The sequence below is a fragment of the Aythya ferina genome, assembly GCF_964211825.1.
Source record: "Aythya ferina genome assembly, chromosome: 5".
Taxonomy (NCBI): Eukaryota; Metazoa; Chordata; class Aves; order Anseriformes; family Anatidae; genus Aythya; species Aythya ferina.
The window spans coordinates 55,430,854-55,552,749 of NC_140301.1; the positions used below are offsets into that span (position 1 = coordinate 55,430,854).

The window sequence follows — 121,896 nt, forward strand, 5'->3', positions numbered from 1 at the left end:
GTTACCATTAAGCTCTTATTATGCTTACATGTGACACGCAGTGGGCTGCTATATTGACGAATGAGTTTGAACCAACTAAAGTAAACAAGAGGTTGCCCCATCAGTGCTTACTATGAACATATGGAATGCTGATTTCCCAGGGTGGAAGAAAATCTACTTGCCCATTTTTTTGTTCTGTTTACCAAGAATATAACAGGTATTTTGCAGCACGTCAGGCTCCAAGTCTTTGCTTAAGAAACTTCCAACCTAATTTTAGGCAAACAATAATGAGCAAGAATAGCAAGTCAGTAGGGAACTGTTGAGGAAAGGGAAAAACAATAGTAAGCTCTGAGTACAAGCTTAGTCTGCACGCTGGATTTATTTTAAGTTTAGAATTGTCAGATAAAATATGTTGTAGTACAAGGAATAGTACTTTGTGTTGTCCCACACCCTCTGTGATACTACCTGCAGAATACAGTATGGGCAGGAAAGCACTGGGACCTTTTGCCAAGGAGCATGGGGTTACCATGATGGAAAATAAAGATAGCGTCTTTCAGCCATTTTTCACAATGGCACTTTTTCAAAATAGAAGTGCCTTTAAATGTAATATTTCTCTCACTACCAGAGCCTTCCAGTCTGCCATGCAAACAGCACATCCCTTAAGTCCTCTTGTAAGCTACATCACCATCTTTGCAGACATAAATGGTCCATTGCAAACCAAGCACATAGCCAATGTACTCATATATATGCAGCTGAAAAGAGAAGGATATAAATGATACTTAATTTAACCATCAGTGGAAATACAGGCTAATTACTGTTCCTTCTAATACAACTGAATCTTTACCTCTGTAGAATTTCAGAACCAATTCTATTAATTTAATGCTTTGATCACCTTTCAGACCTTCACAGAGGAAGAACAACACATGGCTTATCCCTTGCATAGTGCTATCAGTCCGTTTCTACTGTTAGGCATCTCTACCCTTCTGCCTTTTAAAGCCTTCAGACCATTCCGTATGACTCTGCCCAGCTTAGAGAGGCAACAGGATGTTAGCTCTGTTACTTTTATAATCAGGTATATACAGGTGAGAAACAGAACGTACTGAATAATTGCATAAATAAAAAGAATATTTGCCCATTGCTGTCTAATGTGCAAGTTACTAAAAAAGTACATTTTTCCTACTAGTGATCTAAGGGACTGTATATATTTGATTGGTGGATTCTTTTAAGCCAAAAAAGTTCATCCTAGCCACCCCTTGGCACCCCTTACCAAGCATAAGAGACCTGTACTATTATTGTATTCTTCCCTGAAAAAAAAACAAACAACAACACACAGACAACCTTAAATATTCAGTCGACAAAACCAACACTTATTAAAAAATACAAATCAGAAGATTACTCATCCTGCCTAAGCCCCATACAAGTTCTGGTGCCTCATTTCCTGGGGCTGCCCCAGGCAATTCCCCACCTAGGGCTCAGAGCCCTTCCTCGGGGGCTATCAGCTGTGTGTGTCTGAACCTGGACCAGACCCGCAGTGGGGTCACTGGGTGGTATTGTATCTCACCAGCACGATAGTGGGTTCTGACTGGTTTGTCTGGAAAGGGTTTTTGCACCCAGGTAGTACGGACAACAAGGTTATTAGCAGAGTGGTATTATAAAGTTGTGGGTGTGGGTGTGGATGGGTGTTTTGTCAGGGGTAGGTGAGAGTTGGTAGTATAGTTAGCAAGGAATTATATATAGAATATAGCTAGCATGTTCATGCTGTGCATGTGTACATCACCGGCAGGAGAAGGAGACCTAGGACACAGCCACGAAACAGGTGGCTCTTCTTACAGAGAGTAAGGAGCAGCCTTGCTTCCCCCAGACTTCCACTGCTGTCCCCGTTGAATTAACTCACAAATAGCGCGCCCTTCTCTATCTGAAGCAGGTGAAAATACTCTGGCGAGAATGAGGAGGTCCAGAAAAACTATAACAATTGGTCTCTTTGGAAAAAAAGGCACAAACCTAACTTCTGGGTTTGAGTCTGAGGGAGCAAAGAAGAAGCGCAGGAGCCGGTTTTACCAAAGTGGACTGAAATGCCTCCAGCCTAGATCTCGGGAGCTTCCTCGGCAGGAGCTTTGCATAGGTTCCTAGAGCAACCTGTCTGCTCCTGCTCCTGGTGGGAGCGCACGTTCACATGAGCCGTGCTGGAATCCCCTGCTGCTCCGCAATGCCTGTCCTTATGAGCATTTCCTCCGGGATTGGCTTGAGTTGTCTATATACTTTTAAAGGGCCAAAGATCACAGGATCTGGAGCACCAAAATTCATACACAGCACTTACACGGTTCTTTAAGCATGCAAAGCACTATATAAACATAAGTGAAGCCTCATAAGATGAGGCAGGTAAGCATTATCTCTCCTCCTCAAGGTGTGGTGAAGTGACTTGGCGGAGGCCATGGGTTGAGTCACTGGCAGAGCAGGGTTTGCCATCCACATCTGCTCTAAATCCTGTCTCCTGGACTGGCTGGCAGCGTGCCACCAGGCAGTGTGAGCAACCCCAGCAACATCCCTGTAGCTGCCATGGGGGTACAGCTGCCAGGGTGTCCTGAGGTGATGGAGGGGAAAGGCTTTCCTGCGTACCCCACACCACGGTGGACCTTGGTGGGCCATGTCGCAGTCCTGTTCTCTAGACAATAAGACTAAAAGTGAGAGGGATTAATTGAAGGAGCTTAAATTCTGAGAAAATGACTCCCAGCATCACGGCTAAGGGCCTGACGAGGAGCAAGTGGCCTGATTTTTGGAAGGTCAGAGTTTTCTCCTGCTGGCTGCCCAACAGCTCTGTAAATTGGGTCAACCTTCACGTTTCTCAGCCCTGGTTAGGCGCCTGCCTTCCTGAAGCCGAGCAGTGCGATCCACACAGTGGTGGAAGCGCTCAGCCACAAAAAGCGAGCTGTGAGAAGTGAGATCCCCAGTGGGCTGCTCTGCAATGCCTCACCCGGGGAGACCACAGCAGGACGGGGCAAAGGCAGCCTCCTCCCTCGGCACATGGCACTTCACGCCATTTCTGAGCGAAAAACAAGACGCTGGGGAACGAAAGTGAGGTTAGGGGGGGGCTTTCTAAAATTATCATTTACGGGCAGGACACATTTGCCGAGGGGGAAGGACCGCAGCCCCCCGGCAGCACGCCAGCCCTCGCCGCCTCACGCCTGAGGCCAGGTGGGAAGCGGCGACGCCACGATGGCGAGCGGGAAACGCGGCCCAACGCCGGCGTTCGCCGTGCCTCAATAAAATCCCCCGGAGAACACGACGGGCCGGTTTAGGGCTTTTTTTATTATTATTATTTTATTATTATTATTATTATTTTTTTTTTATTGAGGCTGGCAGCCAGGCGAAGGGAGCCGGGAGGGCGCCGAGGGATCTCTGCTGTCAGGAGGGCGCTGGGTGGAGTCTGCTGCTCCCCTCCCGGAGCCACCTCCAGCTTCGGCGAAACCTGTCGGGCGGTTTCCCCCACGGTGACAGGGCGGGAGGCAACGCGCCGCCTCGGAACAGGTTCGGCCTTTTTTTTTTTTTTTTTTTTTTTTTTTTCTTACCTGCTGACGCGTTGGGCCGCCCCAGATGATGGCTGGAACCAAAAAAAAAAAAAAAAAAAAAAAAAAGAAAAAGAAACCAGCCTGTCAGTGAGAAGGGAAGCCTGGAAAAACTGGTCGTGTGAGGGGCGAGGGCTGCATTCCTGGCCGCCGCGGCAGGGGACGGCTCATGCACCGCGAGGTGCCCGCGCGGGTATAAAAGGGCCCCGCACGCCCAGCCGCGGCACTGGGCCGGGGGAGCGGCCGGCAGCCGGCCCCGAGCTGGGGCTTCCCCCCTTGAGGAGAATGGCTTGTTTTTTGCCTCTTTTTCAACTTTTTTTTGGTAGTTATTATTATTTATTATTTGAAAGCTCGCTGTCTCCCGGCGCGGTCGCGGGACGTTGGCTGTGAGTAAGCGGCGGGGCTGGGTGAGGGGAGGGAAGGAGGCGGGGGGCGGCCGAGCCGCGGTGGGACGGGACGGGACGGGATCGGACGGGGCTCGGTGGGTCGGGGGCTTCCCCCTCCAGCCCCTCTTCCCCGTGTGTTTTGTCTCGCCCCCAGGTCCGCCGTGCCGAGAGGAAGAGCCAAGCCCGGGCCTGGAGAGCGAGGGGGAAAGCGCGATCCCCACCGCCCCCCCCTCCCCGCGGCTCCTCAGCCTCCTTGGTGCAGTGGTTCTTAACAGTTCAACAGTTCTCTATCATAATTGTGAAATGTTTAGGACCACTTGACCAGCGAGGCCCGGGCATCGGGCCGGCAGCGGCGGACGAGAGCGGCGGCAGCGAGGGGCCGGGCGCTGCGGGACCCCCGGCGGCTCGGAGCCCCCGCACGGAGCCGGGGGACGGAGGAGTCCTGCTGAAGGCAGGCTGCTGCGCTCGATGTATAACCATTTATTCTCTTCTTTCTTCTTCTTAAATTATTTTTCTCCGTCGATCCAGACGCACAGAGATTAAGCAAACTCAGGTTGGCTTTGCTGACCGCCAAGGCTGCACCTCGGAGGCTTACCAGCGGTAATATCTGTAACCTGTGCTGGCACTCTTATTTTTTTTTGGTGAGTGCCCTCTTACTGGGACCAGTGTACACCTCATGCTGTGGTGGTTTGTGCTGTATTTTCCATGTGCTTACTGCAGGCAGTGAAAGGATTATCTTCACCAGAACAACGTTAGAGGGTTTCTGGTTTTAAGACTGTGGCGTTGATGGTCTGGTTGAAAGGTCTGTGGACTTAATGGAGCTTGACAGACCTTATTAAAACTCTGGGTATTTCAAAATACAATTGAAGAACTCAATTTTTAAAAAGAAGGGGAAAAAAATACCTGGAAGGAGTGATTCTGTCAACAATTTATTTTTCTTTTTAAAATGATAGTTTAGTAAATGAGAAGTTCCTCCTACTTTTTGCTTGTTCTTCTCACCATACCCTGAGAGGCAAATGGAACTACAAGCATGCTTTTTTTTTTTTTTTTTTTAATCTTACATTTTAATAAAATGCTCAAGAGACTAATTCATAAAATAGAACTTTACTGCTTTAAATTTGACCAAGGAAAATCGGTGAGCCTGCCTGTGTGAATTTCTTAAACTAACAAAATATGTATGTAGTCTCTCCATAACTTCTGTAGTATTGTTTGCTTCAAAAATATGCTGCCTGGCAGGAATACAAGGTGCAGGAGTATAACTGCAGATGATTCTGGTCCCACCAAAGTCAAGAAGAGTTCTGGTGTTGCCTGCAGTCGAGCTGTGATCTTCAGAAGAAGAGCTTCCAGGAGAGGCTGGAAATATTTGAAAAGTAGGCAAGCCTGATATGTAAAAATGCTTCTCAGGGACAGCTTAGAAGAGGCATGATTTTTTTTCTTAACCTACTGCTGTAACTCAGAACAAGTTAGGCAAGGTTAATTACAGTGTAATAGGGTTTAATTTAGCTGGGAATGAGGGTATGGTGGCTGCTAGCAGTGTTTCTCAAACTGTGAGGCTGGCCTCCTTAGGCAAGCTTACACAAGCCCAAGGCAAATGGAAAAACACATTTTTTGTCTGGGACTTGGCAAAGGTAGAACCCCCACATCTATTAATGATGATTCCTCATTTGCCAAGGCAAAAATTGAAATGTTCTCCCAAGGAAAAGATTAACGACCTGTCCCACTTAAGGGTCGGATGATTCAATACCATTCTGTCTCAGTTCTAATATATGGCACTCATTATCACAGTCTCTGAGCACCTCCCAAATATTTAAAAAGAAATAACACTAGTGTTCTGTACACACAGTTCTCATTAACTTCAGTGGGTGTTGTGAATGTTTAAACACAGCAAAGCAGAGCCCTGAAGAGTTGAAAATAGCCTTGCAAAACATGCTGTGGGTTAGATCCACAGCTGGCTTGAATCGGCACAACCCTGTTAACTTGAGTGGAGTTGTGCTGATTTATGAGGGCTGGGGCTTGACCCGGTGCTTTTCTGCCCTGTCCCACCTCCAGCTGATAAGCCTGATCCTCCTATCTGGCTGTATCTGGACGGCTTGCTGCCTTCAGTGCGAACATGAGCTGTACAAAGTAGGGTTTCCTGTTTCCAGGGAATCCTCATTGCTCTTCTTAGTACAGCTCAAGATGATGTCAGCAGTGGCTTTTTTTTCCCTGCATCTGGGTCCAGTGTGCCCTGAAAAAGTTGGAAAGAAATCTCTGATATGGGTAAGAAAAGAGTTTTGTTTTCTGAAGATAATCTCAGTAACTCTGGAAGAACAAACCTGTTGGGGAGGTTCTGCTTACATGAAGAACAGAGCTTAATGTTTGTGCACGGAGTTGCCTGTGCTGAGGCAAACCAATACTGATTGCTTATAGAAACCCATGTTTCATTATAATCCTTGAGTGAAATCAGGGAGTGTTGCAGCATTTCTAGAACGTCTCTTTAATGTGTGTTTTATTTTGTGACATTTTAAGGGTATGGAATCAGGTTGACTTCTAACCATTGTTTTTCCTCTCTCAGACTCGGTGAACTCCTGATGACAGGCTTGTAGTTTTCATAAGCTGGCAGCAAGCCATGTCAATGAACAAACAAACAAACAAAAATCCTCAACAAATATGCAGTGAAAACCTCTGGGCAAACAGCCCTTCCTTGTGATATTGTCTAAGCTAAGCGAAAGCCTGAGGGTATGAAGGGAGGAGACTCTTCTGCCAAACTTAGTAAAATGTTGCCCCGCAGTTGCAGAGCACGTCTTTAGCTCTTACTATTAACATCTCAGACAGTATTCAAGTTTCTTATCACTGGAATCTTGGCCTCTGTATAATAACATTTAATTTTTGTGCTCCCTTTTAAAATGAGTAGCAAAGGTATTATGGTCAGACTGGAAGCATGGGTGGATTAAACCTTCTGGTTCCCTTGGACTAAAGAGCCGTGTCTCCTTGTCTGCTCTGACCAAGAACAGGAAGCAGCAGCAGCACATTCCTCCCTCCCCGCCCTTTTCTGTAGGCTGCTTCATGCTTTGGCAGCACCCCCTGGTTTCAGCATACACGCGAAGATGTTGGATGTGGTGCTGATTGGTCGGAGAGCCGGCTGGCAACACCTAGTGAAATGTGCATTCAAATCAAATTCGGGGTTGAATTAAGAAAGGTGCGTTTCGGTTTGCTCTTTGTCATCTGCTGAAGTACGCCCCTCTGCGTAGGAGCAACCCAGGTATTGGTGCTCCTGAGCTGTTGAGTAATGCTCTAAGTGGGGCATCTTAGGCAGCGTGCTGATCTTCTTGAACAAGAGGTGATTGCATCTCCAGAAGCCCTTAGCAGTGGGAAGGCTGGTTTGTGAAAAGCTAACGCCCCCCAACAACTCTAGATACTGATAGTCAGCATCCTCAGAGGTTTGTGCTTGGTTTTTGGGGTTGTACTTGCAATGGCAGTCACATGAGTTTCCATGCCAGGAGATCAGCCATCCACTGCTTCCAGCAGCAGTCCTAGGCCTGCTCTGACTTTGCTTTAGGGCCTGCAGGGGGAGAAGAGGCTGACCCGCTGCCCACAGCTTCCAATCCCATAGGGGTGAATTAATGACCATACTTGCAGCCTCTCTAAGTTGGCAATGGCTGCTCGTTTCGGTGCGGCTATACCACTTTACACCAGTGAGGAAATTATTTCTCCCTGCTCGTGGTTTTGTGCTCAAAACTGATGATGGAGCGTTGCAGATAATTTTTGAAAGATGTATTTTCCAAATACAGTTAATTGTCCATATCAGCGGTAATGGCATCCCCATGAGATAAATGGGGTGACAAAGTCGCTGCTTGATTGCAATGAAAAAATTAATTTTTGCTAGCAGATTTGTTTCTGATTCCCTTCCTTGGCAAAAGTTTATGTGAGAACCCTTGATTTCAGAATGTGCATGACTTTCATTTTAAAAGTTCATGATTTTCAGCAATTTATGCTGGTAGCTGATGAGTGCTGATGATTATTTCCCCAACTAGTTTTTGTTCTATCTCCCTCTGACAGAGCAGGCACTTATTTGCATCTCCCTCTAGCTTACATGGCTTCATACAATCTTTTTGGTGTTCTTAGACAGACCCAGTGCTCAGATAATGTTTTTACTGGCATCTGGGAATACTTCAAAAAGGTATTTTTGAAGTAAAGACCTCTTGAAAGGGTTGTTTTTTCTACAAGCATGTCCAGAAAGTTTGTTGTATCTACAGTTTGATCATGTTCCTTTCCCTCACTTTTGGGGGAAAATTTGGATCTCAGGGTGGGGGTGTAATGGTATTTGAAGTTGGGGTAGTGTCCTGCTGACTTACCTTGTGGTGGGCACTTGGATAGGATTCACCCGAACAAGTTGTAAATAAAATTCTTCATTGCCTGAACTAATTTTAGGGTTAGTGCAGACAAATGGGCATTCTTGGGTGCAATGGATCTTACCACCTTGCAGTGGTTGACTTAAGTAAGACAGACTAATTCTACCCCAAAAGTACCCGTTTCTCTGTTTGCCATGAAGTGGTGCAACATCCCTGTATCAGCCACAGACCTCCATGTTTCAGGCTGTGGTGACTTGAACACTCTTGTAAAAGTCTCCCTGCAGTCTTAGTCCTGCACAAGCCCCAGAGCTGCTCAGCTTTTAGGATAGATGCATGTTGTTCTTCAGCTGCTAGGTTTATTTGAATTACCTTTTTGCTTCCTGGAGTGCAGCGGGAAGCGATTTTTAGAACAACGGGCACTAAAATTAGAAATAATTCAGTGACATTTTTATAGTAGCCGCATGCAGGAGTGCTTGTTCTGTAGTAGTTTAACCTTCACAGTATCATAAAGCAGCTGTAGAGCTGTTTTTGGTGTCAAGATGAAATAAATTTATAATAATGTTTAGTTACTACATATCATGAGTCTTGCACAGAGCAATTTTTGTCAGTAGAGGATTTTTTTTTTTTCTAACTCCATAAGAAATCAGGATCAGGAGAACTGACCTCAAATCCGTTCCTACTGTTTTGGTGGGTTGTTTTCTTTTATTTTTTTCTCATTTTGCACAGTTGATTTTTCAGGTTGGTTGAGGTTGGCAGGGGCCTCTGGAGGTCATCCTGTCCGGCCCCCCTGCTCCAGCAGTGCCACCCGGAGCAGGTTTGGACAGGGACATTGTGTAAATATAGTGTATTGGCCCTTTCTTCAGGCAGTTTTGATCTGATCTAGCAAATACGTCAGCTTTGCTGGGTCTTACAGCCTAGCCACCCTTCTGAACCTGTTTGGTATCAATGGTTCATTAATTACTCTGGTAGTTTCATCCGGAAGCCCTTGTCAGATGGTTTTGTTCCTTGTCAGCTTATTTTGCTAGATACTTGTTTTTGTCCTTAAGGCTCCTGCTTCAGAATTCATGTGACTTAAACATAACTGAAAAACTTTAAGACAGTTTCTAACTCTCATTGTGGAAGATGGGTTTGAAAAAGTAATCTGTCGGCACCAGAAATGCTCAGAAACTGGTAAACAAATGGAATCAAAGCCATTTTTACTCTCGTGATTTTTGCTGTAGGGTGGGGATGAATGATTCATTATGTCTTTTTCATTATTTAATTTTCTTGACGCTTGGAATTGGCAATATTGAATTGTAATAAGCCTGTAAAGATGTTCTCCATTAATATTATGACATCCAAACAGAAAGCCAAATCTTTTCTCTTTCACATGGGCTTAAAACCAGGAAAACTCCAGTTATTTGTGTACTCTGATGGAATGGAATAAACAAATAGAAGCTATTAGTACTGCTACAGTGATTGGAGCCTTTGCTGCTTCAGGTAAAACCAGAGATTCCAATCCCAAATGCTGCCTGCTTTAACCCAGGTTAGAAGGCTTGTGAAGCTGCATTGGTGCATGGAAAAAATACTTCTGGTGGGCTGTTGAGAAGCACACTTTAAATCCTGGAAAAAAGAGATCTGAAAGAGGCCCCCTTGATGCCTGTTTTGCCTCGGAAGGGAGGATTCATAAGCACATGATGTCAGGTGAATGAGATATGAAGAAGAGGCTCTTTGCACCATAGTCTTCCTCTCTGCAGTGTCTCCCATCTCCCCTATTGATGGACAGGGACCTAAATGATAATTTAGATCTAGGAGAATGTCAGGCGTACTCCAGTGTGTTCCTTCTCCTCTCATTGCAGTCTGTGAACTCACCTCATCAGGATGTGTTCACTCTGCTGCATTTTCACAGCTTGATGTGGATTCAGCAGTTGTGCAGGTTTCTGTGGGGACTGCTGTTGGCTTCGTACCTCTGCAGACAAATACTAAAGGTTGGCGTGGTGGCATCCCAGGCTCCCTCTAACTAGATTCAGATGTAAAATTGAAAAAGGCAATTTTGTGCTCATGTCAAATTAAAGAATAGTGTTTTATTGTTTTCATAGACTCAAAGTTTATAAGGCCAGAAGAGGATATTCACATGACACTAATTTTAGACGGCATGTGTGAGAGGCTTATCTTCCAGGCATCTCAAAAAGGAGGACAGAGGGCTGTTGTGAGGATGGAGTCCCCTTCCCTATAGAGGGAGCATAGAAGACACGCTTAAATCAAATGCAAGTCAGTAGGCGCTGTGAATGCTTTGGGATAAGCTAGTTCCCTCTGTTGCATAACACCACTAATAGGATGTCCCTGGAATATTTATGGTTGGGGGTGGAACACATCTTTTACAAAGACGTGCAGTCCAATTGAAAAAACAAGGCAATTTCCGGACTCTCTAAAATAAACAGGAGATTCATCACATATAATGTTGTTCACATCTCCCCTCCCTATTTTCTTTCCTTAGTAAATACAAATACATTTTTTCTGGCTTACAGATTCCATTTTGTAATAAGGCTTTGGACAAAAAGCAAAGTGACCATACTGCTTTAAAAAAAAGGTGCTGAATTTTTATGTATATGCAGATTGTGCATTAAACATCTAATATTCCAGAAGAGGCCAGTGTCTTGTCAAGTCTTAGCTTTCCAGCCCCAAAGCCTAGACTTAGTTCCACAACCCATACCTAGACTTAATTGTAAGTGGTCTAGAAAGCCAACATGCAAGATGCTGCATCTTTCAGCCTGTTGGCATCCAGGAGTGCAGGCATATTGCTGCTTGCTGCCTCATAGTTGTCATAAATCTGGGCTGGAGTCAGTTTGAGTCCATCCAGTCAGTTGTGACTTAGACTCTAACCCTGGCAGCTTGGCTCTTTCATTCAAGTGTGTTCAGTCACAGCCTTTCCCACTTAAGTTACTGGTGTGGAACAACATGGAAGCTCCCATCTTTGCAAAGATAACCGTAAGCAGTGTAGATGGGGGCCTTACTGCTGCTGTCACCATCCGTGTGGCTGTGTAGTTGATGCCTGAGGGGCTGGGATGGATGTGTGCAGCCTTGCACAAACAGGGTTTACTCCTGACCGCATACTGGAAGCTGAACAAGACCTATTTAGGAGCTGAAATTCATAGGCTTTTGTGGGGCAGGAAGAGCGACCCTGTCTCCAGGGGAGGTCTCCAGGGGAGGCGTGGAGAAATGGGGGCTGAGCAGTGAGTGGGTGGTGTATCTTGCTGCAGGAGCAGCGTGTGGAGGAGCTGGCCTTGGAGAGCAGCCCGCCAGTGCGTTCCTTGCACTGTGCCAAGGGTATGCTCCTGGGTGGGATTGATAAAAGAGGTGGATTAAAATGAAAGCAAGAAAGGCATGGGTGCCCAGGTGGGTTAGGGGAGAAGAACTGGAATGAGTGTGTTAGGAAAAGGGTAGAAAAGAGAGTGTGTTGGGTGTCTATTTACAGTTGGCTCTGTTTCAATGAGGTTTTGACCCAGTAGCTCTCTACACATGGGGTTTGCTCCTATGCAAGTGCTACTTTTTCTAACCACCTATGAGACTTGCCCTCTCTGTTTCCATCTCTTTTCTTTCTTGACTCCTTTCTTGACCATGCATTCTTTTCCTGAGTGCATTTCCCAAATCCTCTTTTTTGGACCTCTTCCTCCAGTCCCACCTGGCAGAAGGATCAGCAGGGGGGTAAGTAACCTTTGTTGCTCAGAGCTGTTGCTAGTTTTTCCAGGTAAGTCCCTGCTAAGGTTTAGTGAGCAGGACCAGTGGATCAGGGAGATTGCCTCTCCCAGTTATTGTTTGTTTGTTTCTTTATTTTTTTCCTTTTTTTTTTTCTTTCTTTCTTTCTTTTTTTTTTTTTCTCCGAAGATGTTTCTGAATTCTTTGTTCCCCCACTGGAAGCAAGCTTTTCCTTTGTTTGAACAATCAATTTGCATCTGGTTTGTGATGGACTGTTTTGGCTTGACGTGTTCAGCAGAGCTGGCTTAGAGCTTCTCAGCTCTGCAGGAAAAGCAGCCAAAATGTAATACATTGCCCTACAAGTAAAGCACGGGCCAGGTGCCTCTTGCCATTAGAAGGAAAATATTGGGGATTCTGGTTTGCTGTCCCTTCTGTTATGGGGGAGAAGTGCCTGTATGAGAACTAGAGACCTTCCCTTTTCCCTCAGCAGGATCAGCAGCCTCAAGCTTGGCTTTCTAGAGCTCTGGCAAAGGCAGTAGAGGCACTGGAGCTCATGGTCTTTTTGCCACGTCTGGCTGCCTGCTGCTCTAGACAATACTAGCCTTGCCAGGGGCTGGAGCTGGCCCAGACGTTCCTTTCCTCTGTGTTTGTTGCCTGCTGGGTCAGGATGGCCCAGAGGTACAAACGCAAGGGCACGAGTTGTATCTGGTGGTGAGCACGTCTGAGCTTCGTGCACCAGTGAGGTATCCGTAGCCTGAAAATGTCTGGGTATGAGTGGGTACAGAGGGAGTGCTTTTCCCGTTTTGTGAACCATTTATAGTCTAAGTGTCATATTATGCAAGAACCTGTCATCACTTTTTGTGTCATAGGCTCTCCAGCAATGTTTTCCATGTGCAATACTGATGCTCTCACACCCCTTTCCTCCTTGTTTCACACAAAACTGCATTCATTCTGCTTTGCCTTCTCAGGCTGTCAGCACCCTGACACTGGTTTAGCTCTTCATCCTTCATATCCTAGGACAGAGGATAAACAATAGGCAGCCAAACTTCAGTGCAAAAGTTGAAAAACTGGAAAAAGAAGGTTTTCTGGGAGGGAAGAAAAAAAAAAAAAGACTGCTTTAATGAACTGGTTGGTCTAACCACTTGATTACAAATTACCTTTGTAAAGCATCTTCATGCAGAAGGGCAGGAAAAAAAAGGGTAGGAGAGGCATCAAGGGTTTGTTGAATCGTTTGTTTTTGTGATATATCACACAGAATCACAGAATTTTCTAGGTTGGAAGAGACCTCAAGGTCATCGAGTCCAACCTCCAACCTAACGCTAACAGCCCTCCACTAAACCATATCCCTAAGCTCTACAAATATATTTTATTGGGGCTTTTTCTAACGTGCAGAATGCACGCTAATCCCCGGCAATTGCCGTGCAGGTATTCCCCGATCCACTCAAATCTCTCCCTGGTGCCTCTGAACCCTCAGCCGGGCAGGAAGATGTTTTTGGTCCTCGCAGCAGCAGCAGCACAGGACAAGGCGAGCGCCCGGCCGAGCAGTGCCACCTGCCGAGAGCGGGGAGCACAGGCAGGGGGCTGCCCAGCTCCAGACGGCTGAAGGCTGCTGGGTTTGGGTCTGGGATTCAAACTCCTCCGCCCTAGTCCCTAAATTTACAAGTGTTTCTGAGAGGAGAAGGTCCTGCCTGTGGCTGGCGGTGAAATGCGCTCTGAAGAGCCGCTAGGCTGTTGAAAAGGGAGCACCTGCTCTTTTCTTTGTCTCGTACTGACAAAGCAGCCTCCTTTTAGTCGAGATACACAATTTGCTCTTTCCAATCAAGTGTGTTTAAATATTGAAGTTAGAAAATGGAGTCATTCTGCTTGGTTAAGGGGCTAATAAGGCCCTGGGCTCTGGATGGGGCAGTTAGAAAAATGTGCTCAGGATCCAGTGTGGGGAAGGAAATAAAACAGCAACTTCTCTGGTAAGACAAGGCATCGGATGAGATGCCTCTGGAGAGCGTTTGGTGACTTTGTTCCTTACAATATAATCTTCATTGGGTGGGGGGGATTATTTCCAGGGCCATGCATGTTTTGTTCTCAGGTCACAAGGGCTGTAAATGCTTCTGTGTGGCTGGCAAAGCTGCTCCTTTCTGCTTCAGCCTCTTGGATCTTTTCATTTTTGACATGATGCTGTTTTACCTCGGATGAAAACACGGTTGTGAACATGATGTTTGCTTTTTAACCAAGTGGCTTGTCACAAAGCAGCAAGTCCCTGGGAATGCCTCTGGGTGCGCTGCTCGGGGGAGGCAGGGGAGCTGCCTGAGGAGAGTGGAGATAGCGCCGGGCTCATCCTCTCTGTCCCCTGCTGCACTTGAGGCCTCCCCTAGGTCCTGTTTGCTGCCCAGGGCACTCATAGCCTCACAAAGTCTCTGCCACCGGGTGCCACTCCACTAACATGAGGAAGAGGAGGAGACTCTGCTGGGGGATGACCTGCCCCAGTGAGCTGCTGGCCCCCTGGCCCCACAGCCCCGGCCAGCACTTTGGCACCAGGCCTATATTGTTGGCAACAGAGGTGTTTGTGTAAGACATGGGTGATTTTTAGTTCTTGCCCTGTTTACATGGGTTTTGTGAGGCAAAACTGTCACAGGAGGGAGCACAACAGTCCCCAGGGCACCCTGCTGCGAGCTCCTGTCACCAGCCTCCCTCACAGCCCTGTGGAAGCCTCCAGGGGACGAGCACAGCCCCTGAGTTTGTCCTTTCAACATCTGCCCCCTGCAGTTCGGGGTGCCACAAGGTGAAAGGACACAAAACTATTAGGGAGTGCCCAGAGGAGGGCTATGAAGATGGTGAGGGGTCTGGAGGGGAGGATGCACGAGGAGCAGCTGAGGCCCCTTGGTTGGTCAGCCCCAACAGAGCAGGCTGAGGGGAGGCCTCATGGCGGCCTGCAGCTCCCTCACGAGGGGAGCGGAGGGGCAGGCGCTGAGCTCTGCTCTCTGGGGACAGCGACAGGACCCGAGGGGACGGCATGGAGCTGGGACAGGGGAGGGTCAGGCTGGGGGGTAGGGGCAGGTTCTGCACCCGGGCTCTTCCAGGCCGGCTCCCCTCAGGCGGCAGCGCCCCGGTCCCCCCCCGTGCCCGTCCCCTTCCCGCCGCTGTCCGTGGTGCTGAGGCCGGGGCCCGGCGGTGGCGAGGGATGGGAGCGGGGCCGAGCGGCGGGGCTGGGGCGGCAAGGAGCGAAACGCGGATCGGCTGCCGCCTCTCTTTAGGGCTTGCAAATGAGAATGGAAATTAAAAGGCTTGAAGACGGAGATCCCCACGCCTCCCGGACACGGACAACTGAGCACGGGACTGCCTGCAGCCGCCCCTTCCCCTGACCTTCACCAGCCCTTTGCAGGAGGGGCTGCGCCTCACGGGGGGGCGAGGGACCGGCCCGAGGCCAGCACCGAGCCGCAACCCTCCCAAAGGGGTGCCCGGAGAGCCCCCGGCACAGGGTGTCCCACCCGGACCCCCAGGCGGGTCACATCTGCTGCTGAGGTCCCCAAAGAGCGGTGGGGGGCAGCTGGGGGGTTTGGGTCTTGGGGAGCACAGGGCTGGGCACGCAGCATCACCCGGGCACCCCCGGCTGCCCCAGGGTCTCTGTTATCCCCAGCCGTGTCACCGAGGTCATCGCTGTTCTCTCCACAGCCTGCGAGGGCTGAAGGTTCCTCAGTGCTCACAACCAGTCAGTGAAACCCAGCGCCAGCAAGCAGGCCCAACCCAAAAATGAGTCAGTGAACAAGTGAGAAACAAACGCGCCCTCAAATCTTGCAGCATCCCACAACACCTGGCCCAGCCCCAAAGACCCCCAGTCCCAGCCCCAAAGACCCCCAGCCCACATCAGGGCTGGCCCCAAGCCCGAGGAGATCAAGCGGGAGCTCCGGGGTGAGGCCCGTTAGGCGTTGTTTAAGGTTCTGACAGTGTCAGGTATCAGGGTGAAGAAAAATGTTATGTCTGACAAAATGCTTATATTTTCCGGCGGTATTAATGAGAAGCTTGCCCGGGGCTATTTCCCCATCTCAGAGGGCAGCAGATGCGGGAAGTCCTTGGGGAGCAGATCTTTGAAATTTCATCAGCATTCATGGGTGACCTAGCCTTTTCAAGCACAATGATAGACATGATAAATCATCTTTACAACGAATTCTAATTATCCTCTATATGGCCTCTCGAAAAGCAGAAATCCCACACTTTTCCTTATCGCTTCCAGCTTTCGGGGAGGGAGGCAAAAGTCTTGTGCCGTCCCTCCCTGCTGTGGCCTGCGTTGCGTGGCGTGAGCCCTAAACCCATGAGTGCTCTGGAGTCAAACTCCTCTATTAAGTTACATGCCTGCCTGTATTGAACTAAATTTAATTCCTTTCCTCTCTTACCCAATGAAATTATGTGGCGCGGTGTAAGATAGGATTAGAAGTATATCATTATAGCAATTAATACTATAATGCCTCCATGATTAGTGTGCTACATTGAATTTCATGGATTTTTGCTCACTGTTGCCTAGATTTCCCTTGGGTCCTCTAGCCCAAACCATTGTATTCTTAGTAAATTAAATGTGAAATCGCAGCAATATACTTAATAAACCTGCTATCACCTGCGTGGCGTATTAATAAATGAGTCCCGTGCAACCAGTGCGGCATCACCTTGCGACCTGGGCCGTTTGCACCGGGCTGCAGAGGATTTTTCTGCTGTGGAGCCGTCGGCTGCCCTCTGTGGCCCTCCCTGGGCCGTCCCCTGTGGGAGCCCATCGCTGCCCACCCCACACAGGCACAGGGGCTGGCAGCTCGTGGAGCCTTGTCCCATCAGGAGGGGAAGGGATGCTCTGCAGCACAGCCTCCCCATCCTACCTGGGGATGAGGACGCCCCAGGGGGCTTTGAGCCTTCCTCCCAGGGGGGCTTTAAAAGGAGCCTGTTTGAAGTGGCCCTGATGGAAACGGGGCTGGGTGAGAGGTAATGGCGGCCCCGTTATCTGCGGCAGGGCTCTGTGGCAGGGAGATAAGGTATTTATTAAGAGACCCGTTTTAATGCTTGGGGATCGCTTTCAGAGGGCCCAGGAAAAATGGACTTTATCTACTCTGTTATTATGTACAGTCGCCACGTTGATGTTTTACTTTAGTTTAGGCAGCATGAATAAAAGCTCAAAGCTTTCCCTTCAGCTGCTTTATCAGCAAGGCAGCTGAGGGCAGTGGGCTGGGGCAGGTTTTGTGTTGTGAGGGGTGATGGAAGAGAGACCTCCCCGGGCCAGGGTCGAGGCTACACTGCATGGGGCCTGCTGTGCCTGATGTGTGGGGCAGGCTATAGGACCAGATCTTTGTGAGGAGTCAGGGTTAAAGATACAGGGCATGTGGGCAGGTGCCTCAGGGCTTCCCCAATGTGGGCTTGGCTGTGCTCATCACTGCCCTCAGAAATTTCCAAGCTGTCCTTCCCCAGTGCATGCGAAATGTCACATGTTGCTCTGGGTTCTGCTGATGAGCACCTTCCCACCTGCTGCTGAGCACCTGTGTGGGACACCCAACCTGGACACCACCACTGTGCTTGAGTTGTCTTTCCTTCTGCCCTTCCCATCCCTTTGGTAACGGGGCACTTTCCAAGCACGGGGATCTGCCAGGAGCTGGGGCATGTCTCTGCTGTGCAGGGGAGGATGGTGGAGCACCACGTGTGATGGGTGGTGGGGGGCTTTGCACAGAAAGGCAGAAGGCAGGGATGGGGTTGGTGGGGAGTGAGGGGATGAGTCTGTGCTGGGTGGGACAGGGGCTGGGTCTCCCTCAGACTCCATTCCCAATGGGTTTCAGGCACTTCTCCAACGCATGGGCTTCTCATCGGCTGGAAACCCAGAACAGACGGCACATTAAATTCATGGAATTATAGAATCATTAGGGTTGGAAAAGATCTCCAAGATCATCTGGTCCAACCACCACCCTACTACCACTGTCACCCGCTAACCCATGTCCCTAAGCACCACGTCCAACTTTTCCTTGAACACCCCCAGGGACGGTGACTCCACCACCTCCCTGGGCAACCCGTCCCAGTGCCTGACTGCTCTTTCTGAGCAGAAATGTCTCCTCATTTCCAACCTGAACCTCCCCTGGCACCATTTGAGGCCATTCCCTCTAGTCCTATCACTGGTTACCTGTGAGAAGAGGCCGACCCCCAACTCCCCACAGCTTCCTTTCAGGCAGCTGTAGAGGGCAATAAGGTCTCCCCTGAGCCTCTCCTTCCTTCTCCCTTCCTTCCTCCTTTCCTTCCCTTTTCCCATCCCTTTTCCCATCCCCGCTGCTCCCCGGCCCTCTCACACCCCGGGGTGGCGACATCGAGGAGGGGGGCACCGGCCGGGCCCCCCAGGCAGCTCCGGGAGCGGAGCCGCGCTCGGCTGCAGCCCTGAGCCCCCCGCGGTGCCCTCCTGAGAGCTGAAATCGCCCCCCTGCCTCTGCCGGGAGCGGGGCGATGCTTTAGTCCGGCTGCGGGGTAGTTGCTTAGGGGAAAAGCGCACGAAAAGGGGATTAACGCCCCCACCCCGCTGCCGCCCGCCCCGACGGCACCCCCAGGAGCAAGAAGCAGCCCCAGGGGGGGCCACGCGTGGGGCCAGGGGCCGTGGGGGCGGCCGGGGTGGGAGCCCCCCAGGGAGCGCTGCCCAATTCCCCCCTGCCCGCCGCAGCCGTCGGGGGGCTGCCGCTCGCTTCCCTCGCCCGTGGCGAATAAAATTAACCAAGGGGTTGTGAAAAGCCGGGCCCCCTCCAGAAGGTGCTGCACTCCTGCTCCCTCAGCCTTTATTTATTTATCCTCCCTCCCCACCCTTTCTTTATTTTATTTTTTTTGCGCTTCCCCCCCCCCTCCTAAACAGACTCCACTACCAGCGCTTCCCTCCTCGCTCTCACCCCGGAGTAGGAAAAAGGAGGAGGGAAAGAAGAAAAAAAAAAAAAAAGAAAAAAAAGAAAAGAAAAAAAAAACACACCCTAAACCCACCCAGCAGCCGATGGGGGCAGGCGGGAGGCTCGCAGTGCGGGCTCCTGGCCAGCGGGCGGTGGGAGCCCCCTCGATGGCCGGCGGCGGGGCAGCAGGGCGCTGCCGGCCCGGCGCACCCGGGGGGCCGGGGGGGCGCTGAGCGGGGCTTGCACCGCGCTCGCTCGGTGCCGCCGGAGGAGGGTTGGGGGGTGGGGGGGTGGGGGTTTGGAGAAATTGGGGAGGGGGGAGAGCGGCACGGAGAGCGGCACGGAGAGGCGGGGAGGCTGGCGGAGCTGCCCGGCTGCTGGCCGCCTCGCCCCGGCTGCGCGCATCCTGGTAGATGAAGGAGTAACTCGCCCGCGTCTGGCTTTTTTTTTCTTTTTTCTTTTTTTTTTTTCATTTTTTTTTTTTTTTAAGGGGTAACAAGGGGTGTTGGCTATTTTATCCTGCCCCCCCCCTCCTTTTTTTTTTTTTTTTTTTTCTTTTTCCCCCGCTGCGTGCATCCAAACACATCGCCTCCGCTCAGGGAGCCGGATATCTCCACCCCCCCCCAAAAAAAAAAACCACAAAACTATGGCTTTTCCAAAACCTCCCGATGCCTCCAACGCCCCGAGGAAAAACCCCAGCCTGCTGGAGATAGGAGCCCTCTGCTTGGACTCGGAGATCATCTTCGGCTTCACCAGCCACCTCCTGCGGAGGAAAGCCAAGGTAGGGGGGCCTCGCCCCGGCTGGAGACCGGGCGGGGGGGGGGGGGGGGGGCGCTGCTTGCTTTGCCCCCGGCCGGCTCTCGGGGAGGTCGAGCACAAAGTTGGCGATGCGAAGTTGTCGGCTGCCGCTCCGGGGCGGGTTTCAGCACCACGAACAGTCCTGGAAGCTCCGCGGAGGGGCGCGGGGGCTCCGCGCTCCCCACCCGCTCCCGGGGGCTGCTCCCCCCCGGGCACCGCGGCGGCTTCGGAGCGGGCGCGGGGCGCACGGCGGCTCGGCGCTCCCGGCAGGGTTTTGGGGTTTTTTAATAGGGAAAGGAGTGGCTCAGCCCGGCAGCACGGCTCAGCCCCAGCTGCGGTGGGGAGCACATGCCTTTAGCCCCCGCCGCCGCCCCGTCTGACCTGCGGGGCGCGGGGTTTGGGGGGGTCTTCCCCGGGCGCACGAAGTGTCGGAGCCCCGCAGAGCCCCACCTGTGACCGTGCTGCCCCCCCCCGCTGTCCCCATTTGCCCCCTCGGGGTTGAGCAGCGGGGACCGTGCAGCCCCCGGGGGCGGCTGCCACCTCCCGGTCCCTGCTCTCCGCCTCCTCTCCCAAACTTTACCGGGGCTCCGAGGGGCGCTGCGGGGGCATCCCGGGGCGCACACGGCCACACACAGCCCCCCCGGGGACACGCACCCATTTAGTTGGGGAGGGGGGGGGGGGCACCCTTCAAACACCTGCTGGGCAGCGCCAGGAAAGTTTAAGCAGCCGAAGAAGGTGTCCCTAGGCGCGGGGGGACGCACTGATTTTCAGACAAATCCTTGCCCCACTCCGTGCTCAGATCACCGCGGCACCGACCCCTCGGTGAGGGGCAGAAAGCTGGGAGCTGCCCCCGGTGTCCCCCCCGCTTCGACCCGCACCGGGGCCGTGACGGTGGCGCTGCGGGGCCGGCAGGTGGCGCCCTGGTCACGGCGACGGTGGCGGCGGCGACAGGAGCGGGGCTGAGCCCCGCGGAGCTCGGGCACGTCCCGGCCCTGCCCCGCCTGCGCTCCCCGGGGGGCGGCGGGCACCGCGCCGGCACCGGGACCGGGCAGCCTTGGGGAGGGGGGTGGGTGATGGAAAGCGGCGCCTGGTGCCCTCTCTGGGGAGCAAAACTTAAAAAAATGAGATAAAATAAAAATAAAAAGTGCCAGCTACACGAGCCGGGGCGGCAGCCAAGCAGACAATTAGCTGCTAACGTTAATTTCTCCATCTGGCGGGGGCATCCCGAGGAGGGGCTGCGGAGCCGGCACCGGGGGTCCCGGGTGGCTGCCCGCCTGCGGAGGGGGGGGTCCGGGCCCCGCTGCGCCCCCCCAGCTCCTGAGGAACCCGAGGTTTGGGTGTGCAACTTGGGTCGAGCCGCTTTAGGTTTCATAGGGTCACTGCGAAAAGACATCCCCTCTCCTCCCAAAAAAAAAAATAAAACCCAAATCCCAGCCCGCCCCGTGCCGGCCCCGCTCACCCCACCCCACCCACCGCGCCCAGCCCCTCCTCCCCTGCCGGGCGAGCACTTTTGCAGCTTTTTTTCCGACGTGCTCCCGTGCTCCGCGTCCTTCCCCGGGCCGCCGTGGGGAGCTCGCTGCGCCTCCCTCTCCCTCCCCAAAGCCGGCTCCTTGGGCAGCATGGCAGGCAGCATCACCTAGCGCCCTGCGCGGCGGCCCGGTCGGAGGGGGGCAGCGACGAGATCACCCCCGAGATCCCCCCAAAGTCTCCTTTCCCCCCACCTGCCCGCGGCCCCCGAGCCCCACCATGGGCCGGCCGCGCCGCCGGGCTCCGCAGCGCCCGCAGTAGCGGAGCGGGGGCTGCCCCCCAAAGCCCACCATGAGCACGGCCACCGGCAGGAAGGGGCCGGCAGCCGAGAGCCGCGCACCGGGGGTGAGTTGTAGCAGCGCTCCTCCTCTCCTTTCCTTTCCCTTAATTTAACTTTAGGGTGAGTTTTCATCCTTTTTAATATATATATATTTTTTTCTTCTTACTTTCCCCGGAGGGAGGGTGGGAATGGGGTTCCCCCCCACCCCGCCCCATGCGATGCGGGGCTCTCAGCTCTCTCCTCTCTCCGCAGGTGGCGGAGGGGAGCGCGGTGCGGGAGCTCTCCCCGAGGAAGAGGCCGGCGGCCGCCGCCGAGGAGCGCTGCGCCAGCCGCCCGCCGCCCGAGGGCGCGGGGGCCGCCGCCGGCACCGAGCCGCGGCCGCTGGAGCGGGCGGCGGCGGCCGGGGGCTGGTGCCGGAGCTGCCAGGCTCAGCTGGCCGAGCTGCGGAGGCAGGCGGCGAGGCTGGCGGCCGGAGGCTGCCCTCCCAACGCCCCGCCGGTAAGTGAGTGCAGCCCGGGTAAGGGGAGGGAGGCCGGGACTCCCCTTCTCCGGTGTCTTTAGGGAAGCGGAAAGTTGGAGGGGGCGCGGGTTGAGCGGGGATGGAGGGGCTGCCGCAGGCTCAGCACGGGTTTGTGGGCACCGGCTGCAGGCAAATAGCCCCCCGAGGACGGATTTGGGACCCTGAGCTGATGGGTTTGGGGTGGGCTCGGCAGCGCGGGGCCGTCGGGTTTGCGGGATCCCCGCTGCTCTGTCCCGGTGTCACCCCGGGGAGCCGGGGCTGAGGCTTTCCCGTGCCCCGGGGGGGCTCTGGCAGCCCCTGGGGGAAGGTTTGGCAGAGCGGAGCTCCGACACGCAGAGCTGCACGTGTGTGCGCTCGGCCGCGCAGTTCTTTCTTTATCGGAGCTCTTTAGTATCGCTGCTCCTCTCCCTTCAGTAAGCACGTGAAAAGCTTTTAAAAGGAGAGGCAGGTGGAAAAAAACACAGAGCCTTGACACCTGGGGAGATCCTCGGGGTTAGCTGGCGGGGCAGAGAGCAGCAGAAGACGCTGTGGTTCTGGTTCAGGGCACAGAAAGTGTGTGCTGGGTTTTTGATAACATTTGGAAGTAACGCATTGTTTTCCAAACAATGCTTATCGGGATGTTTGCAAGAACGGGGGGGGAGGGTCTGAAGAGGAAGCCAAACCCTATTGACCTTCATTTTCATTCAAAGAGTTCCTGTATGATCTACAGAATTCCCATTGAATCTAAATATAGGTTTGTTTGGGAGTGCATTGTAGAGCAGTGTCCGAACGCGCCACCAGGTTCATATTCTCAGGCCTGATCCAGAGCCCTTTGAAATCAACAGGAGCCTCCTTAGTGACTCGCAGGGTTGGGAGGGAGCACTCTTTTCCACGGTGTGAAAGGTCCCACATCTCACCTCACTGAAGTCAGGACCCCTGGACCTGTTGGTTTCTGGATTGCCAGTGGAAATAAGTTTTGTTTTGTGTCGTACAGTGCCTGCTGCAAGGGGGTGCACACAAAAAGCCCCCTTCCCATCCCTGCAGCGGGCTCTTTGCAGTGATGGGAGCGAGCAGCATCCTGCCCTGAGTGGGTCCCACAGGTGTTAGGGTGAGGAGGGTGGCGAGCAGGGGGCTGATTGTGTGGTCTCCTCCCTGCCAGTCCCAGGGGGCTTCCTCCATAAGCCCTCGATGATGGGTAAATTAATCCCCCTTTTCTGCAGGGTTTTGAGGCACGCTAAGGAAAGTAATGAAATTGTCATCATCACGGTGGCAGAGCCTTGACAGACTTAGTCACGGAGTAACAGATACCTGCAGGTTACTTAGTGAGTAGCACACAGACACTCAAATTTCTTCAAAAATCCATCTTCTGACAAGTGTGAGACCTCTAGCCTTAATTGCAAGCTCGGAAACCCACTAATCCAGGCTGGCGAGCGGCTCCTCAGGAAGGAAGAGGCAGTGACCAGCCCCGCTTACTGCCTTCTGAGTGTGAAGTAGGTTAGCAGGAGATAACAGTCAGTGGTTCGGATACTCAGCTGCTGTGAATTGGCCTTGCAGTGGGAATCTGATGCAATAAGCTGGCAGTTTGAGCACTCTGTAATGTCTGTGCCAGAAAGGCAGCTTGTGTTGTTTTTTTTTTTTTTTTTTTTTTTCTCTTTCTTGTTTAATTATATAACAAGACGCCTGAAACAGCAGCTCCGCTCCGTAACAGCTTCGTGCCCATACAATAAAAGTCCAGAGTTTCTCATAAGCTCTTCTAAAGTACTGTCGAAGGGAGCAGCTCCTGGCTGAGCAAACACCAGAAGGCTGCTGCTTGGAGCACGCTGCTCTCTCAAAGGAGCTGTGTCCTTTGCCATAATAGCGGCGGGGATCTTTCAGCAGAGATTCAGCAAGGTTTCCACACCTGGTTCAAAACCCTTTGGAAAGGTGGGTGGGTGCCTCGGAGATGAAAGAAGGGCTAGTTTCCTGCTGTTGATATCTGTACTGATGAAAGAGAGAAGTTGTATTCTTATGCGTGGGGCAGCCGACAAGGGATTGAATTCACATTAGAATAAAAAGCCAAGATGCTGTTTGCAGTCTGCAGGGATAACAAATCTAATTGCTCGAGAGGGCTATGATTCATCCAGTTTATATGTTGCTGTCCTTTCAATTAGACATATTTAAAATATATAAATAATTTAAAGTTTCGGTGCTCAGATGTTGTGCATTGATTACAGAATACTGTTAGTTGTTTGGGTCTTTTTAAAGTCCTCCAAATCTCTGTTGACAGATGGTATAAAGATATACCTCTTTGCTTATGCTAAAACTCCTCAGCGATTCTCTTAAATGCAAGATTTACTGCACCCTCCACCGTCGATTCCCTTCTTCTCACTGCTGCTGTCTTTACAGTTTGCTGCCACAGTGAGGCCTATGAGCGAATGAAAATGTGATTTTTCACCCAGCAAGGATGAGAAAAACAAAAACAAAACCAACAAAACAAACAACAAGGTTTAATCTTAAATTATTCCAGATTAGCATTGTGGTGCTGCAGTATCAGCATCTGTTTCTGGGTCATATACTGAAATACTGGAGGAGAAAAAAGAAAAAAAGGTGCCTTGGTTTATCCCTAATTAAAAGTTTGGTGTGTGCCTTGCCGGCTGTGTCCCTGGGGAGCTGGTAATGGATCCCCAAGCTCTTCCTCCCAGGGCTCTGGCTGGAGGCGAGGCCAGGTCGATGTGCCTGGATGTTGCTGCTGTTGGCAGCTGTGGGGCCGTGGCTGGGAAATGAGTTGGTGGTCTCTGCCTTGCTCCCAGTTGGCAAGGAGCCTTGTCGCAAAACCACCACAACAATTACCGCTAATTGGCATCATTGTTGGCAGTTTCACAAGAGAGGCTGAGTGACTGAATGAGGATGTAGATTAAATTAGTAATAATAATACTTAGCACCTAAAATCTTCGCAGTACTTCACAAATGCTAATTAATTAATTTGCGCGGTGCCCCCGCTCAGTAAACCCAAACGTGCTGCCGTTTTTGAAGAGGTGTGCACTGGTACGAGGCATACGTCTCCCCGGGGAAGGGGACAGGCAGGGACTGTCCGACGTGGGAGATGTGCTGCTGCATCACTGGAGCTAAACTCCGTGCTCCCTCCTGTGCTGGCATGGCCTTAGGGAGGTGCAGCACCCCAGAAATAGCAGATCCCTTGTGGGTAGGGGACAAAAAGTCTCTTGATACGAGAAATGTGCACGCTAATGCAGCTACATCCACAGAGGGCTTTTCTTCTGGTGGTAGTATTTTGGTTGTAAAAAAGGGGAACAGTTACACCTACTTAAACTGGAATAAGAGCTTAGTAGTGATTTAAAAAAAAACAAAACAAAAACAACAGAGGAGGCCAAGATCACAGGAAGTTTTCTTTGGAGGCGATCAGCAAGGAGTTCACTGTTCCTCTCTGCCTGGGGGTTCAGGCACCTCATTTTGGCTGTCCCCAGCCCGAGCAGCACGTGCTGTACCTGCTGCCAGGGCAGGTGGTGCTAGTGGCAGCAGCAGGGAATGGGGAGGCACATCTATTGCACTGTGACTCCAGTTCGGCCAAGTTGTTCCTGTCTCAGTTTTTGAGAGCTTCTTTTCTTGCCTGTTGCACAGTGTTACATGAGGCACACCACTGAAAGGCACTCCGAGACAAAGGAGTGAGTGCATGCAGTTTACTGCTGGTGGGATGGAGAACATCCTCTGATAACTTAAAAACCCCAAATCCTGTGTTCTTTGCATTCCTAGTTGACCCGGTAAGCCATGGTTGGGTACAAAGACGCATCTTGCAAATCCTGGTTTTGAGAGAGTGTTGGTGACCAGGACAGGCCGTGCCTTTGGCTGCTAACGAGCTGTGAATCATTTGAGGGAGCTAAGCAAGTCCTAGCCCGCCGTGTCCTTGGCAGGGCTCCGTGTTACACCAGCTCGAGACGGAGGAAGCCCTGGCTTTCCTGGAAGAAGGGGAGGAGAGCAGAGGCTTTAGGCACGCTGTTTGCACTGGCGTGTCTCAACTCTGCTCCCACACCTGCTTCTTACCAAAGCGATGGTCTCTTGGTACACCTGTGTGCTGCTGATTGCATCGCCTGAATGGGAAATGAAGAGCAAAGTTTTGGGAACAGCATACGCTTTCCTGTGGGTTTCTCACCTGTGCTAGTGGATGCTTTGCTCAGCTCCTGGCCCTCCCTGTGCCTCTTCACTGATCCCAGGTGTTCCTCTCTGTTGCTTGATGGTAAGAGGCAGCAGGTTCCCCGTCCTTGGGGGATGCACACCCCCTGTTTGACTGGGAGTGAGCTAATATTCCCTGGCCACCTGGCTTCTGCCGAACAATTAGTAGCTGGTTGGTCCTGCACAGCTTTTCTCAGACTAGTTTGTGGCAGTTCTTGGCCCCTACTCTGAGTCTCCCACCTCAAATTCAGATCTTTTGACAGGTTCAAAAGCTGTTGAGGAGGGCTGGCAGCAAGGAGGATGGGGGAAGGACAACGTTGCTGCTCTTACTGCTTTGGAAAAGGAGGCTAAAAGGACAAAGCACAGGACTGTGGTCCTGATGTGCAGGGGCCAGGTGTGCTTTGTTACTCCTACCTTGGCTGCTCTGACAGCAGGGTGTCAGCAGGAATAGGAGTAAGGAGAGCTCCCTGACCTCTGGTACCCGTCTCCTTGCTGTTGTGTGGACTTTTGTGTGCTTCAGAAGCCAGGAGCCTGTGCTGCTCACAGAGGAGCCTGGCAGTGAGTTTTGTGTCTGTGCAAGGACACTGTGAGCTCATGGCTCCCTGAAATAGCAAGGTTTTCAGAGTACCTGGACATTTCTCTGAACGTCTGAGGTGTACATGGAAGATGCCTAAACTTTGAGAAGCAAGCCCTGACTTTTTGTGGAGTTTTTCTTCCTGTGCCCACTACTTTCTGTTGATGTGTCAGCCAAGTCTGTTGAGTGGCAGGATCACCTGGAATCCGAGAGCCCTCTATTACATAAGGGCTGTTTTCCTTTTCATGGGAGGCCTTTCTCTTACTGGTTTGACGTGGAGAAGGGATGCTGAGTGGGAGAATCATGCCTTTTACAGATTCCTCTGTAGAGGAATTGAGTTTTCAGGACTCTTTACAAGCACTAAGTGCACCTTAAACCGTTCTATATTTAACACTTCAAAAATGCATAAGTGGAAAAGTAAGGTCTCAGTTAATAAATATGAAACTACAGGGCATTTTTTTGAGATGCACTTTTAATATTTAATTCTGTGAGAGAGACTCTTGCAGAGACTTGGCTAGTGGAGTGCTTGAGGCTATGAGCTCAGATGTGGATTGCAGGTATGTTTTGCAGCCTAATAAAGGGGTTAGTGACAACGCCGTGTCAAATGTGTTGACATGAGCCCTTTGCTTCCTTCAGCCAGTGCAGCAGTCCCCGTGCTGCATGCTAGGCTGTGGAAACTAATCGTAATGAGTTTACTTTAGACATCTAGGATTTTCAAGCATGCCCTTTTAAAATACAGGTGAGCAGGATTACCTCGCTGTACAGGTGCTGGAGGCGATAGACCTCCTCACTGGGGGATCTGAAGTGGGGGAGCGGGGATTGCGCAATTAGCTCGAGGTACTGCGGTCTCCTGGCTAGCTGGGGGTAATTAGTACTGCTGCGGTCTCTGCAGCTAATGCCTTCAGCACCCTGCCCTATTAGGGGAAAGGGAGGAAACGCTTAAACCATTTCAAAATCCCAGGGGGTGGAAAAGAGCATCTGCTGCTAACATCTGAGGTTACTTTGAACCTGTTGAAATATGTAGTCGCTGCTTTATTGTTTTTGCCAAGAGTTTCCACCTACAGTGATCCCAGCCTCTGACTTTCACGGGGAGGTTGTAGGAGGCAGTAGTCATCTGCCTCCCCCGTGGCCCGCAGCAGCTGATAGTGGCTTCTCCTCTGGGCCTGACAGTGCAGAGTGTTGGAGTGGGACAGCTGAAAACACAAAGAGATTTGTATTTTCCAAGTCTAGGATCACCCACCACGTACATGGTTGCTGCTTGGGAATTCTACCACTGATTCTCCCTCCTTGGAGATTCTCAAAAGCCCTCTGGATGTGGTCCTGTGCAGCCTGCTCTGGGTGCTCTGTTTGAGCAGAGTTTGGACCAGGTGGCCTCCAGAGGTCCCTGCCAACCTTAATCATTCTGTCAGCCTGCAGTAACTGCCCTCTGTGGGTCTGAATCCTTTCTCCCCACTGTGAGGATGCTGATGTGAAGAAGAGCCAGCTAGTCCCTGGGTTTTCAGCTAGCTGATGAGCAAGTTGTGAAAAGTGAGTGGAGATTTTGTTCCACCTGGTGCAGAGGAGGAAAATCTATTTGGAACTGCATGTGTGTCCCGTGGAAGACTTTTCTATGATGATTGTGTTGTCTTTCTCAAAATTGTATTGCCTTCGTGAACTGGGTCTGTTTGGGTATTATTCACATTGAGCATGTAATTTGGGACTATCATATCCTGATTAAAAAAAAAAAAAAAAAAAAAGACTTACTGGAAATTTATGGAATTTGATTAGTCTGAATTTGTCTCCCTGTCTTCTGACTTTATACTTGCAACATTGGAATAACTCTTTTGTACTTAAATTTCTGGTATATCCCTGAATGGAAAGCATCTTCAGGAACACAGGAGTCTTGTCTCTGTTAACTGGCTATGCACGTAATCAGGAACAGGCTGATTTCTTTCATGAGTGCTTACTAATTGTGTATAATATTTCAGATGAGTGCCTAATAGGAGAAAAACTTGGGCCTTAACTTTCATGAGAATCGGGTCTCCCACTGCCTTTGCCATCAGGAGGAATTGTTCAGACACCGGATAGGGATGTAAGTCTTGAATGTAATTCCTAGGTCTGTCACTGCCTTTGTGTATAAATCTGGACAAGGTGGCTTATATACATGAGCTTAACTTCCCATTTGTCCAGCAGAGAAAGAATTTTTCTATCTTTTGTCTGTTTCTCATAAAAACTTTTTTTCGATGTGGACTCTCTTGCTGTTTGCTGGTACAACATTGAGCATCATCGTCTATTGCTCTTAGGGGGGCTGACTGCTCTTGTAATACACATAACAAGAAGGAATAATAATAAATAATAATACAGAGAAATACAGCAAACAGTGGACTTGCAAATGAACTTTCAGGTTGTGTGTAACCAGGGGCAGGGGATTTGAGGTGGGGATCTCTGCAGCAGCAGAAAGAGAAAAGAAAGCCAGGGGCTTCAGATAATCCATGAAGATAGTAACAGGGACTCCTGAAAATTGCCAGTTCTCCAGGGGGGAGCATTGAGGCTGTGGAAGGTGCTGCAGAGGATATCCAGGCGAAGTGGAGCCTGCTTAAGTAGCAGGTATCAGATCAGTGGAATAGAGAGCTATCGATGGTATCTAAAAGGGGCTTATCTGCATACTGCGCTGTGCGTCCCCATGATGAAACTAGAAAGCTGCCTTGGGGAAATGTGGTGTGTCCTTGCAGGAAATCGGGGAACTCTTCAGTGGCTTCAGCATGTCCTGCTGCTGTTTAAGTTTATGCCAAAGTGTGTTACTCATTAGTTTTTCATTAAAAATATTTTATTTTTAAATGGGGGGGGGGGGGGGGGGGAGGAAGAAGGGAAAGCTTTGTAGAGACACCCCAAAGAAAAGCTTCAAGTGATTATTCCAGGTGAAGGGGAGGGGGCAATGCCACTTTGCAGAAGCAATATATTCCTTAGGATAAATTTAAGTAAAAGCAAACTTTTGGTGCATAGTTCTTTGGACCAACTTCTTTGCTTTGAAGCTGAATGAAGGCGTAGTTGACAGATCTTCATTTTCATCTTGGAAAAAAAGTTTATCTGGTATAAATAAGCCTACCTATTTTAGGCAACATTGTTGTATGTTCTTCTTGTCACTAAGAGTCTGACTGTTGGGTTCATTACCCTAATATAGAGTGAATCAGCGAAATCTCAGCACTTGCTCAGAAAGGGAAAAAAAAAAAAAGGTTTAGGTGCACCCAATTATCCTTCTTTCTGAGTCAGGCCTTAAAATCAGTCTTTGATCAGCATTCCTGGAATTTGGCAGGCTGCTCTGAGCTTCTGCTGGGGCTGGGCCAGCATTACCATATGTCAATACCTGTGCAGCATTGATTGAAATGCTGGGCAGCTGTGGGAAAATGATCAATTTTCATTTAGCTCTTAGCAAATCTTCCCCTGCTATTGCTGAGGGATTTTATGCTGCTGGGTGAATAGGATGGGAAGTGTTCTGTACAAAGCTGAAATGTGATACTTCTGGCTAGGCTGGGCATTGACTGGCTTTCAGCATTAACTGCAAAAGTGAAGTATTAGTCCTAGTTCTCACAGCCTTCAAAAGATTATGTTTAAATGTGTTTCCTGTTTTACCACAACACACAACTTGTTACAGCATAGTTTGTGTTGCTGTCAGTGTGTGTAGATTGATCAGTGCTGGTTATACTGTAAATGGGCAGCATTTGGCTTTGTGCTTGGAGTTATTTGGGAAGTTAGGTGTAGTCAGTTTGCATTGTACGCTTTATTGCCGTATGCTGTTCCTATTTCATTGTGTGTGGTAGTGTGTATTTACTCCTTTTGGCATTGTTGCTACCCTCCTGGATCTCAGAGTACAGCAGTTTCCTAGTGTTTCATAACAGTTTCAAAAAGCTTCTGTGTAACTTCATGAAATGAAGGTGTGTTTTTTTTTCAGGGTTTGCCTGCTGCTTTTGCATCTTACATGGCTCCTGAGCAGTTCAGAGGTGGTGGCTGTGCCCATGGTTCATTACACAGCCCTTGGCAGAGCGGTGCCGCTCTGTGTTCAGAGATCAGCCTGCTGGGGTGCCTGAGGTCAGTGGCACCATGGTGGACCTGTGGTATGTGTCCAGTTCCCATGCCAAAAGAGGGCCATGGGGAGTTCTTGTCACCTCCAGACTGCACTCTGGCTCCTGGGACTCTTTGTGATGTGGCAGTCCTAACAGCTGCCTGGAATATGAAGCAAGTAGCTCATATGATCAGGAAATCTGTCCATCCTTTTTTCAATTCCTTTACTGCTTTTGGGTCGTCTGTAGAGGAACTGGTCTCTCTCTCCTGCTCAGTGTGGTGAAAGCATTCAGCTCTTCCCTTGGTAGCACTTGGGTCCTCATTGAGTACTGCTGGATGAAATATGCTGGTGTTGCGACAGACCCCCTCTTTGACACCAAATTGTCTGGAGTGCGTCGTGTAAAAGCAACTGCTTATATCTACTGCCCAGCTGCAGCCAGGCTATAGCAAACAATGGCACAGTTCCCGGGAGGAAAAGTGGCTGGGAGCCAAGCCTTATAAATGTACTTTGTCTGTGGAGTCCTCAGTTGATGCTGGTGTGGAAGCAGCTCCAGAAGCCAAGACCGCTGAGAGGCCTGGGCAACCAGTCACCAGCCCAGACTGGGAGCATCCCACATGGCCTGTTTCAGAAAAGTAAATGATTTTCAGCTGCAATAAATAGTCAGCAGAAGTTGGATGGATCTGGCCTGTGTTCAGGCAGATAAAGCTTGGCTGATGATGCCAGAGCTCTTGACATCTAAATGACTGAAGAAAGTGTAGGGAAATAGTTGAGCGTGCTAATCCATGGCAGCCAGAGCAAGGGGGATTTCGCTTTCCATGTGGAGAGTCTGCTTGGGATGAGTGTGAAGAGCATGTGTATTGGGTTTATGTGGCAAGGTTTTGGTAGTGGAGGGGCTGCAGGGGTGGCCTCTGTGAGCAGAGCCCAGCAGCTGCCCTGTGTCAGATCAGAGCCAGCTCCAAAAGGGACCTGCTGCTAGCCAGAGCTGAGCCAGTGAGCGATGCTGGTTGGGTCTCTGGGAGAGCAGATTGAAGAAGGAAAAAAAAAAAAAAATGCTGTGCAACTGCAGCTAGGAGAGAGGAGTGAGAACCAGCCCTGAAGACCTGCAGATCAGTGCAGCAGGAGGGCTGGAGGTGCTCCAGGCACGCAGCAGCAGTTCCCCTGCAGCCTGTGGAGAGGCCCCTGGTGGAGCAGGCTGTCCCCCTGCAGCCCATGGGTCCCACATGGAGCAGATCTCCACGCTGCAGCCCCCCCATGGGTGGAGGAGCCCCCGGTGGAGCAGGTGGATGTGGCCTGGAGGAGGCTGTGGCCCATGGAGAATCCCTGCAGGAGCAGGTCCCGGGCTGGAGCTGCAGCCTGTGGAGAGGAGCCCACGCAGGAGCAGGGGGTCTGGGGGGAGCTGCTGCCCACCCGTGGGGGACTCGTGCTGGAGCAGTTTGCTCCTGGGTCATGGATCCCGTGGTACAGAGCCGTGTGGGAAGAGCTGCTGCCTGTGGGCAGCCCCTGCAGGCTCAGTTTGGGAAGGACGGCATCCCGTGGGAGGGACCCCACGTGGAGCAGGGGCAGGGAAGGACCACGAAGGATCAGTGGAGACAAAGCATCAGGGGCTGACCTCAGCCCACATGCTCTGTTCCCTTGTGCTGCCTGGGGGAAGGATGTAGAAGAGGGTGGATGGGGGGAAGGTGTTTGTAGATTGCTTTTATTTTCTCACTGCTCTAGTCTGCTAGTGATAGGCAATAAATTACATTAATCTATGCTAAGTCAGTTTTGCATGTGATGAAAACTGGTAGGTGAGCTCCCTGCTCTTATCTCCATCCCTGAGGCCTTTCCATCATATTGCCTCCCCTTTCCATTTGAGGAGTGGGTGTGAGAGAGCAGTTGTGGTGGACTTCAGCTGCCCAGCAGGGTAAAACCACTGCAGCATGCCGACCACTTCCAATGTTGGGCTCTGTGTTAAAGCATCAGATTTATCTTGGTGCTTTGGCCTGGGTTTAGTAAAAGTGAGTGCTGAGTGTTAGGAAAAGGAAGTTTGGCTGACCTGGGTATTATTTAAGAAGTGTTAGCCACGCTTTGATAATGCATTGCTTTTGTACTGAACATGTGTTGTGTAGGGACCTATGTTTTTCCATTGTGAGAACTGATGCTCCAGTAACAGAGAGGAAACCAGGCTGGATCTCTAATATAGTCACCACATAATCCCCAGGTGTATGCCCTAATGCTGGGTGTGTTGTGAGGAAGAGAGGTGTTCCCATACTTGTCTGGCCCAGGCCATCTGGTCCCATGGAAGCAGTCATTAGTGATGAGAAATCAAGCCCTACAATTTGCCCTACAAGATGTGTAAGAACCCTAGTAGGGATCCAAAGTGGCATTTGAAGGATGAGGCAAGGCACAAGGGTGTTTGCCACTGTCACTTCAGGGCAATGCCAGTGCTCCTTTGCTGGTAGGCGGGTAGATGGGAGGGCTGGTTTGTCCCAAATAGCACTTTGAGAAATGTCTTAGCCTTAATAAGAACTATGGGTGTTGGCAGAGCTTTTGTAAGCTATCTTGAAACCTATTCTGTGGGTGAAACACAGGCCAGGGTTTGGCCTGTAACTGTTTTGCCTGTAGCTTGTAATTAAATATAAAGCTAAACCCAGACTCTCCAGTTAACATATTCATATCTTAGTGTAGCTTGTGTAACTGTGAACGCAGAAGTGAGCTGTTCTGCTGTCTTTGGAAGATTTTGATGCAAAGAAAGGGTACATTTGACATTGCCCCAACAAGCTCCATGAGGGTGATTTTGTGTGAATGATTGAGTGGCATGGAAGCTGTGTAAGATATTGTCCATTTGTGGGTTTTGTAAAGAGGAGATACAGTTGAAGTAATTTATAATATGCAGAGTCTCAGTGGTCTGCTGAGAGTGCTTCCTTAAGCAATTACCTGTAAGAATAAAATAAAAAGCATTTATTATTGATACTCACATTCCACATATTAAGAAATATTTCTTCTGATATTGTTAATTTTTTATTTGTAGGCTCCAAAGGAGCGTAGAGTAAGACAAATGTGATCGGGGAAGAAAAATATATGAGTTAATGTATTAAGTTTACATATTTTTCATTTGATGGATTTATGGTTTTTAATTACACCTGCATGTCTTGCATTGGGATCCCTGGGGGCCCTTTCTGAATTTCATGCTTATACTCTTATAAATATGAGATGCTTTAACCTGCCACCTTCTGCATTCTTACTGCTGCTTGACTGACCTCTGGTGAAGTTATTTTCTTTATTCCGGTTTAAAATTTGAGACACCAGAAAACAGCTAAACAATTAGAAAGCATTTATGTGATTTAGGATTTCTCAGCCTGATATGTTGTACCTGTGAATCCCAGGCTGTGAATGGGTTTCTCTGCTGCTTTTTTGCACAGCAGGGTGGACTTCGTGCTCAGCATTTGCAAGTCTGTTCAGCAGTAGCAGCACCCCAGCCTCAGCTTATGCATTTACTGGCTCCCTCAGGGCTGTTTGGCAGTGGAAAGTCATGTCTTTGCTAACAACCCTTTGTGAAGCCGTGGCTAGATCTAGGGAAGAGTGTCTTCAGAAATACATGTACGTAGTCCTGACTCAGGCTGTATGTCTCTTTACTTCTGTCTTCAGTTACCTACAGCACTGGATTCTCATTCAACAACAGTTTGCATCGTGGTTCATTTCTTGGAAGTGGAATTGGAAACCTGTGTTAACAGGTGGAAAATGAAGCCTGTTGGCACTGTGTGGTTTCAGTTGATTGACACCAGTAAAACAGCATTGGATCAACGTGTTTATTTCAAATTAGTTTCTCTACATCCTCTTTAGCAGCACATCTTCTTCATTTTTCTGTTCAGGGGGAATATGATTAGCTGTGTTGGGGACAGACAGTAATGACTGGATGTAGTTTATCCACATCTAATGGCAGTTCATCTAAGAGGCAAACAACTCAGACTGATAATACACAAACTTTCTAAAAGATGTTTGCCTTTGGACTGATGCTGAGCGTGAATATTCAGCCCAACCAGTGGCATTTGAAAGCAGTTGAAGTAAGAGGGGGTATCTAGAGGTGTTGCTTTTAGGAAGGCAGTGAAAGGACACCTGAAGAACAGAGTTGATGCTGCACCAGCGTTATAGTATCTGAGCCCCTTTTCTCAGATTTATGTTCTGTATGCTTTTATTATTCTGGTCATGACTGCTCCTAAAGAGCAAAACAGCTCTGATTTCTGCTCAAAAGAATTTAGTTGGGTTGTGGCATCCTATTGCCAAGTCTTTTGATGACATGGAAGATGTGTTATGTGCAGGGCTGGCTTTTCAGACCCACCTCAAGTTCTTCACTGGGCTTTTTATTACTGTAGGAAGGCTTGATGCTTGTAGGATTGGGTGCAATGAAAAGTAGACAGGTAAAGAACTGCAATGCAGAATAGAGGTAAACGCTTGACCCTGGGAAATGAACACAAGTGAGAATACAAAAGCATTATTCTGATGATGCTTTGGAAAATCTTCTATTTTTCTGTATTTTCTTGTAGTTTTTATTTCAGTTCTTTTTGCTGGCCCAGGTTTGGTCTGATTTTCTTTCCTTTTGTCACTGGAACAGCAGCCCTGTTTGCTGGTGTTGGGAAGTAGTCCAGGGCATCTCCTCTGCTTTCTGAAGGCTGTAGTCCAGCTTTCTGTGGAGGCAGAGAAAGGTCTGGTGCAGAAGCTCACCTCATTTAAGCATAAGGCTACAGAAGCAGCTTATCCACATCTAAAGGAGTGAGCTGAAAAACGTCTGTGATTGTTCAACAAGAAAAAAATGTAGATCTACTGAGTGAAAAATCTGCTTCTTTCTATGCCTTGACAAGATTCTTTAAGTCTGTGGAAGAGCAAAGAGTTAAGATAATCCTGATCTTACAGAGGAGTTAACCCAGAGTCTTGTATCTCAGCTGAGTACAATGCAGGAGTGTCATCACTGTGAGATTAGAATAAGCTTCATTATCTTCAAAGACTGTTTACTTAATGGTTTGGAAGCTCTGTTTGTAGGTAGAGGTAGGAAATGTCCTCAGGCAGGCAGGAGCTGATAGCGTTAAATAGAGCAGCAATGTTTCTCCTTGCATCTTTACATCATGTGTGTGCTTCTCGCAGCCTGCTGGCTGCCCCTGCTCTTGTGTACACCATCAGTGTGGAGGTCTTTAAGAGACTGCCAAGGTAATTTTGGATGCTCAGCACTGAGCCCAAGCTGTCTCTTTGTAGCTTTTGGATTATTTATTCTATGTCCTAGCACCTGAGGCCTTCATAGGTTAATTATGTGGTCAGTCTTTAGCCTCTGGTTTGTGTTTTTTTTTTTTGTTTTTTTTTTAAATTTTTTTTTTTTTTCTTCTGTCATCTGCCTGTTATTTTCTTCCAAATTTCTGTGAATCTTCAGGGGAGATGTGCTTGCAGGGCATACACCTGAGTGCCCATTGCATGTTTATCTGGGGAACAATGGGTAATAAAGGAGAAGGGAGCTGGGTATGCTGCTTTTTGGTGTTGGGCTACCAGTGGTGAGTCTTGTGGTGTGATGGATGTGGGACATGTGTCACCATGTGTCACTGGCTCTGCTGGGAGTCCCATTCTGTCATGGGAAGGAGTTGTGGAGATAAACATCCCTTCTGAAACCCTAAAGTGGTAACCACCTGAGGAATCAACTTCTGCAAATCCTGGGACAATACCACTTGTATTTTTCTTACAAATATACATCAATACCTTTTCCTTAAAACGTTGGTTAGAGATCTTTTAAAATCTCTGAGTAGAGCAGTGCTACCTAGCTTTGGATATTCCAGCCATCGCTTGTAGTCATGTAGAAGAAGATATGAAGTTGTTTTGAGCCTTTGGAGGCTCCTTGTGCAGGACTTGGATCTTTTCTGTTGTCCCATCCGCAGAGTGCCTTTTGATGGCAGTGAAGTCACTTCTAATCTCTAGTACAATTTGTGCAGCCTGCTTTGTAAAAGCTGCAATAAATTTAATTTGGAATCTATTGGGATATGTAAACGTGTCCCACATGCAAGTGTTTAGCTCTTCCATTTTTCTCATGAGAACATTACTGTAAAAGTGGTTTTAAAAGCAAATTTGTGCCTCCTTGGCACTTTTTTTTTTTTTTTTTTAAAAGACAAAGCAGAGATGCAGTGTTTTAGGCAGATATATTTTTGTTCCCAGCTGTTTTGAATGCTCATTTGATGTTAAGTCTTTGTTCAATCCAGTCCTATGTCATTAATGACTCTGGAGTAAGTAGGTATGCAGAGCCGGAGGAAATCCTGTTTCATATGTTCCTATTCTAGGAGACCCTCAGAAAGACTAACAATAATGCTGCTTGGTGAGGTAATGGGTAAACATAGTAAGAAATAAAAACGTGCTTACTCCTTACTGAAGCAGAAAAATAGCTTATAAAGCATAATGTTGACTTTGATACGTGTAGATAATCTGACCTGCTTCAGTCTGTGGATTAAGACATGAGCTACAGCCGTCAAAACAGGAGAACCTGTCCCTCTGGTTGTAAAGGAGTTGTCAGCAAATGTAAATGAGAATTAAAAAGAGGTGGGAGCCCAGTCATAACCCAGCGAAGTCATTTTAAAGGCTCGTTTTGACTTCAGTGGTCAGTTAATTCCTGTCTGAGGTGGAGGGGCATGTTGCGCAGCTCAGCACTGCGTGTTATCACAAGTCTGATTTCGGTTGCAGTGACAGGGTGGGTGGTGCACAGAGAAGCTCTCGTGAAACATCAGGTTTTTACCTCTTCATGTGCCTTTTGAGACACTGGGGGAAACTGAAAATGTGGACTTCTCCTTCCCTTTGTTGAGGGAAGTTTAGTAGGAGAGAAGTATTTGTTTTCAAGAAGTGTTTTCATAGGAGGGCAAATTTCTTCATCAGGTTCTTCAGGAAGTCAAAGCTGGATTTAGAGCTTTTGATCCTGGTCAGTATGTAGAAAAACAGGATGAGATTTTGGTAGAAGTTTTGGGAAACAGACTTTTATTTTTTATTTTTAGAAGAAAACATAAAACTGCATGATTTTTCTTGAGCCAGATTCTGTAGCAGCTTGTGTGAGCACAGTGGAACATCCTAACTCCAGCCTACTGTCACTGTCTGTGCTATGGACTTCCCTAGGGGCTAGGGCAAGTCAACTAGCAGTACAGACTTAGATGTATTTACCTATTTCACATATGCATCACTTACATTTAGGCAACGCACTAATATGCATACCAGACCTGTGTAGTTGGTATTCCTTACATTGCATCATTTTTTTAATGTGTGTTACTCTGGTGCATACACTCAACTATAGTGCCAATCTCACTGTACCTTCATATTTTTGACCGTGAAACAGCAGTGATGCCTTTACTTTGAGGAAGTAGGCAAAGTCGTACTTGTGGCACACCTTAAGATCACTTAGAGGTTATTAGCTTATTTAAATATTGGAGATTTATCTTGTTTTGCTTTATTTGATTTCTTAAATGTCAGCTGCTATGAATTTAGGATTTGCCTCTCTTGCTTGGGGAATGTCAGCTGAAGAGAAGGCAGTGGATGTGCTAAAAGCCTTGCTCCCCGAAGAATTTGGTTTGCAGTGTTTTTAGCTGGGGAGAAAGCTCAGTGACAGCTGCCCTTGGCTTTTCCTTTTCTTTTTCCCCTAAAAGTTGCCATCTTACACTGTTTAATGTTGAAAACACTGCAACACGTTTACCTGTGCAATGCCTTCCAGGCGGTGAGAGAGAACTGAGGAATGAGAACAAGCCTGAGTGTGCAGTTGGCTGGCTCTTGGCTGACCTAAGCTGATGGCTCTGTGTGCAATCCTGATCTCTGCCTGCTTGAAAGAGCTCCTGATGCAACTGCCTGTGTGATTCCTTTTGACTCATGGGCATGTGCCTTCCCACCTCATTGGTGGGTGCAGCTACTTTCAGTGCTTTTAGCTCTCCTACTGTGCTTCTGGAAAGGATGACCCGACCAGGAAGCCTTGTCCTAAGTACAGAGAACTCCTCCCTGATGCTGGGAGGGAGCTGGACTGCCTGCTTATATCGTCCATAGAGGAGCAGGCAGTCATGACTCCCTGATGTGAACGGTGGTTCTCGGTGAAGTATTTAGGCTAAGGGGGTGAAGGAATGAATATGCATTGGGTGCCACAAGCCTGCAACTGACTGGTGGAAAGTGCATAGGAAAAACTGCTTTGTAATTCATACTTGCAGCCTCTCCCTCCCTTGGGAGCCCGATAACTGCATTAGTGGCTCCAAGATGCAGAAGGGAGGGAAACTGTCCATGAACAGCTGCTTTCCAGAAACGCTTGAGATCAGAGTCTAATGAGCGTGTATCACCTCTAGTGTATCTTGCTTGTTTCAGGTTATGTTGTGATGGCAGTCCTGATCATTATCTCATATTAATTTTCTAGAGCATGATGTATGTGGATACACCTACTGCACTCAGATTTCACTGTGAGATTAGAGACATGTTTAGGAAATTAGTAATGAGAGAAAAACGTGTAATTAAAAATGGTATCAGTTTGGAAGCTCATCCATCTTCAGCCAGCTTTCTGGAAGAGAAAGGAGTCTTACACAATGCTTAGTGGTGGGAAAACGCATTTGGCTCTCTACATTTTAAACAGGAAGGAACTATTTAAATGACAGACTTACAATAGTAATCAGGGCATTTACTTGGGAACATTGGGTTGCGTATTGTAGCTGTGGGATGCTGAGGTAACTCAAACTGTATAAAGTTTAGAAGGATCTCATTATATTTGTTTTAATGATGCCTTCAGACAATTATTTTGATTTATTTGGGCCCTTTATAAAGTAATTGGGTCCTTGGACTGAAAACAACTTTTGTATTTTGAGATAGCCACTATTTAACATATGTAAATCTGACTATAGTGTTACGAGGTTGCACAGTTAACAATTTATTTGTTTCCTGAGATGTGCAATTTTATATGAAATGTCTTAAATTCAGTATGCAACAGAATTTTAGCACTTCATCCCCAATGACCATTATAAAATTGCCATATGCCTAAAAATGTGCTCAGCACAACTGTGATTCTTCTGACTCTGAATTTTCTCTCATTTTATGAAGGGATCCTTAGATCAGAATAAAATTACTCTTTTTCAGCAGTAGGATAAACACCATTTGGTTATATATAGTTCATTATAAAATACCACTTATACAGATTTCAAACAGTACACATAGTTTGTTTGCGTTCTTTATGCCATTTTCATGAGCAGTTAACAGTAATGTTGTCTTTTTTTTGGTCGTGATACGTTCATAAACTTTGTTATCTTTCTCTTTGGTCCAACTTAGAAACACCCAAAAAACTGAAGCAGATGTCAGAGCAATAACCAGGTGTACATTGTAGTACTTAGCAAAGTTGTAATTGCTGCAGGGATGTTTCCTAGTTAATGGATCTGTTTATTAAGCGGTTCTATCTGTTGTGTCTTGCTCAGGAACTTACCTTATATATGGTATTTTGGGGCTGAATCTGGGTATGTTATCTAGCAACAACCTCAGAATAACCTTGCTGAGGGAAGTACTTCAATTGCATTTTATGAAGTATAGTCTACAAAACTGCTGAATGGCTTGGCGTGCAGAGCTCTGTGTAACTTGTGAGTTTTGGTAAACTCATTAAATTTTCTAGAGTTACAAGTTTGAAACAAGGGGGTCTAGACCCAGCTGGGCCTCTGAATGTGACCAATATGTAAATATTTATCCTTGTTGACTCTGTAAGCACTCTGTTGTAACACCAGGCAGGGAGGGGGGGTAGTTGGTGACAGGCAGGACGGCTCTGTCTTCAGCTCCAGAGCAAGAGCAGAGCATTTTGGGGTGGCTCTTGGGTGGCTGACTGTTAGAGACGATGGCTGCTGTTAGCTTGGGAGCACAGCGGGCAAGAAAGGTGTGGCCAAAACAGCTTGCAGAAGACAAGCAGTTCTCAGTGGTGCTTGGGGTGGGAAGCTGTTAAGTTGGTGGCCAAGGGACCTTGTGTCTGGGAGCTGGAGGTCAGCAGCAGTGATGGAGAGTGGTGGCAGCTCCCCAGCGTTCCCTGTAACATTCACCCATGGAGGACTGGCCTTCCTGGAGGGGTGTGAGAGGCAGCGTGGTCTTTTGGATACTCCTGTGGAGACTGTGCTGTTGTGGATGGAATGGGGAAATGTGGATGTAGTCCAAGGTTGTTCACAGCTGCCCTGTGCTTTAAGCCCAGAAGCAACTACATGGTATGAAGAGGGGACCCTTGGTCATGTTCTTATGCAGTACTGCAGGTTTGGACCCAGGCCAGGCCCTGGAGCCAGGACTGGGTCTTTTATGAGCAATATTATGTATTGATGGAATAAAGAGAGAAAATCTTTTCCTAGTAATTAAATAATTGCTTCCCTGATGAAAGGACCCAACATCTGGCTCTTGTGCTCCATGTACTTTGTCATGTAGATGTAACTGTTTGCTTTGTTCCTGGCAGTAACGTTAGGTTATTAATGTATGAAGCTGTTTCCAGGTCAGTGGAAAACTGCATATAAATCCTGATTACATGTAGTTGATTGTCTTTAACTCTTTATAAGATATAATTAGTGTCCAGTAATCATATTGTGGTGCTGTTGCTGTGATTACACTGGTAGTTAGTGTGCAGCACAATTCTGGTTTTATAGAGTGGAGCTAATGTTAGCTTGATTAAAATAAAGGATAAATATCAGCCTGTGGTGTTGGCCAGTTCATTTTCTCACCTTTCTGCAGGCCAGTTTCATTGACTCCTGCAGTTCTGAGATGTGACTGCCTGCTGCCGAGTGGATTCAGCTGTGATTTTTTTTTTTTTAATATGTGGAGCCACTTTCAGTAACAGTGTCTATGATGGGAGGGAAGCAGTGGATTGCAGCAGGGTCTTCAAGGACAGTGACTTGGTACAGTGCTAGTGCCTAGAAATGTTTTGATCCTATTGTAATGAATAGCTGCTAGTTCCTGTTGTTGTTTCTGTTTTGATTGAGTGCCCAGCCGGTGTATGGTGGAGATAGGATGTTAGGGCAGGGAAGGGAAGTAACTGTCAAAAGTGCATCTCCCTTAGGAAAACAAGAATGTGGAGGCACAGTAGAGTTGGGGCTTAAATAGCACTTATTTTTCCTTGGTTTTCGTAGTGCACTGATTGTACGCAGTTTTCCACGTGTTGGGTAATGGAAAGTTGGCCCTAGAGGAAGTTACTTTGTAATTCAAGTTTGGGATTATAAAATCAATCACTGTTGGGTCACTAATTGGTGTGGAAGATAGGAATTTCCTATACAGTATGCTAACTTCATTGTTTTTTTTGGCAGTGTGTGCACAGTGGGCTGTTACAGCGATATTCTTTCCTGGTTCTGTTGTTAACTCAGGAAAAGCATCAGGTCATTTATAGCTACACCCAGATTGCCTTTTTTTTTTTTTTTTTTTTTTTGTTTTGTTTCAGAAGAGTTAGGAGGAGGGGGAAGTTTGATGTCATGTAGAAATCTGCATGTGTTGTACGAAGTTTGTTTTCATCTGTCTGTGGCATAATAGCGAAGCTTGGCAGCCATATAGTAATCGTGAAGATTGATTGCTCTTGGTGTTAAGCATCTCGCATCTCTGAGTTTATGTCAACACAAGCCTTCTTCCAGCAGCAGCATCTGGCTCATTGGCAAGAGCTGCGGGCAGTTGTTCTGATTGCTCTGGAGATGCCTCTGGCTGTCATGTGGCTGCTGCCTTGGCCGTGCTGCTTTGTTATTCTAGCTGGTCCCATTTTCATTTATTTATTTTTTTGGTTTACCTTTGATTCTGATGAATTGCTCTTGAGATTGTGGTCTTGAATAAATCTTGCCTAAGTTCCTTGTTCAGGGACTTCCATGATATGATGATGTTAATTTATTTCATTGAGTGCTGATTGAAGCTGGAGCAGTAACATCCCAGTCTGTGCCTTCTGTGCAGGTTTTTTCTGTGAATCACAGCATCAGTCTTGTGAAGTAAAACACATTTTTGAGCATATCCTGCATGATAGATTTCTCTGAGACTAGAGTTGCAGGGGTAAATCAAATATTACCAGTACACAGCTGGTGTTCGGGATGGTGCTCTCTCCTAATCTTGGAGTCCTACAGTCAACCACTCGGATTTCTCAACTTGATTATATGGAGCAAAGTTTCTGGCCTCGCTGATATAAACTATCTCAGGAGCAAAGAACAGCATGTGTCAGCTCAGGATTTACATCACCTCAAGTGCTGTTGCTGCCTGTTTGATGGTATGTTTTTATTCATAGTACTTTAAAAACATGATTCTTTCAGAAGTACCGTGGCTTTGAAAAACGTGTAGGCTCAAGTAAAAGTGAATGTTTCTTAAAACACTGAAGTTCCTATTTACATTAAATAGGCCTATCAGGGTCATTGCCTCTTCTGGTTGAAATTATCAGGGCTGTGATGTGCAGGAGGCCAGACAAGATGGTTATCTTCACCAGCCTTAAGCTCTAATGATCTGTAGAACTGCTTCAGCACTGTCCACAGTTGGAGCTGTTTGACTAGCTGTCAAATTTTATAAGGATGTTAGCAAGGGATGATTACACACAATTTTCTGGTTTTAAATGTATATTTACATCTGTAATCATAATAATAAGGCACCCTGGGTGGCATGTATGGTGTTTTTCTGGTGACTTACTGCAAATTTGATATAACGTTATCTATTGCCACAAAACTTGATTTTAAAACAAAGGGGAAATTTGCACATAAATCTGACTCATCACCCAGCAACTGCAAACATGCACTTCAGGTTCACTTTATAGAGTCACAGAATATCCTGAATTGGAATGGACCCACAAGGATCATTGAGTGCAACTCTTGGCTCTGCACAGGACCACCCAAAAATCAGCCCACATGTCTGAGAGCGGTGTCCAAATGCTGCTTGAGCTCTGACAGGCTCCCTGCTGTGACTGCTGCCCTGGGGAGCTGGTCCCTGTGCCCAGCCACCCTCTGGGTGCAGAACCTGTCCCTAACCCCCAGCCTGACCCTCCCCTGTCCCAGCTCCATGCTGTCCCCTCGGGTCCTGTCGCTGTCCCCAGAGAGCAGAGCTCAGCGCCTGCCCCTCCGCTCCCCTCGTGAGGGAGCTGCAGGCCGCCATGAGGCCTCCCCTCAGCCTGCCCTGCTCGGGGCTGACCAACCAAGGGGCCTCAGCTGCTCCTCGTGCATCCTCCCCTCCAGATCCTTCACCACCTCTGTAGCCCTCCCCTGGGCACTCTCTAACAGTTTTGTGTCTTATTTTATGTTTTGTGGTGCCCCAGACTGGCCGCAGCGGCTCAGAGCAGGCCAGTCCCTCCCCTCCCCGGCCAGCAGCGCCATACCTGATGCACCCCAGGGTGCAGTTGTGCCTTTCTGGCTGCCAGGACACGCTGCTGGCTCACGTTCAATTTGCTGTCAACCAGAACCCCCAGATCTCTTTTCATGGGGCTGCTCTCTAGCCTCTGGTGTCCCAGTCTGTACAGGTATTCAGGACTAAAGGTGCAGAATCCAGCACTTGTTTGTGTTAAACTTTGTACGTTTGACTGGCCAGCCCTTTAATTTGTCAAGATATTTCTGCAAGACCTTTCTACCCTAGAAGGAATCAACAGCTTCTCCTAATTCAGTGTCATCTGCAAATTTATCTTGGTGTACTTTTCTTTTGCACTCAAGTCATTGAAGAGAACTGTCCCTAAAATGGAGCCCCGTGGAACTCCACTAGTGACTGGCTGCCAGCGTGATGTAACCTCGTTTACTATAACCGTTTGAGGTCAACCTGTTCACCCGTAATAATTCGTATTTTTCTGTATGCTGGATACTTTGTCCAGAAGGATACTGCAAGAAACAGCATCGAAAGCTTTTCTGAAATCCAAAAAGATTACGTCAGCTGGTTTCCCTTGGCCAACTAGGTGGGTGATCTTATCATAAAAGGAAATTAAGTTTGTTAAACAGAACTTTCCCCTTGTGAACCCATGTTGGCTGTTACCAACGGCTGTGTTGACTTTCAGGTGGTTTTTGGTAACTGTCAGAATAATCTCCATAATTTTACCAGGCACTGAAGTGTGACTGATAGGCCTGTAATTACCAGGGTCTTTTTTCTTGCTCTTCTTGAAAATTGGAACGTTTATCAGCTTCCAGTTGATTGGGATCTTTCCAGGTTCCCAAGACTGTTTAAAAATAAAATAATTGAGGGAGGTCTTGTGATGACATCAGCCAGCTCTTTGAGTACCTTGGGATGAATCCCATCAGTCCCCATAGACTTATATGTATCCAGCTGGAGCAGCAAATCCCACACAAGTTCAGGGTTGACTGGGAGTTAGTTGTTATCACAGTCATGGTCCTCCATCTTGGGGTTCATCAGTGTTGAAGATGGGTGAAGAAGGCATTCAATGTTCTACTTTATCTACCTCCTTGTGTGAGGTGACCATCCTCATCAAGTAATGGACCAATGGTATCTGTGGTTCTCCTTTTGCTGTTAACATATAAAAAAAACAAAAACAAACAAACAAAAAAAAAACAAAAAAAACCAGCTGCCATTATGAAAAGGAAAAACATGTTGGTGAAGGAGTGTTTGTTGTTGATTTGAAATTAGGAATGGGGAAACATGAATTTAGGAGGGAAATGCTGACTTGGTATTCGGTATGAATGTTGTCATCGCTTTCCTTAGGGTCCAAGTCTCACTGGGGCTGTAATTTCTCTTCTTAAAAGAAACCTTTCCTCCTCTGTACTTGGCCTTTTCCTGCAGGGGATGAGGAAGCTTCTCTTCCAAATGTTTCAGAACACAAAATAACCACATGTATTATGTAGTACCTTCAATTGAATGAAAGTATAAATGTATCCTGTGATGTTAAGCATTGTCTGTATTTGTGGAATTTCTATGGATGTGACATTAGATACCATAAATGTTTAAGAGCCCTGTAAGCGTGACTGGTAGGGTGAGCTAGAGTCTTTCATCTCTTAGCTGCTGGTTTTAATAGGATCTGGCTTGAAGAGTGCTGAAAGTTGTTGCCAGGTGTCTGATTGCTTCTATGTCTCAGGAGATAAAACTTTTTTTGTGAGGAGGCTGAAAGAGTTTACAGAGGTATTTTAGCCAGCCACCTATGGGCACGTCTACATGTATGTGTATTTTAATGTGTTCATATCTCATGTTGTAACAGAGCTTATTAACTTTTCTTTCAAGATGCCCTGAGTATGGGTAGAGTGGCTTTTCGTCTGCTTGTGGGTATAACTGTGTTGATTTATGTTTGTAGAAGAGACACCTTAGGCAGAGGGAGTTGCTTTTCTTTGATTATACCAACCCTCTGTGTGGGGAGGGGTTGCCCAACCATCCTGCAGGTTTTGGAGGACCTCACTGGGGCTTCTCACCCTTGCTGCCATAAGGATTATAGGATCACAATATTGTTGCCCTGCTGGGCTGAGGGGAGAGTGAAATAAAAAAGGCAATTTCTGGCTTGTTATTTAGGTTGCACAGAGAATTTACAGTGCCTTTCAGTGATCCTGTTAGGTGTTTTAAAGGTACAAGGCTGGATACGTGCTTTCTTGTTTACAACACAGTATAGCCACTGTAAGGCTTGTGTTAGAAGTGAGTTGTGCATAAGCATTATCTAACAGCGTTCTGGTAAGAGCTGTTGGAGAACAGTAAGATCAACAAAAGCAGCAACAACAGTACCTTAGTCTTAATAACCTTACTACTAATTCTGTTCTTACTATGTTTTTTACACAGTGTCTTACTGTGACGCTGCTACTGTCTCATGGTCCACAATGTAGTAGGTGCTGAACTTTTTGTCTAAAGAAACTGTTGATATAGGAGAAGCATGTAAGTAAACTACAGTCACAGAACACATGGGTATTTAAAGTTTTCAAGGTTTTCAAGAGCTCTTTAAAAAGCTGTATCTTATCATTCTTTGTTCAGTGTATACATTTGAGTTTTTGATATCTCCATCCCTACGTCTCTTTTTTTTTTTTGGTTGGGGAGTATTCAGAAAAAGCCATACTTTTCTTTTTGTGTGTATATGGTTATTTGCTGTTCATGAAAACCTGGTAGAAATATCTCAGGGCTAGAGGAATAATGGGTATACTGAGTACATCTTTTGAAGGTGTTGTGAAGTGTGCTTGTGATAGAGTCTCTAGAAGCATTTGGACAGATAAGCCTGAAGATGCCTATGGATTAATCTTTCTTATGCCATTCTGTTGTCAACATTTCTACTTTCTAATGCAAGGTCTTAGCATCTTAGTTGAAACCAATTGAGAACCATGGACCTTGTTTCCATCCAAATATAGAGATATGGAAAGCACCTGGACTCTGCTTTCCAACAGATAGCTGATGGCAAGTTTTTGAGTTTACTCGCTGAAATCCTTCTCCTGAGAAGTAATAAAAATGTAGAATCCATCTTAAAAAGTTGCTGTATGGTGAATAGACTGGGGAGAGATGTGATGTCTTGCTAATGTGCCACCAAATAAGCAAAGGCTCTAGAGCAGACTCTTCAAGGCAGCATGTGGCCTGCTTGTGGCTGAGGAGTGGAAGTATACTTCATCCTTTCTTTTCGGTTAATCCTATTCATCCCTGCTCAGAAGTTTCTTTGCTTTTGTTTTCTTGATTAAGTCAAAGCAAGGAGAAAAAGGGAAAACTCTAAACCACTGCAGTACTGCTTAAATTCAGATGGAAACCCAATTATTTTCAGCCAACAAGTCAGTTTTTGGTGAAACAGTTAAACTGAAGCAGTGGCATTTTAATTAAGATGAAGAATAAGTGTAACGCACTTTGTTTCTGAAGACAGACTGTCTGGTGTGCTAACTACGCACTATATGCAGCAATTTGTAGCTTGCAGGAGGAATACACAATGGGCAGCCCTTCCATTCTGAAAGCTAAATCGGTTCTGTATGGTCCTCAAGTATTCATTTACCCCACGAATAATTGATAAAATGAGCAAGTGAAAGAGACACTAAGAGGGTGTGATCCAATGCCAAGCACTGGTTTTCATAGTTGATTTTAAATCAGCATTATGCTAATGATGTTCATTTGGAAGATGTGTCCACTCCCTAACTTCTGCTGCTGAGCGTTCTTTTAATTGGATTCAGATGGTTGGACTGAAACAGTTTTAGGGTTAGTATACAGATGTCCTGAGTGCTCCAAGCATTTTTTCCTCTATCCAGTGTTTCAAAGCCAATATTGCTTTCACAGAGGCTGGAGTCCAGACGTTCCTGAAATCCCACATTAAAGGTCTGTCTGATACAAATGGGCACGCTTCTCCTGAGACAAATGCGGTTACAATCACTTAAATGTGCTGAAGATCTCATCTGGAGTGTTAACTCCTCTCCTGGTCCACTGGGCTGTCTGGACTGGGATGCTGGTCTCTGGCCAGTTCATCAGGAAAGGAGTCTGTCTCGCAAGAATTGCCATTGCGGTCTGGTTCTGAAAACACAGGCTGATGTCTGAATAGATGCAATAGTGGAAAGAGCCTTTTGTTTTGAGTGAAATGATATCAATAGATAATGTTTCTGAGGCGGTTTGACAAGGCAGTGTGTTCTCTGTGTGGTAGATGCTGCCTACATTTTCATTCCTGTGCTGGAATTCAGAGTATTACTGGAAAAGGTTGACTGAACTCAGACTGCATGTGGAGTAGGTATCATTCAATGTGGTGAAGGCATCAGAGAGCATCAGTCTCCAGAACAGTCATTCTAACACTTTTCATGAGCTCATAGTTCATCTTTTTTTAAAGGCAAAAGAGGAAAGAAGTGACTTTTTATAGAGTCTAAGCAGAGTTTCTGTGGTCTGAGTTGCCATGCTTGTAGGCTAACCAAAATTTACTCCTCAGTTTAAAAAAAAAAAAAAAAAAAAAGAAAAACTACTTATATTTTTTAAATGTCTAAATTCTATCAAAAGTTTAAGTATTGTGTGATGATGAGCATGCAACTGTTTCCCCAAATGCTCGCTGCTGTGCTAAATGATAATACCATGATGAAGGTTTAGAAAGAGAGAGAAAAACACAATGGGTGTTGGAAGACTGTTTTCATATGAACAAAATCAGTTCTGAATTTGCATTGTGAAGTTACAGTAAGCCACAGACCCGAGAGGGAAAATTAAAGGATTACTTAAAACCAACAATAAACATGCAAATTAAAAGTAATCATTTTTAAATGAAGTCATACGCTATTAAAAATAAGCACAAAATTACATACTAGTTTGGATGTGTAGTTTATAGAATACACAGAATGTTAAAATTGAATCAAATTAAGAAAAACATTTTCCAAAGGCAAGTAAAATATCTGTTTAATTAGATCGTAAAGAAAGGAGATTAAAAGTAATATTTTGTAATACAGTAATTACTATTTCTCAGAAGTAGTCAGGTTCCTGTGTGTTGATCTAAATTTAAGTGTGATAGGAGATCTCTTTGGGGTCTTTTGTTTTGTGTGTGTCTTTAATTATTTTAAATCACAAGCACTACCTTTATTTTGTTTTCGTTGCACTAAACACACTGTGTGGCTGTTTGCTCCCATACTCTGCTGGCTCGCAAACACTGATCTCGGAGATCAGCTCATACCCTCTGGTTCTGGGAGGTTAAAAGCCAAATCATTGCAGGGGACTATACAGAAGATAACAGGAAAGGCCCCTGAAACCATTGGGAGCTCGGTTGAGGTGCTGATGGGAGTCTGAGATGTAAATAAACCAGATTGCTCTCATTTCCTCTTTCCACTGTATTATGCATTCCAATAGCACTATTCATCTTTATGACAGACACCTATTGCTTTAACTTTACTGCGGGCCACTGAAGTACATTAAAGTGGGCAGGAAATGGAAATAAATAGAGTTCAGTGGAGGCTTCAGAATAACCAAACATTCTGCAGTCATTTTTAGTGTGGGGTCATGTGTGTTTTAGCAGACTGAATGTATTGCTTGACTTCTGGTATAAAGATGGCTGCTGTTTGAAGGAGATGCAGTATAAAGTAAGTGTGCTCTGATTGATATATATGTATGTATCTTAAAATCTTTTTTTCCTCGAACTCTCTGGGTCGCCAAAGATGAAAAGAAATAAGGTTGAGTCTCAGCTGGGTAGAGTCAATGGGGGATACATCTGTGTGCACTGCCTCAGGTTGTGGTTAGAAACAGAATAATGGGATTGGAGATCTGAAGAAATCTTGCCGGCTGACAGCATAGGTGGAGGACCACAGTCCATTGGCTTAAATTAATCTTTCTCTTAAAGGTAGTGAGATGTTCAGGTAGAGAGACCAGATGGAGTTTGGCCTTAAAAATGCATCCATTTGTTTCCTAATTCATTTATATTTTACTTGTTTTGGAAATGTGTATTGCTCTCCTGCTTATTCAGAGGTCTGGATGCTTCCACAGACAGCTAAGTCACACTGCATGTGCCAGATACCCTTGGAAGAGGGGATTTCCAGTGAATTCTGTTCTTGTGAAAGCTCTGTGTGTTTATTTTTCCTTGATTGTTTATACTTTGATAAGACATAGGTCAGTAACTGAATGAATTTACAATATGGGTTACTCGAAGACTTAGAGCTCTTATTTTCACTCCCTGGAGATAATCAGCTACTTGGAAACTATTCTGTTTAAAAATAAAAAGCTATTAACATAGTTGCGTTTTTCCTTGATTACATTGAGTGGTATCTAGTTTTGCTGAGTACTGTGTTCTTTCTTCTCTTTTTCTGACAGTTACTTTATAGTCAAAAGCAAGCATCAACCTTCATCATATTTATCAATGTAGAGGATATTAGTGGATATTCCACAATGTCATGTAAGATAAAAACTAATTTGTAAGCAGCACAGCAGAAATTGGGAAAGACAATTAAGACAAAAAATCATTATCATTGATCCTTTTGCACTGGGAATGTACATTCCTTTCTCCCAAAGCATCTTTTAAAAACGTTGTTTGCCTAGGTCTGCATTTAAGGATATACTTTAGTGTAACATTTAATGCTTTTTCTTTCTTTTTATTTGTCTTTATATCAAAATTTTAATTTAATTGGGAATACTGCTGCAGATATTTTGCATTGCAGAAACCAGCAGCAGGCAGAATTACAGGTAATTATGGGGGATGGTTGTTGGCAATTTGACTTTTCATCATTTGTTCATCGTCATTTGTTCACACTCTGTGGATAGTTCCTCACTGAAAGGATTAGGTTACAGATGGGTGGGTGGGTATTACTTCAGTGACTTTAAGTGAGAATCCAGATGCTTTTCTGCATCCTCTCCTGTTGCTTAGTTTGGGAGTTAGAAGTCTGTAGCTGCAGGTAAGATTTAAAGTTTCTATCCTTGTTTCTCGTTTGCAAAGCTTTCTATCACTCTCTATTAACAAAACAAACAACCTAAGTGCAGGCTTTAAAAGCTTGGGAATTTACAGACTGAGCTAAAATTTCAAGAGAATCTTGAGTTTTGTTTAAGTGCATGTCACTCAAATGGACTCAGGCTCTGAAAAGAGTTGAGCTCCAACAAGGTCATTTGGTGTTGCATGCTTTTGGAAACCTGGCTGTTATTTTGGTGCCTAAGCTCTAGTGGGGATTTTCAGTTATTGGCCTTTGGACACATCACAGTTGTTTTAAGTATGTCTGTAGTTTCAAGGGCAGTGGTCTCAGGCTGTAGTGTTTTACAGTAGAGAGATGCTGGGCTTTGTTTGTGCCCCACATGCAGCACGTCGGTGTTAGCTGCATCGCTGAAAGCCTGCTTGGTTCTTGCTGGATTTCACAGGGACAAAATGCAGCAGTTGAGTCACACACCAGAGAGTGATGTGTGAATTAAATATTTTTTTTTTTCTCTGTTACAAGTTACTGGATATGTTCTCAAATCCGAGCTTGTTCTACCTACTTCTGGTTTCAGAGAGAAAGCCTGAAGGCAAACTCCAGGCTAAAAGCATCAGTATTGAACTACATGGGTATTTCAACTATTATTTCTAGTGTGAGCACAAGCCTGGTTTCCCACATTTGTCTTTCCCAGTTCAGCTAGGAGCCGCTTACAGACCAGGTCTGTGTCCATATTCTTGTGTGAGTAATTTGCGTGTGTGTGCTTAATCTTTCAGGAGCTTGCAAGGTCACTTGTGTATGTTAAAGCTGTGTGCTGAGGAGCACTGGTGAACTCAGGCATTTTGAAAACTTCTTATTCACATAAGTACACACAACTCTCTTGCTGGGGGCTTGCAGGGCTTCCCAGTGCGGTTGTCCATGGTGGGGCCTCTGGTTTTGCTCATCTAAAAATCTGTAATGTTGAATATCTAAAATTTGTATGCAAAAGTTAAGAGGGCAAGACTGAAATCAGGCTTTTGGTTTCTGTAGTGGGAGGGGAATCTGAATGTTACTGCATGACAGCATACTGCTTGCCTTTTTTTTGAGAAGATAAGAGCAGTGTCTGGAAAGTTAGCGTGAGGAAGACAGCACAGTTTGTTTATACTGTGTAAGAGTGAAGGAATCATAGTCTTTGTAGTACAGCAGATGAAGGTGGTTTTGGAGCACCATATGGAGTAGAGGCTCATACGTTGTACGCTTGAGTTGTGTGCCAGTGCCCTGCTTTGGCTGGCTCACCTCCCTGCTGGCAGAGCCACGATGAGGGTGGCTTTAGCTGCTCCCTGTGCCTGTAACACATTTGGTCACAGCGTTTTATTTCTTTCCTCTGTAAAACATGAGAGGGCAACTTCCATCCAGCCTTGTTAGGGCACGAGCTGCTGAATCGGGGGCTCCCCAGGACCAGGTGTTGTCACTGGGTAGTAAAACCTCTTTAATGGGGCTGGCTTAACTTTTAAGTTAGCACTAATGTTTTTAACAGCAACTTGCGTTTCCTCTGCCCTTCACGCCCAACCATTAGCCAGGTGTTTGTGTCGCGGGGAATGGAAAAATAAAAGTAATCTAACCACACAGCTGGGCCCTTGGTGAGGAAGGAGCTGGAGGAGGGAGAACAGCCACAGACACCAGCGGGGCAGTGGGCTGCAAGACTGCTTGTGAAGGCCTGGCAATTGAAAATGAGACAGCTTTTTATTTTATTTTATTTTTTTTTCCTAAATATAAATTCATTGGAAGGTTTAAATCTGGTATTAGGTGTGCTTGTATTGTTTGTTTTGTGTAATTTTTGAAATAAATCAAGTTTCCCTCCCCCTTTAACATGGCATCCACACAGTTTCCTTTTAACTGCAACACGGGCCTGACTCTGATCTGCCTTACGCTGTAAACTGTGTTTATGGAGCTAGAATTGGGGGTCATTAATTTTCTTTACATCAAAAGAAAGTCGTTTCTTTTAAATGAGAAGCCTGCTTCACCTAGTAATTCGCTTTAATTGCTCATTTGAAACTTTTGACATTCGATAGCAATTTAAGCGTTGCCAGATGAGGCCAATGCAGGAGGGAGCTGCAGGTGCTTCCTTGGGTGCCAGGCCTCAGTCACAGCAGCGAGCCCAGGCCGCAGCTGGGTGGTGTGGCACTGAGCTGGGGTATTTTGGGGTCTCTGTGTGTCACTGCCGTGTGTTGGTGACTACAAGAGCGTGCTCGGAGGGATCTCTTGTGGAAGCCTTTCTGTGGAGTGCAGGGCTGATTGTTTTTCTTGGGAGCTAGAGGGCATGGTCTTTGGTTTGCCTGAGGCTCAACAGTGCTTGCAGGGCTGTGTTGTGATATTTTTCCAGTCTAACCAACAGCACTTTCTGCTGGAGGGCTGCTGGGTTAGAAAAAAGTTTCTGAATTATTAATAACTACTTTTTTTTTTTTTTTTCTTGACTAATATGTGTTAATTTAGTGTTGCTATCTTCTGGGAGGCATGGAGGGAAAGAATTTTCTTAGGAGGATAGGCAAATGGTGCAACTTCAAAGGCATTTTTACCAGGATCTAAACCTCAATAAAGAGAAAAGAGGCAAAAATGAAACACTGTTTTTCACTTGAGCTTGTGAACTCCTTCACTAATGTGAATGCAATGTATTGTTCAGTCTGCAGCAGGAGTTGCTTTTCTTTGCCTGAGAGGTATCTCCCCCTGCCCCCCCCCCCCCCCCCAAGTAAACAATAATTTAAATTATCAAATTATCGTAGGAAAACTAACTTTTGTTAGTAGCTTTTGGTAGTGGAGTGATGTGATGCTGGATACACACAGTAGTTTATATCAACACAATACTGCATTTTGCAAGATAGCTCAAAAACTATTGCAGGAACAGTCAAGTAGATGGAAATGAGCTAGATTTGCTGCTGCTGGAGAAATTGGTCAGTGTTTTAGGGTTTTCTGAATTCAGAGCAAAGGGAAATAGCGCAGTTAAAAGAGAATAATGAGCAAAGCCGAAGTACAAGTGCCAAGACTTCTTAAGAGTTTTATTGATGTATGTTGTAATTAAAACCAGAATTAGTTAGTTTTCTAATAGGACATTCATTTCCTAGAGAGCAATTGCAGTTTGGCATAAAGTAAGACATTTTTAAAAGAAATACTGATCTAGGGATACTTCCAGCATATGTAGAAAGGCTGGCTTACTAGCTTTGCATGCCCTCATTATGAACAAGCAAATTAAATATTTTCACTTAAAATAATTATACAAATAAACCTTTGGCTGTTCTGTGATTTCATTAAAACCTTAATTGTTTAGAGAGCTTGACAAGAGTGTGTGAAGTTTGGTCAGTTTTAGTGCATGGCATTCGTCTTGATAGCAGATTTACAGCAGGGCTGGCTTTAATCTCCTGCCTGATCTTTACAGTAGCAGGCTGGGGATGAGAAGGCGTTTGTGTGTTTCAGGAGATAGGTAACTCTATCTCTGAACTGGAAACACAGACCTGGGTTTTAAAATTTCTGGACAGCCTTAAAATGAACTAGCAAGGGGGAGGGGGGGGGTGTTGGGGGAAACAAAAATAGGTGTTGCTTTTAAATCAGCTTCTTAGTGTGCACATTGTCACACCTTCACACATGGCTGTAGCCTCAAATCTATTTCTCATCAAAGCAACTGTAGCGTAAGGGAATATTGCTACCATCTGGGTTTCAAAGATCAGAAATAATGGTCCTCGCTAGCAGAGGAGCCAGCTGTGGGCAGTACCATGTAAACTGTTTTTTATGCCACTTGATTACTAATTTTTGAGGGTGAGGACAACAAAACGTTTACCAGGTCATATACCAAGATTTATGAAATACTCCAAAGTCTCGCTTTCCTGGATTTAAGGTGGTGGTATACCTTTGAAATTTGTTATGATATTTGTAGGGTTGGCATCTCGACTACTGCTGAGGTTTTCTCTTTCTGTGTTGTTTTGACTCAGTATGCTTTCTTTTTTTTTTTTCCTGCCTTTCTTTAGGACCCACGATTATCAGCTTTAATTTTTGACAAGCTTCAAGTGCCTGACTATTTACAGAAAAACAGGAATGAAGGAGAGAGCAGATGCGAAACTTGTGCCACTCACTTGAACCAGCTGAAGCAGGAAGCCATTCAGATGATGCACACCCTCAGTCAAGCCAGCTACCCAGAAATGCCCGACCTCCCACCCGGTGCCACGGCAGTGACCAGCATGGTACCAAGGGTGGTCACTGTCTCTTCGCAAAGGGACCTGCCACTCATTGCTGGACAGGTGGGCAGACAGCCTGGAAAATCGCCGAATCTCTTCTCTGGGGCAGAGAGGAAGAAGGGACTTGGATGGTCTCAAGGCACGGGCGGTTTTCCAAACTCCAGCGTTCAAGTCACGGTGGCCCCCAGTGGCCTCAGCGGTGCTCTGAGTTCGGTCACCATCCAAGCTCAGCAGTACCTCGAGGGCATGTGGAGTATCTCCAGGGTGAACAGCTTCCTGCCTCAGGCTTGTCTAGTAAGTAGTGATAATGCAGATGCACAACTTTTTTGTGTGGGTAAAGACAAATTTTGAGATGTAACTATACTTATCTTAGAGGGGGGGATCAGCTAATAGTATACTAAGCCATGCTTCAAGAACTGAAGAGCTGAAAAAGAGCTCTGAACAATGTTCTGTCAGATGTCACAAGGAATTTGTTTTCTTATCTCAGATGGCAAGATCTTTTCCTCAGATGTTTTTGCACCTATTTTAGTTTTACGTATACAGGTGCTGTTATGTGGCTGTCAAATACCCACTGACCTCTTAGAAAAACGTAAAAGGCCAAATTTGTCACATAAGAAACCTGTGAGATTCATGGGAGTTATTTCAAAGATGAGGTTGACCCTCAAGTCTAGCACTAAACTTCTAAGGCTGTGTTCAATTCAGCAGATGGTGTTGATAGACTGCAATGGGGAGGATTAATCTTCAGGTTAGGCATGTTGTGAAGCAGCTTGCTGTGAGGGAGGGTGTTCAGAAGGTTGCCTCAGTGCCACATCCCTGTAAATGTTATTGTACTTGGATTCTAAGTGTTAAAGTTGGGTTTAAACAATTCCTGTATTTGTTGTACATTTTAAGATTTTTGGTGAGAAAGGAAAAAGCTTTATGGAGGTATGTGTTACCTTTTAAAAGCAAGTTCATTACAGATTTGTGACCGTCTATGGAATGCTGCGAAGAAGAAAAGGATATACAAACTGGCTTTGACTATTTATTCCTAAACGATTTTCCTCTGATAGTCAACAGGAGAGTGTGAATAGAAGTCATTCTTTTCACAGACATTGCTGCAGATCTTGCAAGACCACAGATCTTGGTGCCAGTCAGCTCCAAATTTAACATAATGCCTTATGTACTGTTGTATATAAACACTGCCTAATATTGCTTGGTAGCTTCAGCTGGTTGAGCTCCAAAATCATCAGAGAAAAATGTTTGAGTGCTGTTGTGTAACATCACTTTTACAGAGTGGCTGTTGTTTCCTTCCTGAGAAGCCTTGGAGATGTAATTCCTCCCATACTTCTCTTTCATATGGCAATTTGTGAATGCACACATTTCCCACCATTGAGGGGACCCCACCTAAATCCAGTGAATTTTCATTGATGTTGGATCAAGCTCCTTGAGGAAGAGGGAAAAAAATGTCCCATTCAATTCTTCGTAGTATGTGAGGAACTGCTGCTGTGAGTGCTGTTCTCTGCTCATTCCTCTTCTGCCCTTATTCATATTTTAAATAATTCACTAACTGCCAGCTCCAAATTTCTTCCTGCTTAACTATGCTGACTGATAGATGTGGTTTCCCCTAACCACTCCATTATTCTATGATAAAACTGAGCTACCTCATTTAACCCCTGTGAAGGAAAAAATGTGTATAATGCAACAGAGCTTAGGTGTGATCTAGAAATGTGCAAAAAAGCTCAGTAGCCTGGAAAACAGTGACCTTTAATTGAAGGACAAACACTGTTACACTGTGAGTGTTGGAAGCTGCTTGGATGTGATCCAGTCATCTACAAGAATGTGTTAGATTTAGAAGCAGCTTTTGGAGAGAAGTTTTTTTTTCCTCCTTATTTAAGACCAATATGTCTACTGAAGACTCAGTTGTTCATCTGTACCTGAATTGTCCTTTCTGTATCTCTCTGAATTCTCCTACTGCCTTTTGTATTATTAAGACCCCTGTGTCTGATGAAGCTGTCTGGGTGGATAAGGCAGAAAGTGCCTCCCCATCACTTTTCCCTGGAGGAATCTCAGGTGTCAGAGGAGATAAAGTTGGTGGGATTTCAGGAATTAGCTGGTCTGTCCCTAGTCTAGGACAGCTTCCACTGCAGGACAGTGGATGCTGTCTAATGCTTGTTTCACCCCATCTTCCAATTTTGTGAACACTGGGATTTCTGAAGTTCTGATGATTGCTGACTCTCAACTTTTTTTTTCCCAATTAGATTCTTTTTTAAAAGTTAATCTCTGCAGCTGTATTTTAAACGCATGATTCCAATTGTCAGATAGTATATGTGGAAAAGAGTTCATTCAGTTCCTCTTCATAGCTTTTATTTTCTTTTGTATTCAAGGTTGATTGTCTTGTTTCTCTTCAGTCTTTTCCTCAACAATAAAACATCATTAGCATTCAGCCTTTCCTTGTTACTCATGATTTCTAGACTTCTGATGACTCCTGTAACTCTCTAGATTGCCTCTTTTTTTGGCTCATGTCCATCTTGTATTCCAGTGCTCCAAGCAGGATGTTTTGTTACAGCTGAGGCCTCATTGAAATGAAGATGTGGATGGATAGCTCTGAGTTTTTGGTGAACTCCCCAGTTTCCCCAGAATCGAAGAAAATCTGAGTTTTGTCATTGTGGAGCAAATCTTCAAAATATGGAGCTGGAGTAAGACAGGAACTGGCCTGGTTAGAGGAATTCTGGAGGAAGGAAAAGAAATGCAGTGAAAACAGTGGCAATAAATGTATTGTTTATTATGTGTAATGTGACCGTGTTTTGAAGCCCTCAGAATAACTGCATAAAAGAGTAAAAAATAGCCCCTGCCTTGAGGAGTTCACAATCTTAGTTGTGATGCAGGTTACTTTGACCACTCTGTAAATACTCCTGTTTCACATGGAGTCTGTAGATACCCCTTTTTTCCCCTCACTGGAGGGTTCTTCATGAAACAAGGCTGTACTCCTTGGAAGGGAACTGTTATCCACGTGCTTCACATCTCAGTGGTTTAACTTTGTGCTACACATGAAGCAAGCATGATTCATTTTCTAAGGGCTGGATGACAGATGCAGATGAAAGCTGGGATTTATCTTGACTATTTTCAGCTGCCAAAAGGACAGGTGTTTATTCTAAGCTAATTACTGAGGCTTCCTTAATAGTAGTGGGAGAGCAACAGGCACCTCTAAGAGGCACTTTATTATTCTTGTCTTGGTTCATTCTGGACATCTGTCTTGGCTCACCTTGTCTGCTGAGGATGCCTGTTGCTTTCTGCTGGTACCAGTAGAGCCCAGCTGGGTAATGTGGAGCAAACCCTGCCTCAGGCAGCTGGTGTGGCATGCTTTGTGCCCAGTGCCTTGCTAGGGTAAAAATGCACCACAGCAAGCGGCTGCAAAAATGTTAGGAGACCTTGTATCTACAGATGTTTCTCCAGGATCCATGCTTTTTTATTTATGGCCAGTTTTAATAGTGGTGATATTGGAATTGTCTGTGGAGAGAAAAAGATGGCTTGATTTCTGCTTATCTCCCTTCCCAAACTCGCATGTATTACCTTGTAATGTCACTTACGGTTGCAAAAACACTTCTGGGCTGAATGTTTGGGGTCAGAAGTGCAGGACGTCGTAAATTTTTAATATATGTTTGGAGTTCAAGTGTGAAAATCCATTATATAGATTATAAATTTTTTGAACAGGAATGCATCTTCAAAGCGTAGCGTGGGTGCTGCTCAAACCGAAATAATAACTGTGGGCTTCAGGAGCCGTGAAGAGGAACAGTAATTAAGGATCTGGAGGAAGGTCCAGGAGGGGAAGACTAGGATTGCAACCAGAGTGCAAGAGGTGAAGATGTAATCAGCTGCTTTACCCAAGTGGCCTGTTATGAAAAATTACATAAAATAATCACCAGTAGCAGTGATAAGTAGTTTGACCAGACAGCGAGCACTGTGGAGGGGAGGGAGCTGACATAACTCCATGTAAGACAGCTGATTTGTAGCGGACGACTGGCAACTGTAATTAACAAATAGTTCTATATTGATGTTTTTAATTCTAGACCTGACAACTGAATACAAGGTTACTACTCAAATGAAGAGGCATGTTAGCAGTGCTCATCATTGCCATGCTGTTTAACACAAACACAGAAGTAAGGGGAATTTAGGCTTCCTACACGTGTTGGAATCTGGCTGAGATGTAGAAAATGAAAGCCACTGAATATACATTGTACATCTATTAAAAGTATCTGCATGTATTGCTTATTGTAGGAAAAAGAGGTCCAACTGCATGCTTTGAATTGACTGTGTTATTAGTACGCAGTATTATATTGAACACAAGTGGTAACGTAGCCGTGCCATGTGCTGTAAAGACATCACAGTGAAATAGGGCTTGTTTTGCAAATTGCTTTTTCTTTCATCTTATGCAAAATGAAATCCTTGACACACTGTATTTCTAGTTTGAATATACACAAATGGTGCTAGTTGTAAGGCAAAATATTGTGTCTCCTTAAATCTTTACTGGCTTCAAAGTTGCTTTAAAAATATATTAAAAAAATACTGCATTGAAAAATAGGAAAAGCTGCAGTACTGGAAAAGTGAAAGTTACTTCGGTAAAAATTTAAAATATATGTATATAAAACTGTAAACTTATCAGTAGTCAAATACATGTCCCTGAGAGTATTTGTAAATTTAAAGTTAGGTATAAGTTTATTGAGTGATTTTCTTCAACTAGGGGTGGGGAGGGTTAGGGGGTGAAGAGTGAGAAAGAGGACTTAGCCATCCATTTGCACGTGCTGCGGGTATGCTCTAAAACTAAGGGAGTTGCGTTCTTTTGTTTTATGTAAAAAAAAAAAAAATAATAATAAAAAAATCTCTGAAAGTTGTTTTAGCCACAATTTAAGCTTTCCTGGAGTTCTTAGGAATCAGTCTTCTGCTTACCCTAATGTAAACCAGATGGATTCATTTGGGGATAGTTCAGCCCTTGTTGACTTTCCTGAAATCCTCTTTGTTTGTTTATAGCAAGGATGACTTACATTTTGCTTAGAAGAAGAAATAAAAAGCTGACTATGGAGAACAGAAGAATGAGAAGATTTACTTTCCAGCATTTACTTTTTTACATTGATAAATGTCATACCAACATTTCTAAATTAATATTTAAAGTCTTTCTTGATAGCTTTCTCAGTGACCTTTTATTAATACTATGCGTGAAATATATTTTGTAATGAAACAATTAAAATATAGTGCTTTGACCATAAATCTTGTCTGTAAGACGTTTGGATGACTTTGAGCTTTGAGACATTTCTCAGACTCCATGGATAACATCTTGGCTCTGCGGAAGTCAGCAGCAAACCCCAGACTGGTAGTGGGGTCAGAAGGACAGAGGTTTTTCTGTTTTCTCTTTAGCTTTAGTGGTGTTGGTGCTACTGCCCTTGCAGAGGAAGTATATAAAGGAAGGAGGGGAGGGGGTGACAAAGAAAAATCTTCAAAGCTAGCATTGGTCACTCTGTAACAAGTCCAAACAGCAGAAGGAAACCTTTTGATCCAAGTTAGTAAATGCTCTCTCATTAACTTAATTTTATAGCCCCTATGCAAAAGACCTTTCCTGAGGCTGTTGTGTCTCAGATGGGCAGAGTTCCCTTCCTTAGCACTTCCTTACCTTAGTGAATGCAGAGGGAGAGGTGTGATGTGGGAAGACAACACTGCTACCAGCACCTTACATTGAGTTGCAAGAGAGGCCTTGTCTTAGCCACCAGGTAGCAGATCAGCCTGGAAAACAAAGATTCAGCCTTGTACATGCACATAAAATGTAGCCCACTGTTGTGTGTGACAGCTACGGGCTCTTTTTTCTAGATTGCTCCCAGTGTGGGATGTGCAAGATGAAAATGAGTTTGAAATGACTTTTTAAAGTATAGCTCAGGTATCAGAATGACTCAGGAAAATGGTAAGAATTGACAGAAGGGGTATTGGCTACAAGATGGAAAGGAGCATTTCTGTAGGTGAGGGTGTGAATCTTTATAGTGTGTATTTGAACCTGCCATAGTGTTGGTTTTACAGTTGTGGGACAGGGTAACTATCCTCAGGACTCAGACCCTCTTGAGGCTCAAATTACCACCTGAAAACAGTTCTTTTGATCCTTCACCCCTCTAGGCTAAGCGGTTATTATTACAGCTCTCACAGGGAAGCAAGTCCAGACTAGCTTTTGTTGACAACTGAAGTCAACAAGCAATAATAAAGAATGTTGGCCCAGACTTCACCTATACTCATCAGGGGCAGATTTAAGACAAGCAGATTTCAGAGGTTATTTGCAAATGATAATCCACAGAATTTACCTTTGTTGGGTCTCAGGTTATCTCAAGGCCTATTGCTGACATTAATTGCCTTCAGACTCCCAGAGGTTCTCTGTAACTTCTGAGGAGCTCCCGGAGAGCATCAGGGGTTTACACACTGCCTTTTTCAAAGTAGGAGGGAATTTAGGTCCACAGTCTCTCTCATCTGGGAAATGTATCACAAACTACACTTAAAGAGAAAATAAAACCTTTTTTTTACCCCAGGTTTTAAAATTATCAACTCTTCCACTTGAAACTGTTTCTTTAGGAAGGCCTCTTCTGTTCATCCAGGTCATTTCAGTTTCTTTTGCTTCCCACCAATATGCTTAAACTACGCATATTAACTGAATGTTAATCTATGCATCCCACTCCCCTCAACATTAGAAATCACCTTACAAGAAAGTTTCTTACATTTTGGCTGGAGCTCGGAAATGTCCTCCAATAGAGTAAGGCCGTATATCTAATCTGGAAGCGCTACCATTGTTCTGCATTGGCTATGTTGGTTGTTAAGTGTGGGCTTCAGTTGGATGATGCCATGCAGTTTCAGAGGTGAAAGCAGCTGAGGAAACAGATAAATTGAGGCTGAGCTCAGACCTAAGTCACATGAAGACCAGTGGAGGAAAAGGCTTTTGCGGAGGTCTCTGTGCCATGTGGAAGGAACTGATCTGCATGGCTGGATACAGGTGTGGATTGCCCAGTTATCCTACATTGTGTGAAATAGGATTAAGCATCACACATTTTATTGGAAAGCACTTTGAATTTAACATTTGCTCCATAAGCTGAGCACTGGTACGATGGTATATTGAGGTTGAGGGACTCCAGGTGGTCATGCTGTGCACAGTGAGCATCTTTTGTTTTGCAGTATGAGCAGCTGAACACATGGCAAATACCGATGCTGTTACTTGCAACTGGAATCACTGAATACCCTGAGTGGCAGCTTTTGAAAGGAAGTTTAAGAAGCATCAATATAAAATGTATCTACATTTCTATCTGGGCACTTGGGAGAGAATTTATGATGTATAGATAGAGTTCATAGATGTTTTGAGCATTTCATATGTGTGCGTTTAATGGAATGGATTGCCACTTTACTGAACATAGTATCAAATCGGCTCTGTTAATTGAAAAAGATTTTTCACATTATTGCTAATGATGTGACACAGTTTTGTTAGAGATGGTGCATAAAACAGTTCTACTTGAAATGACATTAATGTATGCATTTAAATTCCTTCTTTTCCATTTATGTGCATTATTGATTTTATTTCATTGCTGGGGAGATAATGGATTTATAATTAGAGTACAGTCACTGTAATCAATGATGAGATTATTAGACTTATAAATAGAACTTTAAAGCTGCGATGAGGTAATTTCCCAGTGTAACGAAGGATCAATAATTAGCGGTTTGCTTTGAATCTTAAAGTAGTACTTGTAAGATTTGAGCATGAAATACTTTTAGGGAAGTGAGTCCATATAAATCATTATAAAAATTGATGTTGCAGTTTCGTCTTTTTCTGAAGATGGCCTATTTTTATTATTATTGCTTTAGTTTGATGCTCGAATGCTTATGAGTTAATTCCTTTGGGTTTGCACAGCTTCCACTGTCTCTAAATTGGACAAGCTTGTTCTTTTCTGATAACTAATTTGAAGGAAGTGTTTGAAAGGTGCCATAGGTAGGAGCCCATTGCAGTATTTTTGGTGCTGTTGGGCAAAGATCATGGATCTGCTATTCAGAGGTTCTCCCCCTTCTGCTTCTCAAAAGTCAGGGTGGTAAAGTTGGTCAAGGCAGTCAGCTGTTGTAAGGAGAAGATAGTGAGAGGATGAAGATGGGGAGAGGGGGCCTTTATGATGCCTGCCTTGGGAAGAGTCTGAGTTTAGCAGATCTCTGCAGAGTAGCTGTGCAGATATTGTCTTCCTTCTGATCAACCTCTCCTGATGACTCTGAAGTACTTGTGGGGCCCTATGGGAGTAGCACAGCCTCCCCCTACTTGTTAAGCTACGAAAGACTCTAGTGAAAAGATGGATGGGAATGATAAGAACATAAGAAATATCCTACTGGGTGTGAGCTGTAGCACATCTTGCCCAGGGCTGTCTCCAGCAGTGGAACTACAAAAGGTGTTTAGGGAGAGCTGTGGAGCCCGGCTGCTTTCTGTATTCTGCTCGTACTCTCAGCCTGCACAGCTGGGGAGGTCTCAGGGACACAGCTCTGTCTGTTACCTCTGTCACTGTTTATAGGCCCATTGTCCAGGATATTTCATCCAATTCCTCTCTGACCCTGCTGACATTCTGTGCCTCCTTGACCACCTGTGTCAGCAGGTTCCATGAGTTCACTACCCTAGTACAAAGAAGTACTCATTTTCTTTCATCACTTTTAAACTTACACCCAATTAGTTTCATTGACTGTCACCTGTGCCTTATAATACAGGTTTGGGTGAACAGCAAGTCTTCATTCAGCTTATCCACCACCTCAGTGACTTGTTAGACCTCAGACAGAGATGCCTCTCAGCCTTCCCCTCTCTAAGCAATAGTCCAACTCTTTCATCTCTCCTCCCAAGGCAGCTGCTCCATCCTCTCAACCATTTGACAGACTTGTTTGCCTGTTGTTTCCACAACTCCACTGCCTTTGTATTCACATGCAGGACTCCAACTGCACCAGCTACTCAAAATGTGGACCCCCTCCTTCTTTGTTCTTAGTACCCTGCACTGTGATGTCCAAAATCTGGTGTTTTCTTAGTTGCTGCTACATCTTGAGCTGTCAGTAACTCTTTTTTTTTTCAGAAAAAGTGTTTTTTTTTTTTTTTTTTTTTTTTTTCAGGTTTCAGAAAACTGCCAATAACTCTTAGATCTTCCATGAGTTGTAACTGCCAGATCTGAGTTCAGCACTTGCAGAAGATCCTGAGTTGGAAGGGCTGCGATGAGGTCACTTCTGAGCCCTCACTAGGCTGAACAAACTGGGCTGATCTCAGCCGCTCCTCATTCATCCAGACCCTTCACCATCTTCGTTGCCCTCTTCACATAGCTAGGGCTTGTATCTCTTCAAGTGAGATACTAGGCAATGGGTGCCTTGTACTTAGTAGCTGTCAGGTAAATTGTTCTTGAGGGGTGCTTTCTATAAAGCAGTTATATGTGACATAACCACTTCAAGTGTGATTGAAAAAGAAATTAGGTATGACAGTCTTCTGGCCGCATTTGCCTTTTATTTGCTGACATTATATGTCAATCATTGTAATAACATAATAAATATAATCAAATTGTAATAATAAGGACCTGTAATTCTTGGGAATGTGATTATTTCATTCTGCAGAATAGAGAAAGCAAGGCATGGTGAAACTTCGAGTTGCCTAAAGTCATCGAGAAATTGTATTTTACTGCAGCATAAGAAAGGTGGCACAAGTTCTCCTGCTTCAAAGGTCTGTACATGTCCTGTACTTTGTTGTTAGAGATGCTTCTGGCCTGTGGAAGTCAGTCCTAATGGAAAAGCATTTGTCTTCTAGTAGGAAAACAAATCCTAAGCTAATGGAAATTTGCACTATTGTGAGCTTGTTAATGAATTCCTTTGCTTGCTCATATCAGCCTCTGACAAAAAGCAGGGATTCAACTGTATTTCTCCATTTGAATAAACAGTTCATTTTTAATTTTGACCACAATGGTAAATTAAAATACCCTGAGCAGTACACAGCTATATATTTTGGCTTTGGAGGCTGTAGCTATTGTAACACATGTCAGCAGAGACGGCTTTGAGCAACATTTTCTGATGCTTGCCTTGAGGCATTAGAAGAAACAGTTCCTCTAGTCTGGTTGCTTTAAACTGACTGCACATGTAAAGTCCTGATTTTGAGTGTGTTTATATGCAGCAACCTCTATGCCCTTCCTGGTACCTCTTTTTCATGTCCCCCAACTTTCTAAGTGGTGGGTTTACATGTGCAGATAGAGGTGATATTTGTGTGATTGGTGGTTAGAGAGCTCTGAAGGAGGATAGAGAGCACCTCTTGCTGCACTGTTGTTCCAGATGGTTGAAATGTGAGGCCACTTGTGTGGGTGCTGAAGCTCTGTCCATAAGGCTGAGTCAGAATAAGAGGGGATGGTGTCATTGCAGAGGCTGAAGGGAAGCGGGAGGGCTGCAGGTTCATCACTGCCCTCGGCATTGTAGTGCTACTAGAGCCCTGGCAGCGGAGACTTTCCAGCCTGGGAACATGAGAAGACTGAAGGAAGGAATGGGTGCTTTGGAGGCAAAGGAGGCTTGCCCACAACCTTCATAAATATCTCCAGGATCTAACAACACAGTTTAGCTGAGGAATGAGATCAGGAGCCCCTGGTCAGAGGGGAAAAAAGCTACCTCTTCTTCCTTGTACTGCAAAAGACATCAGTGCTGGAAGTACTTTGGGTGTTCATCTCCTGCAGCTGAACAGTGATGTCCTTCCATGAAGCACAGACTGCTCATGATTTCAGATAGTAAAAATCTAAAACCTTAAACTGTGTTTGTAATTCAGGTATTAGTCCAAAAAGATAGGGCTCTGAGGTTGCCTTTGGGTCTCCTACATTACTTTCCTGTCTGGTCGTAAACGGGCCTTCCTATTTCTGTTTAATTCTACTTTTCTGTGATTTTCCCCTTCTGCCTCATCTTATGAGATCAACAATAAGCCAGGCATTAGTAACTCTCATAGAAAACCTGGGCTGGGGGAAGGGATGTTATGCTCTGCATTTTATGATCATCGTGTGTTCAGTGCGACTCCAAGTCTGAAAGTACAGGTTTAGGCATTCTTGTTACCACATCGCAGCTGCAGGTTATAAAATGACTTCGGTAGTGTATTGTAGTTATAAAATGCCCTAGCTATTTTATAATGAGCCCCAGCAGAAACATTGTCAAAGGATAGTAAAAAGTTTATCCGGAACACGTTTCACTTCAACCTGATGTATACTGCACGGTTAACTTTATGTGATGCTGGTCAACCTGGGAGGGAGACATTTCACGTAGACGATGTATGCAGGACTTATCCGCGCTTGAGGGGAAGGAGGGTTTATAGCATGAGCATTGCCCAGGTAGAGATTTACGTCACATTTGTTCCAGCTAGTAGGCCATAAAGATTTTAGCATAAATCATGTAGGGGGGGAATTATTATTATACCGCATACAAACAATAACCTTAGTATATTGTAAAATTGTTAAATCAAACAGTTTTTACAGTTTAATTGGCTGTGACGTTCTTGTCTAAAAGTGGAAAATAGCAAGTTAAAGTGAATACTTAACTCACGGACAGACCAGCAGAACTTTGAAAAGGGGTAAAACCAGCCTGGGGGTGGGGGGATGCCTCAGCAGAGACTGAGGCTTGATCTTGCTAGAGCTTCAGCAGCAATTCTCTAGTGAAGTTCTGCTGAATGCTTCCATTATAGAACCAATTTTTGGAAATAAAATAAATTGTATTGAGTTCTGACTTTGGTTACACTGATGTCTATGAGACATATGCCTTTGTAATTTTCTCCCTTCCCAATTCTGTGAATTCATCCTTAAGGACAAAGTATTTATATGTATATTTAGACATTGTATCTGATTACTTTCTTTTGCAGATCTATCCAGACTTCTGATTTTCCTTTACAATCACAGTGCTGCCCAGGGAGCGATCTATTTCTCTCTGTGTGGATTTTTATCTTACTGTGTTTGCTTTTTGCCTGTCACCAGGCTCACATTTTGCACGAGTTGCCTGGACAAAGTGACAGCACCTAATTTGGCTTTTGTTGGATCTGTGGACAAAGATCAATGTCCAGAGAATGGAAATACTCAGGAAAGTGAAAATGTTATGGCTCAGGTTTTGGCTTTGCACTTCAAACTTGCTAAGAGCTTGTTAGAGTTGTAATTGCCCTTTCGATGGTAATGACAGCATACTGCGTACCTGGAAATTAAATCTATGGCCAACCACTCTACAGTGTGATTTAGACAAGCCTGACTTGTTTAAACCTGGGCAGATGTTTCCTGCCACCTGGTCACAGCAGGAAACCTGTGTGCTGGGAATCGGGGATGGGGCAGGGGCTGTCCTGCCCTGCCCAGCACATCTCCACAGCCCGAGGATGTCAGGTTGCCTCTGTCTCTTCTTGCCCTCTCCCTGAGCCTTCGGGCGATTTAACCAGGAGCAATCTGTGCTGCGGTTGCTTGCTGCGGACCTGCCAACCTCAGTTGCACGTGTGGAATCTGCCAGCCAAAACGCTGCCCATCCAGCTGCGCTCCCATGCCCTCAGGATGGGCATGCCAAAACCCTCCTGTCACTGACGCAGGCACTGATATGAAGCGCAGAGACATTGGCATGCATGAACCTGCAAAACACCTGGTTGATGTTTTCAACCCTTGCCCTTGCTGTGCTGTCACTGGTACCAGTTCCTCTGTGGCTTCGGAGAGAGTAAAGGGAAGGGGCTGTACAGAGAAGTTTTGGAAATCCTTCCTTTGAGGGTTGGCTGGTTTCCAGAGGGTTAATGGATTTTGTCACACCCAACTTTTTCTTAGAAAATAAAAACCATTAATCTCTGGATGGAGGCCTGTGACGTTTAAAATATTCAGTAACACTTTATAGTGACAGGGTTGTGATTTCTGTGTTTGATCATGAGTGATTTATGAGAATTTAGTAAACAGAAGCGCAGTTCCCTTTCAGCCACATGCTGGAGTCTTCTCCCTGTGCAAACTTGTGCGCTTAAAAAAACCCGGCAGAGCTGCTCCTGTTCCTCTAGAGAAATATTTTCCACAGGCAGTTCCCAGAAGAGCATGGATTGAGATGAGGGAGTGGTGTGAGGTAATTCCCATGCTTAATTTAAAAACAAAGCTCACTTACCTCACTTGTACCCCTTCGGCATCGGTAAGTGACACAAGGAGAAACCATACTGTGACAAACTGGAGTGTGCAGGAGGGTCCCATTATCTGTGTTTAGTGTTTCTGCCTCAGGGCAAATGACTAGGACCTGATAAATTTCCTCATACCTGAACTGGATTTTCTTGAACCAGTAACAGTCCTGGTATGCAACTGCAAGGAGCGATGTGCCCATGGAGCTGTTTCTCCTAATGCTTCTGTGTCCTCCCTGGTTTGCTGTTGTTCTCAGGTAGACTAATTTCTCTTCTTCCCCATGATCCATCTTTGTCTTTCTGTGCTTTATTCACATGGGATGGTGCTGGTCCCCTAGGGCTGAGGTGGGTCAGTCTCAGATGTCCCATTTTGCAGAAGTAATGGAAGGACTTAGGAGCCTAAATTTAAGAGCAAGTCTGTGGGATTGCAGCCTGGAGGTGTCTCAGGACATATCCTCCTGGGTGGCCGTGTACCTGTTTGGTCCCCGTGCCAATGGGGCTGCCAGCCTGATTTCCACAAAACCTGCAAACCATGCACAGAGCTGAAAATGGGCAAGATGGGAATGTGGCCATCAGTGTTTGGCCATGTAGCCATCTCCCATTTGGAAAGCTGAAGTGAGCTCCCAACTTATTTACCCATGCTGAAATGTTGCCTTAGCTAGGGATGTGCCTGTAGGAGGGCTGACCCTGCCCTCCTCATCAGCTAAGAGATGTCGCTGTCTCATAGCGAGCTGAACGTGGTTGTGCTGGAAAGTGCTTCCACTTTGTATGGTGCAAGCAGTCCTTGAATCTTAAACTTGGAAGATCTTGTTTGGCTTTTTTTCTAGCTTCTCACTGAGAGGTAGCATCAGTTTTCCTGCAGTGTTTAAGAATTCTAATTGAGTAATTGAAGACTTAATGAAAAAGGTATGGATTGTTATCCTCTGCAGTAGTCCTATGATGAATTTATCTTGCACATCTTATTTCGCTTTCCTCTCTACAAGAGTCAATGCATTCTCCTTAGCTTCCCCTCGTCCTCCTTCGATATAAATTAAATGCATATAAGTGTGAATAGTACTGCCAAATTTACCTAGAAATTACAGTATGAGTTTTAGAAGTGTCTAATGATTCTGGGAATGGCAATTTACAGACATCCAGTTTAGATACTTTGGCTAGCAAACTGGTGTTTGAAAAGTATAAACCATCTGCTATCTGAAAAATGAGGTTTGATTTGGATATTTGAAGTTAGATGCCTGATATATCCGCAATCATTGGTCTCTTTTAGATATGTAGGCTTTTAAGTTCTCATAGAAGTGGAAAAAGTGCTGAAGAAAGCATGTGTGTTATCAATTTCTCATGTTTTTTTGTTAAATGTGAATAGCTTAATAGGAATTGACCTGTCAGAAGACAAGTAGAGTATTTACAAAGAAGCAAAACCTGGTCTGGTCAACAGATTCCAGTCAGTTCTTATAAATCTAGCCCACTTTGCTGCAAAATTCCCTGAAGTTTCATGCTAACTCTACAGATTTTAGTTTTAACTTCAGATTATGCTGTCACTTAGGTTATGTATGAGTATGGTTGGTTAGAAGCACGTTGCTTTTGCATTCCTTTTTCAATATGTTATGTAAATGTGCTTTTCTTTGTTTCAAAATCCCGCTGTCTAATGTAGCCCCATTAAAAGTGAATGGAAAAATACATTTGGGGAATTCAGCTTGACCCTGTAATTTTTAATCTGAGACAGTGCACATGATGGAGGGTTGTGGTTGTCTTCCTGGCAGAACATGTGGGAATATTCAAGCACTAATGCTAGTCTGGCAGTGGCTGCTGGTAGGGTTTCCCTCTCATGCTGGCCACTGGGCATGGCAGGCCCTTGGTGTGCCAATTTGCAAGCCCCACGTACCAGCTCCAGCATTTCTCACCCCTTCTCTTCAGGAACGAGTCTTGCTCCACCTTGCTTCATCGCTTTGCTGTATAACTCTACTTTCATCACTCAAATTGCTTAATTAGACAAAGCCCAGGGTGAAGCACAGCACTGTGTGCACCAGTATGGACACTGGGCAGCCTGGTGTTAGAGGTGATGCAGCAGCTTAGGTCAAAGATTGTAAGTCTGCCTCTTCCTTACTGGCATTTGATTTTCTGTGACTCGTGTCAGATGTTCTTGTGCTGGTTGTTCTCCTATGCATCTGACGCAGGTTGCTTAATTTGTACATTGCTAAGCTCATAGTAAGCTCTGCTTATTAGTAGCGCTTTGCATCGGTTTAGCAAACTCAGAAGGTGGCGTGTTTGGATCTTTCCCAGTCTGCTTTTTTCTTTTCCTCGTGCCATATACTTTCCATAGTTGGTGTAGGTCAGGACCATACATTTGCTTCTTCATTTTGTTCGTGCTCAAGTACCTGTTTCATTCATCACCTACCTCACAGTCCTCCTTGCTCACTCATTTAAATTTTAGCAACTAACCCCATGAGCAGATCTCATCCTTTTCCAGGCATCTCAGTTCCTGGCTGTCCATATGTGATGGTTTAACACCAGTAGATCATGGCAGGGATAGTTTTCATTTTCTGAGTGTGTGTTGCTGGCATACCATTTCTGTGCCATTCTTGACCTCTAGTGGTGTTCGGTCTCTGCTTTTTTACCTGCATCGCTAAAATATCTGTTCTCCTGAGACTTCTGTGTGACAAAGTGAAGGGATTTTGTAGAGGGTTATTTAAAGCTTCAAGTTAGGCTTTTAGCACAAGTAACTTCACCAGGATTAAGTTAATCTGTGTGAATATTGTTCTGTGTCTCAGCCTCAGATCTCTTAGGTGAGGTCTATAAAAGCGCTTTTTGGTGTGGCAGTCTAGGGTAAAGCATTAGTCAGCCACTCCATAATACTGATAATAATATTAATCTTTAAAGAGCAGACGTTTGGAAGAGCTGAGTGCACTTTCTTCTTGACTTCTCTGGGAACTGGGAATTCAGCACTCAGAACCTATGGGAATGAGTCCAAATGAAACTCCAGACAGCCTTTCATGCATCAGTCAAACACTGCTTGGCTGGCAGAGTTTTCTTATACTTGATACCGGGGTTACCTCAGTTCTCATGAGAACAACTCTGGTTTTTCATTGTATGAGGAAATTGAGTGTGTGTGTAGCTGGGAAGGCACTGTTCCCGAGTCTGTGTATCTGTGGTTGTAAAACATGATCTATGGCAGCACAAAACTTAAAATTTGGTGGCATCCCAGGAAGTACTTAATTGTGTTTGTGCTTCATTACAAGGCTGTCTCCTTTTCCGGAATTTATTTTAGCTAATTAGTTGGAAATGTCAAAGTAGTATTTCAGATGACAGAAATATCATATATTATCATACATGAAGCAATTAACTCTTTTGACAAATATTTATTGTGGTGTCGTCTTTAATTAAATCCTCAGTACTCCTAGACAGAGAGCAGGTTCTCCCTAAAATGAGTCCTTCCCAGCACTGTCAATGAGTATTTGACTGATGGGACTTAATTGAACTTGATTTTGAAAGAGGTAGTGGCCTTGGCATGATGATGTTGACGTGACACAATTTCACAATACAAATGTCTGATTTTTTGGCATAATCCCCAAACCACTACTTCCTTCCAGACTCTGTCTCAAATACCACAGATAGGTTATGCTGGAGAAGATGCATCTCCAGCCACTCCTCTTTTCCCACTGGAACAGTTTGCAGGAGACAAAAAAGGCCAGGCGCTTGTGCTGCTAAGATGGATAATGTAGACAATACATGTTCTAAAAAATCATTTTTTTTTATTTAGTTCCTGGGGTTATTCATGTGGAAACAAGTTACAAATGTGACCATTTGGTTAGTTCCTCTTACACAGATAGGTCTCGTAGATGATGTGCCACTGAGAAATAATTCCTGACAGTTACAACTGAACCAGATAAACAGTTCTGCCAGCTCCCAAATAACACCGTAAAACAACGGGTTCTGCTTATCGTTTTCCATTTCTTCATGCCTGTCAAACTATTTAACTGCACGTTACCCATCACAATAGGTCTCTGTGTTATTCTGCTTGTCTGTTACAGTCATGGTTTTTACCTTCTCTGGTGCAGGACCTTCTGTGGTACGCCTGTCCACTTGTGTCTCTCCTCAGCCACTGTTGGTCTTCACGTTTGCCCTTGCAAAGACACTCTTTGGAAGCAGTGCATGTAATTGCTCCGTGTCATGCAAGATTATTAACCTATGTATTTTTTCTTTTTGTTTCTTCCAGGCAGAAACAGCATCAGAAGGTGGCCGGGATGGACCCAGCGTTCAGGTCAGCTCAGGGCAGAACAACTCCGACCCCATGGGAACAGGTGGCTCAGTGGCCTCCCAGAGCTTGGTGGCTCCAGCTGGGGTCTCGGCAGGTACCTCAGCTGCGGCTTCATTCTTCATAAGGTAGTTTGTCATTTTTCTGTTTTCTGTAAATGCTCATGGGTATTCAAATGGTTGTGAAATGCTTTGAGTCTTTGCTGCAGGTAGAAGGTGGAGCATTTGGTGCTGGTTGCTGAGAGGTGGAATTAGTCTTGTGGTTGTGACTGTAGCTTTCCACTGCTATAGGGAAACAGGGATGTGATGGTGACATCCCCTTTCTCACTCTGGATGCCTGAGCAGGAACCTCATTTGATTGAAACCTAATAATATGTGCTGCGCTGGTCTTTATCTGATCCTTAACTGATCTATCTACCTGTAGCCAATCTGTTTTTGAGTAGGTTTCCTTGAAGCAGAAGCTAAAGTAATGAGGCTTTTACACTCTGATCAAAAATAGGAGGTTTTTATTTAGGTTTTTATTCAGTAGCATGACTGGATGTGCAAATGGAGGTGTTTTTTTTTTGTTTTTTTTTTTTTCCCCCACAGTTGGTAACAACAGTTAAAACAATTTAAGACATTAGTTTTTTAACAGCAGCCTAGAACAATCTTTCTTTTTTTTATTCTTGGGTCTTGTAATGAAAATAAGCTGTTGGTTTTGTTTGTGAAATGTTTGTTGTAATTAGCACTGTTGATTAAATGCAATGTGCTCTCAAGCAGATGGTATTTAAAACAACAAAATTCAGGGCTTTGTACTTGCATTCCAAACTCCTTTTTTAATTCAGAACTGAGCATGTTTTTAGACAATATTGAAAAACGTATGTCTGTGAATGGCATTAAAGTAAAATTTATGCACTAAGGATCATTTTTATCATGTAAGCATGTAAAAATTGTATTGTTTCCCTTTTCTTTATCTTTAATTCTTTTTGCAACATTAAAAAACAGAAAAGGAATTTTAGTGTAAGTTATAATCTGATCTCAAAAAGAGCTTGGCTTCCCAAGTCCTGTTAGAGGAGACCATGGTACAATGAGTCTGAACCATTATACGCCTACATACCACTGTGCCTATGTACACAAGAAACTGGGAAGGGTCTACCCAAAGTGTTGCATGTGGAAGTTCTAGCATTGAGTCTATGCCTGCAGAATTAAAATCAACACAGAAGTGGTTGAAAACAGGGAATAATCCATTTGAGATAGTTACCTGAACTTAGTGGAAGTAGAGAAGAAAGTAAGGGGAAAAGCTCAGTTAGACACTAGTGACTTTGTTGTGTTTTTTTTTTTTTTTTAGTTACCTAAACAAGGACAGATGAATCCACTCCAAAGTACCTAGAGTGGACAGCAGCACAGCTTTTATTACAGTATTTCATATTGTGGGTATGAACAGTGTGATTTAGTTTAAACTACTTTTTTTTTTTTTTTTTTTCAGGGTGAATCTGTATGTTTTAAGCTAATGTAAAGACTAACTTTACATTAGCTAAGCTGGAAAATTCAGAAAATAAAACAACGCCCTTAGAATTGAAAGAAATAAATTGGTGCATAATAATCTGAAATAACATCCGAATCTTTTCCTCCCAGTGATAATTCTGCCAGTGGTCAGCAAAATACATTTCTGGTTTTGTTGTAAAGAGATGGATCTTTGCTAATGATTGTCATTGGCTTAATTCAAAGATTCTTGAAGTCAACAACAAGACTTCAAATTACATCACTGTATGTTGGATCAGGCCCTAATTGCTTCTCATGAATCTGTCTTTGCCCTGAGTGAGCTGGAGTTTTATAGCTTTAGCAGCTATGTGCTAGCTAAAACATTTTAAAACCCATTAGTGCATTGCTTATTCCCTACCCATGTTTCCTCTGTTCAAAATTCCCTTCAAATTTTAACCAAATAATAGCGCTGGCTGATTTTTTTTTATGTTTTTTTTTTTTTTTTTTTTCCACAAAGCACTTGTGCGTTTCTTTCTTTTAACAGTTATCAGTTATCTGTAGTAGTTTTGTAGCATTTTCATGATCTTTAATCACAATGCATTGCAGCATTCATTTCTCAGTCTTCCAGAGCCCATCTAGGAATCTTTTGTTCCCTAAAAGCAAGCATTCAAGAAATGAGTTCAGTTATTGAAAACACAGACTGAAATGCAGAAAATCATATGAAAGTGGCGGGAGGGAGATTCAGTTTGATCCACGGCAGTTGTGCATATGTTGATCTGGTTCTCTGGTGGGTACCATTGCCTAGTCCTGGCCAGATGTCTCCATCCCCATTGGCCTTAACCTTCTTCTCCTGCTGCTCCCGCTTTGCTTCTGATCCTCCTGCCATGGGGACCTACAGAACAAAGCTTTGATGCTGCCTCTTCCCCTCAGTCCTGAGGTATGTAGTTCTCAGGACAAGAGGAGAGGAAGAGGAGGAAATCTTCAGGGGTGAAGAGAGACAGATGCTAGCAGAAATTGGAATAGAAGGATATCAATGGTTGCAGTGATTTTCTTCAGTCCTGATAGGATACCATGTTTATTTCATCTAAACTTTCCAGTCCCATCTCTTCCATCCCTTTGCACCATCCAGTTTACAGCACTTGGTGGAAGGTCATCCCTGCCTTGAATCCTTTGCAGCATCATCCTCTTCTGTCCTTCATCTCTCGTTCAGCTAATTCTCTCCCAGCAAGCACATTGAGATAAAAGACCAAACAAGCACCTTGAGATAAAATGGCAATGGCATTATGCTGCAGTACCTATTCATTTTAATTTCTAATTCTTTCCTTACCATCCTTCTCCTCTCAGCCACTTAAACTGTGAACTTCATAGCAGAGCCAGTCTGTTACTTGAGTTGTGCAGAGCTTGACACATTTTTTTTTTCTTGTTTGCTACTGGAATAAATGCAGTTAACATGTTGATGATTTTGTACACACATTTTTTTCTAAAATCCTTCCCTCTTTTTGAACAACTCTACTGAGTACTTCCATCTTCACAGGAGTCCTTCTGAAAAAGGGACTGTAGATGGGACTTTACCTTGGGCAAAAGGTAGTAGAAATAAACTAGCATAGAAATAAACTAGCTAGGCAAAAATATGCATGTGTATTAACTCTCAGTGTATTGGGGTACATGGTTAGTTACTTTGGACTACAAAGTCTTTGTAAGTTTCTTGTGGAAGCTGCATCTGTGATTTATTTAGCAGCAGTAACAGTAGATCCAGAAATTTTCACATGAATAAAGACTTCCAGTTGTTGTCTTCATGAAGCAGCATTAACTGTGTTTGTACAGGTCACAGCACAATTAGCTTTTGGGCTGTGGCATGGTTTGCTGGCAGCAGATAAATGTCTATTTCACATTAAAACTAGAGTCTCTATTCAGTGGAATAGCACCCTTGAACTCTTGCTTGTGGGCTGGCTTGTGCCTGGGAGAGGAGGAGGTCTGTGCAGCTATTTTTTGGTTTGCATGTTTTTTTACTCCAATTTGCTCCTCAGTGAGAGTTGTAGCTTTGTGTTTGTAAGGTCACAAACTCAAAAGACAATACAGAAGGGTTTATGTCCTTACATGGATAGAAAAAAAAAAAAGAACTACAGCAAAATCTTTACCTACTGGTGAGAGGTACATGTAGTTAAAATTAATGTCTTTAAGATAGTCTTTGCTGTGAATGCATTGGTTTTGTTAAGCATATGTGAAGCCAAAATTTACATATTCATCCAGAGCTCTTTCTCATTTGAATGTCATATTTAATTTCTTCAAGATTAATTATGTTGTGCTTTTCAAAAAAAAAAAAAAAAAAGGAAAAGCATTTTATTCATTACCTAGAAATGCAGAGTGTCTAGCACAGAAGTGCTAAGTATTCAAAATCAAAGCCAAATATTAGAAACAGCAGACAGAAGCGTATTAAGAAATTAAATCAGTTTTTAAGCCTTTTTCCCTCACTCTGATCTGTCATAGAAGGAGAAAAGCTTTGATTAACGTCTGACTCTGCCACACGAGCAAATTGCCAGACATTACTCAATGGTCGTGTTACTGAAGGACTGGAGGATTTAGAAGAAAATGCAGCTTCTCAGTAGGTCACTGTCGGAATGAGAAAGCCAGAGCAAAAAGTACAGCTCATGGGCATTGATGGGTGTGAAGAGGTTCCCAGTTTACCCTTACAATGCAGGTGACGTTTAACCTGGTATTCCTCAGATTTAAGAAAAATGGGGGTTGCTTTGACCATTGGCATGGAGTGAGTGATGCCTTGTTGCTGTAGTGGCTCCATACTTTGAACCTGTTTCCAGGGCCTTTTCCTCTTTTTATTCTTCTCTTCTCTCTCTCTCTCTCTCTCTCTCTTTTAATTTTTATTTATTTATTTTTTTTTTGGTATAAGTGACCTGAATGTGCAATTACCAAGTGAAAATAGGCAAGATAGTTGTAGGGACTCCTCTGTGGTCTGAATTCTCTTATGCTCACAGCTAAGTAAATATTGGCTTATTGTGGTGGAAAGCTGTAATAAGCTGTCAGGTCTTTTGTCAGGCAGACACCTGGGGAAGAGAGGCTGTGGTGTTTCCACAAACAGGCAGAAGGGCAGTGAGGAGGAGGAGAATGGGCATGCACTTTGGAAGAGGTTAATTGCCTAAAAAGAACATACCACTCCCTTGGGAGAAGAGTCAAGGATCCCTAAAAATTGAAGCCATCGGGTGATTTTTGCCTTTGGTGGCTGAAAGCAGTTGTGGCAGTGCTGCCTGTGCTGCTGGCTGGGGTTGTGGAGCTTTGGTGGGAATGTGGGTGTCTGGCCTCGGTGCCCCAAGGCATGCTGGAGGGAAGGTTTGAGCAGTGATGGGGCAGCTAAGAGAAGTCAGAGCAGTTTGGAAGGAATGATGTATAGAGCCAAGAAACCCTGAGCAAGGTTGAGCAGAAGACAAGCTGTATTACATTGCCTTTCTTAATCATCTTTGATAATGGATTATTTTTGTGTCTTTTCAAGCTGGTTTGGTCACAAGGTTGCACTTGCTGCCATGGGACCGCTGACTTTGAGGCAGGGAAGGAACTGTGTGTTTGCAACTGTTTTCCCTCACATCTGCCTGCTTTTGTTTGATGAATTACTCTTCCAAACATAGCACTCAGTATGCGCTCAGTAGTTTCTAGGTCTCTATATCATTTGCAGTGTTGCTGGGCTTTGCTAGATTAAAACCAGTTAAGTTAATAAATCTGGAGAATCATGATGGTGAGTCACACCCATTATCTGTCCACTCTCGTCATATTCCTGCGTGTTTAGGAAAGCTGTGTCAATTTTAGACATGACATAAAACATGACACATGATACACTTTTTGCAAGCAGCTTTTCTTAACAAGACATAACATACAAGCTCTGAGTAATGTAATTGAACATCTTAAGAGTTAAAATAAGCATAGTCTTTTTCTTGATTCATGATATTCCATCATATTGTAATGCCTGTGAGTTGTGGATTAAAGAATCTAATTATTCACTAATGAGCAGTAATGGTACATATAAACTAAGGGTCACTATCCTATTACAGGCACCTGATGGTTCACTGATAAGCATTTGGTCATTAGATTGACCATAAAATATAGTCAATAATTGAGGTTACTCATAGAGCAGACACCTTATCAGCTCTAGGCATGGTGGGACAGCTTGTCAGTACTCTGTGTACTGATTGTGCTGTGACTGAGCATATGATTAGGGTATTGAAGCAGTCTGTATCTAACGAAACTGCAGGAAAGGCATAGCAATATTAGCACAACCACTAAATGACTAATGTGTTTTTGTTCCAAGCCTCAGACACTTCAATTAGTTCCAATAAACTCTGATCTAGTGTAGCGGTAGGCAGAGGATTCAGATATTTTGTGCACAAGCTTTCATTACACTAGTCAAAATTTGTAACGTTTCGGGGACAGATGAAATCTGCATGGCTTTGAATGAAAAACGATGGAAATAATAAAGGCTGTCATTACCATTTTTACTTCACTTTTTCAGTTTTATTTTTGCGTTTTTTTTTCAGATTCGGAATACTTTCTGAGACAATAGCTGCTGCCTGATTTAAAAGATGAAGCTGACAGTAGCAAATTAGATGTCTACATGTTCTGCTTTAAGATCCGCTCATGCAGTTCATGTAGGCTTGTGCATATACGTCTAAAGTTGGAATGTTCCTTAGCGTTTTGTACCATATGGAACATTAGTCAAATAGCCTGCCTCTTGAAGGCTTTTGTGGAGATATTGATTTTACTGTGCTTCAAACTGTTGCTGAGAAAATAACCTCAGAACCATTCTTTTGTGATTTTTTTTTTTTTTTTCCGTGAGGATGCCTTAACTTTCATAAATTATTTAATATGGTGAAGGATGCAAAATGCCTTTTGTCTTTCTGAACTGCTGTTCAGGCGTCTGTGATGCGACCTTGGAAAGTAACCATAGAAACATGTTAAAAGCATCAACTGAAAATCAGTAGTTCGGTTTGACAGTGATGCAAATTCTGTGAAAGAAGATTATGATGTATTAGGAACACTTGAGGCATATATTACCGCTAACCTGTTAAACCTGATTATTCCATGACTATCAGTACTTTCAGAATTTAATGCAGGGGAAAAAAAGAACAAAAAATTAAACATACATTTATTTTTTTTAAGTTGCCATGTTTAAGATGTTTTTAGCTAAAGCACTTCAGCCTGCCATTCTCTGTCCTGTTAAAAGCAAGAATTATATTTCTGCTAAGCTCATAATGTAGTTCACCAGTTTTCTGTATTTAATAGCTGTAAACTTTTGCCCTGTACCCTGCTGGGATGTGCTGGTATCCCGGCTTTGTGCAGAGCTGGCACAATTTAAATCTCTTTGACAGCTAAAGTAGATAACTGGGTTATGAATAAGTAGTAGTTCACCAGAAGGTGAAGAAAATGTGTGACTCATTGGGTCCTGAGCTAGACCTTTTAGTGCTGACCTGTGGTAGTCAGGCTAGTTTGTGAGGCTGAAACAGAAGTGCCTGTGATACTTACGGGTAACTGTAGTAAATTTTTTGCAAATGACGAGTCAAGGGAAGATGCAGAGTCAGTTGTTAAAGCTGTCTTGTTCAGAGTAGTCCACACCCAAGAAATCATGTTGAGGTGTGTGGGAAAATTAAATTTGTATTTCATTTTAATTTTAATTAATTTTTTCACCCAGGAAAGCAAGGTACCAGCTCTTTCCAGCTAAGACTGCCTTGCTGGCAGAGATATCCAAAGAACTGTACATGCATGGTTTGTCTCCACTTCACAGCGTCATGGCAGTATCATGGAAGCCACAGAGCTCAGGGACACAACAACTGTCTGGCATTAATGCAGCACAACAGCCACTCGGAGGAGCATCAGTCCTTCTTCATTAAATGCCCTACTGTGCCTCGCTTTCTCTTGCTACCATTTAATGGCAGTTGGGAAGGGTTGCTGAGCAATCCGTAGCTTGGGGGCAGAGATACAGATGTGCAGGTGAAGTGAAGCATACAGGTGTTTTAGAGGGAGCCAGATGTGTTAATTCCCCCTCATGAATCTCTCCTCAGAATCTGGAGGGCTGGAGCAGCCTGTTCCCTGCAGCGTTGCCTCACTGCATGCTGCTGGAGGGGGAGACACCTTCCCAGACACCTTCCCAGACCCCCTTTCCCTGCTGCATGGAGCTGGGGAAAGCTTGAAAGCCCTCACACAGGTGTGCAAATGCAGACGGAGCAGGTGCCACCAGACAGCTTGCCTCATCCTGTCGGTGCCATGCCGTGGCTGCTGGAATGCATTTACCGGCTGTCCCTGGGGTGCAGACATGACCCGTGCCTAGCACAGTGCTATGTGGGGACAGGAGACGGGGCAGGGTGTGTAGCATTGTGCAGTATCTTGTATCATCTTCAGGCAGCTTAAGCTTTTCTAGTTGCTGTGGCAGCATAATACTGCCTATAATTAAGGCCAAACAAAACAGTGTATGCTTTAGGTATATCCCATTTCGCTTTAGCCCATAAGGAGGATAAATTAGAAGATAAGCCTGAATTTAGTAGGCTTTGTTCCTGGAGACAGAAATGACTCTCAGAGCAGCATGTTTAAGAGCAGGACATCATTACTGGTATCATTGCTAATACTGCATCATCCATTTACATAGTGCTTTATCAGCATATGGTAAGCCAGGTTCCCTGCTAGGAAGAGCTCGTCCGTGAAGACTGAGACTGATGAGGCAAACTGAGATGAGACAGAGCTGTAGTTCAGCAAAGGGAGGAGTTAAAGAAGTTGAAGCAGTTGAGAAGAGAGGGAAGGTAGAGCTTTGGACATCGGTACTGCTGAGTTGAGCACTGCTGAAAGCATGAAGAATGTCCCAGAGGTCAGTAGATTGGAGATCGCGATATAGCTAATTAATATGGTGAATTGCAGTGGGGAGGAGACCCTGAGTGCCTCAGTGTGTAATGTGGGAGGTTCTGGAGCACCAGAGGCAGCCCTCCAAGAGGTGAAATGACTTTTTTGAGCTGCTCTAGGTGGCTCTATTATGACACTTGCAGCAGTTGGGTGTTGGGTTAGGTCTATGTTCTGAGGTGTTTGTGATGCTCAGGAAGAAGAGCAAAGCAGAATAATTTATTACAGATGTGCTCACAAATATGTGGTAGGTCAGAATTTGTGCCTTCAGAGCTGCCCAAGTTTGAATTTATGGAGACAGAAGTGAGTGACAGAGTGTGCATGTGAGTGTGTGGATAAATTGTGGTCTGTGGAAGGGGTTTTAAACTAGGGGAAAGTCTGAAGTATTTATGGATAATCTTGTCTGGAGTCATGCAGGTATTCCTATTGTCCTGTTCTCTGATCGTCTGCTTTCCTGAACTTAATATTTTTCCTTTCATTTAGATATTTTTCATATGATTCTTTTTGTATTTTCTCATTCATCCACAGCTGAATGCATCTGCTTATGCAGTTTGCCTGAATATGTGGGATTTCAATGTTATCTAGCTGCCTGAGCCTTTTTTTCCCTTTGTCCCTTTCTTTGTGCCCTTTGTGTTTGTCGAGAGGAACACCTCTCTGACATCCCCCATCCCAGCCCTTCCCCTCTGCCTGCTGCTTTGGCTCCTGGACTCCTGAACATCAGTGCTTGTTCTGACCCTGTTATTTGGGGCTCCCCAGCTTGGCGGCCGTGGCAGCTGCACTGGTGGTTTTGCTGCAGCAGGAATGAGGCATTCCGTAGGTAAAATGATAATGGCGACTTTCCTGTGGGGCTGTAATTTGACAGTTTGCACCTGTCTCACAACTTTATTGGGGACTTTCAGGCTCTTTCAATAATACACTTAAGTATTTTAATGCTTTATTAAGACAAGACAGATTTAGCAGTCGAAGTAGTAAAATCAGGCTGATACTTACTTGAGTATTTAGGTCTCGTGGCTGTCTTGCAGTCACTCTGATACTTGGTTTACTGTGTGTTGGATGTGGTTTGTAGGGCAGGTGGATTTTCAGCCGACATTGGCTGTGTTCTGAGCTAGACCACTTTGCTTGCTTGTGCTAGTAGCAAAATGAGACACTGTGTGTTTATCACTCACAACAAACATGAAAGATCAAGGCAAAATATGCACCAGTTGCAGAGCTTGACCAACTGTAAGATCACTCAGAAAGTACTTTCATATTCTAAGTAGCAGTGAGTTTCATCTTTATAAAATTTCCCTAATTCTTCTTGTCAGAGGATGGAAGGTGTTTTTTTTTGTTTTTTTTTTTTTTTTTTTTTTTTTTTTTTTTTTTATGGGGGGGAGGGTAGGACACTTCAAAGAGCTTAGCCAGTACCTCACTCAGCAGCAGTTAGTGCTTCTCTGCCCATTGCCCTTGGGGTTGCTTTCAGCTTTGTTGAGCTTTTTGTGTCCTCGCTTACTTGTGGAGCTCACTTACTGAGAAGCAGTGCCCTGTGGAGTTTTTACTGGAAAGAAATGACTCAGTGGAAGTTAATTGGCATAAAATGAATCTAATCTAAATGTTATTAGTGAAGCTAGTTGGAGTCCAAGGCGAGCTTCAGAACGTTATTTGGTAATACGTCTTCAGCAGGTCTTAAGGAGTTGCTTCTTTCTCCTGAAATATGAATCTTTGGGTCACAAATAATCAAATCTCTCCATCGGCAGTGATGGGAGAACACGCGTCTTACATTTTCCTGGTAAGTGCTATTTTAAATGGTGCTGCAATTTCAGCCTGTTAAACCTCTGAGAAGCATTGCTTCAGAACTGAAGTCAGTTAAATAAATCACAGGAACGCTGGGCTTTCAGAAGCCCATGTGTCCCTCCGCTGTTTAAAATTACTCATTGTGTGGGCATATGACTTTGGTGGTTTCCACTGCATCATTTAGTGCTGTCAGTGCCCATTTAACTCCAACACTAGGAATAAGTAAATGCCCCCCTGAGAAGTTATTTGCCTAGCACTATAGGTGTCAAGCCTTTGGCTAAGTATCTTAAATAAAACCTGGCTGAAGGAGGAATGGGCTGTCTGTGGATTTTCTGGATGTGTGCTGAGATGTAGAAGAGAGGGAGCTGGAGGTGATGAGAAAAGTATGTCTCTGGGGATGATGTGTTGGGGTAAACCCTAAAAACATAACCATCCCCTGAGCTTTTATATTAATGGAGGCTCTACAGTCACATATCAGACCCTGATGTGTGACCAGGAATGAGAATATCCCGCATTATGTGGACCTAAGTTCAGTCCCCTTCTTTCCTGTGTGACATTTGACTGAACCTCATGCTTCGGATAAACCCTGGGTTATCCCCGTGCTGCCTTTTCTCTCTCATCCCTTCCAATCACAGATGTGCCTGCTTCTTCCCTGGAGCAGCCTGAATGAGCAGAATGCTTTTCCTTTCCATACCAGATTGTTTTTGATGAATAGCATGGAGTGTAATATCCTTTGTAACAAAAATAATTTATTGCCTGATAAGTCATTTTGATACTGGCTTCTTTCTATATATTGGGAGCTGGTATTGCAGGGAAAAATGTTAAATGATCTATTTAAGTAATTACTTTAATAATGAATGGCTAGTTAGCACCATTGTTTCTGTTTCATTACTTTTCAGTTTAAAAAATGGCTTTATTACTTTTTCTTGATAGAATACAAATGAGAGTAAAATTTTGCTTTCCTCAACCTGTTTCAGGAGTCTGGGTCTTGCTTGCAAATAAGTGCAACTTTTTTTTTTTTTTTTTTTGCCTAAGGTGTGTGATTGATGTGGTTCTGCCTGCTTTAGCTCGGTTAGTTCATTAGACAGAGTGAGACAACATTGCTGGCATTCAGGTAGCTTTTCAATACATAGCCATCTATGCTGTGTGCGACCCAGGAGCTGACATATTTCTATATTAGGTGTTGACAGCCTTGCTTACATAAAGATTAACCTACACAGGTTTTCAGCAGTTTGTCATATGGTACAATTGTAAACAGCGAGCATAGAAGTACAGCAATGTGTTCATCTGCTCTTGCTTTGTTTCACATCATTAGTGAGCAGAGCTGGAAATGGTATGTGGCAGGCTGCGGTGACTAGCTGTTATTCTGGTGTGTATGGATGTCAGTTCCTGAGCCTTGGTTCTAGCTACTTGAAGAAATGTTCCTTGGCCAGAAGTCTCTTAAATTTGCACGCTGAGGAGAATACAGAGCTGATGCCACTCATGACAATTTTTATAGTGACCTCAGAAACTGCTGGTTTGGGAGAATAGAAACAATGGTTGGAATAAAAGTCAGTGAATGCTCTTTGTCAAGATTTGCTCTTTGATGTTTCTCAAACATGGAGAAAAATCACAGAGAAGAGCTGTGAGAATCCCTTCTTGGATTCCTGTATGCAAATCACTTGAATGCTTTGAAAGTGGGCTGGGTTGGTTGTTTCTGTTTAAATAGTAGTGTGTAGTTGGGTCTGTACACCATGGGAAAGCTCTTCTGATGTCAGGGGTACTCTGCAGTGTTGTTTTTTTTTTTTTTTTTTTTTTTTTTTAACTTCTCATCTTCCAGAGGTCTTTTTCAGTCCATCCCAAAGTTGTTTTGCCTGTTTTTTTCTGTGTGGTGCCTGAATTCAGGTGGATCTCAGCTACTGCTCACCTGTCCATTAAGCCTCGATTCTAGACTTGATGAAGACGTGAATAGAGTAGAAAGAAAGCAACAAGGGTGATCAGAAATCAAGGACACTTGACCTGTTAGAAGAGGTTGGAAGACCTGAGGTCTGGAAAAGAGAAGGCTGAGGCACAACAGAAGTCTTCACACAAGTCTGCTGCAGCAGAAGGGAATAAGCTCCTCTGCATGTCGGCTGGGGAGGTGAAGGGGGAAATAAGGAACATAATGCAGCAAGGCAGATTGTTGAGATACATGAGGTGTGGATTTTATAACAGTAAGAATAGGTAAAAACTGGAACTGGCTGCCTCGGGAGGCTGTGGACATGCTTTCCTTGAAGTTTGTAATAACAAATTGGAGACACATATAAAGGGGAAATATTAGGTGAAGTTCATCCTATGATGGAGTATGGAGAAAGCGTAGAAGGTGATGTTGCTAGTATGTCAACATAGCTGATACATTTTTTTCCTGCCTTGCTGATTTTAAGAAGAGATGGTAAGAGAAAATTAAGAGGTCACTCAGAGTGAGAGGCTGACATTCAAGCCTGAATTGCAAGATTATGCCATGTGCAGGAGGCAAAGCATGAGCTTAATCTCACATTGGAGATGCTTTCTTTCATAAGGTTGGCTTGGTAATATCTTCACATTGGTACTTTTGGTTTTGGTACTTTGGAATGTTTTAGAATGACGTTTTTCTATTGAAACTTTATTACCATCAACCATTATAAAAATGCCATTGCTTGAGGCTGTGCATCGTGATCCAGACAAACTAATTATTTATTGAAGAAGGGAACCACCAAAATTAGGAACATCAGTTGTTTTTCCCGTTAGTGCTTCTGTACAGTGTTGCTGGGACAGCTAAGCAGACAAACATTTGGTGCTGTGCTTGTGTAATGACACTGAAGTGGGAAAGTCAGAAGATGCTGCTGAAGCTATGCATGCATTACAGAAACCTATTAATCTTGTTCTAGGGGGAAGAACAGGCCATAATCTAAACACTTAATTCATATTTTATAACTGATGCCTTGGACAAAATTTATTACAGAAATAGAGATGATGCCTTTTATTCTTTTCCAGACCTTCATTCCAGACAGATTTAGACATTCCCAGCTTTCTGTTTAAAAATGGCTCATTCTGAACTAGATTTTGTTATCCAAACTGCCTGCTGTAAGTGGAAACTGATACCTTGCTTATTTTTAAGTTTGCATGGAGTTTTGGGCAGCAACTGCACTGTTTCATTGTGCTATCTTTCTAATTTTAGAAGCACAAATCAAAAGTAATAAGAATAATAAAAGTAATAATGCCAACCAAGTTCATTCTGTGAGTTGCGGAAGACTTGGGACAGAATGCTGCAGGGTGTATTGTAGGACATCCGTCCATTTGTTGTCTGTATTGATGAGTAATTAAGGAAACAATAACTGGAACTGCAGATACAATGACGGACTGACTTTCCCACTGCTTCTTTTGGAGATGGCTTGCAGTGGGAAAGGCTTGGGTTATGTGACAGAGGGGTGATGGCTGTGTTGGGCTGGAAGCTGGGAAAGTTCAGAAGAATCCTGCTGTAGGGCACAGACTGATACCCAGTGCAAACGTACACCCAGAATTTTGCAGACTTTGTGGAGGGTTCAGAATCAGGATAAGGTTTGGTCCTGAGATATCCGTCAAGGTCAAACCAAAACTCCTGAGTTGAGTGTACCCTCAAGTAAACTCAAGTTCCCACTTAAGGCTTGGACTGTACATTTCTTTGGCCTTGACCTGCTCGGCGAACCCCTAAGCATTCTCACAATATGAATAATGACAGTGATCTCTGAAAGATAAGGCTGGCTAATAATGCTAAAGCTATGTTAATATGTAACGGCTTATGCTGAAATTAACGTGCAGAAGTTTTCTTTTATTATTTTGTCAGTGGAGCTTAATTGGAAGCAGGACTCCCAGTTCTATTTCTGACTTGTGTCAGTTTGTCTGCAAGCCCACCTTGTCAATTAAATCCTCTGCATCTGTCTCAGTTGACTCATTTCTAGTATGTGTCTCAGACTATATTTTGCATCACTCTTCCTTATGTAGCTTAATAAATGTTTGCTTAACACTTTGTGGAATTCTGTAAGTTTGTGTCGTTGTTAAAGTTTAAATTCAAGTTTTCTTCTTCGTGAAGAAATTATGCCCAGAAGGAACGCTGTTCTTTAGGGATTTAAATTGTGCTGTTTACTTTCACAGCTATAATGTGCAGAACGTGTACAGTGAATGTAAGCTAGAAGCAGCTTGCTGTACAACAGAGCATCTGAAATGTCACATTAACTACACAAACAGAATTTAAAATATTTTATTTTTTTTTAAATGGGCAGGCTTTGTAGCTACTGTTGTTGAACACTGTTATCCCCTAGATGCTGAGCATTATGTAATTGATCTGGCCATGTTTTTCCTCACTGGTCTCATCCATGTATGGTAGAAAATCTAGTAATCTGCAAATTGTGTTGGGCTAAAGAACAGGTTGCAGACTGTCCCTTGCATTTGCTATTTGAGTGCTCCTACATGTGCCATATATTAGTTTTATTTTCTACCATGACACCTAGCTATGAGAAGAGAACTCTCTAGAGCATCTTAAAAGACATCTTCTATTAGAGATGGAAAGAGTTAAGCAAAATGTAAACAGTAGATCTCACAGCTAGAAGTAAAAATAATATACATGGGTGTCTCTGAAGTTTTAATTGGAAGGGGGCATAAGAGAGAAAGGCTTAATTTTCTTTTCAAGAATGCTTCATGGAAGTGAGCTAGGAGGTTGAATGGGTAAAACCTAAGGTAGGTGGAAAGTGTGCATTTGTGAAAAACAGTTTACTGTAACACTGAATTTCTGCATCCTGTTCTCTAGTGGTCATAATTTTCCCTGTGGGGAAAAAGAAATTGATATTGCAGGAGGTCAGACAGTCCACCATGGAGAGAAAGGTGGATTTAAAGGCCTCATGTGAGAGACTAAATTTGAGGAAGAGATGCAAAGAGGCACAGCACCTACAGAAAGTGGTCTGGTAGGATCCCAAACTGTGCCCTTCTGGTGCTAGACAAAAAGGGCCCAGATTATGAGAGCTTGGCCTTGCCTGTTGTCATGGGACAAATTCCACCCGAGGAAAGGAATGCTGGAGAAAAAAAGGATTGGAAACTCAGGTGTAAATTCAATAATGGGTTGTTGGAAAAGGACTGTAGGAAACCCAGCACTCTGGAGTGTCTCCGCAGTGGCTCCCTTTAAGTACGTATTCTCATGATTTTTACTGAAGTAAGGAGTTTTATGCAGTTGGATTTTGTTTCATTTGGTTGGGCCCATGTCCAAACCAGCCTGGCCTGTATTTTGGCCTAATGAGTACTTGGCTGGGATACCACCAAGTATATTGCTGGTGCTGCAAGGAGTGCATAAGGATTGATGAGCCCTTCTGTGGTTCTGTTTGCCTGGACCAGTCCAGGAGCCCAAGCACAGCATAGGAAGGCTTCTGCCCAACTGGCTTTTGCAAAAGTTAAAGAACTGACTGTAATGTTTATAGGAACTGGAGATGACAGCTATTTATGTTCGTATTCACAGTCTAGAGTTTGGTTATATTTTCTCTTGCACCAGTTGCTCTATTCTTCCACTGGCTCCTTAACTTACCCATTTTAGGGAACAAACAAACAAATCCAACAAGCTGTTTGGTACTGCTGGTGCACGATGTCTGTGATGAGAAACAATCCTGTTTTGATGTCAGGTAAAGTGATTGTTGCATTCAAACACAGAGAGCTTATAATTAAGCTTTGTGCACCACTACTTGAGAAGAGATGCTTTTTAAATATGAACTGCATACATTGTTATTAGTGCTGTTGGCCTGTTGCCTGTCAAAGCAGCAATTATTTTCTACAACATCTACTTCAGTTCCTCTGCTTTTTTGGTTTCCTGTTATCCCACATGGACATCTGCACTCCCTTTGCCAAATTCCTCAGTACATCGTGGCACTTCAGACTCATAGGAAGAGGATTTATCAGCACAATAGCAGTTGATTGCTTTAGCTAGCATATGGCACTGTCCTTTGAACAGTGGAGGTTGTAGAAAGCATGTGAATCCTGATGGAAGTAAAGCAGTTTGAAAGGTGGTCTGCCTTGGTGGGAAAGTTAAGATAACTAGTAGTGGATTTGGTGTCATCTTAAAATGGTCCAAAGCTGTGTTACTGAGCTATTTTGAGAGATGTTATACTTTAATAAGGCTGACTTTTCTGTTTATTTATATGTTTTGCTTAGCTTGTCCTTTTTGGGTGCATTTGCTTACTTACGGTTAGTGCTTAGTTAGGTGCTTGAATAAACAAATCTCGAGTAAATTTGTTCTTTGTATCCCATTCTCTTTTACATGTTTCCCAGAGGAACTCCTTCAGCCAGATCTATTGAAGGAATAATTATTTCATCAGGATTTAATATATATCTTGATTGCACTTTGAAGGCATTCTCTTGAGGAGTTTTTATCATTTCAACAAGGGATCTTAGCATGTAAACAAGGAAATAAACGTTACCTTTCATATTAATCAACAAGATGATTAAATAATAACCACAATTGTTAATTGGTACTTGGAGAGAGAAAGTAATGACTGTCTTGAGTTCCACAATGAGAGTACCAACAGTTAGAGACACTTTTCTGCACGATAAAGCTGCATATTTAGGAGGCATTACGATTTTAATGTGCAGCTGCAACCCTAGTGAAGTTGTGCAACTGTTTGCCTGGTGTCCTGTTTCAGGCATATGTTTTCATACTGAAAGAGGTATTAGCAAGGGGCTTAGGGGTTTAGGCAGTTAAATCAGTTCTCATTGCCATTGAAAGCCTGAGGTTTTGTGTAAATTCATGCTTGCAGTATTTTGCTTCACCATAGGATACAGTTCCTGCTGGTTTCAGGATGCAGAAGGAGTCAAAAGCTGTTTCTTTCCTCAGAGGCAAGAGTCCAAATTGTCCCTCACAAGGTAGTGGCTTTTGGCTCTGAGTTTGGAAGTAGGGCCTCATCTTTTCATCACACAAGTCTTTGTCCTCTTCTAAATATTGCAATGTTTGAAGAGGGGGAAGGAAGTGCACAGGGGGTCCACAACTCCTGATGTTGCTGAAGGAAAAAGGAGTTTAACACACAGGTCGGGGAACATAGAGCTTCGGGCTGGGAATTCTGCAGATCTGTACTCTGACTCCTGCCCCTTGTACTTAGCTGTGTAATCCTGACCCAAGCAAGTAATTTTGTTCCTTGGACACAAGTTCTTTGTAATGTAACTCACTTGAAGCAAGTAGTGCTGCTGGAAGCAACTGTGCCCTCCTGCTCTGTGCTCCTTTTTGCTTCTGACCTACCATGAATATAAGGAAAGGAAGACTTTCCTTCTCTGATCGGTTTACTAAACTGAGGCAGCCTGAGGCTGCATCATCACTGCAGCAATTCTGGCAAGGTTAGGGGTCTAGACTTACTCTGAATTGGGGGTGACAGCAAAGTGCTGCCTTAGTTTTTTTCGTTTGTCTTTGATTATAATACTTCATAGATACTGATGCCAGTTCATTATCACTGAAAAGTACTTCGAGATCCTGGGCTGAAAGGCATGATGAAAATACGAAGTAGCCATTGTATAAAGAGACTTTTGTGGTCATATACTTCTAAACTGATTTATCCAAAGGCAAAGGCTTTTATATTGCAAGCATGGGCTAGAGCAGTGCTTTGCCCCCACTGAAGACCTGTTGGCATCAGTGGCATGGTCTCAGGTCACCCACAGGTACCAGTAGTATAACACTTCGCATTTTTGCTGACTTAACAGTCATTCAAAGTAATGCTGTAAGATAGCATGTTGAATTCTTTTATGATATATGTCTGAAGGTGGTCTATCTACTGTCAGTCTCAGGGTCAAATCACATACATTCAGGTGACAAAACTCTCCTTGGCTTTGACAGAGCTGAAATTTCTCCATTACCGCCATCCTCAGTATCCCAGTGAGTGTCACTAACACAAATATCTGTTCCATGCAACTCTGCAGGGTGTTTTGTCCCATGCAGGTTTTGATGCAGAGTCCAGGTTTTGATTTTGTTTCTTGCTATTTTTGGTGTTGCTGGTGGGGAACAGCAGAAAAAAATGATTTTGTTTCAATTCTTAATCATATGGAATAACGTTACAATTTTAATTGCATGTTTTAATTTTTCCTTCTTCTTCATCTTTTATGTTTTGAAATTTTGCATTTCAAAAGCAGGATCATTATCATTTAGAACATTAAAGCTTTTCTCTGTAATAGCTTTCCCTTTTAATGTGGAAGAATGGAATTGAGGAGGAAAAACCAATCTGTCTTGAACGAAATTCTCTGTTATCTAAGGATTTTCAGTGCAGCCAACAAGATAGGATCTTAGGCTCAGCTGACTTGGAGTGTCATTCTGTGTCTTGAGTAACTTGTAGCGTACAAAGCATCACTTTTGTAATGTTATCACCAGTAAGATCCATGCAATCCTGCCAGTGACAAGGGGATTATTTCAGCTTTTTATGATGTCAGTGAGATTTTAGTATTTTAAGATTCAGCTGTTAAGCTGTTTCGGGGAAGAGGGGAAAGTTAGATTATAATTGAACCTCTGTTGAGGGAGAAATTAACTGAATAATTTGCCTGTGTTTTTTCTACCCGCATTTCCTTCTATTAGTCTCCTGATGTTTTTTCCTTATGAAATCAGGTTAGAACACAATGACTTGATTTGTTAAACAGGCAATGATGCCAATGAACATCTGTTTGTCTGGTCCAGATTGCCATTAACACCTAGTAACATTGTCCTTTCTTGCTATTATTTTTATACAGAGCAGCACAGAAGCTTAACCTGTCATCGAAGAGAAAGAAATACCATCCACCCCTGCCACACACACACGATTTCTCTATTTATGCTACTAACTTTAGTGGCATCCTGCAGCTCTGTCCTCCCCCAGCACCACCATGCCTTCTGAGAGCTGTGTCCAAAATCAAGGACAACCCTGGCATTGGAAAGGTAATTTTGGATTTCATTTTTTAAAATAGGTTTATAGAGTAATTTTAATGGGTCTGGAAGATTTCAGCCTAGAACAGGGTTGGATAAGCTCAAGAGAATGGTCTTGGGGTATATAGAGAGGCACATCTGTCTGAATGTGCCTGAGAGCTGTAATTTGTTGACTTTGTTTGCAGTCTCAGAGCAGATTCAGTGCATACATGTTGGCTTCATTGAAGCTAGTTAACATCACTGACAACAGTATCAACAAAGGTTGTTTTGTCCTTTCCTATGTTAAAGTTAGAGACAGAATTTATTTGACTTCATTGGTCCAAAACCAATGTGCATACAGGTGTCACCTTTGTCAGTAGTCTCTCTTACTGGCAAGGCTCAGCTTCTGGTGCCGTCTGTTTGCTTTGGATTAAGGAGATAGACAAGGGTGCTTGGTTTCCCTCTGCTTTACATGTCAGTGTAAACCAGAAGTAATTCTGTAGAAATCAAGTAACAGGAGAGAAATAGATGTCTCTCCAGCTTGGGAAATCCAGCACCTTTCAAACTGTAACATTTGTGCTAATTTTATTTAAGATTAATTAAAATACAACCTAATTACTTAGATCTTTATTCATATTTATAACTGTTTAATCACCCACATGACAGAGTCTGAATACTTATTTACATAGGTTACAAGAGATTAGCATTTGAAGATAGAATTGAAGTACCTTTAGGCTGGACGTCAGGAGGGGGTTCTTCACAGAGAGGGTGGTTGCACACTGGAACAGGCTCCCCAGGGAAGTGGTCACTGCACCGAGCCTGTCTGAATTTAAGAAGAGATTGGACTGTGCGCTTAGGCACATGGTCTGAACTTTTGGGTAGACCTGTGCGGTGTCGAGAGTTGGACTTGATGATCCTTAAGGGTCCCTTCCAACTCAGGATATTCTATGATTCTATGATTCTACCTAATGTGCACAGGAAAGCTAAAATATGCACCTTGGCTAACCATATAAATCAGCATTAACATAGAGATCATCAGCCTAAACACTTGCAACTGACACTCTTGCTCCCAGAGAATACTCTGTATTCTCTTAAGCCAATGAGTTTGTGATAAATAGAACACAAAGCTGTAATTGATGCTATCTTTAAGCACGTAGAAGTACTGATGCAAATGTATTTTCTGCTCCTGTGTTTAAAAGTGTGTTAGAAAAAAGGGTACAGTATTAAATGGAGGAATGCAACAAATGTGACAGTAATGCACAGGTTTTCAAGTGGAAGAAGAGTTTGCTAAGGAACATCCTTTCTGTGTGTATATTTTGGCAGAGCCCACTTGTGCCTGCCTCTTTTCCCCAGGGTTTAGCACTTACCTATGGCATGAGGAATGACGGAGCAGTGCATTTCTGAGGCTTCCTAAACTCTTTGGCTTAGGAAGACCTTTAAAGCATGCTAATATCTCCCTGTGTTGGCAGGTCAAAGAACTGTCTCTGTACTTCATCACACTCATGTGCCTACAGCTATGTGTAAACAAGGGACTTCAGCTTTTTTCCTGTGCTTCGAGGGTGGTCAGTGGAGTTTATTACCATGACTTGTGCCACGTAGAAAACTCAGGTTTATCTGGTGTCTTCAAAAAGATCAAAAAAGTCTAGTGAAGATCAAGTGAATAATCCCAGATGGTAGGAGATTATATGCCTTGGGTCGTGTGGTCTACCTACCTTTTTCATCAGTGAGCCCAGAAGAGGGCTTTCAAAGGGAAAAGCTCCACCAGAATGCAGAGGAGCAGGTCAGGAACTTGTGCCAACCCACAGACCAGGGATATGCCCACCTGCTCAATTGTGTGATCTTCTCCTTCATTATGGGATATATATATATCTATATATGTCCACATATGGTGTGCTGGCAGTGTGGGTGACTTTCATGGATCAACAGGCAGTTGTCTGACCCTCAGATGTCTTTGCTGTGTAAGCTGAAATCATTATTGAAGGTGCTGTTTTGGGCCCAGAGTTCTAGCTGTGGACTTCTCAGCACATACTTGGCCACCATTTGGAAAACCCCTGCACAGTGCTGTGAAGTGCTGTGCTGGAGATAAGAGCTCTCTGCTAATAACATCAGCCCTTTGGTTCTTGAGTTAAGATTTAGAGCGTGCAGTGGTGACAGGGTCTGCTAGTTACTACTTGTAATGCTCCTCAAAATATAAGGTAATAAGGCATCTTCTCTAACCCCTCTAACCCATAGTTTAAAATGTGCAATACCTCTTAAACATCTGTCTTTACCCATTCCTCTTTTGCAACTTGATAAATTACAGTGTTTACCCATAAAACAACTCTAACGATGTAGCTTTTTTTTTTTTTTTTTTTTAATGTTACTTTTTGGTCCCTCCTCTTCTAACAGCTTTTCACTTTACACTCCTTTTGGTTTTCTTTTTCCTTGTATTTTTCAATGATTTGTAGAACAGCTTTGGTTACAAGGGACTTTGAAAATCACCCAGTTCCACCTCCCCTGCCCTGGGGGATCCACAGCTTCTCTGGGCAGCCTGTGCCAGTGCCTCACCACCCTCTGAAGACTTTCTTCCTAACATCTAATTTATATCTTCCCTCTTTTAGTTTAAAACCATTCCCATTTGTTATATCACTGTCTGCTCATGTAAAAATCCACTCTCTATTTTATAAGCTCCCTTTAAGTACTGAAAGGCTGCTATAAGGTCTCCACCCCTCTGTTGATACAGCCCAGGATGCAGTTGGCCTTCTGGGCTGCAAGCACGCACTGTTTGCTCATGTTGAGCCTATTGTCCACCAAAACCCCCAAGCTCTTCTCTGCAGGGCTGCTCTTAATGAGTTCTCCCAGTCTGTGCTCATGTCCAGGATTGCCCCAGCCCAGGTGCAGTACCTTGCACTTGAACTTGTTGAACCTCATTAGGTTTACATGGGCCCAGTTATCTAGCTTGTCCAGATCCCTTTGGATGGCATCCTGTCCTTCTGGTGTATCGACTGCATCGCTCAGCTTGGTGTCATCTGCAAACTTGCTGAGGGTGCACTCGATCCCTGTCAATTGACGTGACTCCCAGTGTTGTTGGTAGAGCAGCCTGTCCAGTTGTAAGTACAAGATACACATAGGGGATAGAAGCAGTGCTGGATTCTGGAGTCAATTTTTCCTACTGCAGCATCTGTGGCTGTGGCTGGCTCATTCACTGGTTTGTGTGATTGTTCCCAGATCAGCAGTGTGCCTGTCCCTGTTATTAATGTGTGGTTACAGTGGGTCAAACAGCTGGTGAGGCAGTGTTTTCCTTCTTTACCTCCCAGCTTTCTGCTGTTTTGTCTTTTATGGTTTTGATGTGGAAGCCTGGTTCCTTGCTGGTATCTGCTGTATAGTGATAATGTAGCCATACTGATGGGCTGCACAACTTCGTCCTACTGACCTGAGAATGACACACTGAGGACCAGTCCTTATTCTTTGAGGGGCTGATTTCCCTGAATACAGATGGCTTGACAAGTTTTAATGGCCTTCTTGTAGCTTCTTTTGGAACAGGACAAGATACCATAGAGAAATGCACCTTTTTGTATTGTAAAGGGAAGAGACAAAATTTAAGGAGAAAAGTATAAGTGATGTGAGGATGAAAAATGGAAACAAACTAGAAACCCATGAAATGTCAGTGATACTTCAGTGGGGGTAGTGTAGTTTCCTTCATGACAAGTTGAAGTGGTGAATGATATGTCAACTGTGTGGAAATACTATTTATATTGAGGGAACTAATGAATAAGGCCAGGATCCTACAAAGACTGACTGCTGCTGTTACAACACACTCTAAGTAGTCCCATTTCTTTTGTAGATCTAAGTGCATGCGTGAGTCCATGCTGAAATATTTATAATGTCCAATATGATTGGCTTTCTATATATCCATGGCTGTGGTCATTTTTAACTACCCCCCACCACTGGTGCTCAAGGTTGTCTTTTAGGTGGTATTCAACACATTTTAAGAGGCACAGAAACAGTGTGTGGAAAACGTGGTGTTGCTTCAGGGCCAAAATGGAAAAAAAAGGCTTGAGAGGGAATCTGGAAGCATAACCCAGTAACCCTGACTTTCAGGCTGGGCACCCAGGCAAAGTGGTTGAAGCAATAATAAGGATCAAAATTAGCAGGCAGGGATTAATATGATAAATTGGGGATCAGTCTGGGGAGCATTTGTAGCCAGAACACATATGATAGAGTTCTGTAGAAGAGTCAGCGAGCATATGAATAAGGGTGGTCTGTTTGATTGAGTGTATTTGGGTTTTGAAGAAGCTTTTGACAAGTGCCCTGACCTAGATTTCTTAGAAAACCCTAAGCTGTCATGTTATTAATAACCAGTAGGAAACAAAGGGTCAGATTCCACACTGGAGCAAAGTTAGCTGTGTCATACGGAGATCCATGCTGTTTGGTGTCTTCCTAAATGATTCGAGTGAGGTGGTGTAGCTACCTATTCAAACTAGTCAAAGCTAAATCTGACTCTGAAGACTTGTAAAAAGTCATCTCGTGGTACTGGAATTATTGAGATGATAAAGAGGCAGATGAAGTTTAATGCTAATTAGCAGAAGGAAAAGCAGCTCTAACTCCACGTGCACAAATGGTAAGTTGTGAGGAAATCAGGCATGACCATAACCCATTTTACCAGCCATCATGGAAGCTACAGCATTATGTTTGTTACCATGAGTCTCAGCTTCTGAAGAAATGCTTTACTGAGTGTCCAGGAGGCAAGAAGAATAAGCATCTTTAGTTGTAAAGGGTCTCTTAACAGTACATGATATAAAGATGTGTTCCTCTTCATGCCCATATCATTTCAATAAGTCACTGATTGTGTTTACCTTTACTGGCTTTCTTCATTACCATAATAAATCTCAAGAAGTTTAATAAAGGATGGTAAGAACTGAAGAAATGTGAAGACCTCCACTCCTCTCCCATGTTAATATCTCTAGAGAACCTTCTCAGAGGAGAGGTCTTCCCCTGCAGGCAGGAGCAGCTTTGCTGCCAGTATAGGCCTGGACCTAAACTTTTTTTTTTTTTTTTTTTTTTGAAAAACAAAGCAAACAAACAAACAAAAAAACTTCACCAAACATCAACATCTGTATCTGGAATTTTAAGTTCCTTATTTGATGTGCACTTTAAAAGCTGCCCTACTATGACTATTTGCTTATCCTGATAAAGAAACTTGTTTATGGCCAAAACACAGCTTCAGTGGAGAACTTTCCCATACATTAAGTCCTTTTCATTGGTTTCAGAGTTAAACACATGAAGAAAAGCTATTCTGATCTGAAGTAGAGGACAGTGGAATCTAAGGAAGTCACTGTACTGAGCATAGGCAGCATCAGGACTACCTTGGTGGTTTCTGGTGTAATTTGGAATCAGTCTGGCTGACAGGTCCTGTCACTGTTTGTGGGACCCTGTCTTAACTTGTGAGCTCAGTGGGTGTTCAGGGGAAGGAAGTGGTTTGAATTCTTGCTTCTTCTTGCTATGTGACTATAGCAGGCAGTAACTATGTATTGTCAGAACTGCTGGAGGAGGCAGGAATGTGAAAAGACTGTGATGGCCAGAACTTCCACTTGAACACAATTACTGATGTGAGCCCAAGGTCTAGAGTTGTTCGTTATCTACCATCATCTCCATGCATATCATACGGTTCTGCTGTGATGAAAAACTGCTATTAATTTTTGTTGTTAGTGACTTACTACAGCAGACATCCTATGTGCATCTTTTGCAATTTCTAATTTCTCATTGTTTCAAGTACTGTCTTTGGAAGGTGAGTAGTAAATGTCTTATTAATTTCTTTTACATTTCATAAATACCATTTTTTCCCTTATCATAATTTAATCAGGAGTGTACGGATTTGTCCAGCGATTCAAATCTTTAATTAACCTTTTGCATAGTTTTCTTTACTAAGAGTGCAAAAGACTATGTACTCTTCCAGGTACTTGAAGGATTTTTCTGCATTCAGGAACACCAAGCAGAAAAAAGTTTAAAATAAATAAAGTTTGGAACTGTGGGTCTTTCTGGCACCCGTGTTTTGTATGATCAACCTTAATCAAACCCTCACACATGTACAAAAATCCTACTACCAATACAAACTGAATACTGAGAGGAATTATGCTCAGTACTAATAAATGTTACATAGCAAATTTCATACCTTTGTCTTGAATGTGCCAAAAACATCAGAGTCCAAATCATTTAGCTGAATCCTACTTAAAAGGCAATGATCCAGTACAGTATGATTCTTGTAACTGAATCATTTTTGTGGTCTCTCTGGGTGTTATTAAATTTAATGTCAGAATAGTAGGAAAGACGTCTGAAAGCCATTTAATATTGTCACTGGAAAGAAGTTAGATTATGCTCAATTTCTGACATTAATGTGCTACTTAAGATAATTTATCATATTGTGGTATTAAAAAAGACATCCTTTTTGCAGTGGCTGCTGTGTAGCATTCTAATTTGCTATTTTTCTTTAGCATGGTAGGAAGCCTTTTTCATGCAAAATGTTTTTTCTGCAGTTCTATTCAGCTCATTCTTTATAATACTGCATCACTTACAACAGCAGCTTTAAGTGCTTGTCTCTTTCAAGGATCCTGTCAATTTTTTTTGTTAGAATGACAGAAGCCTCCTATGTGAGACAATTGAAGTGGAGCATTTAAAGAGAACCTGAGTTGTCAGACGTGTTTCTTGGACAGGTATATACATATTGGTCTCCATTTGTGTGTTTTAGACATTTAGTTTCATTTATGCTTTACCAAGCCAGAGCTAAGGTACCGCTAATATGATTTACTGATCATGTAGAGTTTTCTTAAGTGTGCTATATGTCCCATTCACTGGTTCTTAGAATGGTTTGATGATGGATAACAAATAGGTACTTAATTTTGTCATCTTTATTGCTGCTTGTTTCCTAATGACTAGAGTGTTATATCTGATATAAATCACGTATCATACTAAGTACTCTGCAATCCATGTGTAGGACAAGGTGCATACATTCCTGCTGAAATGTATTGAACTACTTAAACAAAAAAATGTGAAAGATCAGATTAAAATAAACAATTTCTTCTATTTTGTTTTCACATTTTAAAAATAAAATACTTTTCTTCATGTCTCCTGGGAGTGGAGAATCAATTCTTCTTTAATAGAGTACAATATAGAAGTGATTTTTTTTTTGGCTCTCCCAGGGGAGCTAAATGGTCTATGCTAGCGTAGCAATTTTGCATATAAATTTGCCATCCACTGGTAGTGGCAGTATATGAAAGGCTTGTAAGAACTACCCACAGTAAACCAATTTAGCAAGGGTTATATATCTGTCAGTTACAATTAAATCCATGAAAAATATTGGCTCTGAACTAGGACTTTTGTAATTTGATTTACATTGTAGTTGAAAAACAAGTGATTTCATTGGAAAATGGCGTTCAACTGAATATGAATTCTTTGTAATTTCTTGCTGAGAGTTCTTAATTCAGGATGGTGGATGTCTAAGCATAGTTATGGAATTAACCTGCTGTTATACACCATTTTGTGAACATTGGACAAAATTATCTTCCTGGCTACACGTTGCCTGTCAAAAATGTGTGTTTCAAGGGAATATTTAGTGTCTATTCAAATTTGATATAATGACATTTATTGCTAAAGACCAAATTGCTTGTTCATTTAGGGATTATGATACTCCTGTAATGTAGAATATGACCAGCATTTATGGAATGGACTCCCCTATAGTGCCAGTGCTTTCCCAAAATACAAAGTCTGAGCTTACTTTTTGGGGAAAAAAAGCTTGAGCTCACGTATTTTAAAATTTTATATGCTTTTTAATACATTCCTTCTGTTTTTTCCTTGTAATTCTGTTTAATGTGAAACTTGACAACTGCATAAGCATTGAATGCTAACAAAGTATCACTATAAACACATGAGCACTACACATCCATTCAGTTCTAAGGATGTACCATATGTTACAGTTATGCCTGTGCTAACGTATTTGGCTCGGTCAGGGTCTTAATTTCCTCAGTGTTCAAAATGCCATGGAGTCTAGTCATTACTTAATAAGTAAGTGGTCTTTTTTGTCTACATGTCTGCCCCAAATTAAACCGTGTAGAGTATTTGCTCCAATGAAAGTCAAATGATGAACTTTTTGATGTATGCAGTAGTTTTTGTATTAATCCTTTAAAACATATAGTAGAGGTCTGTGACAGTCTTAGGAACAGAATCCACATCATCTGGTTCTTTGTTTCAAGTGTGATATAGTTCTTCCCCTTTCTCTGGTGTCAGTGTTGATAGCCCTTCCATCTCTCTTGATTACAGGGCAATAATCAATGCGAACCTGACTGTCTTAGTCTCTTGGCTGTTTCTGTCTAAAATGGTGTAGGATTGTGTCATTCTCTCTTTTATCACTGGCTCTTTTCTCTAAAAATTCAGTCTTGGATGTGATTTCTTCTGAGATGACGCTTGCCTCACTGGTCTTTGAGGAGTTGTGTTCATTGACGCGTGGCTTTACTGTAGCTCCATTCAATTCAGCATATCCAAAATATAAGGGCTGTATTAGAAAAAAAAGTGCTAGCTTGCCTCTGGCCATCAGTCTCACATTCATGTCTTGCTGTCAGAGAGTTGCCTTGAAATTTGGTTTTCACGGCTTTTTGGTCTGTCTTTTACTTTTCCCAAACCTGCTTTTTGACACTGACATATCCTTGATGTTTTGCACTATCTTAAGCAGTCCTGCTGTCACTCCCTCATCCTGCTCTCTTCAGCTCCAGCTGGTTCAATATGTGGGGGGAGGTCTGGAAGTCCCCAGTCCACACGAAGAGGGGTATCCACTGCTCTTGGAGGAGGTCGCAGCATGGGAACAGCAACCATCACATGGGGATGGGGTAGAAGGTCTCCCCTTGGAGACCCCTAGGTGTGAAATGGAGTAAACAATAGCAATGGCCTCTAAGAGGAGGAAGGGCTTGTATTGTCCAGGATGTGTGTTCCTCAGTTTTTGAGAAGCGTCAGTGTTTAGTTCAGAATTGTTACAGGCGCATGTATATTTGACTTTAAAAATGGTCAAAGATGTCAAGTCTAGAGTTTTGGCTCAGGACTCCCACAGATTAGTAGGATTTGAGTGTGCTACGTGGATCTGTCATTCTCTGGTGTGTTATTCTCCTCATCAGCCGTTTCTAAAACTATATGGAGTTTAGTCGTAGCCATTGTCCTTCACATAACTATTTTTTTTCCCTCTCTCTGACTACAAATTATTTTTTTGAGAAATCTACCCTTTTTCAGTTTGTCTCCCCTAACATTCTTTATGCATGCATAAAACAGTGGTATGACTTGTATGAGCATCCATTTATGTGATTTGCCCTTACATGGCTGCAGAAAGTGAATTCTAGCTTGCAAGTGTTTGCTTTTATAGCCTTTCTTTTCCCTGACTTCCACTGCAGGTTGACAGATAGACTTAAAAATAAAAAAAAAAATCCTTGATTGCTGTGAATCTTTCTTCCATCCTTGCCAGTGTTGGTTTAAATTACGCCCATTGTTGTGCTGGGTGGGTGGGCCTGTGACCTTATGCCACCCATTTCCAGGGCTTTTCCAAATTCCATGCGCACATATTTATTTATTAAATTCTTTGTATTTTATCAGCGTATTCAGGATGTGTTTACCATCTTCTTTTCCAAACAGTTTTAATTTTAATAGGATTTCCTTCAGCAATTCTGCTGACCTCCTGGTTCCTGCGGAAATATGAATTTGGAAAGTTCATTTGAGTGTTAACCCCCAGTGTACAAAACTCCCAAGATTAGAGTCAGTTAATTACTGAGATACTTCAGTGAATTGCATGATTTAGGTTGTCTTCAGGCACTGAGGAAAATGTTAATAATGTGCATATACCATAATGGTTTTTTTTATTTTTATTTGCAAAAATTGAACTGATACAAACCTGTCCTATTTTCCTATCAACGTGCTCATTAAAATTGAGCCTCTATCCAGTATCCAGTGTCTCCGAATATGTATGTACAAATCCTTGTAACCCTTATGAACTTTTTCCCTGTAATTCTTTTTTCTTACTCAGCATCTGTCTGTGACACTGAAGAAGAAATACAGAAAAGAAAATTACAAGGAGTTACTAAAAATGCACGGTTATAACAGAAAAAGTTGTGTCGTACACATCACAGGACAGATTTCTAATCTTAGCTCTCCTTACAGAGTCTAAATAGTGGTCAGGGCAGAGATGCCCTGAGCCTGAGATTACTTTTCTGGAATCACGTTATTTGTATTGTTTTTCTTTGCTTATTTATTTATTTATTTATTTATTTATTTATTTATTTATTTATTTATTTTTAATTCCTGTCCCCCTCTTGACATTCCTTCTAGGTCTCCTCATTGTTTTCTTTCAGACATCTTGCATTTCCCTTTCTTCATTTGTTCTCCTCTAAATTCCTTCTGTGAAGGTTTCTTCACTTCCTACAAGTGCTACCGGTAGCTGGTACTGCTGCAGTTGGAGCTGAGCACCAGAACTGGCCACACTGCTGAGTAACTGCCCACAGAGGATGTAATTCTGAGTGGGCCTGAAATTCTTGTTATTGCATTTAGTTCTAGTCATTCATTTCATAAGCAAACAAAAGCATTTGAGTGTGGTACAGCTACTGCTGTTATGTTGTCTAGTCACGGGCCAAAGTTACTTTAAGATTTATGGGTTTGTGAGTTTTCTTGAGTCCTTCCCTCACTAAAAACCCTTGTATCTGGTTGATTTTCTGCACTGCCAGTTGCTATCTCTGCAAATGAGCGTGCCTTTTGTATTAAAAATAGATGAAGAGACCCAGGAGAAGGTGCAGTTAAGTTGATCCTTAAGGCAGGAACCATGCTGGCTGTACAATACTCAGCTTTTTCTGCCGTGTTCCTCCTATCCCAACACAGAAAAGTACTGGGTTGAACTTCAGAGCTGAGAACACAAACCTGGCAATTAAGATTGTTCCTGGAACAAAGGAGGGCTAGAATAATAAAAATATCTTTCTTCTACATATTGAGAAGCATGTGCCTGCATGTGGGACCTGCCTGCACTTTAGCTTCTGCTTTTGCAAAGCAGTAGGTTTGAGTAAGCTTTATTCTTGTTGGTACTTTCATTTCTGAGTGAAGTCAGTGCCTAGCTCAGCAGCTCAGCATTGTGAAAAAGAGTGACACATTATAACCCTACAATTTCTGATAGGTAGCTTTAAACATTAAGCCATCACTTGTAGATGGATTTAGAGGGCAAGGAAACTAAATTTGAAATCTGTTTTTCTACTCTGCAAATCAGCATTTATACACAAAACACCAGAAGAGGAACTCCCTCAAACTGCTCTTTTCTTGCCCCCTCCCATTTGTCTTGAAAGCTCATTTTCTCTGTGAAAATGAAGATGACCCTTGAGGCCCATTAAGAGTTGGTATCTGATACCCTTTGAGAAGAGATTTTAGTACCTTTCTGCTTCAGAGAGATGGTCTCAAAAAGCTGATTTAGCACACAAGTATTTTCTTGGGGTAAAGTCACCTTTTTGTTAGGAGGAGCAACACTGATGGAGGAAACTTGCTGTTTAGGTCAGGAGGAGACCAATTTTCTTCTTAGCCAAGCTCTGGCTGCTAGAATCTAATAAGTGTAAGAGAAAAAGGATTGTTTAGGGATTTATTTTTTTAAATAGCATATATATTAAAATTATTTTTAATCAAGTGACTCAGAAGTGGGCAATTGTATGTATGTATGTATTTTTCCTTCTTTTTTTTTCCTGAGGGCAGTTATTTTTCTGAGCACCTCGGTAGCATGTCAAGGTTGAGCTAACAGGCTAATACACAAAGCTGGCTTCTTGGAGCTTTTATGGGGAAACAGCCTTGAGTCTGTCACCTCTGATGCATGGTGCTTTTGAAGCAGCTGTTTCATTTATTCTAAGGTTCAATTATTTTCTGGGACTACGTTTTCATATTCATATCAGCATAAAAGTGAAAAGAAAAGAAGGGGGGACTGCTTGAGTCGGTGGGTGGAAGAATTTGCTGCTACCTATGGTGGAGCCTCCTGCAGTGTTTACTGGGTGGGTCATTTGTTTCTTAAGCCCTTTGTTTGGAAAAAATGTTGGGGAAAAGCTTTTATAGCCCCTTTCTGAAAATACTTTCTGTGATGATGCTCAGCCATACCCCTGAGTGACTATGCAGGGGATGCCTGCGCGCAACTTAACCCCCCAGAAAGGAGGATCCATAAAAATGGAACAGCTGAGGAAATTAAATGAAAACCTTCAAGTTACCTGCCATCTCTAGTTGATAAAGACAGGGACAGTTCAGCATGGTGTTTAGTGCTGTGAATCATTCTGGTCTGGGCGCTACATTTCACTTGCACCCTCTGGGTGCAGGTGTGCATGCTATCACCTCGTTTTGTCTGGTATGAAGGGCAGTCTTAGAGGTTGGCTCAGCCTGCTCCAGTTTGTTGCAATGCTGGGAGGAGTGCATTTCCCTCTTGTGCTTTGCTGAAGCAATTTTTCAGCTTCGGTTCTTTCTTTGCCATTATTTCTCTGGATGCAGGGCCGATGGGGAGGTGTTAACTGCAAAGTGCATTTCTTGTGAAGACAAAAAATGTGGCAGCATAAATGCACACCATTCTAATGAAATAATACTCTCAGAATGTAGAGATAAATTTTTCTGGCAGATTTAAGGTTAAATTAGCGGTAACAAGTTAGAAAAACAGGAGAACACGTCTCTGTTAGCAGTGTATGCTCTCCAACCCAGCATCCCCATGCAACATCCACTTCCATGCTAGAGGCTGGCCTTAGATCAGCAACTGTGATCAGTGTGCTCTACTTGGAGGGTTCACCTGGCAGATTTGTAGAAGGAGGGGGGGGTTGCTATCTGTCACTCCCCTTCCAAGTCAGAAGCAGGCACTGTAAAAAGAGGACTGTACTTCATTAGGGTCAGTAGTTGCATTGCAGAAGATGCACATCCTGATGGGTGCTCTGAAGAGTGCGAATTGCTCCAGCTCTGCTGCCTGAGGTGCATTACAGCCACGGAGGCTCTTCACCCAGAAAAACTACGTTTAATGCTGGTGTTGGAGAACATGTGGTAGTTAGATAAGGACCTAATGCTGTTGTTCAGCCTGTTTTTGAAACTTTTTTTTACTGGCCAGGGAGAGTCGCTCTGGCTGAACATTGCTTTCCTCTACGTTTGATCTACTGGGCAGTGCAGAATTGACGATCGGCAGAGTGATTCACTGCTCCTGTAATAGTCATTTGCTGCAGCGCCAGGTGTGTAAAACACACTGGTTCTGGCCTGGGAGCATTTCATAAGGATAAATGGCCATAAGTGGGTGTGAGGCAGTATTTCACATTTTTTCAAAATAAGAATATGATTTCCAGGAAGCTTAAAAGAAGCAGGTGTGCAGCCTTTGCTGAACTTGAGTGAGACCCGGTCACTTGGCTCCCATAAGCTGCTTGGGAAATCACAGCCAACATGTCTGAGCTGTCTAAAAATGATGTCTTAAAATGCCATGTGTAGGAATAAAATGTACTTTGTGAGCAGTTTCTTTTCAAGATTTTGGACTTTTTAATGCTTTTTTTTCCTTCCCTTCTTTGAAACCGCCATTAAATCTTCAACTAACCACTAAACTACCTAGCAATAACAGCATGAAGGCATCTGCCTGGGAAAGCTATAAGAGAGGCACCTGTTTATTAAGGGAACATGAAAGTGGAATTGAAAGTTTCCAGATTTAGTTTGAATGCACTAGCTCTCTCAGCTTTGTGTTATTCCCATGGATTTTGGAATTGATCAATTTGTACTTTTGGTCACATTAAGTACACGGAAGGTAGGAGACCAGAGTTTCCTTTTCTTTAGGCATGGTATTACACCTACAGTGGATTATACCTGCTGATCAGACATTTAGAAATAGAAATGTTGAAATTGGAACAGAGTCAACAGAAAGGACAAAGTGCACCTTTAAAAGCTAATTCAGTGCAGACCCCAGGGTGGAAACCAGTCTGGAAAATCTGGCTCTGATTTTGTCCCACGGTTGTCCTGACATGCCTAAATATTATAAATGATCATGTCTTGGGAGGGGGAGCAGGTTTGGGAGGAATGCTTTGCATCTGTTTAGCTGGGAACTAAAGTTGTCAATTTCTTATGAACTTTTGCAGGTGAAAGTGATGGTAAGAATTTGTCCTTCTCAAGGAGCACATGAAACATCTGAATCCATGTCCTTCCTAAAGGTGGATCCACGAAAAAAGCAAATCACTCTTTATGATCCAGCGGCAAGTGGGCCTTCCAACATAGGTCATAGGAGAGGTGTTGTTGCTGTTCCAAAGATGTTTGCCTTTGATGCAGTTTTCCCCCAGGATGCTTCACAGGTATTGAAATCACTTGCATAAACCTCCTGAGTCTTCACTGAATTTCTTCAGTGAGGCATTGGAACAGGCTGCCCAGGGAAGTGGCTCAGTCACCATCCCTGGAGGTATTCAAAAGATGCATAGATGCAGTGCTTAGAGACGTGGTTTAATGGTAGACTTGGCTAGGTTAGCGATTGGATTTGATGAATTTACAGGTCTTTTCCAACCTAAATGATTTGATGATTCTTATGGCCACTGTGTTTAATATGCCTTAAGAGTACTGTCTTTTTCTGGGGATTTATGTTAAAATGAGTTGCCTTAATGCATAGAAGAAAACACAGTAATGAATAGACAGGTGGGTAAAGTCTTACATTTTCATTTTAGCCAAGATGTAAAATTAAGGAGTAAAAGCTAGGGAGATGGATTCACTGACTAAATATTCTTGCATTTTTCTTGTGTTAGTGAAAGACACACAGCCAATTTGAAGTTCACTTTTCACTCCAACTAGGTTTTAACCCACTTGATGTCACAAAGAATGCCCTTCTCCCCTGTTTTCAGTGAGCAAGGAGCATGTCCTTAGCATTGACTGCTGAAAACTGCTGTTAAGGGAAGAGATACAGCTAACCTTGTGGTACTATTATACCAAAGTAGTTAGGGAGCTTTTATATTTTCCTTGCCTTTTCCAGTTTGCTTATTCTCTGTTTTTGACTGATTAATTTATCTTGATTGTGGTACTGATGGTGCATGCCCCTCACAATAGTGATCTCAACATTAGTCTAAAACTTAGTGGCTTTTTCTTACAGATGCTAAAACTCCCATTGCTAGCCCTGCTGCAAAGTGGGCTGGGCAGTCGCAGCCACCTTCTGTGCTGATTTTGGCACCAGCCTTCTGGATTGTTGACACATGGTTTGGGCTAGGCTCTTTCAGGTGCTTGTTGTGGACCTTTTGGGTGGCCTGTTCGTGGTGATTCTGGGTGGCGTTGGCCAGCCAACCACTTATATGCAAGCGTCGTTGCTCAAGGCAAGCTCACTGCTGTGCACCTGCAAACGGAGCCTTATCATTTCACTGTAGTTACATATTTAACACACACCACACACACACAGCACTGCCCCACACAGTTGCCATACCTAATAGATCATCACATTGTATGCTTGAGACCTTCACTGATGTGGATAAACTGGTTTCAGTACACCCAAGTATTTCAGCAAGTTTTCTTTATTGATGCTGCTGTTTCCCCTGGAAAAGGAAAATGTGATGCTATGAAATCTCATTCAGGGATCTTAACTTATTTTCTCCAGTATGAATGTTTTTTTAATTCCTGTGAGCACTGTTGAGTAGCTTAATTTCAGTGAAGTTGCTACTATTGCTGAATAGCCTTGGCTAAGCTATTATACCAGCAGGAAGCCTGGTTGGATAGCATTCAGTTTGCTATGTTAGTCATAGAATCAATATTCCAGGAGAATTGGTTTAATAGAATTGAAAACTATTTTAGGCTGTAGTAGCAGATCTTATTATTTTTTTAAAGATAGCATAGTTACTAAAATAATAGGACTGATGACATAAAAATAAGGAGAATATTGTGGCTCAAAAACATTGAGCCATTCATTTCATACAGAAGAGGAGTTATAAGAAAAAAAAATCAAACAAAAAAAAACAACATAGCAGTATATGCTTTTACTTATTTGTCTCTAATCTTTCTTTCAGGCTGAGGTATGCTCTGGAACAGTAGCAGAAGTAATCCAGTCTGTTGTGAATGGTGCAGATGGTTGCATATTTTGCTTTGGTCATGTCAAGCTTGGTGAGCTCCCAAATTCGTTACAGTTAATTACTATGTCAGTCTGGTAATTACATGCTGTCAGCTCCTGGAACAATAAACCTGGAGTATATGAATAGATTAGAATTTCTTTTTAATTAGCTTTGCAAACTTATCATGGTTTATTTCTACACTGGGATTGTAAGTTTTAATTTGAAAAAGTAAAATGTAACATCAGATTAGCTTATTCAAGAGCGAGTTTATATATAGGTGCATTGTGATGAAAATCAAAAGATCAGAGATGTTTTTAAAATTTAATTTGCTGTGGGTCTGAATTGCAAAAATGGCAAAAATAATTGAATAAATAGTAATGGATTAATAATTGAATACTTTGCATTTTTGCATGTTATTTCCCATTATCAGTGTAGCACATGGCATTGCATATAATGTGCAGTAGTAATACGAAGAAAAAGTGTCTTGTACAAGAATGGTGAATTAAGTTCATGTTTGTCTTTTCATTCTAGGAAAATCTTTTACCATGATTGGGAAAGATAGTTCCACACAAAGCCTTGGTATCATCCCCTGTGCAATTTCTTGGCTCTTCAAATTAATCAATGAACGTAAAGAAAAAACTGGGACACGTTTCTCTATTAGAGTATCTGCTGTGGAGATCAGTGGCAAAGATGAAAACCTTAAGGATTTGTTAGCTGAAGTAGCCAGCGGCAGCCTTCAGGATGGCCAATCTCCTGGAGTTTATCTGAGAGAAGATCCAATATGTGGAACACAGGTATAATGGATATCACAACATAAATTTTCTGAGTCTGACTTCCATAAACTGTATTTCTTTTTATCTGACAACAATAACAAATAAACTGACAACAATTTATCTGACAACAATTATGAAATTTTTTAAGACAGTAAAAACAAATTTTTGGTTTTAATCTATAAGGCCCGCTCCCATGGAGTAAATATTTGTTTTGTTTAAGTTCTCAAGAGATTTATCCAGTTCAGGTTAAAAAAAAAAAACAAAAAACAACACAAAACCTCTTGTGAAAATTAGCTATTCTCTTGTTTATATTCCAGCTTCAAAACCAAAGTGAGCTAAGGGCCCCGACAGCAGAGAAAGCTGCATTTTTTCTTGATGCTGCACTTGCTGCCAGAAGTACCAGCAAACCTGAATGTGAGGAAGAAGATAGGAGAAATTCACACATGCTCTTTACTCTTCACATATACCAGTATCGCATGGAGAAGAGTGGCAAAGGAGGAAGTATGAATCTTCTCACCATGTTCTTTATTTTTAAATTACTTCAGTTTGGGCTGATTTAACAATAATTTGCAATAAGCTTAAAAAGAAAAAGTGAAATGAACCCTCAAGCCAGTCTACCTATAACTTCAGTAGCTGTAGCTAATACCTGGTTTCCTCACTATTAATATTTAATGTTATCATTATCCCTTGCTGTATTCATTATTTTCTTCATTTGAATATGTTTTGAATACCCAGTCTGGCTTAAGCTCATGCAAATACATGATGTACAACTGGTTTTCCCCTTTTTGTTTTAGTGTCTGGAGGACGCAGCCGTTTGCATCTCATTGATCTAGGAAGCTGTGAAAAAGTGCTGAGCAAGAGCCGAGATGGAGGAGGCTCTCTGTGTTTGTCTCTCTCTGCCCTGGGCAATGTAATTTTGGCCTTAATTAATGGTGCTAAGCATGTGCCATATAAGTAAGTGAATTATTGCATGTATTAGCGTAAATTTGTGGCTGGTGTTACCTTAACAATGAATTACATTGCATCAACAATTCACTCTTTACCTAAGATGATATTAAAGGAAGTTTTGTCAGAGAGAGATCTGTCTTCTAAGGTCTCTTACATATTGCAGATATATCTATTTATCTACCTGTGTGTGTGTGTATACATACACAGAATGTTTAGGGGTCACATAGTAACATGAAATTCTTACTTAAGTGACCAAAAATTGTATGGTTATTGGCATATATTTAATTTGAGTGTATGGTTAAGATGATTTGATTGTTGAAAAGTGCAGGGAGAAATGGTGAAAATGTTTTTTCTTCTCTGTCTGCTGTTTTCTAGGTCTTGGATTTAGACCTATCTCAACTAGCTGGACAGAAACAGTAAACACTTCCAACAAAATTTCATAGAATTTTGTCTCCTTTTACCAAATTTAGAAATGATATTGAAATTGAGAAAAAAAGATGAGCACCATGTGGCACAGTTGTTTAGCAGAAGTGAACAGTTATGCATATTGCTTTGTTGAGTGTACTTGAAAATAATGTTATGTTAAACACACCTGTCAAGAGCCCCGCCCAAAGACCAGATTCACAATGTAAACATCCCTACCAGAAGTTGGCCTTCTATCCTTAAATTTAATTGCTACTTGTCTTTATAACATCGTCCCTTCATTATCAATCATGTCATTTCACTTATTTATCTAGTGTTGCATCTTAAACAGGTGTTCTTTCTTTCTCTATTAAACAGAAAGTAGATAACTTCCTCAGGCTAGTTGCTACATTTGTGGATGGAGTACAGGATAGATGGGTTAGAATAGGGAAGGACAGATCTTCAACTTAGTCACCTACTGTGATTTGGTGAGCATAAACATGATGGTAGTTCCCACATATTGAGCCAGCTCGGAGTTGTGATGGAAACAGCCTCCAGGGAGCCTTGGGTACATGTGTTGGGGACCCATGGAGGACAAAATGTAACTTGTCTTGTTGGCTTTGCTTTCCATAGCTGATGATTGCATCATCAAGAGAGTCTTCAGAGAGAAATTTAGCTTCCCATTTGCTATGTCAGAGCAGAGCACAGCAGACAGAATGGAAACTAGATTAGTTAAGATGGCACTGATAATATTTATCTGATATCTAATGTTATTTGTTTAGGATTTTCATACTGTTTCTGTTGACTTTTTTTTTCTTATCAAAATTATTTGCACAAAGCTTACAGAGCTTATATATTCAGATGCAAAGTCTGCTCAGGTAAAAATAAAGCAATTATGAGCTGCTTGGGTAGTAGACCTGAAATACCTAAACTAGTTATCAATCATTTTACAGTTGTGTCAAGTAACAAATAGAATGACTTATACTACAAATACACAGGCAAATAAATTGTCAAAATGCTTGTTATCTTTGTATGTGTGTGTTTAGACACATTTTAAGTATGGTCAAATAATAAGAGAGATTTCTTATTAGCATGTACCATAGTTGCATATATCTTATGAGAATGAAAGCACAACTTGTGGTGTAAAAATCTGAAAAAAAAAAAAAAAAAGTTATTTCTTTAAACCATTCTACTGTTCTCAATTGTTACACAGGGACAACAAGTTGACAATGTTGTTGAGGGAATCACTTGGGAACATCAACTGCAGAACTACTATGATTGCGCATATTTCTGACTCCCCAGCCAATTATGCAGAAACTCTCACCACCATTCAGCTTGCATCACGAATCCACCGAATGAGAAAGAAGAAATCCAAGGTTGGTGCACAAACAAGCTGCAATTAATTCATCTGAAAATGAGTTTTCCTTGCCTCTCGGTGGGGGAACGTGGGATTTCTTGGCGGTAAGAAATAATAAAAAATGCATAAAAGCTCAGGAGAGGAACTGACAAATGACTTGGCACCAAGCCATTATCCCACCCTCAATCCTTAATCCTGAAATTCCCTTTCTTTTTGTTCCAAACGTATTCTTTCTTTGCTTGTATGTGGAACTATCTCAAAAGCTTCAATTTGTGTTAGTTAAAAAAACAATAAGAAACAGAAAACTGTTGAGAAGAAAGACAACTTATAATATTTAATGTAAACTATCTGAAAAGGTGTGATAGATTACTCCTAATTCAGTAAAATCTATGTAGCATGACCTTGTTACTTTAATTCACGCTGTAATATTTTTCCACTAGATGTAATTGTGATCGTACACACAGAGCACAGACTATATTAGCAAACCTACCCTTTTTATCAATAACATGCATGTATATATACCTATATATCAATTCATATTAATAATTTTTCCCCTTTTTGATCATTTGCAGTATGCATCCAGCTCGTCTGGAGGAGAGAGTTCATGTGAAGAAGGACATGTCCGAAGACCTCCCCATCTCCGACCATTCCACCCACGAACTGTTGCCCTTGACCCTGACCTTCCTGTCCTCAGCATATCTAGTGATCCTGATTATTCTTCTAGCAGTGAACAGTCCTGTGATACTGTCATCTACGTTGGTCCCAACGGTGCAGCTTTGTCTGACAGGGAATTGACAGATAATGAAGGTCCTCCGGAGTTTGTTCCCATAATCCCATCCCTGAACAAGAAGAGAAGTAAAGATAATTCTGCTACTGGTAGGAGTTCTGACAAGGACCATTTTAAATGCAACACTTTTGCTGAACTGCAAGAAAGGTTAGAGTGCATTGATGGAAGTGAGGAACCCGTCAGATTTGCTTGTGGAGAAATCTCTGTTGCATCCAATTGTAGTCCATTGCCTGGAGGTACAGAAAACGCACAATCTAAACTGATAAAGGAAAAAATATCTCCTCCTTCTGGAGGATTTAAGAAACCAGTTCCACAAGAAACTGCATCTCCAAAAAAAGGACATAACCTTCCTTTCCAGACTGTTGCTCCAAAGGGTGGCAATGGTAATTGTCATGAGAAGAACACACCTCACTTGAAAACAGAGCTTTCCAAGCCACAGAGCAGAGCTGACAGCAAAATAACAGTACTGGAGGGAGAGAGAGAGACAATCACTGATTCCCTGCAGTCCTCAAGGTGTAGCCCTTCAAGGAATCTGGAGCAGAATAAAGCTGCAGCTGACTGTGTCACTAAAGAAAAGTCCTTGTATGCGAAGAGACCCTTGCCAAGCCCAGCACCCCCACCTCCACAGCAGAAAGAGCAGGTGCTGGGCCCCAGTGCTCAGAGTTTGGAGCTAGACAATAGCAATGCAGTTCGCACTCCTCCTGTGGGAATGAGCAAGCAGATGGCAAACAAGCCTGAGCAGAACCCCCAAGGAAGTACATTTCTGGTTGGTAGCAATGCCCAGAATCAGTCAGGTGCTATAGAGGTACACAGCTTCCGGTCGGCGTTCAGAGGTAAATGTTTTGATCGGGATATACTAACCACCACGGTGACTTTGCAGCAGCCTGTTGAGCTGAATGGAGAAGATGAACTTGTTTTCACTGTGGTGGAAGAACTGTCCATCAGCGGGATTATGGATAATGGAAGACCTTCGAGTATCATTAGCTTTAACAGTGACTGCTCCCTTCAGGCTCTCGCATCAGGTTCGAGGCCAGTTAGTATTATCAGCAGCATAAATGATGAGTTTGATGCTTATACCTCACAGGAAACTTCTACTGGTGTAAATATTGATATTGTTGTGCCCTTTGCTAAGGATCCCTTTACCAGCAGCAGACGTTCCTCCATCAGTTCATGGCTCAGTGAAGTCAGCATCTGTACAGTTGAAAGTGATGGAGCTCAGTCTAGTGACAGTTTTGTTGCTCAGTCATCTTACAGCTGTAACAAGTCTGAGGAACCATTCAACTTGGATTCACCCAATTCATCTGTCCCCTTAAAAAGCGCTCTGAATGACAGTGGATTTTGCTTCTCTGAACTGGACAGTGAAAGCATGAATTCTAGCAAGCTGTCCTCAGGCTTTGGCAAAAGCCCTCAAACCTCTGAAACTACCAAAGCATCTCAGATTAAAAGTGCTTTTTGTGTCACTGATCAGCCTGTAAAAATAAAATGTGGTAATTCTCGCGATACACCTGTAATAGAAACAATACATTCTAGTCTTCCTAGGAAAACAAAAACTACCTCGTCTCCAATCCACAATAATACTGTCCTCAGCTATAAAGAGCTGCAGAATCCACATTGCATATTCGAAGATCCCTGGCTGTTGCGCGCAGATAATCAGATGGAAACAAAACCTGCAGATGCATTGCTGTCTCCAAAATCTCACACATTTGGTACTGAGAAGCAGCCAGGAAAAGCTGCCCAGTATTTTGGTGCAGCATCTGGGCCAACAAAGTCACAGACTATGCTTGCCTGTTCGCAGAGGGTTGTAGATGGTTGTGAAATGGCCTGCAAATCCTCCAGTGGAGCTGCAAAGAAGTCAGAAGCTTTGATGAAGATGCCACAGCTGAAGAGAGGAGCCACTACACTGGGAGTGATGCCAGTATCGCATGCTAACAGTAGTTTGCCGGAGGCCATCACCCGAGGGAATTCAGATGCTCCCATGGCCACTGGCAGCTTGAAATCTTCACTGGGAAAGAAGAGCGTGCCACAGAAGTCAAGCTTGTTGCCCAGGCCTGGTGGCCCGATGCCTCCAACACCTCCTGTACGCAAATCAAGCCTGGAGCAGAAACCTGTCGCTCTGGGAAATGGTGGGGGAAAAGCCAACAGCTTGGATTTTGCCAGAGCTGCCACACCAAAGGCTGAGGATGAAATGGATTTGCGTTTGAAAGCTGGGTCTTACTTCAGTGAAAGTGCCAGCAGTAGAATGAACCTGAAGGGTGACCACTCTTTGCCTAAGATGACATCAAGCTTGAAGGCGAAGGCGTCAAAAAGTGAAGCCGTGCACCGCTATGGAAGCCACATGTCCCTGGAGAGGTGTGACAGCCTGACATCAGTTGGATCCAAAGCAAATGTGGTGAGGGAAAATGGGAACGCCAGTAACAGTCGGACAGGACGCTCTGTCCCTAGGCTGGGTGTCCCCCCTGTTGCCTCTGGTGTGGCTTTACCACCACCCTTCACCGCCCCTGCACCTGGAAAAAGCAGCCAGGCAAAACCCACAGCTAACCAGAAGGTCCAAGCCAGCGGGAATAAAAACCGGGGCCTCTCCGCCAGTGGGTCCAAGTCTCTCAGCTCCTCCGTGAAGTCCCTGGCGCAGCCCGCGGGGAAGGGCTCTGGCGTGGCCCCCGGTGGGAAGGCAGCCCCCCGCTCTGTGCAGCCCGTCAGTGGCAAACCTGGCCGAGGGACCATCATGGGGACCAAGCAGGCCATGAGGGCGGCCAACAGCCGTGTGAACGAGCTGGTGTCAGGCGGCTCTGTCAAGGCGGGCCATTTCCGAGGCTCCACCGACTCTGACAGCGGCAACGACAGTGGTATTAACCTCAGCGATGAAAAGTCGCAGATCCCGGTGCTGCCGTCTCCCTACAGCAAGATAACGGCACCCCGGCGGCCTCAGCGGTACAGCAGCGGGCACGGTAGTGACAACAGCAGCGTCCTAAGCGGGGAGCTGCCGCCAGCCATGGGGAGGACGGCTCTCTTTTACCACAGTGGTGGCAGCAGTGGCTACGAGAGCATGATTCGGGACAGCGAGGCCACAGGCAGTGCCTCCTCGGCACACGACTCCATGAGTGAAAGTGGGATGTCGTCACCAGGCCGGATGAGGAGCCTCAAGTCTCCCAAGAAACGATCAACAGGTAAGGAAGGAAGGGGAAGGCAGCCAGGTGGCCTCTAGTGTGCTCCTGAGTCCCTCAGGATGGGGGAATTTCACAGCACCTCCAACTGAGAGGGAGAGGTGGTTTGGGGGGAGCTCGAAGCCAGGACTGCCTGCATGCACTTGTGCGCTTGTATTGCTGTGACAGCAGCTACTTGTCATTTATTTCACTTCAAAGGTGCAGGTGTGACACAGGTGCTGCGGCGGAGAGGGCAGGAGAGGCGCTGTGTGCCCTGGAGCGACGGCAGCCTCCCTGCGAGGGAGGAGGCTGCAAATGGCTGCTGGCAGATAGGGGATGTTCCTTCCTCAGCAGGGTTGGTGGCAAGCACGGCACCAGGACAGCCAGATTAGGAGGGTATATGGGTGGATTGGGAGGAGTGTGTCTGCTTTTCTGAGGATCAAGTGAGAAATTTTTGCGCAGGCTGGGAAAGAATGGAGAGAGAAGGTCAGTGAGGAGAGGAGGAGCTCTGCTGCTGGGAGCTGGTGAGAAAAATTTTAGTGAGGTGGGCTGGGGCTCCCATTTGGAAACAAGGGAATAGGCCTGGAGGGGAGAATAGCGCTTGTGAATTAATGAGGATTGCTGGATGTGCATTAGGTTATCCAAAGGTGGAGCCTGGGGGCAGAGCAGAAGGGTGCATATGCAAGATGCAAGCAAATCCTACGTTACTGCTGCCAGCTAATCACAAAATTATCGTGTTGATCTGTGGTAGTAGTTTTAGAATGTAATTTTAGGGAGCACATGTATATTCACTAAATGATAGCAAACTGATGGGGAGAGTGGTTCAGAAGAGGCTCCTGCTCACATACTGTGCCAAGGTAGATGCCTCTGACTGTGCCATGCAAAGGTGGATGTACAAGTGCTGAGTCCTTTTTTCTGCTCTCTGGTGCCTTTCCTTGTTGCTTTTGGAGGTGGTGCTCATATAAGTGCACCTCCTCATGGAAGCTGGCAGTAGCCAACTTTAATCAGGATCATATGACTGCTGTTACAGTAGTGATTTTTATTGATCTAGCTTGACGTCGTCCTATAGTGTCGTAAAGAATCGGTAACAATCGGTGCCATGTAGCTAATGACCAGCAGCCTCATTCAGCAACCTAAGCATACTGACTGGTAGAAATATAGTAGGATACCAGCAATGCACTGAATTTGAGTTTTTGGTTGGAAAAGTCCTTGTAGACACCCATAATGCTCAATTCTGTCTCAGAAACCAGAAAAAATCTAGCCCAAGTGAGTTAAACTGATGTAGATCTCAGGGTGCTTTTTGGTCAGAGCAACTGAGCTGCTTCAGCAGGTGATAAATCAGTTTGGAAACTTAGTGCAGCATTTTGCTGCAGTTCTCTTTCCATAGCATATCAACCTCTTAAACCTTTCCTACAAATCAATATTAACAGCTGTAAAATTTGTGCACATATTGAGAAGGCATTACCCACTGATGGATTTCTATTTGTTTTTGCCTCAGGAAATGCTTATAAGGTCTTTAAAAATGACAAACTATTTCTTTTTCCGATTGAAATTACTCTATATCAGTAAATTATGCATTACTTTTTTGGAATGCTTTAGACTTTGAGACCATAATGTATTTTATACATGGAAAAAAAGGTTTCTTAGGTACTTTGTGAAATATTTCTTAGAAGAAATGTTTGATGCAGACCCATTATTGGCCTAAAATATATTGTGATCTTTGCCAGGTGTTAGAGATTCTTGATGTTGCTTACATTGCTCCAGACTGTGTTTTAGCTATGCAGTCTCTGCATTTAAGGAAGCTTTGGAAGGGAAATCATCCTTTGGAGAGATCCTACTCCCTTGGATGTTGCTGGATATATAGTTTCCTTATCCTTGAACTTCATCCTCAGAGAACCGATGTCACCTTTGGACTTCGTCTGGTTCAGTGGAAGGACTTGAAGTTTGTCTGTTCAGTGTATAAGTCTTACTGCATCTGTTCAATGTCCTTTTCAGACGGAATCCTGCTCTGACCAATGTAGTTACATGCTCAGAGCTACAGTGGGTGATTTCAGCAGGCAAATAGCGGTGATTCAAGCTGAACAAGTTGGGTTGTGAGAATGATGAACAGGTGTTGTAGAAGCAGAATCAAGTCTTACCCTTTTCAAAATACCCCCTTTGTGATTGATGTTGTTACTTAGAAGTTAAGTATGCAATGAAGAATGAGGGATATTTTTCTTAAGACTATGTAAACCAGGTAACTTTTCAAGTATCTGTGGAGGTGCATTGTTTTCAGGGGTACCTGCAGGGCTTTTGTCTCCATTTGCTCTGGAAGCTTGTGGCAGGGCTTACCTGATGGCCTTAATGTGAATTTTACTTTCCTGCAGAGGTCTCAGGCCCAGTAGTTATCTTGGGAGCACTCTCCTCTGAGCAACACTGTCTTGTCTGTTGGATATGCTCCCTTTGGCAAGATGACCAGAAGTAATAAGACTCCTTACCTCTGAGTTGGTTTTCAATTAAAGCTGTTTATACTTCCTGCTAACACGTGACATTTCAGTTTGTTTCTGGTGGCCTTCAGCCCTCCTGTTTGCCTAGGGATTGGACTGCAGGCTTGTTAACATTGTCTGATCATCCCCACGTGTGTGTACTCATCCTCAGTGTATGTGATGTAGTGGTCAGTCTTTGAGAGAATGAAGAGAGAGACTTAAGACCACAAAAAATGCTGGACACCAAAGTGCCAGCTCTTGTATACAAAAGTAACAGCATTTTTAAAGATGCAAGTCAGCATCTGCTGTAGGAAACACAAGTTGTGGCAATTGTATCAATGTAATGGTTTGCTGCTTATTTGGGGAAAAAAAGGAATGGGTGTGGTTTGTCATGCTCTGACCTGAGTGTTAGTGCAAATAGTGATAGGCCTGGACATTGGAGGTGACTCAATGGCACCTTGGTTGGTTGCTGCCTTCTGAAGTGCCAAAGGCCTCCTAATTCCACAGTGTCATTGAGAACTGCTGGTATTTAGTTCCTTAAAGTATTGGTGGTAGTTCTGGAGAGAGCTGTTGTCTCTTTGCAAAGAAGTAATGCAGTGAAGGGGATCTTAGATAGCCTTGCTTGGTTTTAACTGGAGGAGCAGGATATTTTCTGACTTGCCTGCCATTATCATTATCAGTCAGAAACTACTCACAATCATACTTCTATTGCAAGGTAATGGGTACCATTATAGCTCACCAAAGAGAAATTAATCCAGGAAAAATATTTTTGCAAGGAGAGAATAAACAACTGGAGCTCAGTCATCTGCTCTGGGAAGAGGAACTGCTGTTACTCCCAAGAGGAGCCAAGAGGATAATATTTTGCCAAGACAGTAACTCAATCAGCAACCTGAGGGTACTTCTCTAAAAGGAAAAGAGCAAGAAAAGCATTTCTTCCTAAGTTTCTGAAGAACCTAGATCTTTAATTTACTGCTGTAATATACTGTAGTCTGTTAGTCCTCCTAGAGTCTGATGAACACTTGTCTTTTGTGTTTTAGGTCTCCAGCGTCGTAGACTGATTCCTGCTCCATTGCCAGATGCTGCCTCCCTAGGAAGAAAACCCAGTGTCACTGGCCAATGGGTTGACCTACCACCTTTGCCAGGCACTTTAAAAGAGCCATTTGAAATTAAAGTTTATGAGATTGATGATGTGGAACGATTACAGCGACACAGACAAGAGGAAACTGAGGTCAGCACATATTTTACAACAACTGTAGACAACTTAAATTACAGTATACAGGCAGAATCCTTGCTTGAATGCTGGGATGGTGTTCAGGAAATTGATTGCAATTAAAGCACTATAATTATTAATTTTACAATTCATATGTTGGGGTACCCTTAACACAGAAAATGAAAATGATTACTGTCTAGAATTAATTGTGTTTAACATGACTGATGGTGTAAATGGAAGTTACCAATGAATATATTATGAGAAGACTTTGTAATCTTACCCTAGTTGATGAAACCTTACAGCCTTTCTCAACTGTAGGGTCATTAACTCTTTATGTAAATGACAGGATTCTGTTAAGTCAGGGATACACTGAGTATGGTTTGTTTGTAATTGGAAAACACCAGCTAATTCTATTTTGGAGACAAGAATTTCTATATTCTTCTGATGCCTTTTTCCCATTTCTTTCATAATAGCCTTTCCAGGATGTTGAGAAGGTAGGAATATTTTAAGAAAATAAGAATTCATATGTCTTAGGACTAAATATGACCTTTACATTATTATTAGGCTGTGTTTATCATTTGCCCTACTGGAAAACTACAAGCATTAGTAATCTCAAAATATATTGGAGATGTTTACTAATTCAGAGAAATGCAACAAATGCTCTAGTGATGTAGCATGCTGTTTGTCTAGATTGGAGGCCATTAATTTACACTCCAAATTAAAAACCAAATACCACCACCACCAGAAAACAACTTAAACAACAACAAAAACCGTTGCCTCCTAACTCATAAGTAGTGAGCTGGGAGCAGTTTGTGTCCAGCTGTTGGAGGTCAGCTCATAACAGGCAAATTCATGAAATGTTTTTTCTGTTTTAAAAGGGTCTGATGTATTTCCATACCAAGCTGAAGATATTAGAAAGGCGCCAGCAGCGAATCAGAGAAATAAAGGCAAAGCATGAGTTTTTGAAGGAAGAGTTGGAGGAGACAAAGTGCAGGTTGATGATGGATCCAAATAAGTGGAAAGAAGACTGTAAGTCTTATGCAAAATAGTAGTATGATCAACATGTAACAATTTTTCAGCATGTGAGCAGTCCCACTGACAAAGATAAGCAGTTGCTAAGATACTCTGCTGAAATGAACTCTAAAGTACTCTGTGACCCCATTAGCATTTCTGTGATACAGATTTTTTTTTCCAGTGCTAGATAGTATCAGAAATGGAAGAACTGAAAAAAAAATACAGTGGAAAATCACTGTGATTCTTGTTAATATTTATATAATCTTTCATTATCCTTCTTTTCAAAGAAGGAAAAAGTGTTTCCAAAACCCATGTTACGGTTGGGAAACTGAGGCATGAGATTTGCAAACAGATTGAGTGCTGTGCTTAAATGGAGCCTCAAGGTAGAGGTTTGCATCCGCTGAACACAGTGAAAATATGTCTTAGTTGAAGAGGAGTAAAATAGTCCTCTACACGATTTTCTTCCTTGTGATAGAATACTGTTTTGCTGTGAGATGTTTATTTTACATATTTATTTTTTTGGTCTGACAGTTGAAGTGGATCCTGATCTTGATAAGGAGTCACAGGAGTACCTGGAGGCACTGGAACAAGTGACAGAGGAACTGGAGCAGTGTGTTAATCTGTGCAAGTCACATATCATGATAGTGACGTGTTTTGATATTGGAATAACAGATGTACAAGATGGAGTAAGGGAAGTGGAAGTTTGAAGAGAAGTTTTTTTAAGGGACTGAAGGAAGTGAAGCTGGATCGTCCGACATGAAGTAAAGAGGTTAAGTAGCTGGAAAGTGAAGGAGGAAAGGTGAAGACTAAAAAGCAACAATGAATGTTGTAGGAGAAAGAAACAGCTGAGGGGATGGGAATGTTCATAAATCATTTGGTGCCTCAACGTGACCTGAACTGTACAAAGATAAAAGTAGGAACAAGTATTGCTTCTGCCAGATGGAAGTGAAGAAATTTAGTACAAACCAAGACACTAAAAAAACAAACAAACATACAATGGAAGTGCCTTTAAAGATCATTTGATTTTCATTTTTGTATTTGGTGCTAGAATTAAAGCCAGCAAACCTAAGCAGACCACAAAATGTATTCCTACGAAATATTTTATACTGTATAGTGTATTTATGACTATATGTAAAAAAAAAAAAAAAAAAAAAAAAAGAACAACATTGTAGCAAAAGCAATAAGTAAATTATGTTTTCATACCTGAACTTGCCTTCTTGTTTCATAGAAAAGCTGTTTTATGTAGCAGAATTAAAATTGTATTATAATTGTTTTCTTGGTTAGGGTTCAAGATATTTTTATGAACATTTATCTATTGAAAAGGTGTATTATGGCATTTTGAGATGATTGTTTTACCTTCAGGTTTTGTATTATTACTTTTTCAGATCAAAATAAATGTTTGTTTTCCATTTTATATATACATATATAGATATATATTAACTGCTTACCTACTTTCTTGGTTACTAACCTCACTTATCACAGACCTGGTCTTTTTGGAGTCGTTAACTTAAGGTGAGGATGTCTACAGTAAAGGGCACTGTGGTTTGTTTTGGTTTTCTTATTTCCTCTTTGACTTCAGGAATTGAGAATTATGTTTATTACCAAAACCATAAAACAAACAAAAAAAAAGGAAACAAAGTTTTTGTAAATGTTAAGTTAGGTCCATATTTTTATATAGTTTTGACTATAAATATAGCATTTGCATTTTGAACTTTTAAGACAAATAGTATATCTTTTTACAGTTTTTCTAAGGAAGGCAAACCCTCAGGATCAAGTTTATACATGCTGCATGAGATTTGTGCTTTTTTGAAGGAGGCCACTTAAGTGTGGGAACTATTGATAAATTGTTGCCAAACAAATACTTTTGAAAAGGTTTAATAGTGTATGTAATACCACATTTCATAATGAATCATATTTTCTGATCATCTTCCTTTTTATGGTTTTTTCAAGTCCTTTGTACAAATATGTATTATAACAGCTTGCTTCAGTTTTTATCTGTGAATAAAAGATACATCTATTGTTACGACTTCTTGCTATGTAAGTGATCTTAATGTTAGGAAGAGAGAGGATGGCCTGTGGTGCACAATGCTAAATGTCATATTATCTCTTTGCCCAAGAGAGATAACGGAAGAGAGTTTTGACATTAGTCATCACAAACCAATCAGGAGAGAGGCAAAACACCAAAGGGTAAAATAAATAACAATGACAATACTTACATTCCCTTAGCACTTCATAGCTTACAGAACAAAGACCGTCAGCTCAGATGCTTGTTTTCCCTGATGAGACAAAGCAATTAAAAATGGGTCTACAAACACAC

The 121,896-nt window shown here is 43.6% G+C and overlaps 1 protein-coding gene across 2 annotated transcripts; it reads left to right on the forward strand.

Annotated features, from left to right (window-relative positions):
* Nucleotides 1-21,143: 21,143 nt before the first annotated feature.
* KIF26A (kinesin family member 26A) lies at nucleotides 21,144-121,605 on the forward strand. Of its 2 annotated transcripts, XM_084521843.1 has the most exons (15): nucleotides 21,144-21,482; nucleotides 21,670-21,915; nucleotides 54,884-55,384; nucleotides 72,427-72,593; nucleotides 91,293-91,476; nucleotides 105,549-105,758; nucleotides 107,442-107,535; nucleotides 108,015-108,277; nucleotides 108,574-108,757; nucleotides 109,051-109,210; nucleotides 110,820-110,982; nucleotides 111,536-114,914; nucleotides 118,393-118,583; nucleotides 119,444-119,594; nucleotides 120,111-121,605. In XM_084521843.1, the coding sequence occupies exons 1-15, from the start codon at nucleotides 21,429-21,431 to the stop codon at nucleotides 120,284-120,286; spliced, it is 6,123 nt and encodes a 2,040-aa protein (XP_084377969.1). In that variant the 5' UTR covers nucleotides 21,144-21,428; the 3' UTR covers nucleotides 120,287-121,605. The 2 variants fall into 2 exon arrangements, with proteins under 2 accessions (XP_084377969.1, XP_084377970.1); XM_084521844.1 differs by lacking the exons at nucleotides 21,144-21,482; nucleotides 21,670-21,915 and adding an exon at nucleotides 26,044-26,144.
* Nucleotides 121,606-121,896: the final 291 nt, after the last annotated feature.

Bases quoted from the DNA above. Each gene is read 5' to 3' on its own strand.
- KIF26A (XM_084521843.1), top strand. From the start codon at position 21,429: ATGAGCACGGCCACCGGCAGGAAGGGGCCGGCAGCCGAGAGCCGCGCA. The intron at 21,916-54,883 runs GTAAGTGAGTGC...GCCTTTCTTTAG, and splicing joins GCCCTCCCAACGCCCCGCCG to GACCCACGATTATCAGCTTT. The intron at 110,983-111,535 runs GTTGGTGCACAA...GATCATTTGCAG, and splicing joins TGAGAAAGAAGAAATCCAAG to TATGCATCCAGCTCGTCTGG.